The sequence below is a fragment of the Bacillus rossius genome, chromosome 5, assembly GCF_032445375.1.
Source record: "Bacillus rossius redtenbacheri isolate Brsri chromosome 5, Brsri_v3, whole genome shotgun sequence".
Classification (NCBI taxonomy): Eukaryota; Metazoa; Arthropoda; class Insecta; order Phasmatodea; family Bacillidae; genus Bacillus; species Bacillus rossius.
In genome coordinates, this window is record NC_086333.1 from 18,276,319 (window position 1) to 18,420,497 (window position 144,179).

General features: G+C 35.0%; 1 protein-coding gene across 2 annotated transcripts; it reads left to right on the plus strand.

Moving 5' to 3' along the window:
• The first annotated feature begins 31,789 nt into the window (after positions 1 to 31,789).
• Positions 31,790 to 109,728, plus strand: LOC134531618 (aldo-keto reductase family 1 member A1-like). Of its 2 annotated transcripts, XM_063367373.1 has the most exons (7): positions 31,790 to 31,976; positions 49,532 to 49,699; positions 57,081 to 57,266; positions 61,236 to 61,462; positions 77,894 to 78,053; positions 93,568 to 93,665; positions 109,518 to 109,728. In XM_063367373.1, exons 1-7 carry the CDS (start codon positions 31,902 to 31,904, stop codon positions 109,558 to 109,560), a joined length of 957 nt encoding a protein of 318 aa, XP_063223443.1. In that variant the 5' UTR covers positions 31,790 to 31,901; the 3' UTR covers positions 109,561 to 109,728. The 2 variants fall into 2 exon arrangements, with proteins under 2 accessions (XP_063223443.1, XP_063223444.1); XM_063367374.1 differs by lacking the exon at positions 93,568 to 93,665 and having other exon boundaries at positions 31,791 to 31,976.
• The last annotated feature ends 34,451 nt before the right edge of the window (positions 109,729 to 144,179 follow it).

Sequence of the window (144,179 nt, forward strand, 5' to 3'; positions counted from 1 at the left end):
ACGCTTATCATTACCCCTCTCCACCGTCAAGGCAATTACTTGAGGTCGGTAATGTAACTGTACCTACGAATCCAGAAACAGGAAAAAATACTTTTCCATTTAATTTTTTCAATATATTGAAATTAAAAGAAGAATTAGTAGACAAGGTTTTCCTAAGTATTGAAAGAAATTATCGAAATCACGCATGGTTAAGTGGAAGAGCCATTCTAGTGGTTAAATAATATCTTTCTAAACAGAATCGCAGGTGAAAAAGTGACACAAATCCATTTACCCCGTAATAAATCAAAGTGAATTAATAAATTTTCCAACGTAATTTCTTAATTCACTAGATGTTACAGAATTACCGTCACACATTCTGGATTTGAAAATATGTGCCAAATATATTACTCGGAAACATTAATAAGCCATAGTTATGCAATGTCATACGATTGGTAGTTAAAAAAAAGAAAAACAATCTAATTGAAGCAACAATTATGATTGTACCTCATAAATGTGGAGACGTACTGCTTCCACGAATACCACTCATTCCGACCATAGAAAAGAGAGGGAGGGATAGAAAGGCCACTCTCTGAATAACAGCTAGAACGCTATTTGCAGCGCTGTTGTGGCCGTGCACAGTATTAACCGTATAAACATTGGTGGAAGAATGACCTAAGTAGCTATTTATGCTAAAACCACCTATGTCACAAGCTAGCATTACTATTGAAGTTTGCAATCACATCTACAGCATTAAGAGGGTGGAGAGTTTTCAGCTTCTCGACGTTTATTCTCTGTATCCATTCATTGTATACCGTTTCTTCGTAAACTGGGAAGCGGTGTCTAACAGTAAATTTATCATCGCCACCAGGCACACCGCATTATCGTACACGTGGCAGCATTGTATTTTACTTAATACGTAATTTTAAACTCAATTTAACAATCTTACCTCAATGAAAATATGACCACTAATAATAAAATAAATAAACGCCAGATATTTTCCAGTTTCCACCTACGAAGCAATAAGCAAGTAGCACGCAAATAACCTTAAGTCCTAAACAAAAATACGAAAGAAAAATTGCCACCATTACAAATGAGCCTTGGCAACGAATCGTAAACAAACTTTGAGACAAGAGTCTAGCGGTAGCACCGCTACTTCCTGCAACTGGCTGCAAATGCCGAGCCTTTCCGAAGTTGGCCGAACGGGAGCGCCTACCCCCTGGATGTTTTTTTTTATTTTTACGCGCGCGTTTATTATCTCCAGTATAAAAAATCCACACAGACTGTTTAGTGGGTGGTTGGTTATATTAGGTAAGTATAGCTACATTAAAAATACTGTAAAAACCATTTTATGGTTGCTTAGCAAATAACTTTTTAATATGTAGCTATCCAGCGATAGGAAACCGTTTACATGATTTCCAAGTATCTTTAATGTAGCTATCCTTACCAAATCAACCGTCCACAATGTTTTTAAGTATTTATAATGTAGCTAACCTAACCTAACTGACCATTAATTATCATGTCCTTACCTGAAAATTACAAGTTGCGTAAAATTGCAAGCGAATATGGGGCTTCCCGAGAATATTTGTGGAAGACAAAGACTTCCTAGATTTTATGCGGTATGAAAAATATACAAATCCAAGAAGTACGTTTCTTGAATTAGGTATTTTCTTCTAAAAACAATTATAAATAAATACCGTTGCCTTGTTTAAGGTCTTTCCTTTTAACAACACCTCCATATTTATTAACAATGAACAAAAAAAAACCGAAGATGTACGATCGGAAATTTTGCTCTCTCGTCAGTGAAAAGTAGTGATGGGTCGTTCGTGAACGTTCAAAAAGAACTGACATAGCGTTCGAGTTAAAACGGCTTCAATTTCCAATACCCTTTGTGTTCACTGTGATTATCAATAAAGTGCAACGAATTCTTGCAAATGTGTGGTTTGAATATAGAAAACGTTTGCTTCTCAGAGAAATTATATGTCGCATGCACAAAAGTCAGTAAACCATCTGATATTTATGTTTATGTAGAGAATGTACAAACCAATAATGTAGTTCATTCACTAGCTTAAAAAAGAAAATAAGATTTTACATGTAAAAAAAAATTCCTTTCCTTTCATTTCACAGCATAGACACAGCAACGCAAAGCAGTGTATTGAATGCATATTTTTTATTTACTTTCCTATTTATTTCATTTTAGATTGAGCCACAGCGAAGCCAGACTGAGCCACGGCGAAGCGGGGACGGGTTTAGCTTTTTATCCATATAATAGTATGAATATACGCTCTTTCAAATAAATAAATAAATTTAAATTACGAAAAAATTATTTCTATATGTTTCTTTTCATCATGGGAAAACCTTTTTGATAATTGATATAAACAACTAGCTATAAATTTATAAGTATAAATTAGTATAATTTTTGTGTTTACAATTTGTTTTCTAAAAATAACCAATTCCTCTTCATGATTCGCCATAATTTATTTTATGTTATCATATCCTAGTTCTTTAATAAAAAATGATTAACACATTGATTAAAATTATAAAAAATAATTTGGTACAAAATAAAGTAATTACAATCGTAAATTTTCATTTTTTTATATTGGATATATGAATCATGATGACGTTTTTTTAAATTATCTATGTGATATACACAACCACAAACAGAACATTTAATATTTATTTTTATAACATATTGTTATTTTCTTAGTGGACGCAATGGTTCACTTTTTAAATATAAATTTTCAATAACTTTTTCTTATTTTTTTTTATAATCTACCATAACTTGATCAGCATTTGGACCCATTTTACTGAACATTTTAATAATAATATGAAATCAGAAACTAAACGTTATTTAAAATTTTATTGCATATGATTCATCAGGTTATTGTATTCAATGAAAAGTATTTATTTGTAAGTTTATATCAATTTTAAATTATCATTTATAAACTTCGTTATAAATAATTTATGTTAAAACCGGCTATTAGTTATTATTTTAAATTTCTTTATCTCTTTGTTTGAATTTGTTTTAGGTAATTAAAATATTCTTTTATATTCATTGTAAATTAGCTTTAATTATAATGTGTTTTATATTTTAATATATTTTTTTTGTTAGTATAGTTATACTGGATTTTTTAGAACTATATTTTTATAATAATAGAAAGAAGGTTTTGCAACAACAAAATTTTTAGTTTAAAGTTTTTTGAAATTTACATTAATTAATATTTTATTCGGTAGTAATATTATATTTATTTTTCTTTGAAATACAGTGAACTTATATTTTATTTCACATTATTTTTTAAATTGATGTGTACTCCTTTGTCCAATAACTTGTTTTAATTTTTTGGTATGTCCCCAGTTTTAAGTGATGACTCAAATTTATCTATTACTTTATTTTTCTCACAAATTTATATATTAATTTTTCTACCTGAATTATGTTTTTCTGGGCAAGCAAATTACTTTATTGCCAAAATAAAACATTTGTGATTATTGTTTATACCGATTATGCGTGCTTTTTATCTTCAATAAATTTTTGTGAAACAATTTTGATGAGCCTTAATGGATTATATATTGATAAATGTTTGCTAATTTAAATAATTTTTTTCTTTTTTATCCAATCCTAAACCTCTTGCTTCTAGTTCTGTCGTTTTTGTATTATATTATGTTTTGCTGCTCTGTAAAATTGTCTAAATATCTATTTTATTGAATGTAGTGAAACATATTTAATAAAAATAATACATTTATACAATATTTATATTCTTCAAACGTTTAAAAGGCTTTAAAAAAGTAATTGCATTTAAAAATTTTGAGTCATTTCAGATTATATAGAGAAAGAATTGAAAAAAAAAAAAACAGGCAACGATCTTCTAACCCAAGATCAGTTCTTATGTAAAATATTAATATCTACAATTATATCCTTCATTTATCTAATGAATCTTATTATTTATTCTTATACTTCAGGGAAAAAATAAGTCGTCATAAGAAAATGGGATTATTTCTACTAATTACTTTTAATCTTTTCGTTTCTATTTTAAATATCAAATTTGATGATATTTAGAATAGTTAATTCACAAAGTTTTGAATCCTTTGCAATCTTTCGTTGATGAAACATGTACCGATAAAGCGAATTAAATTATCCATATTTAGTTTTTTAAAAGGCTTTAATTTTAATATTTTGGAGGCAACTCTTAACAGTTTTAAATATAATTCAGATATAATCCTTACTAATATTATAAATGCGAAAATAACTCTGTCTGTCTGTCTGTTTGTCTGTTTGTTTGTTACCTTTTCCCGGCTGAACGGCTGAACGGATCGTAATGAAATTTGGCAAGGAGATAGATTATATCCTGGGGATGGACATAGGCTATCTTTTGTCTAAAAAAATAAATTTTTAAACGGGTTAAAAAAATATATCTTAATTTTATGTAATGTGTGTCATAGATATACAAACTGTTAGTGTCATTCCTCTATGTCTGCCAAACAATAGCTTTCAAGCCATTACTAAGGTTAATTCTACTACAGGTTAGGAAGAAAACGGGGTTTCTTATGGGCGAGTTTGGCACAGGGAAAAGTTCTGCCGCTAGGTGCGCTGGCGTAGCGAAAGGGTAACACAACACTGCCATTTTATGAGGGTGAACGTGAGAAAACCGCATTGAAGTCAAATAAAATAGTTGGTATAGTATTTGGTTATGTGCTTTTTGTTTGCAAGAATTATATTGAACAAGTCTTCCGTTAAGAATGTGTAAATTTCACAACTTTATGCCTTTTGGGTACGTAAATAAAAGCTATACTGCGTTTTTGTTTCGCCGCGAGCAATCTGCATATGAAGGTAAGCAAATATTTGAGGTAAGTTATGACTGGATGAAAAAAAGATGTGTTTGTGTTTTTATCGGTTTGATATCACAGTAACTATAGATACTATTGTGATGAACGTTTTTTTAGTTTGTGAACGTTGTTGATTCGCGGATTAATGGAAATTAGGCGAATAATAACTAAAGTGAAGTTGAGGTCAGGTAAGCTTTGTACTTCAATTACAGATTTACTTGTTAATATAGCAAGCGTAACATAAACAACCTTTCACTTGGTTATTATTCGACTGATTTCTCGGGATATGCGACAATCTTTCCAAGCTTAACGTAATTTTTATTCATGCCACTAATACAATTTACATCCCATATTCCATTATCAGTTACAGCAAGTCCGAATTTAACATTTACGGACACAAAACATTGGTGATTTACTAAGATATTTAAGAGAAAAATAATTTTTTTTTCAACTTTTCATTGCTTCACTGTGAAATTTAGTTTTCAAAACTATGAGTGTAGTGAGCTTGTATGGTGCACCCATTTACTTGCAGCATTTGTGCTTGTTTAGAAATTTGAAATAGGGATAAAATGTGGTAGGTAAATGGTTGTTCCTTTTGTGCTTAATCTGCTAGCACTATGTGAAGCAGGATGGCAAATATATTCAATTAAAAAAATTAAATAATTAAATCAATGCCATTGAATGTGTAGTTTAAAGGGGCGGTTCTTAACTAAACGATTTTACTATTTTTTTTTGGTAGCTAGCCTAACTCAAATGACCATTTTAATATATCAATCGTCGTAATGTAACTAACCTAACCAACTGTCCACACCCACTATTTAAGTATTTTAAACGTAGCGTACTAAATATAACCTAATCAACCATTTTCACAGCATCACAATTCTTGACATATTTTTTAAAAAATTATTATGTTATTGTAGTATACTGTTTTAACAAGTAGAAACGTTAGGTTAGCTACATTTAAATTACTGTGAAATGGAGTGAATGATTGGTTAGGTTAGTTTTATGTGTATTTTGTAGAACTATTAGGTATTAAAATGGAAACAGGACAAAACAAAACAATCATTTTTTATGTTTCAATGCAATTTCACTGAAGTCAAAACACATGTTTTAGAGAAGTAATATAAGCAATTGTAACTATCACATTTTAAAATTACTAGCTGATTGTTTTTAAATATATCAAATTGTGCTGGAACAATCAGTGAAATAATATGTGTATTTGTATTACTAAGCCTGCACTAGAATTAATGTCCCTTGGCATGTAGTGTCTCTTGCTCCTGCCCTCTATCGTCGCCAGGTGCTCAGAGGCAGGGAATGCCACAATTGATATGTCCATAAATTTGTCCCCATTTTTCATTTTCAACACTGATTACTTTCCTGCATTTCATAAAAAAATTTCTGAGGTCTCAAATATAGTTATTGAAAATTTTATAAGGCAAAAAAAATTAAATTCCAATTGCAATAATGAACTTTTCCTATAGACATCCCATAAGGATTAGTTAATTAGCTATTATTTGCTTTAAAAAAATCAGCAATGAATGTTTTTTAAATAATACATACCTCCAATATGTTTTGGTTGATCTTTGATGTGAGAAGGTAACGAAAGCCAATAGAATTAAGTGTATGTGATTGATGTTATCGTTACTCTTATTCCACAGGCTGTTGATGGTGAAAGAAACAATTCTGGCTGATATTTGGTGGATAATTCCCATGTGTCAATATACTCCAAGAAACCAAGAAGTGTCTTCATAAGAAATAAAGAATCATTAAGTATTTTTCATGTGCCAATACAGGAAAATCTTTATTTTTGTTAAGTGCAGTTTATGAATAGAAGGAAATATTTCTTTTAATGTTAAAGTATTATTTTTATATCAGTTATTATAAAAATAAACTAAACAAATAATTCTGAGTAGCCTATTTGTTATACAGACATAATATTGAAATATTTCAAAATTTAGAGTTTTACCTTTTCATCATCTGATACTACAGTCAGGCCTTTCCATGGTTTGTTGTTGTCTAGTATGGAATAAACTTGTTCAACATTTTCTATGTAATTTACGGTGCCAGAAAGATTTTCTAGACCAGGCTTGTTACTGTAAAAATTCAAAGCTGCAGCTGTTTCCATGCTGAAAATCTAAAAGCATGAAAATTTTATTATAATTTTTACAGCAATAAGAAATTATTTTTTTTTAAGGTGAGTTTTATGTAAGTTTATAACCAATTTTAATCATGTAGGGTTGGGTGTGGTGAATGTGATACAGTGTAAAACTTGGGGTGAAAGTGATACATATAAAAAAATTACTTTTTGCTATACAAAAAATTTGAAGAAAATACATTTGCTTGCCTCTCCTTTGTACGTCCCCATTCCATAATGAATGTCATAAACCTTTAGTTACATTTTATAGGAAATGAAAAAAGGCTCAAGCAAGAAATAATTCGACCAAAAAATTTTCATGTCTAGGTCCAGTAACTTTTGTTATATCTTTGTGTGCATAGAAGATAGCTTCAAAATTATAGTTTTAAATGGTGAAGGAAAGTATCCTCTATGTTTTAATGCTTAGAAAGATAGTCTAACATTTATATCTTAGTTACTATTGCTGCCTAAATTTTTGGGGTGAATATGATACAGAACATGGGGTTAATGTGATACACAGCATGGGGTGAATGTGATACCACAATTTTAGGTATGTAGTTTTATAAAAAAAGTGCTTAATATTTCTATTTTCCACTGCTGAATTTGAAATGTACGTTGTCATTAAAATCTTGTTTTTTTTTTTTTACTTTAAAGCTATTTCTGTATGTTGGTAAACCTGAAAATAAACAAATTGTTGTACTTACTTCAATTTGTACAACTTATTGTTTTATGTAGGCCCCTATGATTATGTTTTAGAGTAATATGAATAATTTAACATCACATGTAGGACTGTGTATTTCTAAGCATTCCATATTTTAGTTTGTAGTAAGCTGCTTTTATTCATTTGCTATTGTTGTATTTATTTTAAATAGAGAGAAAATCCTTATTGGGACCACAGTATTTCTTCAATTTGTTGTTGACTGAGAAGAATGTTCAATAATTGGACAGTACGTGGATAAATGATCAAAATTGTATTTAGAAATTGTTTGACTAGTCACTAGTTACATTTATGTACTGTGACAAAATGTATGCTTCTTTAATACAGAGGGAAAATATTCACTCTGTAACATGACTTCATATTTTATGTTAGAACTCGAGGACCACTAAACTGATTGTCATGAAATTTTTTGTGGGTGATACACATGTATTTGACCTGTCTCACACGCACCCCACCACACTGATAACGTTGCTAGGAAGTAGGATATAATGATGTATCTCATTCACCCCACCTGTGTATCATATTCCCCCCTATCGCAGGGTGAAATATGATACACTAAATTTATTTTTTATCAATCTAACTAATTAATCTAAATTTTTATTGAGTTAGGGTTAGGTTTCTAAAGCCCCAATAAATGTGCGTAATTTTTCTCAGTGTTGTGGTGCTCTTAGTTAAAATAATATTCAAAAAGTTTGCTTTTTTGTATCATATCCACCCCACCTGACCCTAATTACCCTCAGATGTATTGTGTTTGTATGATATGTAAATTAAATTATTAAGCTAGGTTGTTTGTATAAAAAAATGTTGAATATAAAACTATACTGGTGACATACAATTTATTAATTTTTTTAGTTCTTAAATATAATGTTTTCATCAGTGATTATTGGATTATTTCAGTTCATGCATATGCCCAATACAAATAACTTAATAATTTAACATCTGGTGTAGCCTAGTAAGTTGAATTTTAATTTGGAGTAGTATCAAAATAATTTAGTAAAACTTTTGTTGTCTCCCCATGTTACAAATAATTAATGGTAAAAAATTAAACTGTCTATAAAAATTTTTTTGTGTACTTATTTAATAAAACAAGTATATATATTTAATTTACAAAATAATTTTTAATGTGTTGTGTGCACAGGATGTGAATAAATTGGCCGAGTCCATATTTCCCATATCATTCCCAAAAATGCTCTTGGAAGCAAAAGAAAATTGTGTTCATAAATTCATTAGTGCCACTGGTAGTTATTCGGTAAAGAAAACAATGACATGTACCATCATCGCTTAGATTTTGATGTGTGGAACTTTTATTATGAATAACTGCATTATGGAAATTACATAATTTGTACAGCAATTTGTAGTTACCTGCTTCATGAGAGTAACACTCATTTTCTGGAAATTATTTGACTGCACATGTTTATATGTTAAATTTGGGGCCATTCTTTGTAAACCATTGTGTGATAAAATAGGATTTTCTAAGCCCAGTGTAAATGAATTTTTCAGATTGAAATTAAAATTCCCTTAAAGCTTTACTTAACAGTGATTAAATTAACTCACCTAGATTTTGTTTCATAGAAAAGCAAATACTTTGAAAATTATTATTCCTATTGTAATGCACTCAAAATATTTAAAAGAATTTCATCTGTAATGTGTTATATTTAATCTTTTTTCATTTTTTTATATTTTTTCTTCTGAATTGTTCTGGTGCCCAAGTTTTAATAAACATTGCAAATTATACTGCAATAAGGTAATTTTAAACAGACAATTATAGTCAAGTCTTTAAGTGAACATAGATTAACTGAATTTCATGTTACGATTCTCTATACCTTTAATAATAAAACTGAAATGTATTTCTTTCAATTTTATGTTTTAAAAGATATGAAATAAAATATCATGTGATGCCTGCCCTGCAAATAGAGCACTTTGCTGCCATAATCGTTTTACAGCAGATCCAATGTTCCTGAAGAGCCAAAAAATTGTGGAGAAAAAAAAGGCAAGTTAATTTCCCCTGCCATGAAGAAAAAAAATATTTTGTAGGACTTAATGCAAAAAAACTATCATAATGCACACACAAAATTCACAGCTATGCTATGCTGTAGCATAAAATATAGTAATTATCTTAAAAACCACTTGAGTACTGTGTGGTAAAAATTTTTCATTAGAAGTAAAAATGCCATCAGCAACTGTAAATGGTTTTAAGTGAGATTTTGGTTACTTTGAAATTTTAAATTTAAATGGTCGTAACTGCAGCAAGTATTGTATTTGATTCACAAATGAACTACACTCATCTCTAGTTTTCTTCTGTATGGCTTGCACTGTGTCAAGTATGAAGGAAAGTTTGGATAAATAGTTGGCACTGCCAGGGCAGCAACTAGAGTCTCTGGCACCCGGGGCATGAATGGATTCGTGCGCCCCCCCCCCCCCCCACTTTTTTTGCACATACCACACCAATAAAGCGGGGGGTCTGGGGGCCCTCCCACGGAAAAATGGTGCTATTTAAGCATTTTCGGTACCTACATATAACAGTTTCTGTGCTACTGTAACTTCCATGAATGAACCCACTAGTAGGAATTACAATGCAAGCTATTTCGGCGCCCCCACAGCTTTGCGCCCGGGGCGTATGCCCCGCTTGCCCCCCCCCCCCCCCAGTTGCGGCCCTGGGCACTGCAGATTTTGCTAAAGTTACTTTACCTCTTGGTATCTTGATAGTTTCACCTTGAACTTCGTGAACATAATTTCTTAATATCATTTGTTCCTGAAATGTGTATACATAGTTGCTAATTACTTGACAGATTACCGCTGTAATTACAGCTGTGTTCAACATGTATGCCACATGCCACTTCATGTCCTGTAACACTTTGTGCTCTTTAAAAACTGCGCATCTTTGAATTCGAGCACATTATTGTTCGAGCTAAGTGGTTGTTAATGGATTTTCTCATTTTCAACCCAATCCACAATAATAAGCCCTCATTTGTTGTATTCAAATATAAGTATAAAAATAAAAATGTTGAGTAACATTACAGTCAACCCTAACAAAAATTAAATAGTTATCTCATTTTGTATTGTAAGTTTGGAACTATTGAAATCACTTCATTCATTCACACACACACACATATATGTTTTTTTTAAAATCAATTGTGCTTTTTGTTCATCAATATTTTTTGCATGAATTTATTTAAACCAAAATAATATTTAAAATAAAAATGCAATTAAGTTAATAAAGGGATTTTGAATGAGCTTCAAATAGTCATTGACTTCATTTGAATTTAAATATTAAATAATGTACCAGTAGTATAGGAAAGTATGTCCAAGATCAGGGTTAAGGGTGTGGTGCAGGTGCCGGGGTCCGCCATCGTGGATTGTGACGTCACGGCGGCTATCTTGGACGAGCGTAACGGGACACAGCGTAACGGGACACAGCGTAACGGGACACAGCGTAACGGAAGAAAACGTAACGGGCAAGTAGATCACGGCGGCCATCTTGGATCCGCCATTTTGGATGACGTCATTGTGTTCTAGAAAATTAAGGCATTGTGTTGTCGCCATTTTGAATAATGACGTCACCGTTGCAATCTCCGTTACGGTCGCCATCTTTAAAATCTTTATTTATAATCCAATTTTAATGAATATTATTTTTAAAAATTATAAAAAAATGCACTTAATAAAATTTTAACAAATTTTTTATAAAAAATATACTTTTACGACACGGAGTTCGGAGTCCTCGGTTCGAACGCGACGAGTGCAAAAAAAATTAAAAATGACGGCCGATCCTTCCCTCACAGTGGACGCAGGCAGACTGACCCCCACCACATGTTTCATAACATATATATCATCCGGGAGTATGACGTCATGTACGCCATCTTGAAATTTGGACTCCATCTTGAAAATCTTTATTTATTATCCGATTTTAATGAAAAAATTCCAAAATTCATCAAAAAATTAACTTATTTGAATTCTGTTTGATTATATCGATGTACGTCCTTGGCTCGATTCCCGACGAGAGTAAACGGTCGATCCTTTCTCCATGAAAGCTACCTAGACTGATCTACAACCAACAATACCAAGGTATATATCGTCAACTAAAATGAAGTCATGTCCGACATCTTGTCTTCATCCGCTGGAGACCACCATCTTGTTTTCGTCTGCTACAGCGTGCCGATATCATGTTAGTATAATTATCTGGTCACCATACTTTTGTCCTCAACTGTTGACATTGAACATTGACCTTGAAATTTGACATTTACCTTGAAATTTGACTTTGACCTTGAACTTTGACCATGAAATTTTACCTTGACCTTGAAATTTGATATTGACATTGAACTTTGACCTTGACCTTGAACTTTGACCTTGAACTTGAAATTTGACCTTGATCTTGAAATTTGACCTTGACCTTGAAATTTGACATTGACCTTGAAATTTGACTTTTTCCTTGAAATTTGACTTTGTCCTTGTCGACCATCATGGATCCGACATTTTATGTTCAGTACATGCTACCAGGAGCTACCACCTGCTGGAGTACGTCATCTTGTGTGTGTACTTGTACTATAGAGTACATTTCCATCTGGATAATTTTATTCTAACCCGATAGAGTGCAGTAATCATTTATTACTAAGGTGCCCGCCATCTTGAAATTTGGCCGCCATCTTGAAAATCCGTAATTTTAATGCTAGAGATTCGGGAAAAAGCACAAAATTCATTAAATAAATTTGTAATCTATATACTGATTGATAAGATCGAATAAGGTCCTTGGTTCGATCCCTGGTCGATACAAATCAACTTTAATTTTAAAAATACCACAAAAGCGACAGGTTTGAGAAATAAACACACCGCAAATTCTTTTAAAAAATTTTATTACATAAATTCAATACACTACTACAAGTACAAAAAAAAAACACTGACAAATTACTAACGCCTTTTTGGATTCCTCGATTCAAACAGTCTTCTTATTGTACGGACTAAGCCTTTTACATGGCTTTAAATGGCTATCCGATCCGTTCATTACCGCAGCCAGAGACGGACTGAAGTTCATATCACTTATATAGTCTCATTAGCCGGTACAACACATGAGTCAAATCAATAACCATGTTCATTATACGTCTCGGAGCATTTTTTATAATGACGATGTAAGCTATCGAGACGTGAAATTAGTTTATTGCACTTATTGCACTAAAATTGTATTCTTCGAACATTATAAGAACCACCGATTCATTCATGTCTGCGAGCATTTGAGGTGATAGTAAATGATGCACCACAGTATTTGCACTGATGCGAAGTACGCTCTTCATTAATTAAAGTATTTAATGCTGATGAAACTTCGGATGATGGTGGAACAGCACATATCGAAGTCTCCTCCATTGTTGTCAGAGGCGTTGCCAACGGGATCTGCTCCAACATCGTCGGCGCTGACATCATGGTTCCCGTAGTCGATGGTACATCCTCCATCGAGTTCGACGTTAAAGTCGGTAAAGATGCCATCGAAGTCTCAATAACAGGCAATTACACGACTTATGCACCAGAAGAAACAAACTAGGTGATCCGTACACCGTCGACGGCAGTAACAAACTGAGCGTCCTGCTGTCTAGGACTCGTTTATATACATGCACCGGTTGGAATAATACGCTAGTCAAATCAAGAACATTTTACTAAAATACTAGAGTCAAAACAACATTAAAAAAATAGAAGCACCATTAACAAAAAGGAAGCACATTTTGGAAGCAACATCATCAAAAAGGCAGCACATTTGGAAGCACCAACAACGAAAAGGCAGCACCATCAACGAAAAGGCAGCACATTATTTGGAAGCACCGACAACGAAAAGGCAGCACCATCAACGAAAAGGCAGCACATTTGGAAGCACCGACAACAAAAAGGCAGCACATTTGGAAGCACCGACAACGATTCAAAATTCATTAAATAAATTTGTAATCTATATACTGATTGATTAGATCGACTAAGGTCCATGGTTCGATCCCTGACCGATACAAAACAACTTTAATTTTAAAAAAGTACCAGAAAAGGGCAAGGTTCAGGAAATAAAACACCACAAAGTCTTTTACAAACATAATATTTATTACACAATTTCTATCCTACTACAGAATCACTTGCGAAAGCCAGCAATCTTATAAACATTTAGCCCTGCATAGACGTGCAACGACTACTTCTTAGCTCCAACAGCCCCAAATGCTCCAAATGGCTCCAACAGCTCCAAATGTTTCCAAATGCTCCAACAGCTCCAAATGCTCCAAATCCTACAAAAGGCTCAAAATGCTACAAAAGGCTCCAATTGCTACAACAGCCTCCAAATGCTCCAAAAGGCTCCAAATGCTTCAAAAGGCTCCAAATGCTCCAACAGCTCCAAAAAGGCTCCAAATGCGCCAACAGCGCCAATATGGCGGCCTCCAGTGGAACAGAAAAAAAATCAAGAGCGACGCTGGCGCTATCTAGGAACAAACAACAGCATTAGAGTCGACGGTATCCAAGATGGAGGCCTCCAGCGGAACAGAAAAAATCAATATGGCGACAGAGACGAAAATTTCATCATGAGTGGGGCGCTCGATTTAAAGATGGCGGATTTTAAAGATGGCGATCGGGACCTACTTGTCCCGTTACGCCGTGTCCCGTTACGGCGTGTCCCGTTGCGCTGCATCCAAGATGGCGGATCCAAGATGGCGTATCCAAAATGGCCGCCGGGGTCAAGCTCAATGTCAAGGTCAAAGGTCAAGGTCAAGGTCATCCAAGATGGCCGCCGTGACGACAGAATCCAAGATGGCGGACCGACAATCACAATCCACGCGCCGGCGCCAGTTTCAGGAGCCCCTATTATATACTACTAGCAAAAATTTAGACTGAATTGTTATTAATGCCAACAAAGTTTCAAAGTGCTTTTAACTTTCTCTAGTTAGCGCAATTGCATTTAAATTTAAATTAACACACATGTAGTTCTGGTGAAAACTTTTTCAATTAGAATATTTTGATCTAATTGGTTATCTAAAAAAATGTGTTGAATATAGTCAACAGATTGGAATCCTTGAGCAAAATGATAACCTGAATGAAAATTGCAACGAAAGAAACATTACTTAGTGGTAAGTAGTATTATGGCAAACTAGAAGGCTAATTGAAAAAATTACCCTACTCACATTATTTTCGATAAAATATATATAATTTTATTTAAATTTGCCAAGAGCAAATTTGAATTAATGGGTGAATAAATGTTGATATTTAAAGTACCTATTACAATTATCAACAGCCCAAATGTACTGAAAATATGAATGCCAATTTTTTTTTTTTTAAATTTTGGGGTTATTGGCATACAAAATATGTAACCTGAAGTTTTTTTTTAATAATCATACAGAAACAAACACGAACCTTAACAGAAAAAAAGATCATAATGCATGTTTAATACAATTTTTAAATCTGGTTTGAAACCAACGAACTCATCCTACTACAGAGCCTAACGTGACTATCAAGCTGGAAGTCGGGATGGAATTGGTTAGGACATACAATTTATTTTCACGAACCTCGAAATTTATTTCACAAACATAATCAGTTTTCCTCACATCTCTATCACTCCTTGGGATCTTTCTGTTCCATAACTATATATTTTTTTCGTCTGCAGGAGCCTTAAATACGTTAATGCTTGCGTCGTACTTTCTCTACTACATCCAGTTTTGCAACCGGGCACAAAACAACACTTAGGAATGTTGAAAAACTAAATTAAAAACTACTTAAAGATGAAAGTTAAGCTATCCTAATTTTAAATTCAAAACGAACTGAGAAGTTTTACACATATTGTTATTTCACTTTGAAAAATGCAAACGGCCCATTTAAATGCATTGAAACAGATGAAAATGACCACCTCATCGAACACTAGAGGTGGGTCGAAAAGTATCAACCGGATACTTTAGCACTGATACGCTCCTGTATCAGGAACGGCAAACGAGTACACTTGAAAAATATCAAGTACCGTACTTTAGTATCAGTTCAGAATTCGCCTGGAACAACACCACGGCCAATGAGCGCAGAACCCGATCGCAGATGACGGTCACTTGGGCGGAGCTTGTTAAAGGGGAGGGAGCAGGAACGACGACTAAGGTAAAAGAAGGGAAATAATGTAGGTGAGGAAGCGCAGGGTAAGGCGTTGAAGGAGAGGCGCAAAGCGAAATTGTTACGAGTCGTTTGGTTATTGTCCCACATCAAATTACGCTCAGTGCGCAATGTGTGCACAGTCTCGTTCAATAATAAAACTAATGAAATTTTAATATTAAAAAGTACATTAATACAAGATATAATATTTATATTTGTGCACCTAACAGCTATGAAAATGCAAATAAATTCTCAGTTGACACTAATAACATATGTAATAAACATATGGATTTTTTTTTCCCGAAAACAATTAGTAACTAGTGTTTTCATACATTAAAAGATTACGATTATATCAAAAATTAAAAATAAAAAAAAACAGATACGTACATTAGTGAGCATACTATATCAATGTTTACGTTTCAAATGTTTCTTCAGATTAGTCGATGATGATTTATAACTCAGTTTTTGTTTACACAAATTACAATTAGCAAACTCATTATTTTCCGTAAAAAAAATCCACACAAATGAAGTCTTTTTCCTGCACTTATCCATTCCTTATTTCACTATAAAGATACTAACTACAAAGCATGACAGCCCGCAACAATGTACATGGTGGTAATTAATACACGGCCAGGACGAACTGCATTGAATATTGAACTAATTGATACTGGCTGTATCAGGCGGGCATGAGAGTAACAGAGTTAGAGAATTACCGGGCGTGATAAATAATGTATCAGAGACACCGATACCTTTATACGCTGGTGATGACGGCACGGAGGATGTGTACCCTGTAACGAGAATGCTGATACCATGTCGCTTCCTGGGACCGCTACTGCTCTGATACAAAAGTATCAGATATTTGTACCTAGGTACATTACTGTATCAGTATCAGGTTGGAACAGAGACCGAAAATTGCTGTAACAACCCAAGGTTAGTAGAGAGAGGTTGTCTCGATCCCATAAGAACAATGTAGACAGCCCGACACTCCGCTCTGACGTCATCTGCAGCCCCGCCGTTCCCAGCCGTAATACTGCACCTGCTGACTGACGGCGCTCTCTTATCAGCTCGGCTCGTTTCACATGTCTGATACACAATACTTATAGTATTTCATTTATGCTTTGTAGGTTACTGTTAATTATAATCGTTTTGATATGCTTTTCAAATGACAAAATGCTGTGACTGAAAACAAGGATGAATTATTATTTCAACATATTTTTAAGTGACAGTAAAACTTTTCAAAATATCAATGATGAATCCATGAATTTTTAAAAATTAATATAATTAACATGTAACTAGTAAACAAAATGGTTTATTTGTATTTATTTCTCAGCAAGATTATAATGTTTAAAATAATTGCATATCAATTTCTTAGTGTTTAATAAAAGTAGCCATAGCTCATTAAAACGTTTTGGGAATGTTTACAATATAAATAAACTGAAGTTAGATTTAAAAATAAATTTCTAACATGAATAGAGCAGTTTTTCGTGTAATCGTTTCATCCTGTTTTGCATCATACTGGAGCGTTTTCTTCACTTTTACTTCGTCAAATGAAAGAACAACAATGCGTTCGAAGTCTAGCAACGAAGAACGTGCTACATTCAAAAATTAAAACATGTTTACTAGGATACCTTTTCTCATGTCAAATGAAGATGCCCATCGTTGAAGAGTTGAAAGTCCAGGTAATGGGAAGTTAAGTTTCTGTTTTAAAAATAAATAACATCGCTTACTGAAATAACGCAAAGTGAAAACGAAAGTAATGTCACTGATTTTTTGAAGAAAAAAAAAACACTTGAAAGAATATTCCGCATGCGGAACTCTAACGAAGAACGTTTTTTTGTTTGTTTTTATGATTTACGTTTTCTTTTTTGAGTTTTTTCATGACTTCCAAATTTAAAACTGACTTTCTTTCGGCAAGAAACAAATTTTCTTTAAGAATTTGGATTTACTTCCTAAGCATTTCAACCGAGTCATTGTTAGAACAAGACTTTGAATGCTTTAACTGACTACAAGAACAGGTTTATTCCTCACTTACATTTACATTTGAATCTACGATTAATTTACAAAACAATTTTTTTTTGTTTTCCCTGCATTTAACTCGGTCTTCTCGGCGCACACGACTTTCCAATGTTTCTACAGGTGTTGTAATTCCAAGTTTTAATGAAGGTAGAGCATTTTGTTTAAGACGTCTTTTAGCGCATGCATTTAACAACTCAGCTTTCAAGTCGCGCTCGTAATCATCATCTGTAAAGTGATCTGAACATATGTAAGTTGTTTTTGGATTCCACTCACCATCACGTCGGCATTTCTGAACCCACACTTTCAACAGATGATCATCACATGGGAATCGATGATATTTTATATGGGTAAATATTTACTTGGACGGTATTTCCGAAAAAAAATGTTACAAATCCTAAAATACCTTTATTTTATGCTCTTCAACTTTCTCTTTTCATTAAAAGTGGCGGAGGTAAGAAATTCCAAATACGTTAGGAGATATCGAATTTTTAAATTTCATCATTAGAGTTGAGCGGTATTTGCAAAAAAAAATGTTAAAAATCCGAAAATACCTTTATGATATGCTCTTCAACTTCCTCTTTTCATTAAAAGCGGCGGAGATAAGAAATTCCAAATACTTTAGGAGATATCGAATTTTTTAACTTTGCAATACAAGACCTGTGGAACCATTCGAGCGGCGCCATTTTTGTTATTTTGCCGTGTGTTCGTGAGACGTGAATACGTGAATCGTGAATGCGTAATTAATAAAATGGTTGATTAGGTCAGGTCAGTTACATTATTAATACTTTCAAACTAAGCCGACATTAAAAATTATTTTGTGAATTAATTTTAATGGCTGTTTAGTTTTAAAATATTTATAATGTAACTGACCTGACCAAACAAACCCGGACAAAGGGTGAACAGTAAACTAAAATGGTCGATTAGGTCAGGTCAGTTACATTATAAATACTTTCAAACTAAGGTGATATTAAAAATAATGTGAATTAATTTCAATTATTCCTTAGTTTTAAATTATTTATAATGTAACTGACCTTACCTAACAAACCCGTAACAAAGGATGAACAGTAACAACTGAGGTAAATTTTTTTGTTACTTATTACTTGCGCAACAATATCAAAATAACAAATAAGACTTTAAAATTAGAAACGTTAAAAACTCACCTAAGTTGGAGGCGGTAATTAAACACCGTTTTAAACAATAATTGAACTAAATAATCACGTATTAGTTAATTTGAATTCTGGCCTATCACGAACAATCACGTGACATCATTATCCAATAAAAAAATAGATACTCGTACGTAAACAAGAAACAATGGTGCACGCACGCCACAGGAATGCGCTGGTTTTGTGCTGAAATTTAAAAATTCGATATCTCCTAAAGTATTTGGAATTTCTAATCTCCGCCGCTTTTAATGAAAAGAGGAAGTTGAAGAGCATATAATAAAGGTATTTTCGGATTTTTAACATTTTTTTTTCGCAAATACCGCTCAACTACATATGAAGAAATTTAAAAATTCGATATCTCCTAAAGTATTTGGAATTTCTAATCTCCGCCGCTTTTAATGAAAAGAGGAAGTTGAAGAGCATTATATAAAGGTATTTTCGAATTTTTAACATTTTTGTTCGGAAATACCGCCCAAGTAAATATTTACCTTTATATGATTTGTTTCAGGTAAAGATTTTGTTTTTACAAACTATTTGTACACACAGCCACTGTACACCGCGTACCTGGCATTTTATGTTTAAATACAACTTGTTAACAGCATTTAGCCTAATAAAACAAATTCACTTTAAATTCGTGTTCTTAACGTTTTGCCTGCTAGTTATAATTAACGAAGCACCCGTGCACTTATGATATAAGCAACACCAACATTTTATAACACACGCACTCTCAATTAAACTCCTCACAACAATAACTCCCCCTGAATTACGCTGTAGTTTGACACGTTATTACGAGCAGATGTGCTTGTAATCTAAGTAACTGATAGGAGCGGACGGGCTGGCAAGCCGAGCCGGGGCTGCAAGTGACGCGATGCGCAGAACGATGCGCAAGCGATCGAGGCAACCTCTCTCTAATAACCTTGGTAACAACCCACCTCTATCGAACACTACTGCTACCTGGCGGAGAAACCAAATAGTGTGCCAAACTTATAACATTTATTTTCCCAACCTGTAGTAGAATTAACCTTACCATTACGTTACGTTTTGCTATTGTAAGGAACTAAATAGATAGTAAGAAAAAAATAAAGATCTTGACAGTTTGTAGTGTCGCCATATTTGTTTCAATTTTCAATACCGTTTTTGTATATTACAATTTAAATTGCAGAAAAAATCATGTTTCATAGACACATAAATAGTGAGTGTGTGTCATTTCTCTATGTCCACGAGGTCTCGCCGCGTCAATTTGCTCCTTGGGGCGAACCCGTCCGCTTAGTTAAAAAAACAGCTTTTATCGTTGAATGATTTCATGATTTATTTCATGAAAATCTGCTCTCATAAAAAAGTAAGTTTTATAGACATTCAATATGTCTCTCTCTCTCTCTCTCTCTCTCTCTCTCTGAAGATCAATCTATGAATCGTTACAAATTTATTTCCTTTATTTTTTTTAGTTTGATTTGATACAATATGATTTCACTAAAAATCAATTTCTACCCCTTCCTATTTTCATTTCCACATTGCGAAGTTTCACTTCTTCCACGTGGAGGGACTCCACGCAATATTTTTGCATGCAATTAAAAACTATTTTTTAATGATGCCAAAGAAGTATAACTTCTCATGCGCGTACCTAAGTACACGAACCCATTTTTTAAATTTAATTTTTTCTTATATTTTTTCTCCCTAACTAGGGAACTCATAATTCTTTTAAATTTCATGTGTATGTTTTCAATTTCATTCGAGTTGCACAATTTTTTTTTTGTCAAATTGGTCATTATTCATACTTTGTTTCATTTTGGAAACATACGTTTTTTAAGTATTATGACAGATAAAAAAAATTAGTTTCACTAACATTCTTAGGTTTTAATTGTGTAGATAGTTTCAAGTTTAATATTATGTAGATACATAAATTGTTAATTTTATAAATATTTTCGAAATTTATTCTTAGGTTGGTAGGACTTACTAATATTTTATTTTTGTCAATATTGTAATTTTTTTACAGTACCTACTTATTTGCAAGGAGTTTGGTTTAGTGTTTATAATTTATCTGCTGAGCGTCAAGAGTCTCAGGGCTGCCGAGACCGAAAGCCAGAAATATTTATCAATTATGTAATATATTGTTGAAAAATTTGAATTTTACTATTTCAGGAAAGTTGATTTTTTTATTAAATAGAATAGTTACGTGTAATTGCTATCTTCCTTTATTTCATATTAAACATTATGTTTGGTTGAGTGTGAGATAATTTTATTTAAGTATGTTTTAATTTCATTTAATTTCTTATATATATTCTTACCTACCTACTTATATTAAATTTCAGGCGGATGTTAACATTGTCATTCCAGTTGTATAAATTTTTTTTGTCAAACTAGTTGTTATTTATACTTTTTGTTTCATTTTGGACTATGTTTTTTTTTTTTTACTTAATTCAAAGTTTTATGGTGTGTACAGGGAGTGATATCTCTATTAATTTCTATACTCGTGCCTTCATTCGCGAAACTATCCAAACTCTCACAACTCACTAGGAAGTCGCTCTGTACTCTCGCGGCACTCATCGCGGAACTAGAGTGGTGGCCGATGTTGCTGCTTAAGTACTGTAGCGCCCTTCTCGAACGGACGAGAGCTGCTGTAACGAGTCGCGTCATCCCGATCCGACTTAACGCCAGAAACATCAAGAATAGTGTCGCTTGTTCATGCCACTTCACGCGGCGGCCTCTGTGGCCAAGGCCGCTCAGTCATGGATAACAGCGCCGAGATAAGAGGGTGATGCGTAGGGCAGGAGGGGGGAGGGGCGTAGCTACGACCCTAGTAATCAGGCCAGGCGCGCGTGGCATGTCTTACACCAGTGAACTGCACGTGACACGGCGCGTGACACCAGTGGCCGTGCAGGGCCGCCAGCCAGCTCCGAACCAGGCAACGCGGTCGGGTCTCTCGCGTTCGTAACAATATGTTAAAACCATCTTATATGTTCCTCAATACTACAAAGGGTTGGATAAAATCTTTTTTACAAATTTAATACAGCCGTAAAGTTTGGAATAAAAACTTTTTAATGCATGCAATAGTTTTGTAAAATTTCTTAAATATTCTTTAGATTTCTTAAATATACTTAAATATTCTTAAATACTTTTGATAAAATATCACCTCTTTATGATCTGAAATTGGATTGGCGCGGGAAGGTAGTTTCAAAGCTGGGCTCCAGTATCTACTTCCTTGAAAACAACGTACCAATAAACTCCCATAAACACTACATGAAACATATCTTTACATTGTGCTTATAGTTGCAGTTATTTTAAAAATTAATCAGAAAAAAGATTTTTAAAATATCTAGATGGTTTCAAAATTTTTAATTGGTAATGACATTATCTCTCGTAGAAAAGTAAAATTTTTTTACGTGGTTTATTTTGACTATCACTTGCAGTAAAAGCTGGATTTAAAAAAAACTTATTCGGTTTTAGTATTAATAAATTTTTTTAAAGGTTTAAAATAAATTTGCACGGAATTTATTATATTTTTGTCATTTATTGGTACTATTTAGCATTTACCATTGAGTTATCTGTGTTATTAAAAATAATTTTCAAGAAAAAAATTGGTTGTTTTCTTAGAAGTGTAATTTTAAAAGAGTTACCTTAATTTTGATATAAAAAATAACATTTTTTAGGTTTTTCCACATTTACACTCTTGGTTTAATTTTTCTCATCAATGATTTCAATCGAGATTTTCCATCTATTTAAGTATTTGCCTGGAATCGTTTGTAAAAATTATGACATTTATAGTGTCTTCAACTAAGTGATAAAAATATAAATACCATTTACGTGACGACATTTTTTGTGGGAGGATGCGAGGTATTGTGTCTAGAGACCATGCAACAATAGAACTAAGTAATCATTTTACAGATATTTCTCCACCGTAACGAATAAAAAAGGAAGCTTCCTTAAAAGTTTGCTAAAATTATATTTAGTTTCAGTGCAAAGAAAATTGCCAAAATCAGCAGTTTTAAGAAAATTTCAAAGAAATACTACCTATTTTGCCGTTACCATAGTGTGACTTTCAGAAATTTTTTATATAGTTTTTTGTTTCATGGTCCATAGACCTCAAAACAATCACCAACTCAGAAGTTTATCTTTATATATATATATATATGTCTTGTGTGCGTGTGTATGTCACTGAACTCCTCCTAGACGGCTGGACCGATTTTGATGAAATTGTTTGTGTGAGTTCACGGGGATTCGAGGATGGTTTAGATTTACAATTGGATATTTTATCTCGATTCTGAGTTAAGAAAAAACTAAAAAATGTAATGTGTGTCATAGATATACAAACTGTTAGTGTCATTCCTCTATGTCTGCCGAGCAATAGCTTTCAAGCCATTACGTTACGTTTTGCTATTGTAAGGAACTAAGTAGAGAGTAAGAAAAAAATAAAGATATTGACAGTTTGTAGTGTCGCCATATTTGTTTCAATTTTCAATACCGTTTTTGTATATTACAATTTAAATTGCAGAATTAGTGAGTGTGTGTCATTTCTGTATGTCCACGAGGTCTCGCAGCGTCAATTTTCTCCTTGGGGTGAACCCGTCCGCTTAATTAAATAAACAGCTTTTATCGTTGAAAAATTTCATGATATATTTCATGAAAATCTGCTCTCATAAAAAGTTAGTTTTATAGACATTCAATAGGTGTCGCTCTCTCTCTCTCTCTCTCTCTCTGAAGATCAATCTATGAATCGTTACAAATTTATTTCCTTTATTTTTTTAGTTTGATTTGATACAATATTATTTCACTAAAAATCAATTTCTACCCCTTCCTATTTTCATTTCCACATTACGAAGTTTCACTTCTTCCACGCGGAGGGACTCCACGAAATATTTTTGCATGCAATTAAAAACTATTTTTTAATGATGCCAAAGAAGTATAACTTCACATGCGCGTAGTTAAGTACACGCACCCATTTTTTTAATTTAATTTCTTCTATATATATTTTTCCTCCCTACCTAGGGCACTCATAATTCTTTTAAATTTCACGTGTATGTTTTCAATGTCATTCGAGTTGTACAATTTTTTTTTGTCAAATTAGTCATTATTTATACTTTGTTTCATTTTGGAAACATACGTATTTTAGGTATTATGACAAATAAAAAAATTAGTTTCACTAACATTCTTAGGTTTTTATTGTGTGGATAGTTTCAAGTTTAATATTATGTAGGTACATAAATTCTTAAACTTACAAATTTCTTCGAAATTTATTCATAGGTAGGTAGGGCCTACTAGTATTTTCTATTTGTCAATATTGTTATTTTTTTTACATTACCTACTTATTTGCAAGGAGTTTGGTTTAGTGTTTATAATTTATCTGCTGAGCGTCAAGAGTCTTAGGGCTGCTGAGACCGAAGACCAGAAATATTTATCAATTATATAATATATTGTTGAAAAATTTGAATTTAACTATTTCAGTAAAGTAGATTTTTTTTATTAATTAGAATAGTTACGTGTAATTGCCATCTTCCTTTATTTCATATTAAACATTATGTTTGGTTGAGTGTGAGATAATTTTATTTATGTATGTTTTAATTTCATTTAATTTCTTATATATATATTCTTACCTACCTACTTCTATTAAATTTCAGGCGGATGTTAACATTGTCATTCCAGTTGTATAATTTTTTTGTCAAATTAGTTGTTATTTATACTTTTTGTTTCATTTGGGACTATGTCTTTTTATACTTAATTCAAAGATTTGTGGTGTGTACAGGGAGTGATGTCTCTATTAATTTCTATACTCCTTTGGATAAGTGGAATATTGCCACCACAGTTTTACATATAAACAAATCCTACAAATGTTTTAAACATTATGACAAATAAATATAGTTTCACAAACATCCTTAGTTTTTTTTTGGTGTGTATAGTTTGAAGTTTAATATTATGTATGTACGTAAATTCTTAAACATAGAGTTATTTATTAATTTATTTAGAAAATTATTAATAGGTAGGTAATAAGCTTTCTATTTGTCAATATTGTTACTATGGTAGAAAGGAGTACAGTAAATGCCTACATTCTTATATTCCTTTATATCTCTTTCGATTTTGAGTGTTTCCGAGCCATTCGGGGTCCTCAACGTCAACCCCCCCCCCCCCCAGGTGGTTAAAGCCCCAAAATTTCGAAAGTTTAAAAAATTTGAAAAATCTATCTCTTTCGATTTTAAGTGTTTTAGAGCCATTCAGGGTCATCGAACCCCCCGCCCCCCTCTGGGAACAAAGCCCCAAAATTTCGACAATTTCAGGAATTTCAAATATCTATTCTTTCGAGATGGAGTGTTCCAAACCATTCGAGGTCCTGAACATCCACTTTCCGCAAAAGTGAAAGCCCCAAAATTTGGAAATATAAGAATATATATAAATTGGATGTTGGCATGTATGTCGTCGATAAACTCTTACACCGTTTGACCGATCGCCATGAATGTTGGCACATCGAAGTGTTTTTATCATGGAGAAGGTTTTTATGCTAATAATTTTTTTGTAACTCGCCGCTAGATGGCGCTGTAGCGCATCAACTTCTAAACCTTTCAACCGATCGTCATGGGTAAACAGAAAACCATAGGTCACAGATACACAAACAGTAATTATGTGTCATTTATAATGTCCACCACACTAGACATATCGCTATCCACTTTGCTGTAACTCGCGGACAATATATCACCCGGTGTTCAGCCCGGGCAAATCCGGGTACTGCAGCTAGTTTATATATAATTCTATTTATATCACAATTTTGTGAGCAGAATAACGTTCGCAATTTATCACAAATCACTCCCAAATTGATACATAAAATCTTGTAGTGGAAAATCTCGTTCAAGTTCGATAATGGGCAATATCCGACCAAAAGGGCAGAAATGGAAAAGGTGTATTAAAAAACAGAAAAATTGTTGTAACTCCCATAATATGGGAAATATCAAATCAGTTTGAACGTATTATATCTCGTAGGAATAATACCAAAATATAACTGCAAGGGGTTAAAAAAAGGGGGTTGGAGGACAAAAAAAAAATTAACTCTCTTCGTAGACACATCATCGAATTCATAAGATTTTTTATAAACTTAAAATTTTTATCTAAAACTTTTGTCAAAAACAATTTTTGATAAGACAATCCATTTCTGCAAGGGGTTAAATAAATAAGGGGTAGAATTATTTAAAAAAAATCATAACTCCCTTGCTTGTTACACTATAAAATCCGTTTGAATTGTTTGTAAATCTTATAATTGTGTAAAACTTTTGTCTGAAACAATTATTAATATTAATATAAACCATTACCTCAACCACTGTAAAAACAAAGGCTTGAAATAAGAAATTTTAATAAAAATTTTAAACCATATACTCTATCCAATTAATTTTTTGTGTAACTTTTAAATATTGTTAATTTTTTTGTCAAAGTAAATTTTATATCACACATGTTTATGGCAAGGGGTGAAAATAACAAGGGTAGAAAGACAAAATATTATTACTTTTTTAATATATTTACTAACAAATCCATTATGATTTATTGTAAAACTCCCTTACTTTATCTAAAACCTTGGCTGAAACAATTTTTGATGAAGTGAACTATTACCGTAAAAATAGGGGTTGAAAATATAAAAATCAAAAATTACTAAGTATTAAATTCCTCAGAATTTATTAATAACCACCTTAATATTACCTTAAAGCTTTGTCTAAAAATTATTTTATACGACCATGTTTTAGTGCAAGAGATGACAAAATTGTGTGTGGAGGTCAAAAATAATTGCATAACAACCATAGTAGTTATAGTATGATATTCGTTAAGATATTCAATGCTGGATTATTAAGTTAAAAACAGTCAAAAACATTTCGCTGTATGTAATATGATAAAATGTTAAATCTTTCTATTTTGAATATTAGCAAACATATAGGATGTTATGTAGACTCAATTAAGTTCTTAAAATTTTCTAGGAGGTTATAAATGTTTCCAATATATTTTTATTAGAAATATGTACTTCGAAATCTACCTATGCCTGTAGACTGTGCCAAAAGAGATTTTATATTTAATTCCTTTAGAAGATTTTTGAAAATCGACTAATAATATATGTATATAGCCTACATGTTTCTAGAATATTTTTTTTTGTATTTTTTACACACAATGCCGTATTCACTGAAAACACGATTTAGTTTTTATTAGAAAGTTAAATAATTATATCTTTTATATAAAAATTGTATTATATTCTTAAAAAAAGATAAAACATAAAATATTAAAAGATAATTGATAATTTAAATACATAAATAAAATTAAAATGTTGATTTGGATAAAGAATTAAAATATATATTTTATTTATAAAATAAGTATTATATTGCGAATAATATTTTTGGTGTCACTGCATATAACTTACTTTAGGCTGTCACTTAATGGTGGCCAAATATGATTAAAGATTAAAGTTAAGTTGATTTTCAACTTTAAATAAAGTATACATTAACATATGATTTTTAATTAAGTTCTAGTATAATTACAATCATCATGTTAAAATAAAGTTTAGAGACAATTTTATATTAGTAAAATATTTGAGATTATCTAAATTACGGATACAATTTCGTCCATTTTGTTTAGGTGGGTAAAGACAAATTAAATGACAGAAAATGTATCTTATAATCATATTAACTTTATAGAATAGCTATAAACGACATGTTTTTAAACTACAGTTTCAAGTGAAAATTATTTCTTCATATCGTAATTGTCTTGTCTAAAAAAAACGTGTTGTTTCTGCAGTGTAAAAACCACAAAAACTCAAGCAAGTGATGTGCTATGCATTGTCTATATTTTTATCTACAAAGCTGAACACAAAAGCAGCAAAAGTTACTAAATTTTATTTATATCAGCGAGTCATTTCATGTTCTTACCTTTCTGTATCAGTAGCCTACCTATGTAAGATATGATTAGATATGATTCAGTTCAAACGCTTTGTACATAATTACAAAACGTTATAAAACAATCAGACAAATACATTTGACGTAATGTTACAGTACAGTTCATACTTAAAAATAGATGTATCGACATTTTCTTAACAAAAATTAAGAACGTTTTCACGCCTGACATGCGAAATTGTAAGAAGAACTTTATTGTCTTGATTTTAAATTTATTGACTAGTACTGATTAAAAAAATTATCTTTTTTTATATAACTCTCACATGTGTGTACCAGCAGAGAATTTGTGCCCTCTACAATTAAAAGAATAATCTGTAAAATTTTTATTTTTTGTAGGAAACCTAAAATTATACAATTTATAAAAAAAATTAAATTTTTAACGAACTGTCATTTTTATATTCATTAAACCATAACTACAGAATAAATACAATATTCTAAAGAATATTCTTTGAGGATGAAATCGTTCCAATGAAAATTCTTGTAAAAAAAAGTATTAATAAAAGCTTGGTTTAAATTTTAACAGCAACAGAAGTCCGCTTGAAAGAAATATAATTTCATTTTAATATAAAATATAAAAAAATCTATTACTGTGTGTATATAAAACACAGTGTTTCTAGGTGTTCTCGCCGGCTCTGATCTCAAGTGGTCACATACATAGTTATATCATTGGTAACTTGTTGGATTTGAAACCACGCTTTGGATCTATATTTCTAATCACTGACTTTGAAATCAGAATGTATGGAGCCTAATTAGTCTTCTAAGATTGGTGGACAACTGAGTGACGTAAAATCCTACCTTAAAAAAGTATAAAAATTTCAATACATACTTAAAAATACAGCAAGAAATATGACTTTGTTACTTTGAGATTTAACCACGGATTTTCTTAGTGAAATATAAGTGTTTAACCAGACTAAAATGAACAATATTTTGACAGTTTGTTAACATAGTCACACATAGACAAAAAGTGATACTAAGACTTTGAAAAATAATGCTATGATGGCTCAAACGAGCATGGTTAGTTTTCTTTACGCTTGATTCTGCTTAGCTAACAAAATGAGCCCAACATTTAATAAATATACCTTTTATTCCATTATTTACTACATTTTGGGTCACTGTTAGCATTACAGTTCATCGCCATGATTGTAAACATAAACTGGAGATTTTAGTGACTGTTAATGGTTCAAAATTTCTTAATGCAAACATATTTTCGTGTTATTTAAAGGACGATTCTTATTTTGCTAAAGTACCTTAGTAATTTAAATTTAATAAGTAGTGTAACTATATGCCAAATCAATGCTATTAACAAGAAAACATTATATTTAATAATGTAATTCCGGGTGAGACGCCCCATTGAGAGAGATACGTCAGTCATGGTAGTTAGTAAAGTAGCCCCTAGTTCACTTGACCACTATGTGCATTACTTCAGTCCAAGTCACGATAAACCACAGTGGGAGTTTCGTCCAAATGAGTTCGTTTTGACATGCATTACAGTACCAAGTAAGTGGCATCATTAAAGACACTTGTTGCTAGACAAATGTATAAACATATGTTGTTTTAGATAATATTCTTGTCTAATGAATACAAAAACATTCGGGTAGTTTCCTTGTCCTGCCATGTGTCAGCCATTTTGATTGAAGCCTTGTAGGTACCCGCTACTGAGACATCTCTAACGTACCAAATTAGAGATGACCCACCCCCGAACCTACAGTTTGTAGAAATGTCTTATTTCAAGTCGAGACACATTTTTTCTTTAAATTATCCAAGTATTTTCAAAAAACTACATTATTTTAATATCAATTACAATGGCTAAAATTTGTTTTGAAGTAATAAAACTGATATGTTTTAATATTATGATTAAATATTTACTTTGATAATTTTATCATATAACTATAACATCTTTCATACAGAAATTGACTAAACATAAATCCTGCGATAATTTTTAAAGTTCTTCGATAAAAGAAGGAATATTATAATACGCTTTCTCTCCGGGTATATGGTTTTCATGAACGAAAAATAATTTTGCATAAAAACTATAAAAACTAATAATTTTTCAAGTGGTTTAATGATAACTTTGTTCTTCGAAAACCTAACGAAACGACTCAATTAATTCTGGATGACCATGCACACCATGTGAGTTATTATGATTAATTTTAATATTCTCACTAACAATGCATTTAAATTTTGTGTATTCCAAATACGCAACACAAGCTCTTTAGCCACTCTCCTGCTCTTTCCTCAAGCCTTAAAAGCATTACTTCAAAGAAAAGGCCAGTAAATGGATTCTCCATCAACCGGAATAAAATATTTCTAGGATTAAAGCTGGTGGTTTGATTGGCCAGGCTTGGAACAAGGTAGCTTTAGGTTAAAAGGCGTTGAACGGACTCCAAAAAACAAAAATTAAAAAAAAATCAGGTATTCTCTATTGACTGAAAGAAGTTTCAGTTAAATCGCCCTCACTATTTAGTTTTTACTATTTTTTGAAAGTGTACTGACCATGTGTGCTCATCCTGTACTGGAACGGAAACCAAAAACCGATGTTCTCGATGTGAAACAGAGTAAGAAAATTTGAGCTATACTCCTTCTCGACAAAGATGCTAATCCTAAGCAATTTTCCGGAATAAATGATAAAATGAAAATGAATTCAAAACTCTCATTGACGAGTCTCAATCTAGTGACAAGCAGTAAACTACTGGATCGTCAAAAGGAACTCCAACCAAACTATTGCATCAGATTTACTCAGTTACTTCTATTGAATAAAAAACAAAACAGATATATATATATATATATATATATCGTGCCAACATTCACACATCTAAGGAACACATTCATAAGCACAAATTAAAACGCAGTGCTTCTATGGATCTGGTTAAGAAACTGCCAAGATATTAAACCAAATATTTTCTACATGAAAACTATGGGGAAAAACCCTCTTACAAGGAAATATGTTAAAAATTCAACTAATGCTGACATTGGTATGAGCAGCTGCAAAGAGGGAGAAAATAACTGCACTAAATGCAATGAAAATTATTTCTAAAGAAAAAGTAGACTCGATGATGATTTTCTTATGGTTGCATGAATTATGCACTATTAATGGGAATAACTGCAACATTTTTGTTAAAAAGAAAACAGTGCGCAGAACAGAAATCACTTAATTTAAGTACTTTTGGGCCCTTGAAAAAAATTAATATTAGATTTTGTTGTGTTATTTATTTAATTGTATTATAAAATTTAGTAAACTTTCTAATATCTGAACTAATGTTGACAGTGTATTTCTTCATCTATATTTTTATATATTATTGTACAAACAAAATTAATTTGTAATAAAGTCTTTGTTAACTTTACGTTTTTATTTTACTTAAACATACGTATTTTATACTTCGTAATATAAGCGAGGTAAGTCATTATTATTTTATGATTAGGCCTGTATAAGTTAATTGTCGGTAGGGCGTCTCTCCCGAGGGAGCCAGCCTCTCACTCAGACACTCGGCAGGGATGGCCAAACGTAACAGTGTTACATTTGTAACCATTAAATAGGTTGTATACATTTTATGTTCATATATTTTAATACCACGAACCAAAATTAAATTAACTTCAAATTCAAAAATTGGTTTAATTTTTGGTTATTTTGAACAATTTTACAACTTCTTTTTCTAAGTAAGGTTTATCTCACACGAAATTACCTTATATTGTTTCTATTTTATTTGATATATAATGAAATAAGTATTAACTATATTGAAGAACTTAAAATGTTAAAGAAATCTTTATTATTTAATTAAGCAATATCGTTTATTAAATTATTTTAATACTTTTTTCAGCTTAATAATGAAAACAAAGGCATTAGTCTTTATCAAAATAGTAACAATAAAAATAATTTTTTATTGTTTAACCAATAACAAAGGGAAACATGAGACGCAAAGGATATAATCTCATACGAATTGATAAATAACAAGATTTTCTTGCTTGTTATCTGTGGGGACGAAATCACGTGGAACCTTATCTACTGGCTTTTAAATGTAGCAGCGCTCTGCCGTTTCACATTCACTCGCTTGGTAAGCCCTGTGGAGAGTACAGACACACACCGCAGCACTATGGCAGGAAATGTGCTCAACGCTACATTAAACGACGGTAACAAGATGCCTTTAATCGGCCTGGGCACCTCAAGGGTAAGCCACATAGCACACGCTATAGCATGACTATATAGCGACTATATGAAGTCACATTATTTGTACGTTAGGGACGCCTTGCTTAGTATTTAAGAAATAGGTTTTTTTGATGTCTTAGCTCTCTGTTTACGGCATTTGGTATGAATAATTTCGTGAATGAATTGAAGTCAAGGAACGTAAATGTGTAACAGGATGTAGGGAGAAGAACGTGCCATTCAATTTTATTTTGAGAAATTATTGGAACTATCTTGTTCAAAAAAATAATAGTGAGGTTTTAAAAAGAAACAAAATTTTTCTATTTTTCTACAATTAATACTTTAAAAGTTAAAGTCATTTTAAGATTTTAAAATAACTTCTCTAAAGTGTACCCAGAGCAAAAAGGGTGTAGGTTTATTCAAGTAGGTATATCAGTAGTAGGTATACAAATTTGAATACTGGCACAGGCATAAGGCTGTGGATTGTGGATTGTCGACGCCATCTTAGATTTGACGTCACGGCGGCCATATTGGACTTAAAATTATTCAAAATTTCTCAAAAATGACTCAAAACGACAACAAATCCTAGAAATTTCCCTATATCGAGGGAAAAATTTCCTTTAGAGGGAAAATTTTGCGTTTAATTCCTCAAAAATTCATAAATTCGAAATGCGATCACCGTTAAAAAATTATTTTGCCTTAGAAAAAACCAAAATTCCCCAAAGAGGCTTGAATTTCCCAACGAAAAGCTACCCTAAAGCCTCTGGCAGCCATCTTGGGTAACCTTGACCTTGAACATTAAATTATAATTCCTTAACCTTTGGACTTTAATATCAGAAAAAAAATTTATAACTCAATTTTTTTAATTACTTACCTAATCAATTTCGTTACTCGTTAAGATTCCCGGCTGGAGAAAAAAATGTAATTTATTTAAAAAAATTGAAAATTCTTAATTACAATAAAAAAATATAAACATTTCTTAAACCACACCCACCATCTTGATTTTTGATGTAACCACTGCAATTATAGTAAAGACAGCAATCCTGAAAATCAGTAATTTTTATATTAGGTATTAGAGAAATTTTTAAAATTCATTAAAAAATAATAAATTAAATTTATAAAAAAATCACCATTTTGAATTAGGACATAACCGTTGCACATATCGATACGTCGACATATTCGATACTAGAAACGTTGCACTTTTCATTACGCCCGCAATCTTAGATGTGTATGAAGTCGTCGATGCATGTTTAGTTACAGCCACCATCTTGGATTCTAGAAAGTTGAATTTTCGTTACAGCCTCAATTATTAAAATCCATGTTATTTAATGCTATAAAATTAGAAAAAATTTTCAAAATTATAAAAAAATTAAATAAAATTTATATAAAACCACTCCGCCATCTTGGATTATGACGTCACAGCCACCATATTGAAAATATGTAGTTTTTGTGCTGGAAAATTGAGGAAAAATAATAATTCAAATTTTAATAAATATCATTTTAAAAAACACACTTATCTCATGGACACCTCGGTTCTAACATGGTGAGGGCAAAATAAAAAATGTCGACCAATCCTAAATCCACGGAAACCACTGACAGACTGACCTCCCACCACTAATTACATTATGTATATATATTGCCAGCTAGTATGACGTCACATCAGCCATTTGGTTTTCGTCTGCTGGAAATCACTATCTTGTTTTCGTCTGCTGGAGTATACTACCACCATGTTAGTTTAATTTTAACCTGCTAGAATGTAGCAACTATTTATTATTACTGTGGTGCTCGCCATCTTAGAATTTAGACACCATAATGGAAATTCGTAAATATTTTTCTATAAATTCGGGGAAAATTCCAAAATTCATGAAAAAATTCTGCAATTAATATACTGATCAATTCGACCGATTCCTATCCTTTATTCGATACTTGATCAAAGCAAAAACGGTAAATTGAGGTTAAAAATAATCTTATTTAATGAATCATGTACAAAATCCTGAAAGCTGATAAGTTCCTCATATACATGCTTCCAAGCCGTTATGACCACCATCTTGAAAATTTGTTATTATTGACCTATAAATTCTGAAATTGTTTTTAAAACCATCAACAAATCACTCATTAATTTACTAATATCCTTCATCGGTTCGATACTTGGTTAGTGCAAAAAAATAAGTTAAATATCACACAAATTTAACATAAAAGTGACAGGTACGAAAAAAAAACATTTTTTACAAATAAAATTTATTACATTATTTTTATTCTACTACAGGAACATTTGCTTAAATAAGCAATCTTAAAAACATTTACGTCTGCATTGGCTTGGACTGACTAGTTCTTAACTCCAATCGGTTTAATAAGACAGAGACCAGTAAAATATTTTGCCTACATTGTCGTTTTCAAGACAACAGAGTTTCTTGATATTGTGTTTAACAGACTGCTTCACATCGTTGAAATTGTAAATGAGTGTATTCACTGTCTTGAATGCACCCTTGTTTACTTTGTTCTCGAACAAGTATGGTTCGCCATATACACAGTCCAACCAAAATTTATAATTTAAAGGTCCGTATGCAGCTACTTCATCAGTAAGCTGATTGATAATGTGCTGCATTATATCGTCAAGAAAAGTAGAAATGACTTTTTACTCACTAAATATAAAGATATTCAGATAATAGTCGTCTTTCAACGTTCCACGAAATGCAGATTTCGCCAAGTCGAATCTGTTATTATTTAACTGTAATACGCCAAGCACAGTCTTAGGCTTAAATTCATGTTCAGACCTCATCACATACGATTACTGCACATCTGTTTTTGTGCTTGTACGCATACGAGTTTTCAATTTAAAACTGGGAGTTGAAATGTCTGTAGGTAGGCAAACAGACTTCACCTTTACAATTTTTCGCATGCCATCGCAAACTGTCAATACATAAAAAACAGACATAGCACTCATGGCAAAAAAAAAAAAAAGAGAAGTAGTCTTTACACATTTGTTTCTCTAATTTGTTTTTTCATCATGGGAAAATGCGAACGACACATCACAGCAGCTGTAAGGATGCCTAGTTGATGAAGACGAACCTTTCAAACTGGAACAAGATGTACCGAAACCTTGACTTTCTGCCATGCAGCAGAACCTTTGAATTTCTTCAAGTGGTTTTTCAACTTATCATGAACTGCAAATTCTTTGCGACTTTGGATACAGCCAAAGTTGTTGCGAGGTAGATTCTTAGCACATTCACCTTTCTCGTGTCGTTGATTATTACAGTTGTTTGAGAATATCTTGTCACAGTATCGACATCGGTGCTCGATAGTAGTTCTCAAATCACGAACCATTGAAAACTCCATTAAAAGCAAAAAGTCATTAATCGAGGTTTCATCTGCAGCCAGCACTGTAGTTATTAGCTCTATTCTGCTGGTGGTACCACAACTGTTAAAGTTTCCTCTATTTTTGTCGTCGACGTTGCCAACGGGATCTGCGCAACCATCGTCGTCGCTGACGTCAGAGTTCCCGTAGACGATGGTAGAACATACATCTAGTTCGACCTTAAAGATGGTAAAGATGACATCGAGCTCACAAGAACTGGTAATTACATTACTTATGCACCAGATGAATCAAACTAGGTGATCCTTACGCAGCCGCAGCCAGTAACAAACTGAAAGCCGCTCTTTCTTTGTCTCTTTTATATACCCGCAACCAGTCGAATAATATGCTAGTCAAAACAAGGACTGTATACTATAATACACGAGTCAAACAAACATTCAAAAATGAAGTAATCTAAAAAAAGATAGCACATTTGGAAGCAAATTCAACAACAGAATGGGCACGCAATACACGCTCTGTACACGCAATGGACACACACTGCACACAGAGGACACGAAGTGTACACAAATATGCACATACAGGACACGAAGTGTACACAGAATTACACATAGGACACGCAATGCACACACAATTACACACTAGACACATAGTTTACATGCACAGTACACACTGTACATACAACAGACACGCAGAACACGCAATGGACATACAATAGACACACAGAAATTGCAATGGACAAACAATGTACATGCAATGGACACACATTACATGCATTGGACACACATTACACGCAATGGACACACAGTACACGCAAGGAACACACAACATACCCAAACACACACACAGAAGGGACACACTTTTGACTAAAAGGAAGCACATTTGGACGAAAAATTCAACTTTGTGTGATACGTTCTCATCAGTAAGATACGATAATACAAGCTTGACTACGTACATTAAACGAAAAGGACGTACATTTTCACGTACATTGAACTCAGGAAGATGCGATAGCCAAATATACGATAGGATATAATGCCTCCAACAGTCATTGACTTCAGAAGTCTTTTAGCTCCAAAAGTCATTGTTTCTATCAGTCTTGGGTCCAGCAGTGTTTTGGCTCCATAGGTCATTGGCTACAACGGTCATTAGCTCCAACAGACTTTGGCTCCAACAGACTTTGGCTCCTACAGACTTTGGCTCTAATAGTCATTGGCTCCAACAGTCATTGGCTCGAACAATCATTGGCTCCAACGTCTTTGGTTTCAAAAGTCATTGTTTCTATTAGTCTTGGGTCCACCAGTATTTTGACTCCATGAGTCATTTGCTCCAACAGTTATTTGCTCCAACAGTCTTTGGCTCCAACAATCTTTGACTCCAAAAAGACTTCGCTCCTTTGGCTCCAAAAATTTCTTGTGTCTCTAACAGTCTTTGGCTATATCAGTATTTGGCGAAAAAATGTCTTTGGTTCCCAAAGTATTTAGTTCAAGCTCTCTTTGGCTACATCACTACAAGGCTTCAACTGGTTATGGAGCTAAAAGACTACTAGGCTACAAGACTACTAGGAAACAAGAATACTCGGCTACGATTGCAACGGTGCGCTTAAAAGTGCACCTGGAATCGGGCCTGTTTGTTTGTTGCCATCGAATAGACCACCTTGCAGATTCTGTGATGAGCCGCTTGCTTTTTTTCCATAATGTACGAAAACACGAGAGAAGTAAATATACGAAGAATACATCTCCTATGAAATTTCGCTGTAGTAAGTGTTATGTTTTGTTGGCACACATTTAAAGTTTAAATGGACATGTGGACAATTATAAAGGTGAAGTCCCATTGTCTAGTAAGGAACTACCTGCGGACATTTCGACTGCTTGTTGGTTACAGACCCGTCTACAAAAAAAGCACACAATGGGTCAGAAACCGATTGCGATGAATGGTCAAGAATCTTAACCTATGGCTGTGCTTGGTGCGGTGTAGGTAAATAATAATTGATGCCACTAGGAAAAATCCATATTTCCAAGAAGGTTGAAAAACTACTTTTTTTAAATACCTTTATTAAGCCAAAACTATATTTACATTTTTCTCGAAATATCAAAGAGAACTTAATCAGTTTAATGATGAAGCAATGGATGGCTTTTAAAAATATAATTGGTGTGTGTGTGTGGATTTGGGGGGGGGGGGGGAGAGATTGTGTATTTGGTAAACCATTAACCTACTTTTGAGAAAACATAGTGTGGGGAAAGGATCTATATGATCGCTCTCTTCGGTTTCAAACCAATGCAAATTTTACACTTTTATCATTCATAACTCTTACAATGTTCATGCCGCAGAATACAATTTGCATAAAAATGATATATGTAAAAGTAGTTTTTTCTTTCACCTGTAAGTTTAATTTTTAGGCGAAACGTTTATTTGCTGTAATATAATTTAAATAAAATATATAAACACGATTTTTGAACTAAAGTTATATTTTTCAATGCTTCGATTAAGATTCAACGGAAAACTTGCATCGATAAAATCAATCAATATGTTAAAAGGTAATTTTTAATAATATTTTTCAAATATTTGCGAATTTTAAAGTTGGTTTTTACAGTTTTTTTAAAAATGGCGGCCAAGATGTCGAACAAGATGGTGAATGCTACGATGGTCCGGTAATTGATTCTACAACACATTAGCGAGGAAAAAAAAATTAGCGGCACCGAACTCTAGCTGACGAAAACAATATGATGGATCCAATATGGCTTCTTTGACGTCATATTGGTCACTGATATGTATCGTTTGTATTAGTGGTGGGATATTAGTCGGTCAGCAGCCATCATCGGGGAAGAATGATTTATTTTTGCCTTCAGTGGGTTTGAACTGAGGACTAAAAAGACCAAGATATGAGTGTATGATTTTAAGTAAAATTTTATTATTATTGGATTAAATATTTCTTAGTAATTTTTTAGATGTTGAGCGGTATTTTTGCGATAATAATTAAGGTTTTTTCAATTTGGTGGAAATAACCTAATACAAAATGGCGGAAAACTAGAACGCAATATCCTAATGGAGAAATGTTCTAGGAAAAAAACAGGTCGACATGACTTCTTAAAACAAGATGGCGGCCAGGTCAAGGTCAAAGGTTAATATCAAATGTCCACATCGACTTACTGGCTGGAGGTAGATGGGTAATTGAAGCCTCTTTGGTGATATTATTAGTCTTCAAAAAAATGTTTGGGGTTTTTAAAAGAGCTTCCCTCAAAATAGGAATTTTTCTTCCTAAAAGGTTATTTTTTATTTTAAGAATTTTTAAAATATTGTGTTGGAATATATTTTTATAAAAACAGAAAATTTTGAGTAATTTTGACCAATTTTGGGTAGATTTGGGTGAATTTTAAGTCATTTTTTGGAAATTGTTTTGGCAAATTGAGAAGGTTAAGGTCATCCACGATGATAGCCGTGAAGATTGCTTTGGCTTCACGATCCGGACCCAGGTACCAGGTCGGCCATTTATATTTTTCTTCCACTCTTCACATAATAGTAGGATCTAGATTCTGAAAATTCAGTACAACATACCAATAAATTAAATTTATATTATATAAGTGTCAACCCCCAATTAATTACCTTACCTATTGAAATTTGTAAAAAGAAAAGTCGTACTAGTTACATTACTATTTGTGATTGCAATTCATGTTCCGTTATTTTTCTTAAATCTTAGTAGATTCGGAAGAATGAGTGTTCTTTTTTAATAAATGCCCACCAAATATTCACCTTTTTGATGGGTAGTTTTAGAAAATGCTAAGAATAGTTTTATAGTTTTTGTATTTATATTCATACCAGATACTTTAAATTAACTTTATTTAATTAAGGGATATGATTTTTACTATAAAACTAAACTTCAACCATCCCTCACTCCTTTAGTTGTGGGATTTTAGGAATTGGTAAAGATGATTTGATATTTTTTGTTCGGAAATATTATTTATTTTTATAAAACTAACCTTACAACCTATTTTCCGAAGTTTAAAAACAATCAAATATTAATTTTTGTTTCTCTTTATTTTTTAAATTCTTTATGAGATTCTGTACTTCCTATTAATTGGATGAAGACTCAATAAATTGTATTTATAGAAGTATAAATTTTTCTGTTTTCACTCTCTTAGGGATGAAAAGCAGTAATTATGAAATATATATTAGGGTGTCCCTTATATGAGGAAATTCCCTTTTTAGAATTTTGAAATGCATACCTTCTATATCTTTTATTAATGCTGAACCAGACTCAAATATGAAATTTTATTTTTCTAGCGCAATTACACCCCGTGCGGACCAAGCCCCAAGGATTTGCAAAATTCTTATTTTGTCATAAAAATTTGGTCTTCCTATAAAATTATTAAAAATGCATTTAAAGAAGTAAATAAAAAACTAAAGGAAATAAGATAAATATTTATTTTTATTAAAACTTAATTAACATCAATCAGGCAGGGTAACTTCTCTTTAGGGTACGTTTTTTACAGTCCGGATACTAATTTTTATGTTTCTGGACACAGCGCATAAGGAATTGCTTCTGCTCTTCGTCAGCTGTAAGCCCTTAAACATTTTGTATTAATTTGACACCCCTTTCAGCAGTGTTATTTACAAAGTTCAAAAGAGTTATTTTTCTTTTATCTTCCATAAAAGCGGTATTACCTTCCCAAGAACATACATTTTCATGAAGAAAACTGTCATCGATTTGAAGTTGTAAAAGAAATTGTTTGCTCTTTTCCGATACAAAATCATCCAGCGTTTTAACTGAAAGGAAAACGGGTAAGTAATAAAAAAACAAATGTCAAAAGATGACAAAAAATGGTTCAGCTTACCGAACAACGTTTGGGACCTCTCTTCCTTCGATGGGATTTATCGTTTGCCAAAATCTGAGATTTGGTCTCTTGTTAAGTTGGAAATAATTTTCATCTTAGTTTGTTTATCAACTTCATTGTCAAAGAGCGATAAAACGACTGTCTCTTCACATAAATACCACAGAGGGTGGCTTTAGAAATCGTTGTGTCAGCTTTTTCGTAGTCTTTTAACGCCTTCATGAAGCACACATCTTGGTTAGGTTCTTTAATCGCCACTGTGCATTCGAGCCAAGGTTTTACATACACAAAATACGCAATGAACACACACAGGACACGCATTTGACTAAAAGAAAGTACAATTGGAAGCAAAACAACAAAGCACATTAAACAAAGATCAAGCATACACAACAAAAAGGAAGCACAATTGTTAGCACAATCAATGAAAAGGAAACACAATCAACGAAATGGAAGAATAATCGTAAGTACATTCAACAAAGAGGAAAAATAATCAAGAATAAGAAAGCATAATCAACGAAAAGGAAACACAATCAACGGAAAGGATACGTTCGCAGCAGTAAGATACGATAATACAGTCTTGACCACGTACATTGAACTTAGTAGGATGTGATCGCAATTTTTAAGTTAGGATATAATGCCTCCACCAGTCATTGGCTCCAGTAGTTTATTGGCTCCAAAAGTAATTGGCTCCAAATGTCATTGGCTAAAACAGTAATTGGCTCCAACAGTCATTGGCTCGAACAGTCAATAGATCCAACAGGTAATAGCTCCAACAGTCATTGGCACCAATAGTCTATCTGATTGTATCCGACTATCAATGATTGGAAAAAATTGAGTAGAAAATATAAAAAATGTCATTTAAACATTTGATACCGTCTATAGCTAGAATAATTATTGGTCGTGTAATCTGAAGTTGAAAATTTTTGCGAAAGAATATCACTTATATGAAGTATTAACATATAAGAGTCTTTCATCAAGGTAGTCTTGCTAGACGAGCAGTCAGAGGAATTGTATTCTTAGACTGTGGATCGTGGGTTCAAATGAATTTACTTACAAACTTTTTTGAACTTTTTAAAATGTTTTAATTACTTTTAATATTCATTTACATAAAGCTATTTTTACGATAAAAGTATTTAAAACCGAGGATGAAATTAAAATATGGCGGTCGACTGAAGTACAGTTCCTCGTAGGCGATACTAGCGTACTCTAGATCACAACCAGTAAATCAATGCGCAGGATTTTAGATAGGCCTATAAAAGACGAATGAACCTGAGGTTTATGGCTAGCTTCCGGTCACATGTATCGTACGACAGAAACGCCTGGACAAAGCCGAATCCTACAATTGGCAAGCCTTAAACAAACAAGCATGGGTATAATCCCATTACAATAAAATTGTCTCAAAATCAGCTAATTTACACTACTGCCGGTCAAGAGATAATTTTGTATTTATTTAATTTTAATTGTTTATTCCCAATATCTCAATGACAGGTTAATTGCATCAGAAAACTTATTATTAGTTAAAACACCAGATACTTTATTACCCTTTTGCAGTAAAATTCTTGAATAATGTAAAAAACACACAAATTATTCTTATGTAGGTATTAATGCTGAGTTTTCTTCTTTTTACTTTATATTATTCAGTGAAATGAGCCTGTTTCTTTCATGAAACCATTCTTTTAACTTTGAAATCTCGACGCAATGTTATTCCGGAAAAGTTTAAATACATGATCTTTTTTTTTATGTTTAGTAAAACATACTGAATATAGAACGTAAAAATCCTTAAGATATATTTTAACAAATGAACTAATAATAATAGTATTTAGCAAACAAATTGATACTTCACACGGAAAAATTGTGTTCGCCCAATTGTAGGGGGTTATAAAATTAAAGCTTCTTATATATCATGCACATTTCCAAAAAAGTAACCATTTATTTAAATTCAAGATAACACCACACTATTGCCCATTTTGTTTTAAGAATGTATGGAATGTTAAATCATTGTAAGTGTGGCTTTTAAATGTTCTTCAGACGCATACCGTTTATGTTTTCGGAATATAGTGTAAATTATGTAGATTTTTTAATACTTTTACTGGTAGTGATATTTTTATGAGGTTGCATATTGTCATAAAACAAGTGAATTGTAATCTTGAAATTGTTTTCAAAACTAAAATAAATTAAAAAAAAAAAATAATATTTTTCTCACTACAATAGGTAGGTTTGTTATGTTCTGGGACAGGGGCTGGAGGCGCGGGATTCAGGGGATTCGAGCCGGCCGATTTCTCTGACGTCAAGGCGGCCATCTTGGATGACCGTGACCTTGACCTTTGACCTTGACCTTGGCTGACATCTTGGATCTGCCATCTAGGTTCCGCCATTTTGGATACACCATCTTTAAATCGAGTGCCCCACTCACTCATGATGCAATTTTCGTCATGCCTACCATATTGATTTTTTTTCTGTTCCGCTGGAGGCCGCCATCTCGGATACAGTCGACTTTGTTTTTGTTGTTTGTGCCTAGAGAGCACCACTGTATCAATTATCGTTACGGATGCCATCTTGGATTCTAGAAACATTGCTTGATTCATTATGTCCGCCATCTTGGATGACTATGACATCATCATTACACTTTTCTTTACGGCTACCATATTAGATTCTAGAAAGTGGCAGTTTTCGTTTTGGTCGCCATCTTGAAAATCTTGATTTATTATTCAATTTTAATAAAAAAAATTTAAAATTTATAAAAGAATTCCATTAATTAAAATTTAATCAAAATATAGAAAAAACATACATTTAAGACATGGACCTCGGAGTCCTCGGTACGAAAATGGTAAGAGAAAAAAACAAAAAAAAACATCAGATCCTTTTCCCATGGAATCCACCTACAGACTGACGTCCCTCCACCAGTACCAGGGTATTTATCGTCAGCTGGTATGACGTCATGTCCGCCATCTTGTCTTCGTCTGCTGGAGACCACCATCTTGTTTCGTCTACTAGAGTGTGGTGACACAATGTTAGTATAATATTTTGTTCACCATGCCTTTGACCTCGATTGTTGACATTTATCTTTGACCTTGACTTTGAACTTTGACCTTACCTTGAAATTTGACCTTGACTTTGACGACCACCTGAGATACATCATTTTGTGTTTAGTACTCGCTACCAGGAACGATAGTTAACACATAGTAACCGCTAAAGGACATTGACACCATCTTGTTTTCATCTGCTGGAGGACTCTGTCTTGTGTGTGTACTTGTCTGATAGAGTGTACTACCATCATACTTGTTTAAGTTTTACCTTCTAGAGTGCAGTAATAATTTATTATTAATGTGACACCCGCCATCTTATCATTTGGGTGCCATCTTGGTAATTTGTAATTATTTAGCTAGAAATTCGGGAAAAATTACAAAAGTCATTAAATAAATTTATAATCAATATACTGATTGATTCGAACGATTCCTGTCCTTGGTTCGATTTCTGGACGATGCAAAAAATTTAATTTTATATAAATATAATAACTTTAATAAATCATGGTCAAAGTCCTAAAAGAAGCATAGTTTCCAAATCAACCAACATCCTATAAGCCATTACGACCGTCATTTGGATATTTGTATTTATTGACTTATAAATGCGGGAAAAATTACAAAATTACCGAAAAATTAACTCATTAATTTACATATTGAATCGATGGATTCCTGTCTTCGATTTGCTTCTTAACAAGTGACAAGTGTAACTAAATATAAAATAAATTTTACATTTTGGTTTCCATTACATTTCGCGGAGTTTATTAATCATTAACTCTACAAAAACAACTCAAGACAATATAACTGACCAACGAATTAAATTTGTTATCAATAAGCCTAACATGAAAGTCTAGTTTTTCGATACTTAGAATAACCTCTAAATCGTTCATGTACAAAACCATCCATACATATACACCAAGCGTCTTCGGACCGCGAGACCGGGCCATGAACAATGTCAGACATATAGACCATGAACACACAGTACCCACAGGAAACGGAATAAACACTCAGTACACACAGTACACACAGGAAACAGAATGAAAAAAGAGTCCACACAGTACACACAGGAAACGGAATTAACACACGGTACACACTGGAAACAGAACGAACACACAGCAAACGGAATGAACACACAGTACACACAGGAAACAGAACGAACACACAGGAAACAGAATGAACACACACAGTAGCGTAAACACAGGCTTAGTTGGAAATCAGAATACAATAAATAAAACATTATATTTTTGTAATTTAAATTATTTATTTTATTTCTCAACGTTATTCAAATGCAGGTAAAACAAATCATTATTATATGTAGCCAGCCTCCTTCAGTTCTTTGAGTATGAAGGATATTTCTTTGATGCACGAATAGTTTCCTGCACAAAGCGAGCCATGTAGAAGTCTTAGCCGGTCAACCAGTATGTTGGGATCTTTCCATGATGTTTAATCATCTCTTCTGCCACCATCTTCCTTGGACGTTTATTATAAATATTATGATCTGGTGTCTTCCGTTTTAACACCAACCACAAGGTCACTTTCATCATCAAGCCAGTAATCATCACAAGCTTGATCAGATTTATTTAATATAACACGACGTTTCCAGCAGTTTGGTCTCAGGACACCATCACAGTCTTCGATCTTGCCGACTTTAGGTGCTTCAGCACAGTCTTCGATCACGTCGCCAGCTTCAGAGTCACTGTAGCAATCACCGTAGAAGGCATCGTCTTCAAGCAGATTACCGTAAGAATTCTATATCGATGATGTCGAAGTTTCTTCATTGTCTTCATTCTTCCTTTTTAAGAGTCCATCATTATTCCAAAGTATGGAGGATCTACTGAATATGGGCTTGAATGTATTCTCACTTTTAACTGTGTTTATACTTCCATTACTTTCAGTCTTCCCGAAGCCATCAGCATCCTTCAATTTATGTTCTTCGTCACGATCGGGTGAGCTAATACCATGACGCTCAGGACAAGGAAAATTATTGTCGTAATGCAGATCACTCTTCTTTAGTCTAGTAGATCCATCGATGTCCTCTTTGCCGTAAGTAGACTTGGCTTTACATGTTCTACCATGTCTTTTTAAGCTGTCAATTCGTGTTAACAACCTGCTACACCGATTACAGCTTAACATTTTACGTAGTGGGTTTTTAACACAATCATTCTTCTCATGACGTCTAGCATTCCTTCTCATTACAAAATCCTTGCTACAGTATCTACAGCGGCTGCCTTTCGATTCAGCTGTAGATAACAAACCATGATCCATGGTAGCTTCTGTGACTAATGTTAGATGCAAAACTAAGAGTTTTAAATTGAAACCATTACTTAAATAGAATTTTTTAATATTTTTCTTCAGGGAGAGTTAATTTATCTCATGCAAAGGTACTTGTTGCAAGTAGTTCTGCTTTTAAACACCAGATGCCCCAAGTGTTTCTTGCAGGTAAATAATATTTATTTATTTTTATGCGGGATGCGGGATGCACACTAACAATCGCAAAAGAATAAAGGCTTCGCTAGACAACAAAGAGAAGGAAGTTCGTCCTTCGTGATAGTGTTTCTCATCCGTCTTATCACATATTTTTGTACTGAGTTATGTTTTTTTAATCCACATTATAAAAATATTGCAAGTGCTAATTTAGTAGTAGCAGAAATTCACTAATTAAATGTAACTGATTAAAATGGCATGACTCATTAAGTAAAAAATACTTCATGCAGAGATTGATTTCTCATCTGTAACAAGAAGCACATGAAGAAAATCACCACAATATTGAAAAGAATAATCGGAAGCACTAAGAGAAAACCATCAAAATATTGACAAGAATAATCAGGACATGACGTCATACCAGCTATCGTAATATACCTTGGTACTGGTGGAAGGAGGTCAGTCTGTAGGTGGCTTCCATGGAAGAAGGATCTGATGGTTTTATTTTTAATTTTTTGCTCTTACCGTTTTCGAACCGAGGACTTCGAGATCCATGTCGTAAAAATATGTTTTTTAAAATATTTTTATTAAAATTTAATTATTGGAATTCTTTTATAAATTTAAAATTTTTTTCATTAAAATTGAATAATATATCACGATTTTCAAGATGGCGACCGAAACGAAAAATAAAACTTTCTAGAATCTAATATGGTAGCCGTGAAGAAAAGTGCAATGATAATGTCATAGTCATCCAAGATGGCGGACATAACGAATCAAGCAATGTTTCTAGAATCCAAGGTGGCATCTGTAACGATAATTGATACAGTGGTGACATAATTCAAAATGTCGGGTGTGTTGTAAGATGTTTTTATTACTTTTAATTGAGATTTTTTTACATATATTAACAAATTACTGGTTTGCTCTCACCGGAAATCGAACCGAGAACCCAAATTGTTTAAATAACTAAACATTTCAAGGAGGCAATTTTTTAAAAATATTTTTTATAATTTTTTCGGAATTTCTAGCATAAAAATTACAGATTTTGAAGATGGCAGCTGTAACGATATTTGCAACAGTTACGTATTAATACAAGATTGTGGTTCTGACTCGAAAGTGAGATGATATTTTTACTTCAAATTAAAAAATATTACATGTCCGAATATGCATGATATTTATATGTATACTTTATTTAATTCTCAGTCTGGTTAATGTCTCGATGGCCCTGCGGTTAAAGGCGTATGTTTTCCAACCTAGAGATCAGAGCTGCGATGGTCCGAATCACAGGGCTTCCAATGTATTTTGCATAAAAAAATTTAATATGACGATAAGCACCATAATAGCTATGTTAGGTAATGGAACATCGACATTATGTGATTAGACAGATCTGCTGGCGCTCTCTAGGAACAAACAGCAGAAACAAAGTCGGCGGTATCCAAAATGGCGACCTCCAGCAGAACAGAAAAAAAATGAAGAGCGGCGCTGGTGCTCTCTATGCACAAACAACAGAAACAAAGTCGACTGTATCCAATATGGCGGCCTCCAGCGGAACAGAAAAAAATCAATATGGCGGGCATGAAGAAAATTGCATCATGAGTGAGTGGGGCACTCGATTTAAAGATTGTGTTTCCAAAATGGCGGAACTAGAAAGCGGATCCGAGATGGCGGATACAAGATGTCAGCCAAGTTCAAGGTCAAAGGTCAATGTCACGGTCATCCAAGATGGCCGCCATGACGTCAGAGCAATCGGCCGGCTCGAATCCCCTGAATCCCGCGCCTCCAGCCCTGTCCCAGAACATACTAAACCTACCTACTTACTACTGTAAAGCGCATGTAATGTGAGAACGGTGCTGACTGATTACCTCCTCCACTGCCAGAACCATGTTCAGTCTCACGGCCACACACGGCCTTCGCTGGCTGACAGGGCCACGCCACGTCTGCCAACTACTGGAATTTAGCTGGCCTCTGTGAAGCGGGAAGGGGAAGATGTGAGGCTACCAATTCTACAGCCATGCTCATGTTGCGGGACTACACGTAAACTTTAAATCAGAAATATTTTTGCTTTATAAACTGGCGAAATTAATAAACAACACCTCGTTGAAATGTCTTTTTTGACCACACAATGCAAAAATGTAATGTTCGTAATATTCTGTAGGAACATATCTGTTCCTTTTTGAACTTTAAAATCGTAAGTGTATGAAATTAATATTTTTTTTCAATTTCTTATATAGGGAAATAAATTTAAAATTTATTTATCCAATGGGATAAACAATTTTTCAAAGTTGTAAGTCATTGAAATTGAATTAATTTTTATAGCAACACTGCCATTTTTTTTTGTAAAACACGATTATTTAAATTAATGTTTTAATAAAATAAATCAATGGGTTTATGGGTATGTCTTGCAACAAAACATTCCATACAATAATTGAATTATTTTATTGAAATAAATTGTTAGACAAAAAATTATAATTAATGTTTAAAACTGCAGTATAATATGCAGGAAAAAAATGGTACACTTTATTTTTAATAAGGTCTGTACAAAAAAAATACCTTGTTAATTAATAAAATTGGTTTGGAATAAATATAATTGAATAAACCGTCCATTTATTACTTAAGGGCTCAACAATTACTAAACCATTTAAATTTGTCTTAATCAATAAATAACATTTAATGTTTGCAGTTTTACGAATGTGTGATTTAATTAAAGTTATAGTTTTTTTTGTAATCAGACAATAACGTAAACCTAAACATACTAAATATATCTTTATATTTATACCAAAAACTAAACAATTAATTAATACGTTTTGTTCTGATTATTATTTAAATGTATTCCAACAACGGAGAAAAAACATGTCCTGATTGATTGCCCTGTTGATTAAAACATGTTTTAATAAGATATTTTAACTCTATTAGTTAGTTAATTTATCACCATTAAAAAGTCAGTCCACAAATTAATCACACGAAAAGTCCACTACTTACTCTCCCCACTGGAGCTCAGCTCGACAGTGGTTCCCTCTGCTGATCGTCTCTTGCCACGCACCTCGGTCCCAACACAATGCTTCCACTACTCTCTCGTCCGCCGCACACAACACCCTTCGGTCCCCGATGATCCGACACACAGCACACGAGGCCCGTCGCTCGTCGCCCGCTATCGCTCGCCAAGCGGTCTCTCGCGCTCTTCACTTCAACCTCTCCGGTTACATACCTCCCAGCCCTTGCTTTGGAAAGGTCCTTCGGAGTGTCGCGTCATGAGAATCCTCGTCTTAACACTCGAAGCTGCGAAAATAAAAGTGCCATAGTTACGCCTCTTCACGCAGATTGGGCTCTGGGAACGTTTGGAACCCTCAGCTGCTGCTACTCGGACTACCGTTTAGCTGTAATGTAGGGATGCACGTTAACTGCATTGCGCCCCTCTAGTAGTATCACGTGCCTGCTGGCTGGCCAGTCGCCTTACTAGCTTCCTTGTAACATTATAAACGCAACCTCGGAACCAAAATAGAGTTAAAATTGGTAAAGTGTTTCAAGTGAAATATGAATTATATTTAAATACCTTCTTTAATAAGTCTTAAAAAAATAATTTCTTTCAGACAATGTTTAACTAAATGAAAAGTTTATTCTTTCCACGACCGCTAAATAATGAAATTATTAACGAAAAAACTGTGTAGTAAATTCTGCAACATACATTTTACTAAAATAAACAAAACTGAGTTTGAATAAAATTTATACACCAACATTTTATGTAAAATATAGGCCTATAAATATTTTTTTCATATTTACTTTTTTTGTTACCTGTTTATTAGTGTTTTATAATACATAAAACACACACACACACACACATATATATATATATGAAGTACAATTGCCAAATTAAAAAAAAAATACTTGTAAAGCTTTCAACGTGGGTTGCTTTATATATATTTACTAGTTCATAAGCAAAATATGAAATAAGTTTTAAGGAAACATTTTTGTCTAAATAGATGTTTGCTAAAAGTTATTTGCTTTACAGGAATTGGGTGACGCGCTCAAAACTATGCTAAACTTAGCTCTTGAAATCGGCTACAGGCACATCGACACTGCCCACGCATACCAAAATGAGGCCGCCATAGGAGAAGTGCTGAAGACGTGGCTAGACTCTGGAAAGATCAAGAGAGAGGAGCTATTTGTTGTCACCAAGGTAAGTGTTTCTCTCTTTAGTAACGTACGTGACTGCATTCTGGCCCCCAACGTAAATATGTACGAGAAGGAACAATTGTTAGTACAATCATTACTGTACTATGGCATGTCTTTGATAAGCTCACTTTACTTATGATCATCAAAACAAATAATATTTAAAATATATATATTAATAAAAATAATTCGTAGATTCCGAAGAAAATTAACCTTTATATATCGCAATTTTTTTAAAGATCTCTAGACCACCAAACAACTTCATATCAAGAGTTGAAATAAATATTTATGTTTGTATTCGTCCATTAGTTATAATAATTTAACGACAGGATTATTAGTTTTATGTTACACACATTGCTCTAAAATAACGCACCAAAAAAACCACATAAAAAATTCGATCGCGTTCAGAAATAAAATATGAAAACCAAAATGGTATAAAAGACAAATTTTAATTGAAAAAAAAAACCCTTATTTTAAACTCCTAAACATAAAATACAGTTTTTGTTTCTTTAATTTTTTTTAAATTATTACTACCTACATCTTTATTTTGAGTGTTTTTTTGAAAACAACTGCACCACACCTTACCTCTATTCATAAAATATTTGAGGTTATGAACAAAGGCAGGCGGATGCTGAAAGCTCGTGGACCAAGGCTCATGAAGTGTTTCGATGTGCAGAGGGGTTAGTTAGAGTATCAACAGGACTGACTGGTCATGCACACTCACAATAAACTATAAGAGTATTAGTCAATGATTAAATAAAAAGGACAATTTCAGATAAATAATTTATTTTTTTATGTAAATTATTTTTTAAATCTCAACACCCTGACCATATTATATTACCATATTATATTATCACTAGTATTTTAAATTATTTCTTACATGATACTGATTTTACTATGTTTAAGTTTTATCTTATCTGGGGCCCCTTACAAAAACGAATAATTTTTTTTTGTTTACTATTAAAACAAATTAATAATTACATGATGAATTCCTTACAAAACAAAATTTTTTTTTGTTTATCAAAATATCTTTAGTCCATGTTACATTGTTTCGTTGCTTGTAAATTACATATTTTAAATAAGACTTTACATTGGTTCAAAAAAGAAATTCTTTAAGATAGAAGAGAAGACAAAGTTTGACGAGAAGTCCGATGAGGTTAAGTCCACGAAATTTTCACATTATGTAGAGTTGATTAAAAAAAAATGTTAGTAGTTCATGCCAAAAATAATGAAATAGTCGTCGGCTTTCCTGAATTAGGTGCAGTCACATCATTTTGCTTCCGGGCTGCCGGGGACAGGCCCCCAACACCACAGCACAAGTTGGTTCAAGTGTACCGCATGACCGGTATCGTGGATTACCGCGTGGCCGGTATCGTGGAACCGCTAATTAACATAAAATAACAAAGAATATTAACCCGCCCGGTGTTACAAATATTACCCTACGTTATTGAGACATAAAACAACAAAACTTACCACTTAGTGCGGTTGTAGATGCTTAATGCATCTTGAAAACTTTAAATCACACAAGAACGAATTTTTGAGTTACTACATCATGGCGTCAAAGTGCTGGAAAAGACCGTTTGTGGTCAGTAAGTGCAAGACGAAGAAGGACATTGAACATGGCACTCGTAGAGAGTACTTTTTAGAAAATCAAAAGATCGATAATACATTAATTCTATTACAAAAAGATTGACTTATAATTTGATAAATATACCTTCACATATTTACCATAATAATTAAATTGCAAACACATTATTCATAATAGATTCAAAAAAATTACATTGACACAATAAAAAAAAACTTGATGTTCAAACATTTAAATTACACATAATTAAAATTTTTACAACTTCGTTCAAAATTAACCTTTAAATCTTTAAATGACATACTTATTACCATTAACAAATACCAAAATAAAACACTGAAAACGTGTGGAAACCAGTTAGCCCAAAAAAAAAATTATAAATAAATAAGTTGAGCAAGTGCCACCAACATTACAACGGCACACAACAAACAATAGCTTTAAAAATAACTTCATAGCTCTCTTAGAAAGCAGATCATGAAATCTGTAAAATGTTTTGTAAACATAATATACATGCTTAAAATTTTTGTTGAAGTGTTTCTGATACGATTCAACTTTAGGGCGACAGATGAAAAAAAAATTGTCGCAGAAAAAAAAACCATTATAGCCTGCCAATAATATTTTTTTTTTTGTGAATCGTATATTTAAGTTTTAAATTTTTGTCTGGAATATTTTGTAACTGCAAATCTTTGCGGAAGGGGCGAATATATGGTTTTAATGCTTAGTTTATGAATTAAATAGGTATTTAAATATGAATGTTAACTACAGCACAGTACAGATTCTTCATACTACATAAGACTAATGGCAAACTAATGACTATTCAATTACCACCGAGAATATTCAAAACACTCTACAGAAACGTTGTATTAAATCAAGTTAAAATATTCAGGTTGCAAATAATACACTAAAGAGTTAGATTGATTATTTTGGAGTATTTTAGAATATCAAAAGTTTGTTGATTTGAAATTTCCTGAGTGTCCCAAAAGTTTCTAAAATGTTCCAAAAATATATAATTATGATCATTAATACATAAATGGGAAGTAGGCAACAGGCTACTAGGGTGTGATTTTTTGATGGGGTCAATGATCGCCAGCCATCTTTAAATTTTAAAGGAAAATGTTCTTAAAATTTCTTTAAAACTACTTACAAAACCTTCGAAATCACAAAATTTTACTATTTCGAGGGGAAAAAATTTTCCATTGAGGGAAAATTTAAAATGTTATTCCTTAAAAATGATTTATGCTTTTAACCCAAAACAAGGCTTAAAACGTCTCGAAATATTCAATTGAAGCCTCTAAAGTCATTAAAGTAACCATTGCCCCTTTAACGACTGAAATATGATACACCGGCTGAATTTCGATACCGTGCTAAATATTCTTTAAAAATGTGAATAATTAAAAAAAAGGTATTTCGAATGTCATCGAGTTCGCAGTCCTCAGTTCGATCCCAGCCAGAGTAATTTAATAATATATTTATCAAGATACCCAAAAAAGTAATAACTTGTACAAAAAAATATTTTGTTACTTGAATAAAACCTGCACATGGTCATACATTTCAAAGTTCTTTGTTCAATTCCAGGTGAGCACAGTTTAAAAATTTCAAAAGCTTCTTTCGCGATATTCACCAGGCAGCTGCTCCCTACTACTAATACAAAGGCATTTATTATTTTCATCATTACGACGTCACGGAAGTTTTCTGGGTTCCGCCATTTAGTTTTCGTCCACTAGAATGCAACATCATATTGATTTATAAATTTCCTGCTAGAGTGTATAGTGTCAATAAGGAGATCGTTGCTGTCGTTGTATCCGCCATATTGTATTTTAGCGTTACTGCTGCCATTTATAAAATTTGTGACTTCCAATAAATAGACTCGAAAAATATTTTTAAAAAATTTTCAATAATTATCTTATTAATATATTTATAAATTTATTAACAGGTAAATTGTTTTAATGATTTTTGTTTTATAAATATGGAATTGAATGTGGTGATAAAAGGGCCGACAAGATGGCTGACACAACAATTGTTGAAAATTGAGTGATTGCACTAATCTAGCGGTTAAAAATCAAACCAAAATGAGGGTAGCACATTCTAGAAAACATCATGTGCAATATGAATCACTAGCGCTCCTAGTAACACGTATTTGAAACGAAGTTGGTGGTAGGGTGCTCTTGCTCCTAGTAGCAAGTGGCTCAGCCTCCATCAGTGCAGCTATTATTACTTAAAATTAAAAATGCTGGTATAGAAATTAGTTATTTTTGTATACACTTTATTTAAATCTTAATCTTATATATGTTTCTAGGCCATGTGGTTAAAGGCTTTAGTTTTACATACCACAGGTCCTACGTGTCATGGTTCGGATCACCTTGCTTCAGATGTATTTTTTATAATCTAATTAATTGTGTCTGTAAAGGCTAGTCCACATAACTCGTCCTCGGACAGTGGTCCGCGGACGTTAACGTCCGCGGACGAATGTACACATTTGTGCGTGTCTACATGCTGCTGGTCCGAAGCAGGTCCAAAGTGAAGCTTAGCAGTCGTAACACCAGAGTGCAGTAAATGTGCGAGGCATTTGACAATATGTTAAATAAATAAATATTACAACATAATATAATTGAGCTTTTATCATACGTGGCACAATATTAGGTGAATTATTGCCTAAGCCGTTTTAACTTCAGACGAATCTTCATATAGTTTTCAAGACGTCTGCATGTAAAACCACAGTGTAAAACAAAGAAAATGTTAACAAATATTAACCTCAAGTCGTTCTCTTCGCGACCAACTCTTTTTTTATTTCAGGTCAAATTACTCCCAACTCTTTCAACTCCCGCGAGTCAAACAAATCTCTGACTCGTCCGCGGACTAAAAGTTAAAGTTTGCAAATGATTTTGGGACATGGGACATTGGGACATTGGGACACGGGGACGTGATGTCAGAGGGTCACGTGCACCAATCAGCAGTTAGCTGTCCGCGGACTACGGTCCGAATACGAGGTATGTGGACTAGGCCTAAGGGTCATAAAACATTGGTAGATAAAGGAACATAGACCTATGTGCATTAGACACAGCGACACTGGCTCATACATACAACTCATTAGTCATTAGATAAGAACTCGAACACGTTATCTTCGTTAGAACAAACTCAAACCTAAATATTTTTATTTTTGAATTCTATCTCATTATTTGGTTTTACCTGAAAGTTGATTTGCCTTTATATGTGACGTTTGAAAACCATATATATTTTTAAACCAGAACTTTAGAATTATTTATATTTTTCTAAAAAATTATTTATTTACAATAATCTGAAATTTAGACGAGCGAATTCACTGACGGAAATTTATTTAGAATTTTCTCCTTTGTTATATTTTAAGCATTGTTCCTAAATTATATTTATTTTATTTTTGGTTTGTTTGACTTTATTTGAGTTAACTCGTATCATTTTACAATTTGTTTTAAAATTTGCCGCCTTTATAAATATATTTAATTTAATATTTTAATTATTTTAATATGTACCTATTAATTAATTTCGAATTAAAATATAAAAATTTATAATTAAAATTGTAAGAAAATAAATTAAATTATAAAGCATTTTTATAAAATATATGTGATCGTCTCAACAAAATTATTTTTAACGACGAACTACTGAAAATGAGACGAGCAAATCACACGGATGTAAACTAATTAATATGGTTCTTTTGCTATAATTTATGCATTGTTACAAAATTATTTTTATTTATTTTGGTTTCACTTCATTTAAGTATACCCATACTTTTTTTGCAAAATTGTGCGAAGTAAAATTTTTCCACTCGTGTTGTAACTGCAATTCCATGTAGATTTAATATGTTTAGTATAATTTTTATGTGTATCTACATATTAATTTTAAATAAATATTATAATAATTTATTTTCTAAGAAATGGATTAAAATTTCAAAAAAATAATACATTAAATATTTAATAATATCCTCAAAAACAAAATTTTTTAAATGAAGAAATAATCCAATGTCATGCAACAATTATTTGCAGCAGTTTATTTACAAAATCTCATTAACAGGCTGTTTGATGATTTCTAAATATTTCTAAAGTAAGCAAATATATTTATTTGAATATCTATTAAATATCATAATAAATAAAGAGGTGCTTTAAAACATTTCAAAAGGGCATTAAATGCTTGTTTTAGTTATCTTGAAAACTTTTAAATTTAACAATTTGGTCAAGGGGTGGTTGGATCATTAAAATAAATAAACCTAGCTATAAATTTAAAAAACAAAAATTGTTAGCTTTAGCGAGTTGTCTTAAGCGTTACTTGGAGGAACTCTACCTCTTTTAACTCTCACTTGGTGAAATCATGCAAGAAGAATTTAATCCTTTTATCTTAATTGAAAAAAAAAAAATACAATCCTTCAAGTAATATAAAGGTGTAGTTTCAGCATCCACTAGAGGATGTCTAAAGAAAGATTAGTCTAATGAATTTACCTAAAAATATCTTTCAAAAACACAAACATACATTTATTTTTAGTAACAAATGAAACTTACAAGAATTTACACGTTAGTCTTTTCGTTTCATTTACAGCGATTAGTGAAAGTAAGGGGACAATGAATTTTGTCTTCCTTAATAAATTAAAATTATCTTAGGCACTAACGTAAGAGAGAGAGAGAGAGAAAGTATCAAAACTTTAACTATCATTCTATCTTGTTAACATTTCAAGTTCAAGTAACAAAAAACATAAGTTAAATAATGTCCTTATCTTAGCCTAGAGAGACTTAGTTAAAAACATTTGATCCACAGCATCTCCAACTACTGTCCATTCCAAAGTCGCGAATACGTTGTGACAAGCCGGAGCCCGAATGCCACAATATTTCTCTTAAAAAGGGGGAGGGGGAAGAGAGATTGGTGGCAGAAATGTGGGATTTGATAGTTTAGACCTACATAGAAAGTAATTAACGAACTTTATCATCTTCAAACGATATTTTTCAACCAAAATAACTGTATCATAACTAAAACCCTTACAACTATTCTAAACCGATAGATATTGTGTATTTTTAGGTGGTAATAATGATCTGTTATTCAATTAAATCACCAATTGCATTAAGGGTTGTTCATGGGAAATATGGTTTTAAAGCAGTTTATGATGATATTTAGAAAGTTTACAATAACTTTGAACCGATTGGATATTTTTTTTTGCTAAGTGAGATGATAAAATTCCTACAACTATTATAAATTTACTTTAGTTTAGTATACTTTTAGAACTTATTAACGGTTCATGTATTTCTTCGATACAAAATCCGTCTCGGATTATATGCAATGTGTAGGGCAAAATCTCAAATACCCATTCCAGCAGAAGGGAACTCAAGATTTTGCCTAAGGACATGTGGCTTCAAACACTCTTTGCATGATTAAAAAAACAAATAAAACACAAAGTAAATGATTTATCAGACAATAGAAAAACAACCAATATTTTAAATATTTCTGTCGTGCTTGTACGATGAAATCCAAAAATCATGTTAACGTGTACCATAATCTCTTAAAAGATATACTATAACTGTGATACGAATAGGAGGATTTATACTACTGTTAAATAGTAATGGTTTCTTTGTGACTTAGTTTTGGGCTTATGAGAATATTTAATATTTTTATTTATTCCTAAACCGAATATAATCGGCGGCTTTAAACTCAGCCCCTTCAACCCCTTGACAAAGCTTTAAAAGTATTTACCCCTGGGATTGAGGCGGGGAAGGGGGGAGAAATTTTATAACGCAAGAAAATTTCGTTCTTGAATAAAAAGTATGATACCAAATGTTGTTTTCTCTTCCAGCTACCTGGCATGGGTAACCGAGCAGAGAGTGTCGAGAAGTACCTCAAGCAATCTCTGCAAGATCTGCAACTGAGTTATGTCGATCTGTACCTCGTTCACAGTCCCGTTGGCTCAATTGAAGGTACTTCAAATAATCCTATGGATAGAGCCGTTGACATGAATACAGATCATATCAGTCTTTGGAAGGTGCGTATTTTTTGTGTATACTTAGATGTTTATAAATGATAAGTCGTAGTGAAATTCTTTATTCTGTAGATAAACTAACTGTTCCTTAACTAAAGTTAAATACATTCAATAGACCTTACGTTTGTGAGAATCATGTAGTATCTTAAAGTAAAATGATACGCAGGTTTTCTCAGCCAATTTTCACCAAATGTTTTTAAAAATATCGTCATTAGAAGAGGTAAAAGTAATAAATTAGTTTAAAAAAATGTTTCTAGGTTTCTTGATTGTTTTTGACTATGATTGGGACGCAGAAAAAATGGAGGAACTTTTTTATCACAATTTTCTTGAAAAATAGTTATGAGTATTAAATAAAATTTATATATATTATATAAATAATTATGACTACACCTTTTTAATGAAATATATATATTTTTTGTTGTAAATATTAGAATATAGTACTAAAATTTTACATGCAGATAAAATCCATGATTTTAACCGATATGTTGAGATCTATTGTGATTTAATGTTATATTATTTACAGTTGTTAATTTTTTTATTTTTATGAGAGTATTTATTAGAAGTGCTGTGAAAAATTGGTAATACATGTTTTATACTACACTACAAATTTTTTTAGAATTGAATTAAAATTTAAATCTTCAATTTCTTAATGTTATACGTGGATACAAAACGTGCTTATTGTTCAATTCCGCCATATTTTTATCAAAATTTGGTTTAAACTGTGCTCCAAGACACTTTTTTTGTGTGGATTTTAGCTGCGTTCTTCTCTTAATACTTTAAACAATTTGTGTGTAAGTAAACCGAAAGTTAAAGAGTGTGAGTACTAAAACTATTTCAGCTATTTCATTGTGCAAAATATTTATAATACAAAGATACGTTGAATAATTGATGAATAATCTAGTAAAAACGAAACATTTTGTGGAGAACACTTTCTATAAACCTCGTGTAAGCCTACAGATATTCTATTGCTAAACTAATATTTGTAAAAGCCCCAAATGTTTCTTATTTCTGTTTGAATATTGTCTTAAATATTCACCTAAATTTAAACACATTTTAAAAATGCACAATTATTGTGAAATTAAAATAAATAATTATTTTTTTTCACGTTAATCTTATCAGATATAACACAATTATGTGCAAATTCAAGAAATAGTGAGTTCTTATTTGGTACAATAACAAAATGAGTACACTTTTTTTAAAGATATTCAGATATTTATGCATATAAGTACATTCCCTGTACTGTTACAAATGCAAATTAAAACAGGCTAGTTTTAAGTAATTGCTTAACCACTTATTAAGAGTGTTTAATTTACTGACATAATCATCCACCAAATCAGTTTTTTTAGGGTGTACTGTTACCACACTTACAAAAATATTTACATTAATTTTGTTTATCTTTGCAGGAAATAATTTTTGGTTATAAGTGTTTCGCTTATAATATGTATTATCTTTGTGTAATGTTGTATGATACTAAGGTAAAAATTTATATATTATCTTTGACTGATAGTTTAAAGGCATTTAACTAAGGATGACAGCATTGTTTTAATTGTAGAGAAACTTCTTATCTGCCATTTTGACAACAAAATTAATCTAAATATTTGAATTGTGAAATATGTAAATATTTTCTATTAAACAACAATAAATAATTTATGTTTATAATTAGCAGAAAAAGATGTTATGGCTTGCGATATAAGTTTCACTGAGTATAAGACGATATCGTCCATGGATTCCACTTCTTACCATTCTCGTTTATATTATAATTGCCCTGATGAGCCATCAAACCCCTATTAAAATATTAAATTATATTTTTCTTGATAATTTTCACTGACTATTTCGAAAATCATGCCATCAGTGTGGTTCGATAAATCGTGTAGTAGAACTTCGCAGTACCTTTCGGTAGCAATTATAATTTTTGGATGGACCAGCTGTTTGATTTCAATTAGTTTTTTGGTGTTTGGGTGTATAATTGCACCTTTATTTTTTGCAGCTGTTCGTAGCAATTTGTTTTAACTCTCCATTAATTTTGCTTCAACGAAAAAAAATAATGCCTCTTCTGAAGAAAATTATTTATAAATTTTTTCTTTTCTTTTTGATTTGTAATATAAACATTTAGATAATTAAGGACTTTCACTAGCGAAAAGCTTTACGCAAGCTGATTCACCACGATTGCCTTAGCTTCGTTGTCTGTTTTAAAGTACTCTGGCTGCTATTTTCTTTTTTGTTTGCTCTTTAGCTTCTTCGAGCATTTTGGTTTTTGGAAGACCACGTTTCACTGAACTAGTACATGGATCATTCTCATCTTTTGTCTCACTAACGGTATACATTTTATTTTACATCCAATCATGATTTATATATATTTGTCCAAATCTTGTCTTTGAGCGATAGGACTTTTTCAATTTACTTTTGTACATATAGTGCATATAATACATATAATAATTTGTTTAAATTTTCTTCATGAATTAATTTATGATTCTTGATGACTTTTTCATAATATTATTTAAATGATTTTAATTTCATTATCAACTTTCCTAAGTCCCTTTTTGTAGGCATGTTTCAGTCCTAAACAGAAAAATTATAAAAAATAACTTACTCGTTTCTACAAGAACATTACCTGACATATATAATACTACGAGTTGTCTAGGTAAATAATTTATTTATTTAATCTACCTATTCAGTTAAATCATTGGCAGGTCAGTGTCAATATTGATGGTGAATACATTAGTAATCAGTAAATAGATATGTCAATGGAAAAATAAAGCTTACTGAAAATGATTTGGTCTTCATGTGTTTGCACACAATAACGCCACAATTTCACTACATAACGAGAACTGAACACCGGAAATACAACAACTGCAGGATGTACCAGGGTTTTCCAAAGTACGATCCCCAGGAGGAGGACAAAGTTAACGGGAGGACAAGGCACCGCGCCCTCCACATCAGGTACGTGAGCTCTGGGCTTCTCCCAGAAATGTCTCTGCCATTACTGTGGCTTTAGGTTGCGCACAATTGGTTACCTCCATACAAACACTAACCACTGCTTGGCACAAATAATTTTGCCTGAAGAGGTATTAATAAATTTTACAAACCTTCTCAAAATTTTAAGAAAAAATGGCCTCTATTTAAATCTCTCATTCAATTAGGTATTATATGCAGCACTCCTTAGGGTGCCATTAGAAAGTGCACATAGTGGCGCAGATCAATCAAAACATCAAGTGTTTAAAAACAAAATATTGTGAATGTGTTTATGAATCATAACATATAAATGATTAAATGGCTGTTTTATATTTTTTTACGATCCATAGAGCATAAACATGAAAAAGCTTAATAACTATAGTTGAGTTGTTCTTTTATATTATTTTTATGCTGTAGGTTAAAGTAATTATACTTGTAGATTTTCTTATGTTTATAACAATAAAGATATTATTTGAAGTAAAAAAAAATTAGGGGTAAACATCTTAGCTATCGGTATATGGCATTTGGTAGAAGAAAATTTGTGAATGGAACGGAAGTCGAATAAACGGAAATGCGTAACCACGGTGCTGCGTCTGCGTGGAAGTCTCAGAAGTCTCGAAAATTAGCGGACCTGCGTGATCCATCCAACACACATACACACATACATATACCCCCAGCTATTGGGAAGTGCATGTTTATTGTATTTGTGTGTCGCGATTAATTTATTATTTATAATTATTGCGCATTGAAATATTTTAGCTTGTACGCTGTTAGCAACAAATGTGTTATTTTGTGTATGTTACCAAAAAATTTCAAGGTAACCTCGCTCACATTTTTTTTTATAAAATAGAGTAATTTGATGTGTGAGGTTTGTGTACTTGTATGTATTAAAACCTTTTATGGGATCACACATATAATAAACTTTAAGAAACCTAATAACAGTGTATAAGTACGAACAAGAAGTAAATGGAAACGTGTATAACTAGAGAAGCCTGTGTTACGAGAGAAGTGTGCTCGCAGGCGATGGAGGCGCAGGTGGACGCTGGCAGGGCCCGCTCCATCGGCCTGTCCAACTTCAACGCGCGCCAGGTGAAGCGCATCGTGCGGGCGGCCAGGATCCCGCCGGCCAGCCTGCAGGTCGAGCTGAACGTGTACTTCCAGCAGCGGGAGCTGGTGGCCTTCTGCCGGGCGCTGGACGTCTCCGTGTGCGCCTACTCGCCGCTGGGCTCGCCCGGGTCGCGGTTCAGGTGACACAAGCATAAGTATATTGTAATTAGCTGCGAGGTCGCTCCTAAGAACAAGTTGTTAGCCAAGTCTTTGAGTGCAAATTATTGCATATTATATTAACAGACCTATTTGGTTCAAGATAAAGATTACAGTACCCTAAAGGTTAAAATATTGTCAGAACAAATATTAAAATTTTACTATTCACGAACAATAATTCATCGGTAATTTTGCAATTAACAATTGCGATATTTCCGCCAGTATGATTCACTGTAAAAACATAATATTCTTACATTTCACAGTTGCATTCAAGCTGACTATATTATGGTTAATTATTAGGCTATAAGATATTTAAAGCTTCTAAAATGCTTCTATTTTTGCTCTATGGAGATATCCCAAAAACTAAAATTAATTTATCTCTTCAAGCCATAATCACGAAAAAGCAACATGGTTATATATATATATATATATATATATATATATATATATATATATATATATATAAATAAAATAAACACGCCCCAGCTTCACTCGGGTAGGTACATATTATTAACGCAGAAACAATTGTTTAAAAAAAACAATATTATTTTTAGATACTTATTTTCAAACAAATGCATTATAAATAACATAAACGAATAAGGAATGTTATTAAATATGTATAAGACAAGTTGTATATAATAGTTATTCTTGTTACTGGGTGCAAAATAAGATGTCTGGTGCCATTTTACACCATCTTGAAATGTAACATTACAGCCGCCATCTTTGTTCACCTTGACCATTGACCTTGACCCAAGCAGACATTTTGGATTCCATTATTTTGGATTTAACTATCTTAGAGCCTAACACATTCTATCCTGCCAATTTTTTCAACAAATTTCTGTCACTGTTTTCTATATATTTCTGTTATATTAAATAATGACATCATTTCCGCCATCTTGTTTAAGTCCGCTGGAATCCACTGTATTGTTTTAGTTTACTGGAGGCCGCAGTATGGTTTTCGTCTGCTGGAAGTCATCATGTTGGATAATGTAATGTCCGCCATATTTGTTTTTCGTCTGCTAGAAGTCGCATGTAACATTCGTCATATTTATTTCTGTTGGCTGTTCCTAGAGTATTCCATTACTTACAAGTGTTGTTATGGTGCTTATAGCCATATTAATTTTTTTCAATTAAACTTTAAGTAAAGTGAATCTAACCATAACAGGATGGACCACTGGTAATGAAAACTTAAGCCATTAAACACATGGCTATCGAGACATTTATCAGACTAAGAATTAAATAATATATATAAATATCACATATTTGAATTGTAATTGTGTAATATGAAGGAATAAACCAGCACCTGGTGGGGACAGAACCGCTAGCTTTGTTATAAATACTTTCTACTAGGAGCACTAGTGACATGTATTGCACACATCGTCTGTCGTAGTGCACTGCCATCATCGTGGTTCAATTAACACCCACTAGAGTGCAGTAGTGTTGACCACCATACCATCTTAGCATTCACCAACTTGTCGGCCAACTAGGCTGTCATATTTAACTTTTGTAATTACCAACCAAAATATTTGGGATTAATTCCAATAATCATTGAAAAACATCACCTATAAATATATTGATGGGTCGATCGATTCATGTCTTCGGTTTAATCCTTGGCAAGGGGCAAATATTGTAATATTTGCATTAAGATAATTTTTAGTTAAAAATTAAATGTCCCCAAAGTTTCTTAAATTCCCCATCTACCAGCTGCCAGTAAGCTGCTGAGATGAAATATGCAATTACTAAAATTAAAATATTAATCCGATATTAAAAAAGGATAAAATTAAATTATTAACAATCTTACTTTTCGGTATAGTGAAGAAAAGCTCTGTCTGATCAATATTTAGTTTTTTTGTAAGATCTTTAATTTATAAATTTTTGTTTGATATTAAATGTTTTAGCCAGGCACAAAATATTAGATATTTTTTATACTATGTCCCGGTTTCATTCAAATAAAAACAATACGGCGAATAGTAAAGCATTTTTTGACTGAAAAGTTCTATGCTGACTAAAGTTCACAAAAACTCTTTAGATCGTCGGATCATGTTTTAATTTTTTTTTTCGGGGATTAAAAATCACTAATTTAACATTTTAAGGCATTTAAAATTACTTTCATTCACTAGATTGTTGTATGGAAATATATTTGTTGCATTACATTATGTGAAGATGAATAGAAAATTTTCTCTTTATAAAATAGTTAAATCTAGTATTATCTGGAACTTTATAACAGTTCTGTTCACTTATTTTTAATATAGAAACATATGTAATTTCCTGAATACATCGAATACTACAAGAAAATATGCATACATGTAAATAATTTTTTTAAAGTAATGAATAATTTTAGCTTTTAATAGAAAACAATTCAAAAATGTTGAACCAAATATAAAAAGTCTGGATATTGTTTGAAAATAATATAAAAAGCAGTAATTATTTAACATGTATACAGGTTTGACAAAAATAAACAGTTAAATAGCAGGGAGCACATAAGTCAAACTATTATAAAACTATTGAGTGACATGATATAGATTTTAAGATCACAAACTGTTTTATATTTTATAACAAGTTTTCCCCCGGTTTTGTGACCATTACAACTAATTTAAAAACACTCCTAGTCATGACACTCTAGATAGTCTTCCTAGCTGCGTGCAGACATTTTTAAATGGACTTTATTGACGTGTCTCAATTAGATACAACATTTACTGATAATGGTTTCAGTGTCCTGCATTTAAATATTAGAAGTACAAAGAACAATTTCAAAAACTTCTTTGTCTTGTTGTAGGATATTAAAGCAAAATATATCATTGTTTTAACTGGAACATTGCTAAGTGGATAGAGTTCACTGTACTCCATTGCGGACTACAATGGTTCATAAAAGTGATGGAGTAGCGGTGTTTGTCAAGAGCGAGCTGGCTGCTGACGTAGAGGAGTGTGTCCTTGCGGGAGCAGTCTGCTTGCGTGTCACTTTCGCGCTCAGTTACAGCGATCACGCTTTTTTAAACCGTGCTTCGCTTTTAGCTGTCTACAGATGTCCTTCTGGATGTTTTCACGAATCCCTTAATCTATATATATCTAAATATATAAGAGAACTAGATAATGCCCGGCATGCGTTGCAATGCCTCAATCAATTTTTTTTTTGTAATTTTTTAAACGTATACTAAGCATCTCTCTTTATCTCTCTAATTCTATATCTCTCTATGTATATCTCTATAACTCTCTCTATCGTTCTATTTATATCTCTATCTCTCTATATATCTTTCTAGCGGACCCGACAGACATTGTCCTGCCCAAATGTACTTTTTGTGAGATATGGATATGGCGGTAAGTATTTCTACGCTGGACATTTTGTATCTTCTCATTATACATACCCCTCCTCTTGGGCACGCCACTGCCGTTACCAAAAACCTTTCCCATGGTTACGCAGAAGGCAACAACAATGCAAAAGCCCGTTGCCATGGAGGCTAATTATCAACAATGCTTAGTTTTTTTGCTTTTAAAGCGTGTATTTTTAGTTTTTCTTAACTCAGAATCGAGATAAAATATCCAATTGTGAATCTAAACCATCCTCGAATCCCCGTGAACTCACACACAAAATTTCATCAAAATCGCGTACAAACAGACAGACAGAAAAAGTACTGTTTTATTATAGTAAGATAGATAGATTATTCTTACATGTTCGCATCCATGCAGTATATGAAAAATCAGCATGCATAGCCCCACACCTATAACTATACGTATCTGCTGCCCACTACTTTTTCCGCATGGAATTTTGTATTACCTTTATACCATTTAGAAATTTAAACATTATAACGTAACAGTTGATACAGTTGTAGTAGTTTTCTTATGTTCACAAATGATAATTTTTCTCACCTCTATTTCAGTCTTTGCAATAAAAATATGTTACTATCTAAATTTTGAGTAAATATGTTTCTACTTTCAAATGTAATGACGGGAAGACACTTCATAAAATGTCTTTGTAAACCACATTTACTGTTTTTTCCGTCTCGAGCTAGAATGTAAAGATTGTCTGCATTACTGACCCGCGAGAAAGCTACATACATTTCAGAGAGAGAGAGAGAGAGAGAGTGAGAGAAAGACACCTATTTAATGTCTATCTAACTAATTTTTTTATGAGAGCATATTTTCATTAAATAAATCATGAAATCATTCAACGATAAAAGCTGTTTATTTAATTAAGCGGACGGGTTCGCTCCAAGGAGAAAATTGACGCGGCGAGACCTCGTGGACATAGAGAAATGACACACACTCACTATTTGTGTGGCTATGAAACATGAATTTTTTCTGCAATTTAAATTGTAATATACAAAAAGGGTATTGAAAATTGAAACAAATATGGCGACACTATAAACTGTCAGGATCTTTATTTTTTTCTTACTCTCTACTTAGTTCCTTACAATAGCAAAGTTAATGGCTTCTAATAATGCGTTGCAATTTTTGCTTTTAAAGCGTGTTTTTTTTTTAGTTTTTATTAACTCAGAATCTAGATAAAATATCCAATTGTGAATCTAAACCATCCTCACTATTTGTGTGGCTATGAAACATGATTTTTTTTTCTGAAATTTAAATTGTAATATACAAAAAGGGTATTGAAAATTGAAACAAATATGGCGACGCTATAAACAGTCAGGATCTTTGTTTTTTTCTTACTCTCTACTTAGTTCCTTACAATAGCAAAACTTAATGGCTTCTAATAATGCATTGCAATTTTTGCTTTTAAAGCGTGTTTTTTTTTCTTAACTCAGAATCGAGATAAAATATACAATTGTGAATCTAAACCATCCTCGAATCCCCGTGAACTCACACACAAAATTTCATCGAAATCGGTCCAGCCGTCTAGGAGGAGTTCAGTGACATACACACGCACACAAGAAATATATATATAAAGATATATGTGTGTAAGTATGTTCACCTAAAACTCGAGAATCGTTAGCCCGATTGATATGAAACTTTGCACACATATAAAGGGCGACATGACCACTCCGACGAATATAGTTACGTTTGTACCGGATAGGTGGCGCTGGTGGCAGTGACTTTTATCTTTTGAACCATAGGTCGAATTGATATGAAATTTTATATATACATGCATGTGGCAGCATTGTAACACCAAATAATATGGTTACACGGGTAACCGATGGATGGCATTAGTGCCGTTTAGTTAAATTAATTAAAATTAGAATCATGGATTTAATTTATTTGAATCTCACTATGTATAACAAAAGAACAACAGAATTAAAATAAAGAATTGGTAACCATAACAATTGGTTTTCTGATTTGGGACATTAATTGGATAGCGAAGCTTATTTTATTCAACAGCTTTTTTAACAGGTTATTTTTGCGATGCCACGCCGAAAACGATAATCAATACAGCCAAGCTGCTAGAAGAATGAGACTGACACGAGAATCATAAAGTGATGAAGTGAAAACCCTACTAAATGAAAGTACCAGAATAAGAAACAGACAAACAAGGGCATCAGAATCTCAAGAATATCATCAAAATCGTTTAATTGCAAATCAACAACGTATAAATGAATTAAGCTCTAGAGAGACAGACAGAGAGAATTATGTAATGAAAATAAACCTATTGCAGGATCTCAGGCAAAAGCAAACGAAAATATTGATCAACGACAACAAAGATTTGCAAATAATCTTTCAAGAAATTTAATACGACGTGACATGCCATTATTTGATTGTCTCGAATTTAATTACAATAACACCATTGACTTCAGTCAACATGCTGAATGGATTATTGGTCCAATGAATGAAATTGGTATATATTGTAATGCGTTGAAATTCAGCGATGAAGCACCGGGATTGTGTTGTTCAAACGGTAAGATTATGTTGCCAATATTACGCTCACCACCAGAACCATTACTATCATTGCTTTCTGGTGTATCACAAAATTCAAAGTATTTCTTAACAAACATTCGTAAATACAATTCATGTTTTCAAATGACGTCTTTTGGTGCAAACACTATCGTACATGATCATTTTATGCGAACATTCAAAATTCAAGGACAAGTGTACCATCGCTGTGGTTCATTATTGCCATTACCCGATGAAGAACACAAATTTCTTCAAATTTATATTATGGGAGATGATGAACAACAAATCGACCAACGTTGCAACTACAATCCTGGTACAAAACGAGAAATTGTTGCCTCCTTGCAAACAATATTTCATGAACAAAATCAGTTCATTTAGTTGTTTAAAACAGCAATCGAGAATATGCCAGCTGACGATTATCGCTTTTTTATTAGATCTGATAAAAGACCTGTTGGACAAAATGGAATACGAGTTAATGCACCAACAATAAATGAGGTGGCTATAGTAATGGTTGGTGAAGAGTTTGAAACACTTCACATTATTTTACACCGTCGCAACAACACGATTCAACGAGTTTCAGAAACATTTCGCTCATTCGACGCATTACAGTACACCATTATATTTTGGGAGGGTGAAGATGGATATCACTTTAACATAAAACAGGTAAATCCAATAACAAGAGAAGAAACAAGTAGAAAAGTTTCTGTAATGAATTTTTATTCATACCATTTAATGATGAAAATTGAAAGCGAACGCCATCTTTTCATTCGTTTAAATAAAAAAAGTTGCGCACAGACGACTACAAACACTTACGCGATGGAATCGCCAACGATGGGAATGTTACTGATATAGGAAAAACGGTCATTCTCTCAGCAACATTTACTGGCAGCCCAAGACATATGCACGAGTACGGTCAAGATGCCATGACATTGTGAGATCTTACGGCCGTCCATATATATTTATTACGTTCACATGTAATCCATATTGGGATGAAATAAATCAACTATTAATGCCAGGTCAAAAAGCAGCTGATCGTCATAATTTAACTGCCAGAATTTTTAAACAAAAATTAACAAAATTGATGGATTTAATAGTTAAACATTATATTTTTGGAGAAACTGGCTGCTGGATGTACTCCATCGAATGGCAAAAAAAGAGGACTTTCACATGCACGCATAATTATTTGGTTGAAAAACAAAATAACACCAGATAAAATTGATGATGTTTTAAGTGCAGGATTACCAAATCAACAAGTTGATCATGTATTATTTGACATTGTTATCAAAAATATGGTGCATGGTCCATGTGGTGTTCTGAATCCACAATCACCATGTATGGTTGATGGAAAATGTAGTAAAAGGTATCAAGAGCTTTACATCATGACACAATACAGGCACAGATGGATATCCACAATACAGACGTCGTAAACCCGACGCTGGTGGACACACAACAACATTCAAAATAAAAAAAAATGTTGATTATGAGATTGATAACCGATGGGTTGTTCCTTATTTGCCATTGCTTTCAAAAATATTCAATGCGCATATCAATGTAGAATACTGCAACTCCGTCAAAAACATCACATACATTTGTAAGCATGTAACCAAAGACAGTGATAAGGCTGTTTTTGGAATTTCAAATACAAACACACAATTTGATGAAGTCACGAAATATCGAATGGGCAGATACATATGTAGCAACGAAGCAGTGTGGAATATATATAGCTTTCCAATTCATAATCGTCATCCAACAGTTGTTCATCTCAGTATTCACCTTGAAAATAGACAATGTGTTTATTTTAAAACGGAAAGTGCAGTACAGATAGCACTTAATGCACCAGATACAACATTGACTGCTTTCTTCAAATTGTGCGAAGAAGATAATTTTGCCACAACATTGCTATATTCTCAATTACCCTAATATTTCACATGGAATCCATCATCAAAAAAATTTCACAGACGAAAGCAAAGAATTTCAGTTGTTAGACATATACAGTACAACCAAAAAAAAAAAAAACAACTCAGAATATTATTATTTACGTATGTTGTTCATACTTGTTAAAGGTCTAACATCATTTAAATCATTAAAAACAATTAATGACGAAGAATGCGAGACATATCGTGAATCATTTCTAAAGCTTATATTACTTGAAAGTAATTAACATTGGGAGGAAGCATTGGCAGATGAAAGTTTAACAAGTCGACCACATAAAATACGTACGTTATTTGCAATCATATTAACCGTATGTTCTCCATTAAATCCTAAAGAACTTTGGGATAAATTAAAGGAAATTTAAGCGAAGATATTCTTCATCACATTCGTACAACTGCCAATAACTACGAAATACAATTTTCTGATCATATTTTTAATGAAGCCCTTATCAAATTAGAAGAATTAAGTTTATCGATCGTAAAGAAACCACTCATTCAACTTGTAATGGTAGCTCCACGTCATTCAGCACTGGATGTTTGTGATCGTGAACTTATATGTGAACAACAATTGAATGTTGATGATTTAAGACAATTTATTGCTGTTAAAATACCACTTTTTAACACAAAAATAAAAATTTATATACGAAGAAATTACAAATGCAATTTTAAATAATAGAGGTGGTCTTTATTTTCTAGGTGCACCTGGTGGTACTGACAAAACCTTTATTATCTGTGTCATATTGGTACAAGTTCACTCACAAAGTGCATTGCGTTGGCTATTGCATCTTCAGGGATAGCTGCGACTTTATTGGATGGTGGACGAACTGCACACTCTGAATTAAAATTGCCATTAAATATGTAAATCGTAGAACGTCTAACATGCAATACTTCCAAAAATTGTGGAATGGGTAAAATTCTACAGCAATGCAAATTTATCAATTGGGGCGAATACACGATGGCTAAGAAAAAGTCACTCGAAACACTTGATCGCACTGTGCAAGATTTAAGAAGCAATGATAGCCCATTTGGTGGAGCATTAATTTTACTAGCCGGAGATTTTAGACAAACTCTACCGGTAATACCAAAATTAACACCAGCAGATTAACTCAATGCCTGTCTAAAAGTATCTCATTTGTGGCGACACGTTCAGAAGCTAAACTTAACAATCAATATGCGTGTACACATACAAAACGATGCAACTGCCACAACATTTTATGAAGAGTTGTTAGATATTAGTAATGGAAAAATGCCAATCGATCAAACTACTATTTGCATAACCATTCCTGAAAAATTTGTTCCATTGTGCCATTACTTCAAGAATTAATGGGCAAGGTTTTCTCACAAATAATATCTACTAAATTACAAAAACCATCAATGGCTTTGTGAACGCGCCATTCTGGCCAAAAAAATTAATGAAATTAATGATCTAAATCAAACAATTCTCGAAAAAATTAATCAAGAATCGCACACGTACAAATCAATTGATTCTGTAATGAATGAGGATGAAATTATCAATTATCCTGTAGAATTCCTAAATTTATTGGAATTACCCGGCATTCCACCACAAAACTTAAATTTAAAAGTTCGGAGCTCCAATTATTCTTTTAAGAAATATACATCCACCAAACTTATGTAATGGCACACGTCTTGAAATTAAAAAAAACTAATGTTAAACTGTATAGAAGCAACTATAATCAATGAAAAATGGAAAGGAGAAGACTTTTTAATTCCCCGAATTCCAATGATTCCATCTGATATGCTATTTGAATTAAAAAGATTGCAGTTTCCAGTTCGTTTGGCATTCGCTATGACAATCAACAAACCCCAAGGTCAATCTCTTCAAGTATGTTGAATAAACCTTGAATATTATTGCTTTTCACATGGTCAATTGTATGTCCTGTGTTCCCGCGTTGGTAAACCGACAAGTTTATTAGTTTTTTCTCAAGATGGCAAAACAAAATTATTGTATACCCAAGTGCTTTAGAATCACAAAAAAAAAATCATAAACAATAAAAAAATGTTTTTTATTTAAGTATTAAAAATGGTCGATTTTTTAGGTGAAGCGAAGGGCACCGGGCACCAGCTAGTTCATTATAAAATACACTGACAGTTCATAACACCACACGGTTAATGCTACCTGGAGACATTCATATAAATATATGTGTACCACCGTTTACGATAAATATACGGAAAACATGCTTAACATGGCTGAACATCTTGTATAAACAAATATTCACGCATAAACCTTTTCTCAATAACCTGTATAGAACACGCGTTTGCATATATATACACGTTTGCATATATATTGCATATATATATATACGTTTGCATATATATATGCAAACGCGTGTTCTATACAGGTTATTGAGAAAAGTTGCATATATATACACGTTTGCATATATATATATATTGCATATATATATATATATATATACACGTTTTCATATATATATATGCAAACGCGTGTTCTATACAGGTTATTGAGAAAAGTTTTATGCGTGAATATTTGTTTATACAAGATGTTCAGCCATGTTAAGCATGTTTTCCGTATATTTATCGTAAACGGTGGTACACATATATTTATATGAATGTCTCCAGGTAGCATTAACCGTGTGGTGTTACGAACTGTCAGTGTATTTTATAATGAACTAGCTGGTGCCCGGTGCGCTTCGCTTCACCTAAAAAATCGACCATTTTTTAATACTTAAATAAAAAACAATTTTTTATTGTTTATGATTTATATATATATATATATATATATATATATATATATATATATATATATATAAATGGTGTTTATACTGCAGTGTCACACATTAAAATTACGGATCATTTTGCTACTGTTATTAGCTACAATATTATGTGTCAAATGTCCCTTGCTGAAAGCACGATATGTACAAATTTCTATAGAAATATTTCTCTGACTTTCTTGAATCCGAATGTGTTTTAGGGGAACAAAATTTTGATAGTGCAATAGATAATTTCGTCATTTTGCTAGAAAATTAAATTTTTAAAGCTAGTTCTCTTAGAATTAGTACACGTAAGACCTTAAAAATGTTAAAACCATGGATTAAAATTGGTTTTGTTAAATCTGCTAGAACTGTATTATACGATAAGCTGTAAATGCACGAAATATATTTTATAAAGGCTGGAAATATTATGGCTTCAGAAATCTTTAAAAATAAGTCTGATACTAAATCCAAAAATTATTCATTTAATAAAATAATTTGTCAATAGTCTTTGTTTTTAGATCCTGTGATATAATCTGACAAACAATCTTTTAAATCTGAAATGAAAAACTCCAGTGATTTGGGTCTAGACAACATAAGTGTAAACATATTAAAATAACACAAATATAAACTGTGCAAACCAATAGCTCATGTATAAAATTTATGCTTAAGTTTGGGTAAAGTTCCTGAACGACTAAATGAAGCGATGGTTCTGCCCTTGTATAAAGGTGGTAGATCTGCATCTTAAAATTTTACTCCAACCTCGATATTAAGTAACGACTAAAAAATTTTATAAAACTATGTTAAAAATTAATGTAATTTTTAGACAATAGCAAAATACTGTCTGTAAATCAATATGGGTTTAGAAAAGGTTTACGTACAAATGATGCTTTAAGCAAAGTACTAAACTTTATTCAAAAAGCCATAGAAAAAGGTAAAACATGTTTCTGTGTAATGATGCTAAGGCTTTTAATAAAGTCTCACAAAAAATACTTCTAGATAAATTTGATAAAGTAGGAATAAGCATTCTGGCAAACACTTGGTTTAAATTTAATTTGGAGAGTAGGTCAGAGAACAGAATTTAATAATAAATTAGGAAACTACCTAAATATAAATATTGGGGTCCCACAGAGCAGTATTCTTGGGCAAATTTAGTTTCTGATATCTTATATATAAAATTATCGTGTCACAGTGTTAGTTACCATACTTCTCCGAAACAGCTTGACCGATTTTTATGAAATTTTGTATGCCTATTCAGTTGGTCTGAGAATAGGCTACTATCTATTTTTCATACCCCTTAGTGATAAGGGTGTCCACCCCTAACATTTTTTTTTAAATTTTTTGGACACTATTTTAATTTTTTTTTATAATGTGGCATTAAAAAATACATACAACCCTAAATTTTCATCCTTCTATCACCAACCCCTAATTTTTAATAGAATTTTATATTTTTCAACCCCGGTCGATAGCTGATCAATTAACACATGATCAACCTTCCCCGCCTACAGCGAGCTCATTAACTGGATTAACACATAGACCACATATTATAATGAAATTCCATCCCTAAGGGAGTGAAAAAGTGATAATTTCATTTTGTAACAGAAAAAATCATAGGTCATAGACATGCAAATAGTGAGTGAGTGTCATTTCTCTATGTCTGCCACACGATCATACACATAGTAAGGTCTGGCAAATTCATATTTTTCTGCTTGGTGAGACCAGCCCGCTTAGTGGAGATCGCAGCGGCTAGCAAAATAAAGGCGCTCATAACAGTTTTGTTCTTAACTTCGTCAATAGATAGAGTTGCCTTGAATTTTAATTGCACCATCGTTTGATGCGTTTGTCATGTCTTTAATTTTCGTTTGTTTGTGCCGTATGCGTTCCTATACCATTAATCCGATTGCGATGAAATTTTGGTGAGTTGTTATGCGCATGCCCGTTTAAGTTTCTGAGACGGTATAACTATTTTGCAAAAGTTAGAGCACAAATCGTTTCAAAAAATGTGTTTATTTCATATTATATAGCGGCTCTTCGTCTGTTTTTGTTGTATAAGTGCGCACGCATGACACAATTTATTTAAATATAAAAGAGAGACAGAGATAGAGTGATATATATATATATATATATATATATAGTGAGATAGAGAGAGACAGAGAGATAAGTTGAGATAGAGCGAGGTATAGAGAATGAAATGGGTTAGATAAGAGATATATAGATGTATAGAGCTAAATATAGATTTATATATAGAAGAGATAGAGATAGTGGGAGTTATATATGTATATATTCAGATAAATAGAGATAGATGGATACATAGATATATAAAGATGTAGATAGATATATAAAATATATTATATATTTAGAGAGATGGATAGATAATTTGTATATGTGTAACTACTTCAAACATATTACAAACAAAACTGAATGAGGCATTGCCATGCATGCCGAGCATTAGCTAGATAATGGAATCTTTTCAATATTAGTTATTTCTTATTTTTAATCTTTTCTCTATAGTGCTTTATAGAGTCTAGACTACACACAGACCACCAATTTTTAGATAAATACAGGTAAATAACTATACACTGGCAGAACGTCTGTCGGGATCTGAAAGTGATATAAATTATTTTGCACACTTGACATTCAAATTAAGAAGACAATTACTAACTACAACTGATTTCGAGAAAGTTCCCCTTCACCCTGTGTTCAGCCCGGGCAACGCCGGGTACTGCAGCTAGTGTGTATATAAATAATTTATGAAAAATTGCATAGCGGGCAGATAGTTTCTTTGGAAATCGGACTGCAATTTTATTTTTCTTCCGAAAATTATCCTACTGTATTTGAAACGGTTAATAATAAACTTAAAAATATTAATGATGTTTTTGATGATAGTAATTTTCTAAATATTAATAAAAACAAATATATTACTTTCTCAGCCAACATTTCTGTTCAAACATGAACTTAAATTTCATGTGTGTAATGAAACAAGCATTGACTGCAAAAAAAATGTAATGTCACAGAATGAGTGCAGGATATACCTATTATACTTAGGTATAGTGCTTGAACCTTATCTCAAATGGGAAAAACATGTTTCTTAGTTTACGAACAAAATTCTAACAATGGCATATTATTTTGTTGAACAAAGATCTATATTTATTATCTCTTAAAGGAATTAGAAAAGTTTACTTAGAAATTTATCAGGCCGTTCTGCAGTATGGCAATTATGGCTTCGGGATAAATGAGCAAAACATAAATTAAACCACTTATTACAATTCAAAAATGTATATTTAAAAACTAATAATTGCTATCCAAGAAACTTTTTAAACTTTTAAAAATATTTGTTATTAAATGCTTTATATTATAGCTGCAAAAACGAGTATATATCAAAGGGAAAATCAGTCAAATAATTTAGCTCATAATTATCCCATATTGTATAAACAGAACATAAATTTACCAATTCCTCTATTTCATAAAAAAATATTTACAGAGCTCTTCAGAAATCTTGCTTCCAACAATTTTTGTTATTCTTCCTGAAAAATTGAAAACAAAAATGTTTTTAAAAATAAATAATATGTAAAAACTTTGGTTGAACAATTAACATACTGTTACGATTTACTGCTGGTTCGTAAAGGATAGCCCAATTAAAGATTATTATCACATACAGTTATATTTATTGCCACTATTTACATGACTAGCTAATAATCTAAAAATGCCAATTAATCAATTGCACTCAAAAAAAATGTTGCCTCCTCCAGTCACTTGCTTCTCACAATCCACACGCCTCGCTGGGCCACACCTCTGGCGCAACTCTCGCCGCAGCACCCCTCGTGGTCCTCCGTCGCAGGACTCCGTCGCCGCTGTCGCACTTCCCCTTCGCCGAGCTCCCACTCGACGCCTCGCTCGGAACTTCGCTCGGAACTGAACTCTTCGCCCTGGAACCTTCGTCCAGGGACTTCACCACTATATCGCCCAGAAACTCCGCCGCTGGATAACTCCCGACTTCACCCTGAACTCTCCTGACTTTCTACTGATTCCTGACCGGCGTCCTCGGGCATATATATAGGCCCCAGCAATTCCAGAACTCACAAGAGCGGCCGGGGCCTGTCGCGTCATCGCGAGCCGTCCCGACGGCAGAAATCTCTCGAAAACATGTGTCGGCGGCTCGCGCCACTCCCAGCTGTTCGGTGTCAGTTACGTGTCGAAGGCAGGGCGCCGCGCGGGGAGTGCGGAGGGCTGGAGGGAGATAAAGCGGCGACCCAGGTGCGCACGGCACATCTCATGTTACGGTGTGCACCTGCGCATGACGTGGCCTTGCTAACGTTCGTAACAGTATGAAATGATTTCTGTAATATTTTAGCATGGCTTTATATACTGTCGTAATATATGCACTTGTACTTTTCCTATAAACATTAATTTTTGTCTTTTTATATGCAGAATTTTTCGTAAACAACTTTATACTTAAACTAATTAATTACTTTTTTTAACTTTAATATTTATTAAAACTTATTTTTCATTTTAAGCTATTTTTATTTATGCATTGTCAATAAATTGTTTTAATTATTATAATGTTTATATTAGTCAAAATACCGCATATAGATGAAAGTGTCTAGATTCACTCGCACACAAGCTTGCTTTTGTAAGTACTAAATTTTCACGTTTAATTTAGTGAAATATAATCAAACTTGCGGCGCTGCAGTCCATCGCTCTGGTTGTTTCACTGCACCGGTCATTTCGCTGGACTCGAGGCTCATGACGCCCGCTAATTAAGACAAACGAGCGGGCGGTAAGCACATTAGGAAAACAGTTAACTATTAACTATAAAGTTATTATCATTAATATTCAAATGCTTATTTCTTAAAAAAATTAAAGGAAATTTTTATCTTATTTTAAAAATTACTAAACTTAATTATTAATTTAAAATCAATGCCTTTTTAGATATCATGCTACCAACTCAGGTGCAAAGTTACTAGCAGCACCCTGGTAACAAATTGTTTTACAATTTCTTATTTTATTAATTTATATCTACAAATATATACTGTGCAAATAAGTTTTAACTTACCTAAAAGTATTATTTCAATTACTAATAAATGTTTATTTAATACCAATGAGTCGGTTAAATGATTTTTAAAATTAATTTTTTTTTTTAAATTTATCACAACAATTGGCACCTTATATTATTTTCTCTCTTGGGATTAAATTATTGACACAATTGAAAATTAAATATATTGATTACCAAATACAAAATCATCTTTACTTACAACACTGAAATTTATTTTTTGTTTGTATGAGAAAATAAATTAAGTGTATTGATTTAATTTAAAATTATTAAAGCTGTTTAAAATTGCAGAGTTCCAAACTACAAGTTAAAAACCACATTTTGCATAAAGTTTAAATATTTTATATATATTGTAATTTGAAATGTAAATAAATTTTTATTGTTTTTTTTCTTTTAATGATAGATTTAAAACATTTTAACCAAACATTTATGTGTAGTTAACCTTTTTTAAAAACAATTTAGTTCGGAAATTGTCAAAGATGCATTAATACCAAAAAATTTTAGGAAAATAAATGCCATAGCTCAGCATGTATTATTATGCAAAATCGTTAAATATCTCTGGTCAAATATCGAATTAATTTGGGAAAACATTTAAACATTGGACTTTCATGTATAAGGATGAGTTTGAAAAATTTGGTTCATTCATCCCGATTTGTTAATCATATCTTACCCGATAAAAATAGTAAAAAAAAATAAAATAGCTATTCGTAATAGACAATGGATGATTTAATACTCATTTTTATGAACTTGTATGTTGCTGGGCCACCTTTAATGATTCTGTGTCAACATCACATTAAGAAAATTAAAGTTTACGGCATATTGTAGAAAATAGATATCTAAGAATGTCAAACACTTCTGTATGCGCAGGGCCACAGGGAACTGGCCAACGCAGGACCCAGTGGTATTGGCTGTGGCCAACAAACACAACAAGACCGCTGGGCAGGTGCTCCTGCGGCACCACGTGCAGCGAGGCATCGTCGCCATTCCCAAGAGCACCAATCCCAGCCGTCTGAAGGAGAACCTGCAGGTGAGCGTATCACACCATCCCTTCCGAACCACTTCACAAACCATCTGCACTGAGTTATCGTCCCCATTCACAAGCGAACCAACTCCAGCAACCTCAAGAAACACCAGCGTGTTTTTCATTCACTCTTTCTTCTACTACTTCTACTACTTTACAACATCGTAGCTATTCTTGAAACATGAATACCACCTGTATTAAAATATATCCTATAGTTGACCACTAAAGTTTTTCACTTACGTTCCACATCACACACGAACGAGGAATCGTCATCACTGCATCTTAGAACATATTTTACATCTTCCTCAGTAGTATGTAATAGCCGGTACTAGATCAGGATGCAGGATGTGGTGCCGGTGCCGGTGTCCGCCATCTTGGATTCTGACGTCACGGCGGCCATCTTGGATGGTTGTGACCTTGACCTTTGACCTTGACCTTGAATTTGATCCTCAAAAATCGCCAAAATCCGCCAAAATTGGGCAAAATTTGCCCAAAATTCCTCAAAAATCGCCAAAATTTCCATTTCTGTGGAAAAAAGTTCCGCCAAAAAATCTCAAAAAATTCCACAAATTAAAAATTTCTCATTTCGAGGGAAAAAATTTCCCGTTTCGAGGGAAAAATTCCCGTTTTTAGTCCTTAAAAATCCCAGCGGCTGAAAATTCCTAAAACTGGCTTAAGCATCCTTAACTCAAGCCTCAGTTAAGCAATTTCTAGGAATAAGGATACCATGACCGCCATCTTGGATTATGTCGTCACCGTTGCAATTTTCGTTACGGTCGCCATCTTTAACTTTTTTATTATCCGATTTTAATAAAAAAATTAAAATTTATTAAAAAATTCAAATAATATAAATTTAATAAAAATATTTAAAAAGCATACTTTTTCGACACGGAGCTCGGAGTCCTCGGTTCGAACCCGACGAATGCAAAAAAATAAAAATGACGACCGATCGTTCCCTCGTGGTGGGTGCTGGCCGACTGACTCCCACCACTTTTTATCATCATCTAGTATGACGTCATGGCCGCCATCTTGTCTTCGATGCTGGAAGCCATCATCATTGTATCGTCGGCTAGAGTGCGCCGATGACATGTTAGTTTAATTCGTATCCGCTAGAGTGCAGTAATAATTTATTACTGTGACACCCGCCATCTTGTCATTTGGCCGCCATCTTGAAAATCCGTAATTATTTAGCTAGAATTTCGGGAAAAGTTCCAAAATTCATTAAATAAATCACTCATTAATTTACATATTGATTCGATCGATTCCCGTCCTCGGTTCGATACCCGATCGTTGCAATAATGTTTAATCTTATGTAAAAAAAAATAATTTAAATAAACCATGTTCAACATTCGTAAAGAGACTCTAAATCCTCTACGACCACCATCCTATCAGACATCAAGACCACCATATTGGAAATGTGTAATTTTAATGCTAGAGATCCGGGAAAAAGTTCAGAAATCATTAAATAAATTTGTAATCCATATAATAATTGATTGGATCGACTAAGGTCCTTGGTTCGATCCCTGGCCGATACAAAACAACTTTAATATTCTTAAAAAATACTAAAAAAGTGTTAGGTTTGAGAAAATAAAAACACCACAAGTTCTTTTAAAAAAAATTTATTACATAAATTCAATACGCTACTACAAGTACAAAAAATACACAGACAAATTACTAAAGTTTTGTGGATTTCTCGATTCAAACAGTCTTCTTACTATACGGACAAAGTCCTTTACATGACTTGAAATGTCTATTCAGTCTATCAGGTCGACATATTGGTACACCACAATTTTCACACAAAGACGAATTATCGTCTTCATTAAAAGGACAGTGATATATTTCATGTTGTTTTGCACTTCGAATAGTTGCTAATGTTTTGTTACAAAATATACAGCTTGATTCTGATGAATGTACAGCCAGTCTATCACAATTCCTTAGGTGCCGTTTTAATCTTCCATATTGTACAAACTTGCTTAAACACCTGTTGCACTGATATTTAATGCGTTCAGAGTTATTACTACAATTGTGTATTACATAATCCCGTAATTTCAAGTTTTTGATCTTCTCACAGTACGTGCAGTCGGGTGATGGAACACCGCTGGATGCTCCTTCCTTCATTAATGACACTGGAACTGTTGACAACCATTGTAACACTGCTGACATGTTAACTTCTGAAGCCGTTGAGGTCTGCTCTGCAGAAGATGTTGCACGTGTCGAAATCTCCTGCTGTGCTGAGAGAGCAGGTGTAGCTGTAGACATCGATGACATCGTGCTCTGCACTGATGATGGTAGACCTTCAATCCAGGTTGGTGTAGATAGTGGTAATGATGCCATCGAAGTCTCAAGAACAGGCAATAACACAACTTATGCACCAGAAGAAGCAAACTAGGTGATCCTTACACCGCCGACGGCAGTAACAAACTGAGCGTCCTGCTGTCTAGGACTCGTTTATATAGTCTCATCGGCTGGTACAACACATGAGTCAAAACAATAACCATGTTCATTATACTCACACTTAACTTTCTCGATAGCATTTTTTATAATGATGATGTAAGCTATCGAGACGTGAAATTAGTTTATTACATTTTATACACTGAAATTGTATTCTTTGAGCATTATTCTGACAGCTGCTTCTTTCATGTCTGCGCGCATTCGTAGGTTTAGTAAAAGATGCGCCACAATATTTGCATTGATGCGATGTACGCTCTTCATGAAATGAAGTCTGGAATGCAGATGGTGAAACTTCAGCTGATGGTGGAACAGCACGTATCGTTGCCATCTCTGCAGTCGGTATCGGGATCTTCACAGCTGTCGACACCTCAACCATTGAGCCCTCCGCTGCCATGGTCTCCTCTGCTAATGGTATCGGGATCTCCGTCTCCATCATCGTTGCTGCCATCGAGGTCCCCGCTGCTGACGGTAAACTTTCTATTCCGGTCGACATAACTAAATCTCACGAAATTTAATGGAGAGAGCACGTCCGTACTGCACCGTGGTCAGAGGTGAACTGCGGGTCCAGTCGTCCGAACCTCGCTTATATACCCACGGTCAACTGGTATACTACATGAGTCAAAATATCGTCTGTATTTAAAATTATTTTTTTATTAGGTACCTAAAAATTGTAGAAATAAAAAACACACGAGTTCAAGTTTTACACATTTATTTATAAAACATACACAAATACACATTAGGTTAAGGAATTAAGCATTTTCACAAGCAAAGTCTTTAATGCCGCACGAACTGACTCGTCGACTCCGGTTCCAACTGGTTCGCAGGCCACGGGATCAGGAACACAGGTTTCCAGCTGGTCATCTTCTGCAACGTCGACAACTCCGACAAGACATGGTCGGTGACGTCTGTGACCACGTCTACGCCTGGGCTTTGGCTCTGTGCTAATTGGGACAGATTCACTGCCTGAACTGCGACGACGAGACACACACCATTTGAACGTCTGCGTAGAAGCATCATAGGTCGCAACAGGTTGCAACACGTCCATGTTTGGTGTTGCACGTGAAGACGAGGCGACTACCTCAGCGATGCTAGCAGGAAGGATTGTGTGTGGTCTCATGTGATAGACGGCGCAGTTTCCAGGTTCGCAACAATCTACCAGCTGCTGAGTCGGTTCGTAGGACACAGGAAAGTGCGCAAACCACCAATGCTGAGCGCCTCCATCACAGGTTTCTGTATATGTACGTAGATACCCGGAATCCCAGTAGCTGTACTCGACACTGCTGAAGCTAGGTCTCGCGCTCACGTACACGTTAGCAGGATGAAACGTAAACATCTTCTTGCAGGTCGAACGCCAACTGAAGGCACGTACGTAGGTACGACATTTATATATGCAGGCTCCTACTAACACTGTGTGTGCCATTTCTGCATTAACTGCGAGTTTGTACAGGCACAGACACGTTCAAACTTGTCACGTAGCTGCACGGCGTATATTGCACTAAGCTTGCGCAGGGAAGGACAACCGTAGTCGGTCTGTATATCCACAATTTCAGCTGCTCCGACGTCACACAGTTCTCGTAGCCATTTCTTCTGTTCATGTCCGGCAACGTAGATTATTTCGTTTTGCAGTAGTAAGTCTTGAAGTGTGTTTTTCACTTAGTGGTACGGAATTTTTCCTTCGTCCCACTCTAGTCCATGATAATATTTACATAGCCATTCATTCGACCGTTTACTTTTTTCGTCTAGTAGTTTCCACGGATACGGAGGTCGGAAAGTGCGTGTTCGAGTCCGGCCGTCGTGAATGACGCCAATTTCCTTGAGCACGAATCCGTTTTGGCTCTGGAAACCTTGCAGGTTGCAGTACATCTTGTCGCTAGCAATGCTCGGTCGTAACTAAATTATCATAGAAAACGAAACGGTATTTATGTCAGAATTTTCACAAGTTTGTCTCGACAATTGTACGATGCAAGCCGATCGTGAAGTATCAGACAAAAAGCATAGGTGTTTGGCGGAATATTTCCGCTAGTCGTTATCTCGATCCTACAGTCGATGATGTTTGAATTTATACGATCATTCTGTTTGGAAACGTCAAACAGCATTAACGGTGCCTTGTTCTTGATACTGTCGGGACTCAGTATCGGTGACTGTATCCGCCCGTAGTAAGCTTGTTGAAACTTGGCATACATTTGATATGCTAGAAGAAATCTTCCACTTTCAAAATCCATGTTCATGTCAACGTACGGATAACTTTCGCTGTTTAAAAATATTTTTACATTACGTATTTGACAGTTATCGAATACGGAGCGACTTACTCCTGCATTGAGCTGTCTTCCGGTCTGAAGACCGATGATGATGTATCTTGGTTTTTCTGTAGCGAAGCTGGACTTTACTATCCAATTGATACGCTGACTATGAGGCAAGCCAGGATAAGTTTCCAGGCTCCAGGATCGGAATGGCACATCGAAGTTCTTGCCATTTTCTATGTTCTTCAACATCTTGACTCGCTCAACGGTGCTCACTTGGATGTGGGGCAGCATCCACTCGATAGACTGTAGTGTTAGCGAGACATCTTGAGGGTTTTCTGCAGCGGCGACAATTGCATTAATGTGCGTGTTGGCTAGAAGCAGTACGAGCTCTTGTTTCGAATTAATGATTATATGCTTGTAGTCCTCAGCGAATCCGAGAAGCATGGACAGAGGAACACAAACTTCGAACTTCCCTTCGGCATAAACCGGAAGCTGATATTCATCCTCGAGAGCCCAACCGGCCATCTTTGCAGCAGACAGTTCATTTGGCGTGAGCGAAAGGTAATTTTTCATAGCAGATGTTATGCCTACATCTCTCGTCTGGTCTACCTTGACGCCATTGAGTACATATGTAATGCGCTCAATTAGGTGAAGAATACCATTGCAGGATATTGATGTCGTTGTCGGGTGCGTACCATCCGCTTTTGTCAGCGTGCCTCTTATACGTAGAAATGACTGCGAAGGTAAAGTACAAATATCTTGGTGCTGTACAGCAATGCGTACTTCCGATGGTAGTGCGTACGGTTCGAGCAGGAAAGGCTGGTACTCGTGCAATTCCATTTTCGTAATGCTGTCATCAAAAATGACCGGATCTTCCACGTTGAGGATTTCGTCTTCCATATTTATTCGGCATTTGTCCAATACTGAGAAGATACTTTATGTTGTCAGGTGTTAATGCACCGATGTCTGGTAGAGAACTGTTCTTATTCACGACAATACGATTTCTTTTATAACTGTTCGGTGTTACGAACTTTATGCCCATCGCTTCAAGTGCAGACGTAATGTAATTTCCTCGTCTTGAAAATTCACCAATCGTCCTCGCTGGTCAACGATTCGGACGACGACTTCGTGTGCGCACTTCACGACGACTGGAACGTAAATGATACTTTGCGGTACTTCTACCAGTTTATATCCTGGCGGGACCATCGGCGAAAACTCGTGCAGCATGTTGCTTAGTCTTCCGTTGAGATACGTTCCACTTGCCAAATTACAGTTTATTCTTATGACATTCACAGGCAAAATGTTTACTGCGCGCGTAGATTCGTACGTTCTTCCTGTACCATACACCTTTGATTCGAATCCGAGCATCGTACCTATGGTCCCAGGTTTCGTAAAGTCGACATTTTCACTGCATGTTAGAATGCTTTTTTGAGTGTTTGGATTTCCACGCAGTTGAAAGTCTACATCCTGTGGTAACATATCCCTGATGTAATTTGCAATGTCATCTATTTCGTAAGAGCCAACAGGTAACCGTATTTCATGAGCGGTCCCATCGCTTTTCAGGAATCAGATCTTGCAGTTTTCCTCGTCGATGTTCGGTATGGCATTATACGTTTGAAAATCTACGAGTCCGATACACCATTCTCCGTCTAAATCCAGAGGCGGGAAATGAACCGCTCGCAGCTCAGATGCATGACCTGTCAAGGTAAGTGTTATCGACATGACTAATAAATTATTGTCACTACACAACCTTTAAGTAGCAATTTTTATTGGTCAGCTAATTTTTGTTTGTTAAAAAGCGAAGACACAAGTGTCCGCAGTTTGTTTGATTAGGCCTCTGTTCCGTTTCGTAATTGTAAAACAACGTAGTGGTCCGACCCAGGTACTGTCGCAGTTCGGGCGGAGGCCGTAAATTTCCAAAACTATCGTAGTACTCGGCCATGTTTCCAGTCTTTACATAGGCCACCCAGTGCGTGCCGCGACCCGCCGACGTGTCTAAATTAATGATGGCACGTTCGTGCGTTTTTGGCTTGCTGGGCAAAGTGTCTCGCATAAACACGCCGCGGAAATTTAGTATTTGAAGTTTGCGTGCGTACTTTATTAAATATATATTGGTGAGCGGTCGTTTCGGTAGGGAACTTAGGATTTTTTCATTCGTTTCTTTTTCATGCCTAGGCCTGATTTGTGCGGCCGTAAGTACAGTCCTGCGCCGTTTTATTTACCGATGGCAATGGCTTCCATGCTGGCATTATGTCGCTGTGCTTCTTTTAACTGCTTGCGTTCATTCTTCGAAGTGTTGACTGCCCGCACTATACCGCTCGTTGCACCGATGAGGCCGCTGAGAACACCCAATGCAGGCAAAAGCAAAGGAAGAAATCCTCCTATAATCTTCTTGTCGAGAGTCTGTAATTTTTGCTTGGCTTTTTGCACGCCTGCACCAGTCTTGCGTTTGGTCTTGCGCGAGTTAGTCTTTGACTTGATGGAGCCGGCTCGACGAGCGCCCAGTCCTAATTTCGTCTTTGCCTTCATGATTTTGGAAACGCCCCACGCTGCGATTTTCTCTCCAAGTCCCGCGTTCGACGATTTACTTATATCTTCGGCTTCCTGTGTCAATATCTGATCTGCTCTGTGCCTAGATTCCAGATCCTTGCTTAATGAATATGCGATATCGTGCTGCTTGCACTTTTCGTCCAGAGAATTAATTCCCACGTCACCGCGAGCTAACCTTTTCGCTAGTTTAGTCCCGGGGCCGCAGAATCTGTAGCCGGGAATGTGTAGCTCGAATGGTAGATTGTTTATCAGCGAGTTTACGAGTCCTGCACCGATGTGTTTTTTGTTCTTACCTCTTCGAGTCATTACGCACAACTGACCAGAAAGTATAAATACGCTTCTTTTATACAATTACTTTAGTACAATGCAGGTCGTCAAGCAAGACGTGTGTTTGCCCGTGCGCATTACGCAAGACGATGTATTTAGTGCGCGTGAATCACGACATGGCTTACTGCTGCCTTCTGCCGTACGATGCATAATGGCGGGTCCGTCCAACTGTGGCAAGACGTGTGTTTTACTGAGTTTACTGGAGGAGCCAAACGGTCTTCGGTTCGAGAACGTTTACTTGTATTCCAAGTCGTTGCAACAGCCAAAGTACCAGCGCCTAGCAACTGTTCTACAATCTGTGGATGGTCTGGAGTATTTTCCGTTTAGCGATAATACCGATGTTGTACCTCCAAACGAAGGAAAGCCTAATTCCGTGTTTGTGTTCGACGATGTAATGTGCGAGAAACAAGGCATAATACAAGAATACTTTTCCATGGGCAGACACGCCAAGGTAGACTGCGTTTACCTGTGTCAGACGTACGGTCGTATTTCAAAACATCTCCTACGAGACAACGCGAATGTCATAGTTTTGTTTCGCATGGACGAACTTAATTTACGCCACGGTTATGACGATCATGTAAACACCGACATGACATTCCAGGAATTCAAAGACATGTGCTCCTTGTGTTGGAAAGAAGAACATGGATTCCTAGTCATCGTAAAGGACTGGCCTCTATATAAGGGCAGGTACAGACGAGGTTTCGATCAGTTTATTGCCAAACATGAGTCATAGCATTTCTAAATTCGGTCGTAGCAGTCGAGACTTACGTACTGCTCTCAAGTCTCATGACGGCGATATCCGCAAATACATTTCGCTACTGGCTCAAAAAGTCGACGGGGTGAAAAAGGAATTTCTTGAGTACCTCGTAGCCATAGACCAGCGCGTGGAAGCTTCGGATTCACGCATTCGCGACATGATCGAAGTATCGAATGCACAAAGACGTGACGATCTGAGGACTTTTCAAAGTAGTCTGAAAGCATCACTATCTCAATCGTCAACAAATTCAGATTTGGCCAAACACAAGAAAGAAGTTTCTGCGAACGAATAAAAAAAGTATATAAGGAGGTCTTGCAATAGGTTTTCAGCCAGTACAATGTCGGACCTGGCCAGTGACCTTCATCGAGCTATACAGTCTGTTCGCGAAAAATATTTACTTGCTAGACGAACCAGACTTGCACGTGAGATGGAAAATGAGGAGATATTTAAACCAATCACTAGTCGCCTCGACGAACTTAAAAACAAGGAAGAACCAGCCTTCATTGTGAAGACAGAAGTTGAAGATGAAATGCCGACTGTAAAGAAGAGAAAGTATGAACCAGATCGAGAAGAAGAGGACTTAACAAGTACAGAGTCCATGCACAAGAAAAAAATACCGAAAAAGGGACATCAAGTTAATGCAATGGTCTGACCATACCTGATATCGTTTACGAGCCGGAATAATGACACGACCTACGGAGTGTACAGAAAACATAATAAGTGGTTCCTCGGTGCTAAAGAAATAGACTTTCTACCAGGAAACATCGTGCGCGTAGCAGAGTTCAAAACGCGCGGGACTCCGGGTCTGTACGAATTGCTGTTTCGCAGGGAACCTAAAGGATATTCTCACAACGACTTACAAGGGTACAAAAAACTGCTAGAGCTAACCAATGCACATTTTCGCGATAACGATCCAGATAGTGGTGTATATAAAGATGTAGATCATGAAAAAATGGACATTCTCGCTAATCTCTTCAGTGAACTAACAATACACGGAGAAGGTTTAAAAAAGCTAGAAAGTGGTCAGACATTTGACTATGTATATTGGGACGACCCTAATGAATAAGTTGATCGCCTTAGAATTCTACATGCTTCGCTTAGTGTAGGAAACTATTCGTACATCAACGAAATAGTCTCCATACTTGAAGAACTGAAGGAAGCTGGCTACATACAATGAGTCGAACCGGAATCGCTCGCGAACTTCATGCTTCTGCTAGACGAAAATACCTTCGTCGCAAAGTCATAGTTCGTGGAATTGATGATTTATTCCAGGCGGACCTTGTTGAGATGATACCGTATTCCCGATTGAATAAAGGTTTCAAGTACATGTTGACAGTCATCGATGTTTATAGCAAGTTCGCTTGGGCTAGACCTGTAAAATCAAAGACTGCAACTGACGTAACCAAGGCCATGAAAAATATTTTGCGTGATGGACGTGTACCGTCGCACCTGCAAACGGACCTCGGGAAAGAATTCTACAATGCAACCTTCAAGGCTTTGATGAAGAAGTATGGCATCAAACACTACTCTACATTTAGTAACGTCAAGGCCTCCGTTATCGAAAGATTTAACAGAACATTGCGTTCCAAGATGTGGCGACAGTTCACGGCTAACGGAAATTACAAGTGGCTTGACATCTTGTCGAAACTAATAAGCGAGTATAATTCCACGGTGCATTCTACCACGAAAATGAAGCCAAAGGACGTAACGGACAATCGCCTGCTTCAAACAGTGTTTTCCAACTTGAAAAAGAAAGATCCACGAAAGCGTAAACCTAACGTCGGTGGCATTGTGCGAATCTCCAAGCAGAAAGGTATCTTCGAGAAAGGTTTCACTGCAAACTGGAGTCCCGAACTTTTCCGTGTGACACATGTTCGTGAATCAGAGCCTAGGACCTACTACCACGAAGATTTGGACCACAAACCTATCCATGGAGGCTTCTATGCCGAAGAGATTAAGCCTACGTTGTATCCCGATACGTACTTGGTGGAGAAGATTATAAAACGAAGAAATGGACGGTCCTACGTCAAGTGGTGGGGCTTTCCACCTCGCTTTAATTCGTGGGTGGCAGATGCAGATGTCGAGAAATCCACAAAACTTTAGTAATTTGTCTGTGTATTTTTTTGTACTTGTAGTAGTGTATTAAATTTATGTAATAAATTTTTTTTAAAAGAACTTGTGGTGTTTTTATTTTCTCAAACCTAACACTTTTTTAGTATTTTTTAAGAATATTAAAGTTGTTTTGTATCGGCCAGGGATTGAACCAAGGACCTTAGTCGATCCAATCAATCATTATATGGATTACAAATTTATTTAATGATTTCTGAACTTTTTCCCGGATCTCTAGCATTAAAATTACACATTTCCAATATGGTGGTCTTGATGTCTGATAGGATGGTGGTCGTAGAGGATTTAGAGTCTCTTTACGAATGTTGAACATGGTTTATTTAAATTATTTTTTTTACATAAGATTAAACATTATTGCAACGATCGGGTATCGAACCGAGGACGGGAATCGATCGAATCAATATGTAAATTAATGAGTGATTTATTTAATGAATTTTGGAACTTTTCCCGAAATTCTAGCTAAATAATTACGGATTTTCAAGATGGTGGCCAAATGACAAGATGGCGGGTGTCACAGTAATAAATTATTACTGCACTCTAGCGGATACGAATTAAACTAACATGTCATCGGCGCACTCTAGCCGACGATACAATGATGATGGCTTCCAGCATCGAAGACAAGATGGCGGCCATGACGTCATACTAGATGATGATAAAAAGTGGTGGGAGTCAGTCTGCCAGCACCCACCACGAGGGAACGATCGGTCGTCATTTTTATTTTTTTGCATTCGTCGGGTTCGAACCGAGGACTCCGAGATCCGTGTCGAAAAAGTATGCTTTTTAAATATTTTTATTAAATTTATATTATTTGAATTTTTTAATAAATTTTAATTTTTTTATTAAAATCGGATAATAAAAAAGTTAAAGATGGCGACCGTAACGAAAATTGCAACGGTGACGACATAATCCAAGATGGCGGTCATGGTATCATTATTCCTAGAAATGGCTTAACTGAGGCTTGAGTTAAGGATGCTTAAGCCAGTTTTAGGAATTTTCAGCCGCTGGGATTTTTAAGGACTAAAAACGGGAATTTTTCCCTCGAAACGGGAAATTTTTTCCCTCGAAATGAGAAATTTTTAATTTGTGGAATTTTTTGAGATTTTTTGGCGGAACTTTTTTCCACAGAAATGGAAATTTTGGCGATTTTTGAGGAATTTTGGGCAAATTTTGCCCAATTTTGGCGGATTTTGGCGATTTTTGAGGATCAAATTCAAGGTCAAGGTCAAAGGTCAAGGTCACAACCATCCAAGATGGCCGCCGTGACGTCAGAATCCAAGATGGCGGACACCGGCACCGGCACCACATCCTGCATCCTGATCTAGTACCGGCTATTACATACTACTTTCCTCAATAACAACCCGCAGGGAAGCACAACATTATGTCGTGCCATGTTACAAAATACCGTATGTGTAGCGAGGCATCACAGACATTTTTATTAAGACAGCAAACATGTTATTAAAATAATTTAATCTCATGCTAAGTTAAACACTGTTAACATATAGGCAAAATCTTTGACACCAAAGTGCAAAAACCATAATTGCCTCAAACTATCCTTGAAAGTGGGCATCACACTTCTTTTCTGTCATTATACGATTTAAACACCACCTTCAGCAAGCATAGTTACCATTGCCATAAGTCTATCAGCTGTTTAAAAAAGAACCTGAAGGTGTTGTAAACAATGTTCCTCTCATCCACGTTACATAAAAAGCAGAGCCAAAATCTTATTACTACCAAGAGAACTAAGTCCACCTACCTCAAGGAGAACCGGCATATCTGCATTACAGGCATTTCCTCTTTTGCCATAGTCGCTGATTCCCCAGAACAATTTTACTATCCATCAACAAAATATTTTATGAATGCCCACATTTGTCCTTCCCAGGCCACGTCACACACTGTGTGAACAAACACATCTTTGCTATCACCATGAGCACTGACTCTAGCTGTTATAAATATCACATTTTGTTCCTCTCGAGCTAATTTATGCTCAATGTACAACGAGGCAAAATATCTGTCACCAAGAACAAAAAAAAAAAAAAAAAAAAAAAAAAAAACACGATAGTCTGAAAGGTACATGCAACACACATATACAGCAAAGCATTTTCATTATTTCCAAAAGTACTAATGAAATTTGCTTTAAGGATAACCAACAGAAGAAAATTAAATTAAGTATCTCATGCCACATAACCATGTAAATCAAAAGACTGCCGGTTTTTCAAGCCAAACTCAAGCTGCGACAACTAGCAGATTAGTCTTATGCTCCGTCGTTCTCATACTGCATAAGGCACCATAAAAATTAAGAATTTTAGCAATTTCTAAGATCTCGAAACAATAACTTCCTTGTGAAGAATAAGAATCTTCCGTTTTGTGCACTTAGTTACTAACCCCTGCTTTTATTGCCCAAAAACAAAATTTTAAATTATTTTCTATTATTCTGATTATCTTTGGCTAGAAAATTATTATAATTTTTTTTTAGCACTTCAGGCATTAGGCTTTTAATGAGGAGTAGCTGCATGGTAACCACTTTTAAATATATAATCTCGAATGCCATCTTCAATAAACCATCCACTATCCAAGGAATCCAATTGCCCCAATACACATTTACATGCCTTCGGCCACTGGATATAGCATGCCATGATTAACGTCCTATATCACCTTCTAACCTGCCAATAATGGGCCCTAATTAAGAGACGTGTCGCTGGGCCAACCAAATCAAATATGGTCGGATTTCCCCTCTCTGTTAACGATATTCGTATATTGGATGTATATGATTCCTTTGTTATTTTCTGCATTTATACTATGGTTTCAGTATACCTGTACATTGCATGGTTGGTGAAAGAGGGTGTCAGCATTGCCGTGAGTTTGGCCCTTATTGTGTTTTATTCGGCCATCATACTACTGTATTTGCTCAATCCACCTAGGGATCGGTCCCTATGGGTTCTTGAACTGCATTAGCCACATAAGTGCAGCATGGTCAGTGTGTACAAGGAATTTTTACCTGCCTAACTGCTTGTAAATATGCTCCAGGGACTTACTTGGCTATGGCTAGAAGTTCTTTTCTTGTTACAATAGTTGCGTTCGTGCTTAGATTAAACCTTTGCTCTAGTATCGAATGGGGTAACTCACTTGCTTCGATGGGGCTAGAAACAGTGCCTCCTTTAGTCTCTAAAAGGCAGTCTCACACCCGGAAGTCTACACAAACTGTCTCTTTTTCTCAGTTAGCTGATGCAGTGGTCTTACAATAACTCCAAACCCATGAACGCATCTATAGTAGGTACAAATCCAACGAACCTCCTTATATGTTTATTTTTATGTTAAGGACACTTCTTAACGCACTGTACTTTTGTTCTCCATAGTCCCCGATGCAGCAACCTTCAAACACGAAGCCTGCTTTTCACCCGGCTATCACTCTCAAAGGGGTCACTCACCCTCATCCTCTCCGTTTATAAACCCCTTAGCTCCGTTGTACAAAGTTATTGTGGCCTTTCGAAGATTCGCTTCAAAAGAATCCTGGTCTTACCAATTGAGGCTCTAGGAACAATGGCATCATAGTTAGGCCACTTCACGCAAGCAGGGCTCGAGAATCTTGCCGATCCTTCTATGGAGGTTGTGGCCAGTCCCCTGCCCTAAATTGGGAAAAAGACTTTGTTCAAGGCTACATAGCAACAGGATACGAGTCTAGAGGGCTACAGGCTTCTTGGCTAAGAAAGTACAAGTTTATAAGACTACAAGACTGCAAGGCTACAAGGCTATGAGATTACAAGTCTACAAGGCTGTAACTGGCTCCATTCAGCAGCGAAAGTAAATTTTTCTCATTCAAATAATTTGTTGCATGTAATCCCGATTCTTGCATCAGTTAGCACCACATGCTTTGTTGTATATGCAGTCGCTCTTTAATGTGGGATGCGGGATGCTCACTCACGATCGCAAGAGGAGGTGGGCTTCGCTAAACACCATTGAGAAGGAAGTTCGTCATGCATGATAGTGATTCTCAGCCATCTTAAGGCATGTTATATAACTAAGAAATTATTTTTTTTAATTCCACGTTATAAAATTATTGTAAATGCTGATTAATCAGCACTAATTAAATGCAACTCTGAATAAAATTTGCACATCTCATTAGGTAAAAAATTTTCCATGCATAGTTTGATTTCTCAGAAATAACCAGATGCACTCGTAGAACATCGGCAGATGTCTCACCAGGAAAAAATAGGAGCACACGGAGAAAACCAACAGAAGCATCGCCTTGAATGACCAGAATAAATTGGAGAAATCAACAAAACATTGGCAGGAATATTCAGAAGAACATTGAGAAAACCAACAAAATATCGAGTAGAATAATAACTAGCACACGGAGAAAACCATAAAAATAATGGCAAGAATATCAGTAGCACGCAGATAATAGTAACACACCTTTTCCAAAATCAATAATAATGAATTACAAAAAAATTACAAAGTAAAAGAAAATAGTTACAAGAACTGCCACCTTGTGAACTTCTCCTTTGCACAGTAAGGATAGAGTTCTAGCACAAGCCAAAATTTTGGAATGTTTTCCGAATTTCTAGCTAAATAATTACAGATTTTCATAAATTCCGGATTTCAATATGCCAATGTTGCGTCATTCATGATGGCCGCTGAGGTCCCAGTCTTAGGCTTTGAAAGGCGGACACCCCCGAACATGGCCGATTCCTGACGATTGGCAAGTCAACTATCCGTAGTCCCATAAGAATAACACATTGTGCCCTAAAATACCAAATCATACTACTCACGCTGTCGGCTATCTGAAACACTTCGTCGAATGGTTAAAGTAGACACATATATGCTCTTAAGATTTAATATCTTATACTTTTGTCTATGATGCCCGCGCACTGATTTTTGCAATTCCGTTGCATACTAAAATTTCACCTACAACACACCTAAATAAGTATAAATTCAAGAACATATATATTTTTGTTGTTACCAAATATTGTATATATTAAACTGAAATTAAAATATTTCATGCAGTAAAAGATAAGTGTTTTAATTATGAATTGGTTTTTTCACTACACATACAACTGTTTCTTGCCAGGTATTTGACTTCCAATTGGATGATGAGGACATGGAGAAGTTAGCAGCGCTCGACAAACGAGCGAAAGGACGCATGTTTTTCCAAAATCAAAGTAAAAGGTATGAATATAAAAATTATAATTTTATTAAGTAATTTTTTAACTTTATATTTCAATTTAAATAATTAAAACACTTAATATACAAACAAGTATTTCTAGTTAGAATTTTAAAAATAAATTTGTACTATACCTACAATTAAGTAGCAGTTAAACATTAGGTTTAATGTTCACGCATAAATATTTTTATCGTATTAAAGCATAAGACAATTCATAAAATTACCAGTTTGTTACATTGTGCCAATTAATATGAAATGAAAAAAAATGTTAATTACATTTATGAAAAGTTTGCCTAACATATACATATATAACACATTTTTCTTCTTTCAATGCAAATAATTATACCATTTAAATTTTGTTCCTTAAGTTATTACATACATTTTCCTACAGTATTATCAAACCTTTACATCAGGTTAGTACGCCCCTTTTCAAGGATGAAGAGAATCACGTTGAACATAACAAAAAATATGTTCCTTTATGTAGCTAGCTTCTCATTAAATATAAAACGTTACTTACAGGGCCTCTGCTGTTCACACACGTTTCATCCGGGATCTTAAGTATTCAAACACGTCACGTCCGAAGACTCTTTTACTGATACGATTAGGACTAGCAAACCGCATATGCCCTTGTCCGCAAGGAAAACAAGTGACGGGCCTTTGTCCTTTTCTCCCTTGTGCGGGAAACTACGATTCCACTACCTACCTTGTCTCAGGGAAACCGTAATGTTTATAAGTGTCCTCTATTTTTCAGAGTTCCTTTAATAACAGGCATAAACAAATATTTGTTTATGTTTCCGTCCTTACAATAATTACCCTTCACCTCTTGGGATTCCTTCTTGATGCTAGTCGATTGTTCACTGATTCCTACTGAACGACTGCGCAGTCGATTTTTTACTGGGGTCACTATCCTTTTTTCAATTCAAAAAATAGTTAATGCAGCGTAGACTTGGGTAGTACCGGATCCAGCTGGAACCTGAAAGTAACAACAAACACACAAACACTCAAGAGAAAAACTGAAATCAATGTATATTATATTTCTTTTTTCAATTCCAAAACGAGATACCTAATATGCCGTTGGCACCCCGCACTCGAAAAAGCAGATTGCCACATTTTTGTGAAATTTTCCAAATGTAATGAAATAAGGAATATGCGAGGGTAAATGCCAAAACACTATATATATATAGTGTTTTGGCACTTATATATATATATATATATATATATATATATATATATATATATTTGCAAAGTGCACATACTGGCACCAAATACTATTTGGCTAATTTATTAATTAAACATCGAAAAATATTCGTGCCTCGTGGATCTCAAATGACTACTAGTACGCAAATTCGTGCTTCACATATATATTGAATTTAAAAATAAAATAGTAATAAATACATAAAGTAAAAATTACTATAGAACCCACACAATGAAAAGATTTTATAACACACATTAGAGTAGGGCTTAAAGTGCTACTGTGCATTACTATAAATTAGCCAATATTAAACTGTTTTAATAAACTATTAAAATGTTACTAATACTACATGTACAAAAATATTATTAAAATTTAAGTGTTAAAATTTGCAAATGTGCATTCATATTGGTGCTAAGAAATAGTACCAAACATTAACAAAATACACAGTTATCAAATTAATGACCAGCAGCTCTGATGTATATGTTAGATGTTAAACAAACCTCTGCCAAGTATGCGGTAACTATAGCTGTGGCTACTCGCCTCTTCTAGTGACCATACCGCAGCTCTTAGCGGGCAGGATTAATTCTTCAACGAGTAAGAAACTCGCTATCACCACTCGCCTCGACTTTGGTAAGAGATGAACTCGCTGATGGTCATTCCCTTCGTAATTCTCATTCCAAGTAAATTCTCTCAGCTATTTACACTGGAACACGAAAAACTGATTTGTGAAAATATCTCTGCCACTCGTTGCTCACAGAGAAAGTGATTGTCGTTCACTGTTGGCGCACTGCAACACCTAGTCCTCTATAGTTTGGCTCGAAGGCTCTCGAGCTCTGGCGGACTCGTCTGCTCTCTCGTACTCGTTGGTTTACTTGTCCGGTTTCATGCTTGTGTAGGGACTAGAATCATTCAGAGATGTCGTTAGGAGTTCTGCCTCCCCAAGTTGTCATCTCTTGTTTGGTCTGAGTGAGTGTTGCTCTTTTGTTCTGGACTTAAATTAGTAACGAGACTACTCGTGCTATGCCCCTGCCAACTACTCTACTGCCCCTTAATATAGTTCGGTGTAACTCTTTCTTCAACATATCTAACTCGTTACTTAAAGAGCAAGTATTAATTTGTCGACTATGGACTCATTCCCAGAAACCTCGGAACTGGTAACGTCAATGCTAACACTTCATTGGTGGTCTGTAGTGACAGGGATTAACCTTACAATGAAGATGTCCTTTGGTTGTCAAGGCGGATGGGCAAAACTTCGTCAGGTCTTTCGAAATTGAGTAATAGTTTAATAGAGCATCACTGCCGGTCTCTTTAGGTCTGTTATTCTGTCTCATCGTTAGGTTTTCTTGGGTTATTGACTCCTAATCATGGAAACTCTCCACTCCAGCTGGTGTTTTTTGCTTGATTTGTTGAGGTTATTGTTCCAGAGCACTCCACAGTAATTTAGACACACTGCCAAGTATGTGCTTATAACTCCAAAGAGCCTGCAGAAAAGGTTGCACTATGGTTGTACCTCCAAGGAGCTTGGTTGTATACAAAGGTGGACTGCCATAAATAATAAAGCGATTCCCTGTTACAGCAAAGTAAGCGACAATGTAGAAACCCTAATGCACTGCTGAGACTCGTCACCAAAACCAACTGGGTAAAGGTAAATGAACACCAGTAATAAATGTGAGTCCTTTCTCCTACCACTCCATTATACAAGAAGCCTGTTGTGGAAGCCTGCTGGAGAGCCACTGCCCTGTTGGCCGGCTTATAGACATGATACGTGGGTGACTTGTGAAGATGACTAGCAAGAAAGAAGTTAAAAAGACCAAAAATCAGTGTAAGATCAGACCCAGGAATTAATCTTTTACAAAGAGACTTCAGTGTTGATTGTATTGGCGGACACAAGAAGCCACTGAATGGGGCAGAACACTGAAACTATTGCAAAACTTTTTGAACATGTTTGTTCACGGGAACATTACCCTGTCAGTTTAGGAATCTGAGCCCTTGCACACCCATCCCGAATTTTTCCTTGGGACATTAAGAGAAAGAGAGAAAGGTACATAATGTGACACCCACATATTTGAGTAAGGGGACAGATTTATATGACATAAACAGAAACAGGCAAAAGTAAAAATTGGAGAGAGGCATCGGCCACCAAATTTGTGAAATGCAGAACATGGACATGCTTACTTTTATAAAATTTTACCAGCTCAGGAACATAAAGCAATGCTAGAAGTGCACTCCAAGATGTCGCCTCGGGTCTATGCTATGGCAGCAGGCACCAATCCTGCACATGGAGTGCTGTTAGCAATGGAGCCAAGGCAGAAAATGATGCATGGCGGTCTGGTGACAGAAGAAAATACCTAAAGTCCCTCATAATCAACGTGCATCAGAACTGTCACCCATAGTGTGTATCATTAGAAACTCCTGATGAAGTTACCATGCCCACTCTCAATTCAAACATGGCTGAACAATCTGAGACCTAATGCACAAGCTGAGGGTCCCTTTTCCTAAAGGTGCTCGTTAATGATGTGCCACAGGAGGTGGCCACTCCTGAATAGGCATTTATACACAATGCAAATAAAATTCTTGGCTGGTAGCATGTCGTTTCCCGAGATCACCTAGGACTTCCACATATAGCAAATAATTAGGGAATGTGCAGGAGGCGATTTTCACCTCATTCTGCAGTGCTACTTTACAGTCCACAGGGTGCTTTTAAATACACACATAGTTTACCTTAGAGTCACCTCCTGTAAAATAGTGGACTACATCAGCACAATGTGCTGCCAGTCATACAGTGCAAATCTTCTACTTATAAGAAAAAATCATATTGTGGTTGCTGTATAGAGGAGGGGCACAAGATTAAATAGTATCCTGAGTACTCCGGTAACATGTGTTAATTAAATATGGGAGAAATATGAATCCGTTTCAATGTGTCAATGTGTCAATCTTAGGACTGCCCAGTAGAAGCTAAAAAGTTGATTATGGTTAGTTACATTCAGTTTAACATACAAAGGAGATAATTGGTCATGGTGGGACTGGAAGCTTACTGCCAGGTAAACCAGCATGACTTCCCGATCATTCAGGGTTTATACTCGGTCAAGGATAGACTCCAAGGACTTACAGACTGTAAGACTATGCTGGTGGAACATCCACCAATTCCAGGGGTCATGCACAATAATAAATTTGACATATTTGTATATGGTCAAATTTCCACCACACAACACATGGTGGTGGAACTTACAGACCAAAAGCATAACACAGTATATCTGGTTCCCTCTTAGTTTCAGCAACCTGATAACATCGCAGTACATCTTGTTCAGCATACCTATATTCTCGCTGGGCTAGGCTATCACAGATTAATACTATGCAAAAATGTAAATGTCAATTCGGAGCTGTGGCACCCCCCGCACACAGAAGCTAAGGGAAAAACCTTAAAAGTCTTTAACTTCAATGAACTCTATGCGCTTTATGAGTTTATACATCTGCCAACATATGTTTCCAATGCACACATAACCGATTCCCAACTGGACGCGGCCTTTGAAACAGGTGCGGCCAGGCGATGATAATGGACTGCAAAGTGATCAAGGAATTCTACAGTGATAACTGGCAAATAAGATTTGGCCTCACTATCTTATGGGAATTAAACCCGATAGAATTGTGACCAAACTTCGTATTTACTTCATCCACAAAATGACATATAGACATAAATCCGAATGAGTATTGTGGTTACTGTGGAGAGAAGGGGCACACGACCACCGAATATTAACTGAGGACTCTGGTATCGTGTGTTACCTGCACATGGGAGGGACATAAATCCTGTGTCCATGTAGTCTTATCTCAGGTCTGCCCGGTGCTGGTTAAAGAGTCGTCAATGGTTAGTTACATTAAGTTAGACATGCAGATGACTTCATTTGTTATGGCAGGACTGTAAGCCTACTGCCAGGTCCACCAGCCCAATGTTCTGACCATTGAGATTTTATACTTGGTTTAGAGCAGACTCCCAGGATGTACAGGCTGTAAGGCTTTGCTGATGTAATACCCACAAGTTCCAATTGTTGTCCACAATGATAAGTTGGACATATATGTGTGTGGTTAATGTTTCACCACATATCACATGGAGGTGGAACTTACAGGCCAACAGAATAAGACGATCTACCTGGTGCCCTCCTAGTTTCAGCAACCTGAAAACATAATGGTACATCTGGCTCAGCAGACCTATATTCTTACTGTGCTTGGTCGTCACAGAGGATTACTATGCTCAAATATGAATGTCAAGTTGGAGCTGTGGCATTCCCTGTACACAGAAACTATAAGAGTTTATACTTGTTAATGAACTCTATGTGCTAAAAGAGCCCGGACATCTGTCAAGATATGTCTCCAATGCAAACACCACTGATTTACACCAGGAAGTGGCCTTAAAAGGCCGTTGGTCTTTCTTTCTGTACTACCCAATATCCACGAGAAGATGATCAATGTCTGCTGACGAATTTCTTAGAAACAGAGGATGGACTCCATCTCCATTAATATGGTTTCCAATGTGCAACAGGTACTGAGAAAGTTCTCCACTATGTCTTGACTTGCATGGAGGGCACTCTGAGTAAACAAGTAGTTGGTGTCTTCCTGGACACCTCGGGAGCCTTTATAATTGTCTGTAGGCCACCCATTCTTAACCGTCTCCGTAGTTACAAACTCCTGCCGAAACTTAACAGTCTTTTAAAACACTACTTCAGACACCAGACAAGACTGATGAGGCTGAACACTGCTTCCATAGAAAATGCCCTCACTAACGAATGCACATAATGGATCGATACTAGGGCTGTTGCACTGAAAATCCCATTCGAAAAATACCTCTGTCTGCCATTGCCATAAGGCTGTCCACCCTCCAGTTACACTGATAATGGGTTCATCCTACTGCCAGGAATCTCGAGAAGAGAACTCAAATGCTAAAGTATAAGTGGTGACATGGCAACTCAAGAGCTGGCAATGGCTAATAAGCCCACATTCTCGAATAGTATGTACATATAGGCTGCTACGAGGCCAAATTTTTGGCGATGGTATCACTTTTCCAAGATCGAACTTTCAGGTGAGCAGCTGGTTTCTTGACGACCGTAAAATACTTGGGGTGGTGCTGGATGAATGTCTGATGTTCACACAACATCTTGCCTACGTGACTCAGAAATCGGTAGTGGTATTCCAGCATCTGCGGGATCTGGACCCCAGTGAAAATGTCCTTAAGACCAGAAACCCTGATGTCATTATATTGAAACCTCTTCATTCCAATCATCACATTTGAAGTTGTGGTTAGGTTCAGATGTGTGGGTCTGTTCTACATGAAGTAGCGACTGCTCTCGACATGAAGTGTAGCCCTGCTAGCGTTAACCAAGGCATTCAAAACTTTTTAAAATAATACCCTGGCAGTCCTGGAGGATGTGGTACCCCTGGACTTAGTGGTAGCCGCGAGAAGAGTGTTAGCCCCATGCAAAATAAGAAATGTATTCACACTTGCGCTTTCGAAGTTTCTGCATGAAAATACCATGAGAGCATAGCAGTCCTGGTGGGCAAGGCCGACACACCTATGCCATGTTCCCATCGATGGACGAAAAAATGGCCTCCTCATACTTCCAGGCACAACTGCACCATCTAGGACAGTCAGATAGTCGACTCTCTCTGTACTATGGTGTGAAGGACATAATGGTGCATTTGTTGACTGATTGTAGCAACATCGAGAAACATAATTAATATTAATGTGTGCCATTTACAATAACTCGTAATATATAATGTTTAAGTTTGGACTGCTTTAAAAAATTAAAATTTACAATAAAAATTATAAATTTATTTAAAAAGGTGGAGAATATATGTCATAAAATGTAATTAACACTTTAATATGACCTGGCCACTGACCACAAATCTGAAATAAAACTCTGTCCCTTCTCGTGCATCCACCGCCACTGAAATAAATGATTACATTCTTGATCTTCCTGAAGCAATCATTACTGAATCAATTTGTCAGTCCTATACTGATCCTCTTTCTCTTTATATTGGTTTGCCCCTGCTCTACCTTTTGCTTCGATAAAATAATAACTACATAAGTCCACCTCTTCCTCGATGTTTGCATCCACCACTGCTGCCATAAATGAGTCCAAATATTCTTTTCTTCGTACATCCGCCACTTCCGCACTATATTTGTCCACCTTTGCCCTTTCTTGAGCATCTCTATTTGTTGCACTACATTAATACGCTACTGCCCCTCCTGGTGCGTCACCACTGCTGAAATACATGATTCCACCTCTTCCTTTCCTCGTGCCACCGCTGTTGCCTCAGTATATTAGAATATTACTGTCCCTCCTTGTGCTTCCGAAACTGCTTCACAATATTGATTTTTCTTTGCCCCCTCCTCGTGTGGCCACCAATGCAGTACTATGTTTGTCCACCTTGACCCTTCTTCGCACGTCCGCAATTTTTATGCAACCTAAGTGCACCACTGCTCCTCTTCGAACGTCCACCTCTATTCGATTACATTAGTCCGCCTTTACTCCTATTTCGTGCGTACAAAACCTTTGCACTAAAAATGTCTGTCTCTGGCCATCCTCGTTTATACACCACTGCAGCACTTCATTTTTCCACTTTTGCTACTTCATGTGTGTTCGCAGCTTCTGTACTGAATGAATTCAACACTGCGCCTCCTAGTGCATCCAACATTTCTGTACTAAATTAGTTTTATCTTTGAAAGTAATTGTACAACCACAATAAGCGCAATACATTTTTTGACTTCTACCATTGTTCATCGTCCTTCATTGCTGCACGTCATTAGATTACCACTGCCCCTCCTTGTGCGTTCGTTACGGTGACGAGACATCGGTTCAGCTTGCTCATTTATGTGCATCCGAAAATGCCTTATTATATTTGTCCAGCTGTGCCACTCCTCTTGCGTTCGTTAATGCTGCACTGCTTTAGTCCACCTCTTTCCTTTCATTTGTGATTGACATTCTGGCATTTCATTAGTCCAGCTCTTTTTTGCTCAACTTTCTTCTTAAAACTATAGCACCAAAACTTTATCGCATTTCCAATTGGGTCTGGTTTATTTATACCTGATGCACTGCATTAATCAGCCACTGACCTTTCTCTTTTTTTTCCGACACTGCCGCAATGCAGTGGTCTACCTCTGCCCTTCCTTGATCACCCACTTTTTCTTTACTTCACTAACTTCCCTCCTCCCATTCTTTTGTATACACCATTGTCGCCCTAAATTTTGCAACCTCGATCCCTTCCTCATAAATTCACCACTGCTACACTACATTAGTATGCCTCTGCCATATCAACTTCTGCTATTTATCGAGGTTCCAAAAGTGTCGCAGTTTATTTAAACACTTCCGTTATTAATTCTTAGTCCGTCATTGATAAACTACATTTGTACATTTTAGCTTCTTCTTATAAGTCAGCCACTGATATGCTGCATTGTTTCACCTTTTTAACTGTCACTACTGCACAACATCCGTACACCTCTGCCTTCCTCATGCATATTTCATTGACATACGGCATTAATCCACCACTAGCCCTACTGGTAGGTCCACCACTTTTAATTTATTCGCCTTTAAGAGATACTCTAAATTTTTCCACATCTTACCTTCCCTGTCCATCCTCATTTGCTGCAATAAATAAGTACGCGTCTGCCAATCCTGGTGTATCCACCACTGCTGCAATATATTTGTCTACCTCTGCCCCTCTTTGTGCCCTCTGTCCATCCTCTTAATTGCCGCACTGCATTAATCAGTCTCTGCTTGTCCTCATAAAGTCCGTTAATGCTATGCTACATTGATTTACCTTTGCCCAGTCTTGTGCTTCCACCATTGCCTTGTTAGACTACTTTATCACTGCCCCTCATCATGTGTCCAACAATTTTTTCCTAACTTATTTTGCTTTTGCCTATCTTGTACATTCATCCCTAAAACACTACATTTGTACATCCCATCCTTTCATTGTGTTTTTGCCATTGCTGCACTACATAAAACTACCAATGCAGTTCCATTTGTGTTCGCCTATGCTATATTACGTTAGTTCACCTATGACATCCTATTTGTTCACTTCTGCCATACTACATTTATCTACATCTGCCCCTACTCGTGTAACAGCCACGACGGCAATACATTAATATGCCTCTTCCAATTTAATGTATCCAAATTTTCTGGAATACATAAGTTTACCACTTTCCATCCTGAAACAAGCACCAGTTCCCTAGTACTTTTGGGCATTCTTTATTTTTCTTGTAATTATCACGTTCTCACAGTGCAAAATCTAATGTCTTATTATCTATAAAAGTCCACCATTCCTATGCTACATTGGTTTACCACTGCTCATCATTGTGTGTCTTCCACTACCACACTACATTTGTCCACCCCTGCCCTTTCTCATGCTTGTGCCACTGCTACACTACATTAGTTCATTTTTTCCCATACTTAAGCATGTGCCACTGCTGCCTAAGAATGGTCCACCTCTAACCTACTTCATGCGTTCAACTTGATACACTAAATAATTCCACTTTTACCCCTATTAGAGCACCCACCACTACTACACTACATTGGTACGCATTTGCCAATGCTGGTACGCCCACCAATTCCACACATTACATTTTTCCATCTTTGGTCTTCTTAATATATCTGCTAATACCACACAAAAATTTTTCCTCTTTGCCTTTATCTAGCATCCTACAATGCTTCGCAACATTAGACAGCCTTTGCCTCAACTTACCCATCCACTACTGCTGAAATAGTTTAGTCCAATTCTGTTCATTTTCACGTATCCATCACTTCTGTACCAGACTTGTCCACCTATACCCTTTTCCCTGCATCTGCGGATGCTGCCATACATTAGTCAGCCTCATCTATTTCTCGGTTGTCTGCTACTACTCCACTTCATTTGTTTACGACCACCAATGCTGCTCTAAAAAGCCTTATTATCTCTTTTATCGTTTGTCTGCAATTGATACGAAGAATGGTGCACTCCTACCCCTACTAGAGCATCACCACTGTGACACTACATTTCAATAAATCTGACCCCTCTTGAGTATGCCACTATGCCATACAATATTTTGCCTCTTACCATCGTCATGCATCCTCCATTGTCGCAGTACACAAGTCCAACTCTGTACTTCCTGGGGCGTCTGCCTTTGCGATACAAATTCAGTGCACATCCACCCCTACTTGAGCATACACTACTGCTGCCCTACATTAGTTTACATCTACCCCACCTCAAGATATAACCACTCCTGCACTAAATTACACAAACTCATCTCATCCTGGTGCATCCAACATTGCTGCATTATATGTGTCAAACTCTGCATTTTATTGTGGATCCGCAATAGCCACAAAACATTTTTGCACCTCTGACCCTTTTTTTACCATCTTCAGGTATATACCACTGCAACACCACATTTGTCCATTTGTTGATTTTTGCCATTGCATTCACTACTGCAGCAATACATATAACAACTATGCCCTTCCTCGTGCGTCCAACATTGCAGCACTCGTTAAACCATTACTGCTGCCCCTCATGCGTCTACCACTTATAGACTAAATTGGTTCGCCTTTGTATATCCTTGTGCGTCTACCACTGCCGCAATAATATTTACACCTCTACTTTTTCTCATGTGTCTGCCTTTGTCGCACTTCATTTCTCCACATCTTCCTTTCCTCGTGTGTCAGTCATTGCGTCACAGTAATCCACCTCTGACCCTCCTAGAGGGCACGCGACTGCTGCGTCACAGTAATACACCTCTGACCCTCCTAGAGGGCACGCCACTGCTGCGTCACAGTAATACACCTCTGACCCTCCTAGAGGGCACGCCACTGCTGCGTCACAGTAATACACCTCTGACCCTCCTAGAGGGCACGCCACTGCTGCGTCACAGTAATACACCTATGACCCTCCTAGAGGGCACGCCACTGCTGCGTCACAGTAATACACCTATGACCCTCCTAGAGGGCACGCCACTGCTGCGTCACAGTAATACCCCTATGACCCTCCTAGAGGGCACGCCACTGCTGCGTCACAGTAATACACCTCTGACCCTCCTAAAGGGCACGCCACTGCTGCGTCACAGTAATACACCTCTGACCCTCCTACAGGGCACGCCACTGCTGCGTCACAGTAATACACCTCTGACCCTCCTAGAGGGCACGCCACTGCTGCGTCACAGTAATACACCTCTGACCCTCCTAGAGGGCACGCCACTGCTGCGTCACAGTAATACACCTCTGACCCTCCTAGAGGGCACGCCACTGCTGCGTCACAGTAATACACCTCTGACCCTCCTAGAGGGCACGCCACTGCTGCGTCACAGTAATACACCTCTGACCCTCCTAGAGGGCACGCCACTGCTGCGTCACAGTAATACACCTCTGACCCTCCTAGAGGGCACGCCACTGCTGCGTCACAGTAATACACCTCTGACCCTCCTAGAGGGCACGCCACTGCTGCGTCACAGTAATACCCCTATGACCCTCCTAGAGGGCACGCCACTGCTGCGTCACAGTAATACACCTCTGACCCTCCTAGAGGGCACGCCACTGCTGCGTCACAGTAATACACCTCTGACCCTCCTAGAGGGCACGCCACTGCTGCGTCACAGTAATACACCTCTGACCCTCCTAGAGGGCACGCCACTGCTGCGTCACAGTAATACACCTCTGACCCTCCTACAGGGCACGCCACTGCTGCGTCACAGTAATACACCTCTGACCCTCCTAGAGGGCACGCCACTGCTGCGTCACAGTAATACACCTCTGACCCTCCTAGAGGGCACGCCACTGCTGCGTCACAGTAATACACCTCTGACCCTCCTAGAGGGCACGCCACTGCTACGTCACAGTAATACACCTCTGACCCTCCTAGAGGGCACGCCACTGCTGCGTCACAGTAATACACCTCTGACCCTCCTAGAGGGCACGCCACTGCTGCGTCACAGTAATACACCTCTGACCCTCCTAGAGGGCACGCCACTGCTGCGTCACAGTAATACACCTCTGACCCTCCTAGAGGGCACGCCACTGCTGCGTCACAGTAATACACCTCTGACCCTCCTAGAGGGCACGCCACTGCTACGTCACAGTAATACACCTCTGACCCTCCTAGAGGGCACGCCACTGCTGCGTCACAGTAATACACCTCTGACCCTCCTAGAGGGCACGCCACTGCTGCGTCACAGTAATACACCTCTGACCCTCCTAGAGGGCACGCCACTGCTGCGTCACAGTAATACACCTCTGACCCTCCTAGAGGGCACGCCACTGCTGCGTCACAGTAATACACCTCTGACCCTCCTAGAGGGCACGCCACTGCTACGTCACAGTAATACACCTCTGACCCTCCTAGAGGGCACGCCACTGCTACGTCACAGTAATACACCTCTGACCCTCCTAGAGGGCACGCCACTGCTACGTCACAGTAATACACCTCTGACCCTCCTAGAGGATACGCCAATGCCGCGCCTCATAAGTTCACCATTATAAGGGCTAGAATAAAATAAAAATATTATGGAATTTAAAAAACAGTCTAACGAAACAAAATAATATTAGTATTAAAATAATAGAAGTAAATATAAAACCAAAAAGCTAACTGGGTTCCTACGGTGTTAGGTTTTAAGAATCAGGCAAGAAATTTTTAATATAATGTGTTTTTTTTTGGAAACAGAAATAAAGTTTTAACAACCAAAAATAATATAGCACAGAGTATGTATTAAAATGCAAATTATTTTATTCCTTACTGAAATGTAAACTACAAAGTTATAGGCTGCACACGACTGTAGTTAAAAAAGGAATAGGTAAGATGGGGCAAAAATCCGCGTGGGGCAAAGGTCCTATCTTGGAATATTTCGTATAAATGAAAACTGTTGGCAACATTGACACAGTCAAGAAAAGTGTTGCCATTGTGGTCGTTTTTTGCTATGTGTGTTGTGCCAGTGTATAACACCTAGCGAACATAATGAGGTAAGAACTAATTTACTATAATCTGATGTAATTTTGCAGCAATACAAAACAATGTATGTCGCCGGGAACAACGATCGGGAAGGATTTATGAGACCACAGTAAGAAAGTGTGCTTCTTTATGGTTACTGTGCATTGGTATTAGTAGAGATTGTCAAACACAGGTAGCAGCAGCAGTCGCGCACAGGCCAGACTGGTCTCTGGGGCAAGCATCCGCAACTAATGACGGGGTAAAGATCCGCACTACATGTTTCATGCGGATCTTTGCCTCTCGCCCCTGTATGCCTAACTTAGGCCTACATAAATTAAATTTAAAATAATGTTTTAATTTGAAGTCTCAGCCTCTCTAATGCTCAATATTTTGCTGTGGGTTTAGGCTCTTGGAGGAAAATGTTTTGGCAATGTAAATGGTCATTGCATTCCTTTATTTTTCATTGCAATATCCACATATTTAACTTTACTAACTATTGCAATGAGTTCTGACTCGAGTTATGCAAATTGTAGCCCTTTTCATGCAATGGCTTCGTCACTTTCAGGAAAAGGTGCGATCTGACATTGATCATTCTGTATTGCTTCGGCTGGATAATCATTTGTGACATTTGTCGTTAGAAGCAATTAACTTCTGCCGTGACCATAGCAAACATTTTCTGACACTTCCACCCCGCAGTAGCCAAAAAATGCAACTACTTGACAGAAGCTTTTTCGGACCACTGAAAGCTTTCTATGCTGATGAATGCAACAAATGGTTAGTGTCACATCCTGGAGGAAAATAAATCCCTACCAGTTTTGTGAATTGTTCGGTAAAGCTTATGAAATGTGTGCAACATTAGAGAAAGCAGGAAATCCATTTAGAGCATGTGGGATCTGGCCTATCATTTTGACGTATTCACGGACGAAGACTTTCTTCCTTCTAGTGTCACTGATTTCGCACAAAATAGTGAACGTTGTAGTGAAGAACGTGGAGATAACAGAGCAGAATCTTCTCAAGTGGACAAAGAAGTTGACTCAGAACAGTCAATGTGTCAAACTCAAGATATTCGTAGGTCAGTTCCTAATGTGGACGATCCTAATCGTGTGACTCCTCCATACACATGTGAACCATCAATAGTCTTAGACATAAACAAGCCAGGTTGCTCAGGCGCTAAAGCTAGAACTCCAGTTTCACCAAAAGAAATCCTTCCAATGCCAAAGAGGTCTGAGCAAACAAAACGGAATAAAAGAAGCAAACATTCTGAAAAAATATCCAGTTCACCATACAAGAATAAATTGCTTGAACATCTGAAAGAAAAGGAGAACAAAAATGGCTGATAAAGACGAGCGAAGGAAAAAAAAAAAGATTTGGAGTTAAGAAAGGAGATGTTAAACAAGTAAAATCAGCCATTCAGTCAGACAAAATACAGTGCCCAGGCTGTGAGGCATTGTATGAAGACCCACCTAACGAGGACTGGATCCAGTGTACTTCATGTGAGGCACGAAAACTGTAGTGCATATGAGGACACACTAAACTTTGTGTGTGATTTGTGTCAATGAAGCTCCAGAATTGAACCTGTCTGTAAACTACTAGATAAATGTTGTATTTGTCCCTTCACTGTGTCAATGCTGTTACTGCATCTGTTCAATTTTTTATTTTATTTTATGCCAAGGCATAAATGAGAAAAAATTATATTTTGGATACATTGTGTAAGTTGAAGTTATCTACTTTTTACTATGTCTACTATCATTAGTCTATTGCCATTGGGTTTCTTTAACTTTTCATTGGTTTATTTAATTTCAAATTTGTAGAGCTAGAATATTTTTAATTTTCTATTTATGTATATATTTTAAGAAAGTTAGAATTTTATTTTTAAATTTGACACTGTTTTACATATATTTAAGCAATATTTTCAAATTTATGAATTATATTGTCTATTTAGATTTTTGGACTCTTTGTGTGATTTTGTAATTTCCTGTTTACAACTTCCAATGTGGTGATATTTTACAATAAGCATATTATAATAAATATAATGTTTTCCTGTAGATAATAAGTGTTGATCGCTGTGGGTTTAGATGTTGAAAGGTGCGGGTATTTGCCCCACTCAATTCAGATCTTCGCCCCACTAGTGGGGTAAAGATCCGGATTTGCACATCTATCGATACTCGTAACTTATGAAATAATGCACTTGTTTTCCTACTGTTGTGAATATAACTGAATAACATTAATGTGTGTGTATTTCGGAAATGAAGAGAAAAACATCCTCCTGCTATTTGGACAGTCAGAATATCAATTTAAACCTTAAGTGCGGAGCTTTGCCCCATCTTACTTATTATGTTAAAATTATATATGAAGCAATTAAAATCTCACTGTTAAAACAAATATGGCAACGATGAATCACCAAAAATTCTGAGAATGTTTTATGACTCTAATCTACAAACAGAAAATTGAGAAACAAAAATCACTAAAAATTAATTAGATAATTACTTAATTAAAATTTGTAAATAATCGTTTCAATGTTCTAATGGTTTACCACTAAAGAATATACGTACCAAATTTCACGGCACAAGGCCTTTTGGTCTCCCCGCTACGCAAAAACTCTCATTTTCTATATAAATTAAGAATACATTTTGTGTTCTACTAATATATATTTTTTAAAACAAAATATATGAATAGTGATTTTTCCAAAAATATGTTGTCAGAAAATATATTAATTTTTTTTTTCCAGCTCGGAAGGCCATCCTGAGTACCCGTTCAAGGACCTCTACTGAATTTCAAGATGTTACTCAGAAAATAAACAAGGACAGAAATTTTTTTATGAATTAGTACATCAGTTTTGGATACTTATGCCATACAGATTTATACATCTTGATGTATTACTTGGAAATATTTGTTATAAATTATGTAGATCTATTAAAAACTTTTTTCTTGAGGACTAATTAATTTGTCTCATTTTAATACTATTTTAGTGAAAAATATATATTTTTTATGAAAATAAGAAATGAACACAAGAAATTGTATTTCATTATATCATATTAATATCTTTTAAGAATTTAATGTCTTAAAAAATACATCATATAAATGGAAACATTGTACATAAGTGTTGTGGGATATAAGTGATAAATAGGCTAACATAAGTACTATAAAACCATTCCAAATATTCATACAGATTTTTCAGTATAGGTACTATGGAAGCCCAAAATTCAGGTGGCTAAAACTATATTTTAACCAGGGTCTCAAAAAAAAAAGGTCCTATATCTTTACAATTATCAACCTATATTAATACAATGTGTAAAAAAGACCTCACTTAGCCAAACATCAGTCATGACAGTAGTTCATAAAATAATTTCCATTTACTTGGTTCTGGGTGAGGATTGGGTTTGTCGGCTGCCATCTTGCATTGTGACATCTCAGCGACCATCTTGCATGAACTTGAGCTGGACTCCGACAGCCATCGTAGATGATTTTGACCTTGAAAATGACCCCAAGAGCTATTTTGGATCTGCCATCTCGGATTCAGCCATTTTAGTTATGTCACATCCGCCATTTTGTTTTCTAGAAATTAACGCAATTTAAATTATGACGTATACATTGAAATTTAGTATGGCCGCCATATTGAAAATCCATAATTATTATTGAAAAAGTACAGAATACATATTAAATTTAATAAAAAAATATGAAAATACAATATTTAAAATTTTTAAATAAAAACCCACTTAGGTCAAGGAGTCTTCGGTTTGAAAATATTGAGAGCGAAGCCACCAACAGACTGATAGGTATACCACCAAATATACCAAATTATTTGGCCAACCTGTTTGACGTCATGTCCACTATTTGAATCTTGTCATCTTGATTTAGTCTGTTGGTGGCCACCATCTTGGACTATGCCATTATAGCTGCAATCTTATTTACGTATGATGGAGGCAACCATCATTTTCATTACTTGTTACTCACCAACATCTTGTTTTCAGTACTTGATACCAGGAGCGCGAGTATCACATATTACCCACACAGCACGGATTGTCTGAAATACATCCAGCAGATATCCAAGGTATTCAGAACGTATCCATGTCAGTTTTTATAATCCAATGGATATATACTGGACATCGTAAAAAGATATCCATATAACCATATAACGGGGATGTCTGATAAATATGATATCTATGGATATATCAATTTTTTGTGTATTTTTGTTTTAGTTTTTAACATTTTTATTGGAGCTGCATAATATTACTATATTTTGTAACTTTCTGTTATTTTCATTAATTTCAACAAATTACACATTTCCTACGAATCTAGCCCATAGGCCAACGCGCCATATTAGTTTTCTGTGAATGCTCGTGTGTCTTTACTTCCTGTTTCATGTTTGCTCTTGTGTGATTGTGTTTTGCTTGCATAAAGTGTTTGCGCGTGTTATAAATATAAATATTTGTTATAAAATTTAGATATATTCTGGATATTACATAGAATACATTTACCTTGCACATTGAAATCAAGCCAAATATCCATTAGACATGTATAAAATATTGCTTATAGATATCCATATTTTGGATATTAGGCGGACATTTGGAGATGAAATGGATATCCATTTGATATTTGATAGATATTATGGATATCCAGTGGATGTTCAAAATATTCCATTGAAATATTCGTTAGATATAATTTAGATATATGTGTCCTGTGTGGGTTACACACGTCTTCTGCGAAAAGGCACTACCCCAATATTAGTTTAATTTTTTTCCCGCTAGTGTGCAGTAGTATATTTCCAAATGCCCGCCATATTGTTGGCCATATTGGCCGCCAACTTGGAAGTTCGTATTTATTTAGCTAGAAATAAAAAATCACACAATAATGTGTTGAATGATTCGATTTATTCATGTCCTTGTTTCGATACGTGATCGACGAATAAAATTTAATTTTAGATAAACAACTTTAATTTCAATATATATGGTGTAAAATTATAAAAGTGTCTTAAATTCCTCTAGTCACAACCTCCAGTAAGCCGATAGTGACATTTTGGCTACCATATTTAAAAATATGCAATTTTTTTAGCTAGAAATTCTGGGAGAAATCGAAAAATTAAAAAAAAACATTAATTTACTAATTAATTCGTTCGATTCCAGTCCTTGATTTGATCCTTGCTCGATGAAAAATGTTTAATATGGTAAAAAAAATATTTAATAAAAAATTGTCAAAATCATAATACATGCTTAAATTCCTCATATATCCTTCAATAAGCCAAGGATGACATATTTCCCGCTTTCTTGAAAATCTGTGATTTTTTAACTACAATGCGAAAAATTTCAAAAATCACCAAAAAATTTCCTAATAATGTATTACCTGGATAGATTTATTTTATAATTTAAGTCATGCCTTTGTCAATACAGAAAATAATTTATGCTTTTAAATATTTATTAAACAATCATCCTCACTGCAAACAAATATTCCTACCGACTGAATAAATATGTTACTCAATATAACTACGTCAACACCGGAGGCTGTATTTTGTGCACTTTTTTAAAAATATATTTACAACTACAATTATGTAGCCTAAGTGTCTCTGAATCACGAAGCCAGGTCATGTACAATATCAATCGTTATACACCAAGCGTCTCCGAACGCGAGGCCTTCTTGGACGATACCTGTTATACCTTTCAATTAAGCAATGACCTTTTTCAAGCAGACAAGATTCTCGGTACAGTTAGACCTAAAGAACCGATAAAATTAATTACAAGAAAATAGACTAAAATATCATGTTTTGCGCTTACTGAAGAACCAAGAATTCCTGAAAAATAGTTTTATCAAGACCAGAGGTTTTGAACCAGTAAATATTTAGAGCCGACTACAGACTTGACACCGCACATTTAATAAACGGCTCACATTCAGAAAAGAACACGCAATGCACACACTCGAAGCACAATGGAAATGCATTTCTCACACTGGACACGCACTGGACATACACTGTACACACAGTGGACAAGGAATGAAAACACTAGATATAAAATGTACACCCAATGTACCCACTGGACACGAAATGCACACACTGGACAAGTCTGACTTTCTAGATATAAAACAATCATTTTGAAATCCAAAATATAATCAATTTTTAAATTTTATACAAGTAAAACTAGTTATTATTGATTGTAGGCAGCTTTCCTCAGTTCTTTAAGTATTGAGTGTACTTCTTTGATTTGCGTATATTTTCCTTAACTAATCCAGTCCAGTGAATGTTACATTTAAAGAATGAATGAATATATATAATGGCATGCATAATAATATGTTTAACATAAACCTGTTACAAATATGGTTATGCTTAAAACATTAATAAATATATTAGGCATAATGAAAACATAAAGTTTTATGTATTTACTGATCTGAATCTTCAAGACGTTAGTTGGTTTTCTCCGTGTGCTCCTGGTTAATCTGGCAAGATAACTGGTGGTGCTCTCCATGTGTTTCAGATTATTTCTGAGAAAACAATCTCCACATGATTTTTTCCTTTTTGATATGAGACAGTTTTTCGTTTGGTTGGCAAATTCCTATTACCAACTCGGTAGATAAAATATTATCTATCATGTGAAAATGAAACGAAATAGGATACATAACTGAGTCCATTTCTTTACCTTGAGACAGCTGACAAACACTATCCTGCAAGACGAACTTCCAACTCCTTGTAGTTTAGGAAAGACCTCCTTCTCGTGCGACCTTGCAAGACTATCCCGCTTTCCACATAATAAATAAATAACATTTACCTTTAACACATTACGTGGCATCATTTGTTGGTATGAATAGAAACTACTTGCAACCAGTTTCTTGTATGAGATAAATTAACTCCCGCTGACGAAATATTAAATATCTTTTTAAGTAAATGATATAATTTAAAACTGTAAGTTTGCATCTGGTATAAGTCGCAGAAGCTATCAGGTATCCTGGTACGTTGCCTGCAGCTTTATTGGAATTACAAAGGTATAATGTAATTTATGCAGCAAGGTAAGTCCTGAGAAAGAATGCTAGACGTCACGAGCAGAATGATTATGTTAAAAACTCACCCCTTTAAACGTTAAGCTGTGATAGGTGCAACAGGTGGTTTACACGAATTGATAGCTTGAATATGCATGGCAGGACTTGTAAATACGTGCCCAGTTACTTGGTAGACAAGCAGTGGCGGATCCAGGATTTTGGTTTGGGAGGGGCTTGACCCAGCTGAGACTAGGCTTTATATCAAGGCAAACACTAAAACAATAGTGGACCCAGATGCTTTTGGAGGGGGCTTGAGCCCCTTAGCCCCCCCTCTGGATCCGCTACTGTAGACAAGATATTGGACATCGATAAAGCCACTGCACTAAAGAAGAGTGTGCTACATGACGAGTATAATTTTCAATGTCTTGAACGTGATTATGTTCATAGCTCTCCTGATCTCGACAAAGAACATAATTTAAAGGACAGTAATTATTTAAGGGAGAATAAAGACAATGGAAGTATCATTACCATGATAAGTGAGAATACATTCAAGCCTATCTCAGGTAGATCGTCCATACTTTGTAAAAAGATAGACACTTAAATAGAAAGCTTGTAGACGATGAAGGAGCTTTGAAGTAAAAAAATTCGAATTCTAACAGCAGGTGAAGATGCAGACTCCTATAATTATGGCGACAGTGACTTTGAAGCTGGTGACGAGACCAAATACTGTGATGAATCACCTAAAGCTGGCAAGATGGAAGACTGAGATGAAGCCCTGAGACCAAAACGAAAGAAACGACCTGGTAAAAGTAAATTATTCTGATCAAGCTTATGCTGATCACTGGGACAAATCAGGAGACTTGAAATTTCTTAAAAAAATTAATAATAATAATTCCACGAAGTTGACGTAAGCGAAAGAGTTTGATTACACATCACGGGGAGATCCTAACTTATTGGTCAACTCCGTTGGTCACATCGATTAGTGGAGGAAAATACACGCACATCGAATAAGTAGCGTCCCTACTTAAAGAAGTGAGGGAATCTGGCTACATACAATAATCACTTGTTTTACTTGCAAGTGTGTAAAATAAAACAAAATATGTTTTGGATTTAAAAAAAGATTGTTTCATTTCTCGAAAATAACTTTTATAAGTAAAATTGATTTCTCACGACTGTGTGTCCAGTGTGTGCATTGCATGTGCATTGTGTGTCCAGTGTGTGCATTGCGAGTTCTTTTATAAATGTGAGTCTTTTCTTTAATGTGCGTAGTCAAATATGTAGTCAGCTGTAAATATTTACTGGATCAAAAACTGTGGTCTTAATAAAAACATTTTTCAGGAATTCTCGGTTCTTTAGTAAGCGTAAAACACGATATTTTGGTCTAACTTCTTGTAATTAATTTGATCGATTCTTTAGGTCTGACTGTACCGAGACTTTGTTGAAAGGTATAACAGGTATCGTCTAAGAAGGCCTCGCGTTCGGAGGCGCTTGGTATTTAATGATTGATGTTGTACATGACCTGGCTTCGAGGTTCAGAGACACGTAGGCTATATGGTTGTAGTTGGAAATATATTTCAAAAAAAGTGCACCAAATACAGCCTCCGGTGTAGACGTAGTGATATCGAGTAACATATTTATTCAACTGGTAGGAAACTTTATTTGCAGTGAGAATGATTATTTAATACATATTTAAAAGCATAAAGTACTTTTTGTATTACTAAAGGAACGAACCAAGTAATGAAATGAATCTATCCAGAAATTTCATTAATAGGCGTTTTTTTTTTTTTTTTTTTTTTTTTTAGTTTTTCCGAATTTCAAGCTGAAAAAATTACAAATTTCAAGATAGCGGCCAATATGTTATCCTCGACTTACTGGAGGATAATAGATGATGAATTTAAGCAGATTTAGGATTTTGACCACTTTTACTAAAAAATTTTTTTTACCTCCAATAAACAATTTTGGAACGAGAAAGGATCAAATCACAGACAGAAATCGAAGGAATCAATCAGTTAATTAATTAGTATATTTAATTCATACTTTTTTCCTTGGAATTTATACCTAAAAAATTAAAGATTTAACAAATTGTAGCCAAAATGTCATCATCGGCTTACTGGAGGCTGTAATTAGAGGAATGTTAGTCTATTTCAGGACATTAAACCATACATATTGAAAATCATATTTTTTTACACAAAATAATTTATTTTGCACAGATAAAGTATCGAACCATGAACACGAACAGAATGAAATAATTAATTCATTAATGAATAATATTTTTTTATGAATTTTGGATATTTTTTCCCGAATTTATAGCTAAACAGTTACGTATTTTATGGTGGTAGCCAATATGTCCGAAAATATGGCGGGCACTTTGGGAATAAATATTGCTGAAATATAGTGGAAAAATGTTAAAATAATATCTTGTTAGTGCCCTCTATCAGATGATATATGTACCATGACACTAGCGATCGTGGTGTTAAGTACTGAAAACAAGATGGCTGCAATAATCTCTAAAATACAATGTGTGTACACGTTACACTAGTACTCCTAGTAACAACTACTGAAAATAAAGCTGGCTGCTTCCAGCAGATAAAGGATGGCAGATATTAATGTCTTTATCCAAGATGGTGGCCTCCAGCAGACCAAATAATATGGTGGCTGTGATGTCATAATCCAATATGGCGGTCTCTAGATGATGAAATGTTGGTGGCTCTATGATGGTGGACATGTCATCATCTTTGCTGGTATAATTTATATAATGGTATAAGTGGTGGAAGTCAGTCTGTCGTTGACTTCCATTGAGAAAGTATATGTCGCCATTATTTTTTTGCACTCACCAGGTTCGAACCAAAGTCTGCATTACATAATTGCGTTTTTTAAATTAATATTTTAAAAATCGTGTTTAATTGTATTTATTAAATTTTACATTTTCGTGCCAGTGCATGTATTGGAATACGATCAATATTCAACCTATCTCTGACGACACGGAAGCCATCTGGAGTAAAAATTCCGCAAAATTCCTAAAAAAATGACTGAAAATGACTCTTAAATCCTAGAAATTACCCTATTTCTAAAGAAAAAATTATGTTTTGAGGGAAATTTTTCCATTATTATTCCAGAAAAATCTGGAAAGGGCAAAATTCCTCGGAGACGTGCAATATTACTCGGAGAAGGGCAAAATTACTCGTAAGCCGCATCAGTGGTATGACCTTGACCCTGACTGTAAACTTGAAATCTCTAATATTCAACCGAAAAATACCCAATTTTTTTAAAAAAAGTTTCCTTCAAATGTTTAGTTCTCGAATCCATTTCAGTACTCGGATCGATTCGCGACGAGAGTAAATACATACGTAGTTTATGTAAAAAAAATTCAAAAAATCTTAACTGGAATTTAAATAAAATTTTCATACAAAAATTGTAAACGTCACACCCACCATCATATATTCTAGAAACTTTGATGCTTCGTAACGCTCGACATCTTAAAAATCCATAATTTTTATCCTAGAAAATAGGAAAAATTTTTAAATTCATAAAATATTTAATGATTAGATATTTTGAAACAATTTTAAAAAAAGGAATTACGACGTAGTTACCTCTGTTTGAACATGGCGAGGTCATTCGTTAAAATAATGATTGATTCCTTTGATCACTATCCTCGGTTAGATTCTTGGCCAGTGATAATAAAATCTAAAGCTTAAAATTAATTCAAATACAGTTTCCTATTTAATTTCGTGGTGTTTATTAACTACACTCTTACGAAAAACTACTCGATACAAGATACCTGTCCAACGAAATAAATATGTTGTCGCTTTGTCTACCATGGAAGTCTAATTTTTCGATGCATATAACACCTTCGAAACAGTTCATGTACAATGTAAGGCGTATAGGCCAAGCGTCTCCGAACCATGAGGCCAATCATGTCCTGAGTAAAGAATTATCAATGCTCTTTTGCCGTCAAAAAAAGAAGCACATTCAAAATAGAAATCACATTAGTCAAAAAAGGGGAGAAAAAATATAAAAAGGAAGAATCTTAAAAAACCAGCACTTTTAAAGAAAAGGACGCAGCTTTGGTCGAAAAATTAAACTTAGTATAATACGATATCGTCGCAGGAATACAGCTCAGGAATACGATATTGTCAGTAGAATAACATTGGTCACAAGAAGCAGTAGATTACAATGCCTCGAACTGTCTTCGACTACAACAGTCTTTGGTTCCAACAGTCTTTATCTTCAAGGCTCCAATTGCTCCAATGCGCCAATGCTTCAATTATACCAGTACTTCAATGCTCCAATGTTGCAATGCTCCAAAATCTTTAAAGCTCCAAAGATTCAAAGATAAAATTTCTCGAAAGTTGCAACCTATCCAAAGCTCCAATTGCTTTAATGCGCCAATCGCTCCACTGCTGAAACTGCTCCAATTCTTATAATGCTCTGATGCACCAATATTCCAATGTTCCAATGCTCCAATTGCTTAAAAACTCCAAAGTTCCAAATGTTTATTTGCTCAATTGTCCAACTGCTCCAATTATTTAATGCTCTAATGCTCTAATTGTTTCAGTGTTCCAAATGCTCAAAAGCTCCAATTGCTCCAAGTTCTCCAATGATCCACTGCTCTTATTCATCAATGATTCAATTGTTTCAAGGCTTCAAATGTTCCAACGCTTCAATTGCTCCAAGTGGTCCAATGTTCCAAAGCTTCAATTGCTTCAAAGCATCGTTTCACAAATTCTCTAATGCTCCAAGTACTACTAAGCTACAAAGCTCTAATTGTTCTAATGCTGCAACTGCTCCAAATGCACCAATGCTCCAATGGTTCTAATGCTGCAAATGCTTCAATGCTCCAATTGATTCAAAGCTCTCTTCAAAAATCCAAAGCTCCAAAAAACCAATTGTTCCAATATTCCAACTGATTCAATGCTTCGATGCTCCCAGTGCTCCAATGCTTCAATGAGGCAATTATTTAGTTGCTCCAATGCTGGAAATGCTATTATGCTCCAAGTGCTCAAATGCTCCAAAACTCTAATTGCTTCAATGTGACTATGCTCCAATGCTCCAAATCCTTCAAAGATCCAATGCATCAATGCTCCAAGTGCTCCAATGCTCCAAAAGTCAATTTGCTCCATTGCTAAATGCTCCAATAACTCTAACTGCTCCAATGCTCCAAAGCTCCATTCAGCAGCGAGAGTTAATTTATCTCAAAGATGAAACTTCGCCCAAGTAGTACCGATTCTTGCAACAACTAGCGCCACGTATTGTGTTGAGGTAAATATTGTTTATTTTATATTGGTTGCGGAATGCTCACTTACAATTGGAAATTGAGAATGGCTTCATTTTACATCATGGGGAAGAAAGTTTTTCTTGCATAATAGTGTTTTTTAGCTGTTTCAAGCATAGTAATACACTTTGTAATGTATATTTGTTCGATGTGTTGTACTTCTGGGTAGATTATTATGTTTTGAAACAGCTTAGAAACACTTAAGTGCAAGACTAACTTCCCTCTCCTTGATGTCTAACGAAGCCATCCTTCTTTTGCAATCGCGAGTGAGCATCCCGCATACAAAATAAAAAAAAATAATATTTACCTGAACACAATACGTGGCGCTAACTGTTTAAAGAATCGGTACTACTTCGGTCAAGTTTCATTATTGAGATATATAACCCTCGCTGCTGAATGAAGCTTTGTAGTATTGGAACAGTTAGAGCTATTGGAGCATTGATGCAATGGAGCAACTAGACCTTTGTATTATTGGAGCATTGATGTAATGGAACAACTAGACCTTTGTATTATTAGAGCACTTAGATCATTGGTGCATTGGAGCACTTGGAGAAATCAGAGCACTGGAGAATTAAAACAATTGAAGCATTAGAGCATTGGAACATTAGCTCATTGGTGCAATTGATGTTTTAAAGCATTTGGAGCAATAGGAAAATTGGAACATAGGTGAATTGGAACATCGGATCAGTTGGAGCATTAGAGCAATTTGAGTTTTGTTTATTTGGAGCTTTGAAGCACTTAGAACATTAAAGCATTGGCGAATTGGAGCGATTGGAGCCATGGAGCCAATGACTGTTGGAGCCAAATACTGTTTTGAGATAAAGGCAGTTGCAGAAATTGTATAGTACTGCATCTTGCGACCGATCATATCCTACACATGAGATCGTATTCCTGTGTTGTATCCCTGCAACGAGATCATATCGTACTGAGTTGAATTTTCGTTTAAAGCTGCGTTATGTTCGGTAAACATACTTCCTTTTTATTGGATGTGCTATTCTTTTTACCAAGAACGGATATCGATCGAATCAATAATTATTGTATTATTCAATTTATTTGATGCATTTTTGATTTCCCCCACCCCCTAATTTCTAGGTTAATAATTACGAATTTTCAAGATACAAGATGACATCTGTATCTTTCTAGTGGCTGGTGTGTGACGAATTTAAGCAGTTATTCTAATTTTTTCACCATGTTTTATTAAATAAATGGTTTCTTAATTATTTTTGTGCATTTATAAAGGATATAACCAAGGACCGGAATCAAATGAATGAATTAATATTTTAACAAAAGATATTTTTGATGATTTTTGGATTTTTTTTTTCCAAATTTCTGACTTAATAATTAGAGAATTTAAAGATGGTGTCCAAATGTTTAGATTGTGACCGTCCTGGAAATAATTGATTCCTGTTTTCTAGCGGCCAAAAATTAAACTACTATGGCTGCAGCGCCATCTAGCAGACTAAAACAATGTGTCGGCAGCTGTTCCAGTAAACGAAAACAATATGGCTATCATGATGTCATACTGGCTGACATAATATCTGCCTTGGCGTTAGTGGTGGGAGGACAGTCTGGAGGTGGCTTCGGTTGAGGAAAAATCCATCGCCATTTTTAAACAAAAGACCTAGCTGAGTTCGAACCATAAACTCCATGTCGTGTGTTTTTTTAAAAAAAATGATTAAACATTTTATTAATAAATTTTTTTATGGCTTTTGAAATTCCTTCCGAATTTATAGCATAGAAATTACGGATTTTCAAAATGATGGTTGTAAGGAAACAGCAACGTTTCTAGAATCTAAGATGACGGGTGTGTGTAAGAAAATTTTTATTAAAATTTTATTTATGGTCGTATTAAGATTTTTTTTTTTCATACATAAATTACAAATTTACTGTGGTCGCGAATCGAACCAAGGAATGAAATGGTTTCGTCAACAAAAAATTTGAAGAAAAATTTTTATTTTTTTTTTAAATTTTATTTAATTTTTCTTTTGAATATTAGAGATGTTCAGTTTTATGGTAAAGGTTGAGGTAATGGAGTTTATGAGGAATTTTGCCCCTTTTCGAGGAATATTGCACCTTTCCGAGTAAAATTGCCCCTCTCCGAAGAATTTTGGCCACACAAGATTTTTCTGGAATAAAAACGGTCAATTTTCCCTCAAAATATGGAAATTTCTAAGAATTTTTAGGAATTTTAAGTCCAAGATGGTTGCCATGACGTCAGAGTCTGTCAGCTATTGACCCATCCCAATCTACGCACCGGCACCAGCAGCAGAATATACCAATATATACTCCTCATCATTATTCAAAATGGTGGAAATTTCTAGAAAACAAAATGGCAGATGTGTTATTATAATTTAAAATGGTGTAATCCAAGATGGTGATGGATCCAAGATGTCCGAGAGGTCACGGTCAAGGTCCTCCAGGAAGCCCGCCTTGACATTTCGATCCAAGATGGCAACCGACAATCCCAATCCTCACCCAGAACCCATTAGCCGGAAATACTTTTGTATACTACTCATGACCAATCTTCGCGAATCATAGTACCTACGTAACTTATTTCCTCACAAAAATACTTCAGAACAATAGGGAATACAGAACACTCAACATTTGTTTTCCAAACTCAAGATAGTTTCTGCTGTAAACCCAAAACAAAAGCTAAAAAACAGAAAGGGGGTTGTCTGTAAAGTCGGTTTACGGACGATCGTTTTACGTGATAACGTCATAAGAAAAACTTTATAAAAAAAAACATTCTTTTATGAATTGAATTGAATTATTAGGTATCACTGAATTATCATTATTTTGTATAATACAAATAAGGAGTTAATTGAAAATTACAATTTTTTTCATTGAATACTAAATAAAAGCAGTTGACATTTTATACGATCGTTTATATGAGATAATATTTTTTTTGTCAAAATTGTAACATAACCTAATATTACCGCACTCGCCGACCGATGCTACCTTTTTTAATAATGAAAGAACCAATATATGAGATTATATTGCTAATAACATTCTTAAAATGCAAGAATTAATTACCTATTTTGCCGAAATTGTTGTTGTAATAAACAATGAAAACCACATTAACTTTTTACTTCACTTTATTAACAGTTGACAAAACAGTTCACGTGTAGGTTGTGTGCTGCCGCTGTCTCTCTTCTACTCGGACGCATCGGCCGATGGAGTGGAAGAGAGATAGATGCGTCACAAGCCGATCGTGCCTCTCTATCGCTTGTTCCGCGCTCTCGCTTGCACGCTCGGCTCAGGTGGAACGTGACAATGAATCATGCTTTTTCGTGCGTGCAGCCGGCGTTCATCGATGTATAAGATTTAATCACGTCAAAACTTTGGTAAGCATTAATTTGGCATCTTAAGCAATTAAAAACCAAAGATGTTAAATTTATCTTTGCACTAAATAACTATTATTATTAAACTTTTGTTGTTATTTTGTTTCTGAATTACATGAAAAATAAATAAACTGTACTTATATTAAAACATTAACTGCAAAAAAAAACTTTAGGTATTAGATTAATGTAACAAATAATCACGCATTACTTGCCGCAGTGCCCTAAAAAAATGCAGCATACACAGTTCAATATATTTAATCATGTAACTTATAATTTTGTTATGATAAGCAGCAAAAACTTAAGAGTCGCAGTGGGAACAGTAACAAGTGATAAGAATACCTTGTTCAGTTTTACGAAGTATGATTACTATTTAACGAAAGACTACCCTTTACAAAAATAACCAGGTTGTAACAAATCATCTTTAGCTTCCTTTGTTCTTAAAGGGGACGTATCATAACCAACGAGCTGTGAATGAAACAAAATATTATTAATTAATTATTTGCAAGAACAATATCATTAAACATTCATTAGATATTTTCAAAAAACATTAGATCGTTTCTTTGCAATACAAAATATCTTTATGAGGCTGTTAACCGAAATAATTATTCGGCCTCGGACAACATAACTAACTTCCAAGACATTAAAATATTCTGTAACGATTCAATTATATTTCCGAAGCCTTCTACGTCAATATAAAAAATTATTACTCATTTTATATTAAACATTATTGACCTTACAGGTAAGCATTAATTACCTTTTAAAACTTACAATTATGTCTTTGACTTGAACTCGTCGCATAATTTATATACATTTACTCTAACTACGTCATTTCTGATGCTCTGTAACGAGTTCTCACTTTTCTTGACCATTAAAATGTTCACTGTGGCTCTTGTAGAGATTTCTACTCGCCTTTTTGTGGTTCGGTCTTGGTCGTCTTCCTGGTTAGTTCGCCCTCCACGGATACTCGCGCCTCGGAACTCCGACTTACCTGCAGCCCTCGCGAATATTGAGTGGTTGACAGCCGTGCTCGCCCCAGCTGAAGTGTGGTCGTTGGTGTGACGAGTTGTTGTGTGAACTCATTTCAGCAAAGAAACTCATCCAGGGAGTCCCGGGGGATTTTAATTCAGAATATTACATACTTTCGAAGTATTTTATGATAATTATAATTTAATTACACAATTTATTTAAAAACATACAGTTTTGCATATATTTGTTATCAATGTTTCGTAATATTTCAATTACATTAAAGTGTAAAAAATGATTTTAAAAAAAATATATTTTAAATACGAAATTTTACACCAATCCTACTAATATTGTAAACGCGAAAGTTTGTAAGTATGGATGGATGGATGTTTGTTACTCAATCACGCAAAAACGGCTGAACGGATTTGATTGAAATTTGGCACACAGATAGTTTATAACCTGGATTAACACATAAGCTACATATTCATGTGAAATTCCCTCCATATTGGATTGAAAGTGTGATAATTTAATTTTATAACAGAAAAAAATCATAGTTCATAGACGTACAAATAGTGAGTGAGTTTCATTTCTCTATGTCTGCCACATGATCGCATACATAGTAAGGTCAGGCAAATTCATATCCTTCTCCTTGGTGAGACCAGCCCGCTTAGTGGAGCTCGCGGCGGTTAGCGAACTAACGGCGCTAATAGCAGTTCAGTTGTTAACTTCCTAAATAGATAGAGTTGCCTTGAATTTTAAACTTGCCATCGTTTGATGCGTTTGTCATGTCTTGAATTTTCTTTTGTTTCGGTCGTATGCGTTACTATACCATTCATCCGATCGCGATTAAATTTTGGTGAGTTGTTATGCGCATGCCCATGAAGGTTTCTGAGAGGGTAGAACAATGGTTGAAACACGAATCGTTTCAAAAAATGTGTGAATTTCTTATAGTTTAGCAGTAGTTCGTGTGTTTTCGGTGTATGAGTGCGCACACATTAAAAATTGAAACGAATTAAATATAAACAGCGATAATTCACATAATTGAACTGAATAAAATACAAACACAGACATTTCAGTTCATGTGTGATATAAACAATAGGTAGCTGGAGAGTCGTTTCAATAAATGTGTTTATTTCATATTATATAGCGGCACTTCGTCAGTTTTCGTTGTATAAGTGCGCACGCATGACACTATTTAATTAAATATAAAAGAGAGACAGAGATAGAGTGATAGATATAGAGTGAGATTGAGAGAGACAGAGAGATAGGTTGAGATAGAACTAGGTATAGGGAATGAAATGGAGTTAGATAAAGAAATATATAGATGTATAGAGCTATATAGTGATTGGTATATATAAGAGATAGAGATGGTGGGAGTTATAGATGTATATATGTATATATATATGTGTGTGTAGATAGAGAAAAAGATATATATGTAGAGAGATGGATAGATGATTGTATATGTGTAACTACTTCAAACATATTACAAAACAAAACTGAATGAGGCATTGCAACGCATGCCGAGCATTAGCTAGATAATGGAATCTTTTCCATATAAGTAATCTATGTAAAGTGCTTTATAGAGTTTACATTACATACAGACCACCAATTTTTAGATATATAGAGGTAAATAACTAAACACTGGCAGAACAACGTCTACCGGGTTCTACCAGTGATATAAATTATTTTACACATTTGACATTCAAATCAAGAAGACAATTACTGTCTACATCTGATTTCGATAAAGGTCCCCTTCACCCTGTGTTCAGCCCGAGGAACGCTGGGTACTGCAGCTAGTAAAGAAATAAAATCTAAGCTTTTCCTTTGTACGTACTTCTGAAAGAAATAAAATTCGTACATTTGATGTGATGCATACTATTTAATATTTTATTTATCAATCATTTAATCTTTCATTACAAACCAAACATAGGGCTACAGATTTTCTGACGTCTTTCCCTGTGCCATTGCCACAAACACATTTAGCGCAAACAGTATACAAACTAAGGTAGTTTTGTTTCCACTGTACTTGGAAATCTGGCGTTGAAGGCGCTTTCGATTTAAATGTGGAACTGTGATATCATTGTGGCCCTCTAAGGTTTCCCTTCGATTTTTCAGATGGCCATATAAAAGTTACTCTGCTAGTTTCATGTTAAAATCTCTGCGGTTGATACTAGAACCTGCAGCTTCTTTGTAAAATACCCATGAATTGACTCCAGAAAAGTCAAGTATTTTTTAAAATACTTGGAATTGCCAGCACTAGGATACCACTTTTGTTGTGTGTTGTCGGGCCATCTGATCTGCTATATTTAATCCATATTTAATAGTTTTGTAATAACTGACTGTTTTTGGAAGTCTTTTCTTATCTACACCAATAGAAACCGATGTTTGCATGGGACTAAATACAAGTACATTTTTGTTTACTTTTCCTTAGTAGACAATAAAAGTGCAATCATTTTGCTTTAGTATAAATGAATCCTGCACTGGAAGATTTGCATTCTTGATTTTAGCTGGATTGTCTCTTCTAGCTCTGTTCACTGTGCCTTCGTGCCTAAAACACTTGTACCTCTTGCCTTTAGGTTTTCTGCCAAACTGAACTGAAGTGAAGATGTTTTTCATGGTAATAATCCGGCCAGTGTCGAGATAAGGACTAACCAAACGATGAACCACATTCTCAGAGAGATACTGGTCAGCAGGCCGTTTATCATCTTTGCCTAACTAGAGGAACCATTTAAAATGTGTTTACTCGTAACATCAACAGCCAACCTATAATTTTATTACAAATTTATCAGGGCTGTTAGACATATATTGAGTAGAATGGCATTTGGCTTTGGTTGGAAAAAGTCGCTCATCAACAGTAATATCATCACTTTGTAGCTGGAAATGCAATTTCTGTTAAATTGATTCCTTACATTCGAGAGCAAATTTGTCATGCTTCAAATGGTCCGGTCTGGATGATTTTATGTCAAAGCGAATAAATCTTAAGATTTCCTGGAATCATGACATTGTGTTCCCATAAAAACAAATAGTATATTTGGCTGACCAGAGACTAGTGAGTGGAAGTACTTTTGATCCACTGAAACTGCGCAGCTACAAAAGACCAATAAAAGCTTCTAGCTCATCCATACTCAAAGATCATGTTTATTCTTGCAGCTTATACCGAACCTCTGTTTTAGTGCATGTAACTATATTATGCAGCATAGTTTCATCAACAAACAACCTGCATGCACTTGCAACGTTTACCTCCTCAATACTGTGTTTTGCGTTAGGCGAAGGTCTTGGCCTTTCACTTAGCTATAACATTCTGCAAACCCACCCTGCCTACAAAAATAGCAACTTTATTCACAACAGTCCACTGCTTTCCATTCTCACTGGTCATTGTAACACCATAAACTGGCATCAATTGGAGAAGTCTGCATCTAACATGCTCTTCAGTTCTACTTGTGACAGCTCTAAGAGCTTGAATCGGTCCTGAAGGATCATAAATTGCATTACCTGTAAGTTCTAGTTGTTTGCGTCCTCCGCCTCGCCCTCTTCCTCGCTGTACTGTACGTCCTGAGGCATTCGTTGACCAAGGAACTGGTGCAGATAATGCTGAAATGCCATATTATATGCCTTAAGTTACTGAAGGGAGCCTCCACAAAATGTCAGGAAAAGATTTTTTTTTTTTTTAAAGGAAGTCCTACAATCCCAAACATATACAATAACATTGATAGGTAGTTAGTTAAATATGTTTCGTGGAACTCAGAAATCAATTGCTGTGATAACTAGTGAGTAAAAAATATATATAAAAATCTTACGTTTTTGCTTTATGTTTTTGTACACAATGTTAACATATATTGTAATTTTTTAATAAAAAACTAACCAAAGGAATTTCTTTGCTGATATTACATAACATTATTATTAGCAAATATTAAGAACGAAAAAACTTGCTTAAAGTAAATGCTTAGATCAAAAACCCCTGAGATCGGAATTTGTAGCCGTAAATCTTCATTCATACTATGACACACGCGAGATAAATTAATGCTGTGACACTTAATTTTACCGTACTCTTATATATATTTTATTTAATAGGAATTTTTTTACTTACCAGTGACACATATAGTTGCATTAGCTGCAACAACTGAAGTTTTCTCAGAGACAAGGTCGTCTGGTTCATCGATATCTTCACTTCCAGTTGAGTCACAATTTTTCGGAATGTAATCCTCATTAATGTCAAGCAAGTCACTGCCTTCAGATTCATCTTCGGAAAGGTCATGCAAATACTTCAAAGCTTCATCTAGTGTAAGGTTATGTTCTGTTATTATAAATTTTCTGTAATACACGCACAGTACCAATGGAAATTGCACCCACTTCCTACATCATTGCAAAACTATACTGTTACCCAGACAGAGTCTGTTCTCTCTTCACAGTGATGACTGACTCTGCAGTGGTAAACAACAATATTTTATTTACAGGGCATTCAACATTATAACTGCAGGGGTGATGCAACGTGAACTAAATAAATAGGTACATTCAGTACCAGCCCACGCCATAATATAGACCCAGCTGTTGCCAAGAAATGCGATATAAGAATAAATCAAGTTCTTTACACAGAAGTGCGCACATGTAGTGCACATATATGATACGAACAAACTTTATATGCACACAGATGCACACATACATGCAAATGAGATAACATATGTATATAAACTCACATATAATATTAAATTATATTTATAATGTTCCTACTGAAAAAGCTTCAGGCTGTGGTGCCTAGCGTCGGTCCGCCATCTTGGATTGTGATGTCACGGTGGCCATATTGGATGATTTTTGACATTAACCTTGACCTTAATAATTTGCCAAACATTTCTCAAAGTTAGCCAAAATTTGACGAAAATTCGCGCTAAACCTCCAAAATTTCCAATTTTTTTTTTTTAAATATTCCGCCAAAGAACCTCAAGAAATCTCAAAGATAAAAATTTCTCTATTTAGAGGGAAATTTTCCCGATAAGAGGGAAAATTTCCCGTTGTAGTCTTCAAAAATGCCAACAGCTCAAAAATTCCCCAAAGTGGCTTAAATTCCCAGGCGACAAGCCACTCCAAACTGCTGAGGTCATGACCGCGACTATTAGAATGTCACGGCCGCCATATTGAGTTATTACGTAACTGTTGCAATTATGGTTATAGCCGCCATATTGAAAATCCGAATTTTTTGCTAGAAAATCATGAAAAAATTAAAAATTATAAAAAATTAAGTTATATTTATTTAAATAAAAATATCCTGCTACCTTGGATTATGAAGTCATGTTCGCCATTTTGAAAATCCGTAATTATTATTAATGAAAGGGTAATTTTTAAATATTTTTTAAAAAATTGTATTAATCAAAATTTAAAAAATTTAAAAAAAACTTAGTTCACGGAGTCCTCGATTTGAACACAGTAAGGGCAAAAATAAAAATGGCGACAACTCCTTCCTACACGGAAGCCACCTGCAGACTGACCTCTCACCACTAATGCCAAGGTATATATATCGCCAGATTTTCGATCACTAATTTTAGGATTCTTTGGGCACATTTTCCACCATGATTCGACCTTTTGAATCGGAAACACTCCAAATTGAAAATGCGTTAATACTTAAAATTTAAAAAAAAATTGGGCGTCCAACCCCTCCCCCCTAGTTGACCCCGGGCAAATACCCACCATGCACCGACTTCGTGGATACACATGGTTATGTGTCAACGGAAAATATCCGACAAAAAGGGTAGAAATGGAAAATGTTTTTTGAAAAACAGAAAATCGCTCTAACTCCCATAAAATGGAAATTACCACATCTGTTTGAACGTATTATTACTTGTAGGAGTAATACCAAAATCTGTTGTCTGAATAAGTTCTTGATAGTACCTACCATAACTGCAAAGGGTTGACAAAACAAGGGTTGGAGGACAAAAAAATTCATAACTTCCTTCATTGGAAAAACATCGGATTCATGCAAATTTTGCCTTATACTAATAATTTTTATCTAAAACTTTTGTCTGAAACAATTTCTGATTGGACGAATCATTCTTGCAAGGGATTGAAAAAAATAATATATTGAATTTAAAAAAAATCATAACTCCCTTAGTAAATACACTAACAATTCATTTGAAAAGGTTTGATAAAGTTATAAATTTTTTCTAACATTTGTCTGAAAGAATTTTGATAAGATGAAACATTGTTGCAGGGGGTTGAAATAATAAAGGGGTAGAATTTAAAAATATCATAAATTACTTACCATATACACTGTTGAATCCGTCCTGTTTTATTTTAAAACCTTAAATTATTATTACCAAAAACTTTCGTATGAAATTATTTGTTTTATGAACTAACAATTACTGCAAGGCGTAGAATAAAAAAGAGTTGCAGAACATAAATATGTTATGTACATTAAGTTCTTGAAATGTTCCAGACGTTTACAGAAGTTTGCAAAATATTCCCAGAATAAATCGGTACTTCGAAATCTACCTACACCTGTTGGCTGCGCCAAAAGATTTTTTTTTAAATTCCTCAGATATAATATTCAATATATAGGGTTAACCTACATTTATAATAAAATATTTTATATGGCTAACTGTACCATAAACAAATTAAAACAATTCCAATACCTTTTTGGAAAACTTACTTAACCAGAGTTACAAAATTAGAGGTGAAATTTTGAATCATGAAGAATAATACTATTTAAGAACGAAAACTTTAATAAAAATAGATTAGTAATAATTATATCTTACAATAAACCGTATCTACACAATTTACATATTTTTAAGGAAATAATTTCAAAAATTGGTATAATTTGGTGAAGGTTCATTAATCATAAAAAAATACTTTAACTGCCACTTGATTAGCTTTAAGAGATAATAAAAAAAATCACTTTATTTGTATTTGAATATTAAAAGGAGATAAATACATATCACGAAATTTATTATATAACTTATTCCTACTCAGTTTCTTATGAGTTACATGGTTTTCTTGGGAGATTATAATATTATTATAAAAAACTGACTATCTTTGCAGTCAAACTGCGAAAAGATCAACACTCTGCACAAATAACTTTGTAGGTTGTTTTTGCTCATTTTATTTCCATCTACGTTATCGGCTTGGATACAAAATTTTTATTTAAATACAATTTTATTCATTTTTTCACAACCATTGGGGGTTTATTTTTGAAATGATGGTAAACCACACTCGAAAAATTATTTCATTATTCGTTCTCAATATTTACCTTACTGCTTTTTAGATACGATGATTTAATATAACACTTAAATTTCACCCTTTTCACTGCCTTACAATATTTGAAACATACCACACAAGTAGTATAGTTTGGGGGCTACTAGATCAGGCCTCAGGCGGTGGTGCTTGGTGCCGATCCACATCTCTGACGTCACGTCCATATCTGCTAGCTTGTGAACTTCTCATTTTTGAACAAAGATAGAGTTCTAGTACAAGACAGAATTTTATGTATTTTTTTTATTTTTTTTTATTAATTTTAATTTTATTTTTAAAAATTTTTTACCCTGAAATTTTATGATATCAAAGAAAACTTGTGCCGTTTTTCTCCGTGTGCTTCTGATTATTTTTGTCAATATTATGGTGGTTTTCTCCGTGTGCTCTCGATTATTCTTGTTTATATTTTGATGGTTAATCCGTGTGCTTGCGATCGTTCCTGCGGTTTCGGTCAAAGTTCAAGGTCACACTCATCCATTATGGCCACCGTGACGTCGCAATCCAAGAGGGTGGACCGTGAGAAATCTGAGAAGCACTAGCAGGAAGGACGAACTTCCTTCTCCTTGGAGACTATCGTAGCTATCTTTCTTATGCGATCGATAGTGAGCATCCCGCATCCTGCATAAAAGAAATAAATATTATTTACCTGCAAGCAATACGTGACGTCATCTGATGTTGAAAAGCGGAACTAGTTGCGGCAAGTACCTTTGCATAAGATAAATTAACTCTCGCTGACGAAATATTTAAAAAATTGTATTTAATTAATGGTTATTAATTTAAACTCTTAGTTTGCATCTGGCATTAGTCTCGGTAACTAATATGAATTCCGATTTAGGGTCTGACGCTGTATCGAAAGAACATAGGTGTGAGTTTTGCAGCAAAGAGTTTATCTTGAGAAAGAATAAAAGACAACACGAGAAGAATGACTGTGTTAAAAATCCACTACGCAATATGATAAGTTGTGTTCGATGTAGCAAGTCATTTACGCGGAGAGAGAGCTTAAAAAGACATGGCAGAACTTGTAACGCCAAGCCTGCGTACAAGCTAGAGGACAACGATGAATCTACTAGACTAAGGAAGAGTGATCTACATTACAACAATAATTTTCCTGGCTCTTCCGATCTCGACAAAGAACTTAAATTGAAGGAGGTTGATGATTTATGGAAGAATGAAGACAGTGGAAGAATCCTTAACGTGAAAAGTGAGAATATATTCCAGCCGAATTCAAGTAGATCTTTCCTACTTTGTAGAAATGATGGACTCCTAAAAAGGAAGCATGAAGACGATGAAGACACTTCAACATCATCAACATCGAATTCTTACGGTAAATTGGGTGAAGACGATTCCTTCTACGGTGATTGTTACAGTGACTCTGAGGCTGTTGACAAAGACATAGACTATGATGAAGCACCTAAAGCTGACAAGATCGAAGAATGTGGTGGTGTCCTGAGACCGAAACGATGGAAACGACGTGATATATTAAATAAATCTGATCAGGCTTGTGTTGATCACCGTCTCAAAAATGAAAGTTACCCTGAGATTGGTGGTAAAACGGAAGATACCAGAGATCATAATATTTATTATAAACGTGCAAGGAAGATGGTGGTAGAAGAAAATGATTACACATCATGGAAAGATCCAAACATATTGGTTGTCCGGCTAAGACTTCTACATGGTTTGCTTTGTGCAGGAAACTATTCGTGCATCAAAGAAATATCCTTCATACTCAAGGAACTGAGGAAAGCTGGCTACATACAATAATGGCTTGTTTTACTTGCTTTTGTATAATGTAAAGAAATAAATAATTTAAATAATAAAAATGTATTGTTTTTATTTCTTGTATTCTGATTTCTAATTAAGACTTAGATCTCGCAAATTTTGCTTCCTTTTAGCCTTTTTTTTGATGGAGCTTTCAAATGTGCTTCCTTATTCGATGGTGCTTCCAAAATGTGCTGCCTTTTTCGTTCGCGGTGCTTCCAAATGTGCTGCCTTTTCGTTGTCGGTGCTTCCAAATGTGCTGCCTTTTCGTTGTCGGTGCTTCCAAATGTGCTGCCTTTTCGTTGTCGGTGCTTCCAAATGTGCTGCCTTTTCGTTGTCGGTGCTTCCAAATATGCTGCCTTTTCGTTGTCGGTGCTTCCAAATGTGCTGCCTTTTCGTTGTCGGTGCTTCCAAATGTGCTGCCTTTTCGTTGTCGGTGCTTCCAAATGTGCTGCCTTTATCGTTGTCGGTGCTTCCAAATGTGCTGCCTTTTCGTTGTCGGTGCTCCCAAATGTGCTGCCTTTTCGTAGTCGGTGCTTCCAAATGTGCTGCCTTTTCGTTGTCGGTGCTTTCAAATGTGCTTCCTTATTCGATGGTGCTTCCAAAATGTGCTGCCTTTTTCGTTCGCGGTGCTTCCAAATGTGCTGCCTTTTCGTTGTTGGTGCTTCCAAATGTGCTGCCTTTTCGTTGTCGGTGCTTCCAAATGTGCCGCCTTTTCGTTGTCGGTGCTCCCAAATGTGCTGCCTTTTCGTAGTCGGTGCTTCCAAATGTGCTGCCTTTTCGTTGTCGGTGCTTTCAAATGTGCTTCCTTATTCGATGGTGCTTCCAAAATGTGCTGCCTTTTCGTTGTCGGTGCTTCCAAATGTGCCGCCTTTTCGTTGTCGGTGCTCCCAAATTTGCTGCCTTTTCGTAGTCGGTGCTTCCAAATGTGCTGCCTTTTCGTTGTCGGTGCTTCCAAATGTGCTGCCTTTTCGTTGTCGGTGCTTCCAAAATGTGCTGCCTTTTCGTTGTCGGTGCTTCCAAATGTTCTGCCTTTTCGTAGTCGGTGCTTCCAAATGTTCTGCCTTTTCGTTGTCGGTGCTTCTATATTTAATGTTGTTTTGACTCTAGTATTATTGTAAATGGTTCTTGATTTGACTAGCGTATTATTCAAACCGGTTAATGTATATAAGCGAGTAGTAGACAGCAGGACGCTCAGTTTGTTACTGACGTCGGCGGTGTAAGGATCACCTAGATTGTTTAATCTGGTGCATAAATCGCGTAATTGCCTGTTCTTGAGACTTCGATGGCATCTTTACCGACTTTAACGTCGAACTCGGAGGTTGTACCATCGTCTACGGTAACCTTTACGACAGCTACGACGGAGAAGGTGCAGATCCCGTTGGCAACGCCTCTGACAACACTGGAGGAGACTTCGATATGTGCTGTTCCACCATCAGCTGAAGTTTCATCAGCATTGAATACTTCAATTAATGAAGAGCGTACTTCGCATCAGTGCAAAAACTGTGGTGCATCATTTACTATCACCTCAAATGCTTGCAGACAGGAAAGAAGCGGTTGTTCTAATAATGTTCAAAGAATACAATTTCAGTGCAATAAGTGCAATAAACTAATTTCACGTCTCGATAGCTTACATAGTCATTATAAAAAATGCTCCGAGACGTATAATGAACATGGTTATTGAGTTGACTCATGTGTTGTACCAGCTAATGAGACTATATAAGTGCTATGAACTTCAGTCCGTCTCTGGAGATGGTGATGAACGGATCAGATAGACATTTAAAGTCATGTAAAAGGCTTAGTCCGTACAATAAGAAGACTGTTTGAATCGAGGAATCCCCGAGGCTTTGGTAATTTGTCAGTGTTTTTTGTACTTGTAGTAGTGTATTGAATTTAGGTAATAAAATTTTTTTAAAAGAACTTGTGGTGTTTTTATTTTCTCAAACCTAACACTTTTTTAGTATTTTTTTAAATTAAAGTTGTTTTGTATCGGCCAGGGATCGAACCAAGGACCTAAGTCGATCCAATCAATCATTATATGGATTACTAATTTATTTAATGAATTTTGGATTTTTTCCCGCTTTTCTAGCTACATTATTACATGATTTCAAGATGGCGGCCGAATTTTAAGATGGCGGGGGACACCTCCATAATAAATGATTACTGCACTGTAGCGGGTTAGAATAAAATTATACAGATGGAAATGTACTCTATAATACAAGTACACACACAATATGGTGTACTCCAGCAGGTGGTCGCACCTGGTAGCATGTAGTGAACATAAAATGTCGGATCCATTATGTTCGACAAGGACAAAGTAAAATTTCAAGGACAAAGTAAAATTTCAAGGTCAAAGTCAAATTTCAAGGTCAAGGTCAAATTTCAAGTTCAAGGTCAAGTTTCAAGGTCAAGGTCAAGTTTCAAGGTCAAGGTCAAAGTTCAAGGTCAAGGTCAAAGTTCAAGGTCAAGGTCAAATTTCAAGGTCAAGGTCAAAGTTCAAGGTCAAGGTCAAATTTCAAGGTCAAGGTCAAATTTCAAGGTCAAGGTCAAAGTTCAAGGTTAAGGTCAAAGTTCAAGGTCAAGGTCAAAGTTAAAGGTCAAGGTCAAAGGTTTGGTGACCAGATAATTATACTACATGGTATCGGCACACTCTAGCAGACGAAAACAAGATGGTGTTCTCCAGCGGATGAAGACAAGATGGCGGACATGATGTCATACTAGGTGACGATATATACCTTGGTACTGGTGGTGGTAGATCAGTCTAGGTAGCTTTCATGGAGGAAGGAGCCTGTCGTCATTTTTAGTTTTTTGCACTCACCGGGATCGAACCGAGACCGTGATCGATATAATCAATCAGAATTCGAATACGTTAATTTTTTGATGAATTTTGGAATTTCTTTCATTAAAATCGGATAATAAATAGAGATTTTCAAGATGGCGTCCAAATTTAAAGATGGCGGACATTACGTCATACTACCTGATGGTATATGTGCTATGGAAAAAGTGGTGGGGGTCGGTCTGGCAGCAGCCACCTAGGGGGAAGGATCGGTCACCATTTTTATTTTTTTTGCACTCGTCGGGTTCGAACCGAGGACTCCGAACTCCGTGTCGTAAAAGTATGTTTTTTAATAATTTATTAAATTTTATTAAGTGAATTCTTTTTATAATTTTAAAAAAAATTCATTAAATTCGGTTAATAAATAAAAAAGTTAAAGATGGCGGCCGTAACGGAAATTGCAACGGTGACGTCATAATTCAAAATTGCGGAAAACACATCACCGGAAATTTCGAGAACACAATGACGTCATCCAAAATGGCGGATCCAAGATGGCGGATCCAAGATGGCGAATCCAAAATGGTCGCCGTGATCTACTTGTCCCGTTATGTTATGTCCCGTTACACTGTGTCCCGTTACGCTGTGTCCCGTTACGCAGGCTGCACGCACGAAAAAGTGTCACGTTACGCACATTGTCACGTTACGCTCGGCCAAGATGGCCGCCGTGACGTCAGATATGGACGTGACGTCAGAGATGTGGATCGGCACCAAGCACCACCGCCTGAGGCCTGATCTAGTAGCCCCCAAACTATACTACTCACACAACTCAAAATTTTAATTATTCATACTCAGTTTATTTCCTGACGCATGAATTGCTTCCGAGATAATTGGCTTAGAAGCTTTCACGCTCTTTGCGATCGAATTAGGAGCCTAAACCACGCAACATTAATCATTGTATAAGTTATTCATTATCAGTTTCTTACCTTTCTTTGGAGATATCATTATTTGTATATAAAATAAATATTACATTTTTTTTTCATCCTTTTTGGAGCCAAATCTCGAGATAATATTGATGTTAAATTATTATATACGCTTTTCGTAGCCAGTTTTTATCCAAAATTGATTTCGTTCATGATATTCTTTATTGCAATCCCCTTTCATCTCTTAAACAGCATAATATTAAAAAATTAAAAAAAATACAGTAAGAATTTCTACATGCATGTTGTTCATTCATAATTTCTTAATTATAAATTTTGTAGATTTCAAATTTTTCGATTTTAAAATAAATCTACACATAATTGTAAACATATTTTGTTCATAATTTCTTTCTAAATGCTATTGAATGATTAAAATCAGTCTTTAATTCTTACAAAACGTATAGTTTTAAAATCTGAAAAAAAAATTCTTTAATCATTGAATGGACTTAAAATTAAAAAATGAAATTTAATTTTAAGATTTTTGTCCAGCAGCCAAATAATGCACCACAACTCTGTATATTTAAAAGTGTAGTGTTCTGGATATCATTTGTTTAATATTGTTATCAGTAATAACAAAATAATTTGTAACAGATTTTCGATCACTAATTTTAGGATTCTTTGGGCACATTTTCCACCATGATTCGACCTTTTGGATCGGAAACACTCCAAATTGAAAATGCGTTAATACTTAAAATTTTAAAAAAATTTAGGTCTCCAACCCCTCCCCCCTAGGGGCACAGTTGACCCCGGGAAAATACCCACCATGCACCGACTTCGTGGATACACACATGGTTATTACCCATAGGTCTATATTGGTTTTTTTGACACACTGATCTCCCAACTTCCGTTTGTCATCATGTCTTAAGTAATTAAAATATTTTACTGTCAGAGGTTCTCTATATGTATGCAAAATTTGAACACATTCGGACATCGAAATGTGGGTAAAAATAGAATAGAAATATTTTTAAACATAGTCCATTTATTCATACATACAGGTAAAACTAATAAAAGCGTGGTTAAAAAAAGTCTTATGTTTATTATTTGTACCCAATATTTTAAGTCCGAATTTACTATTTTCCAATATTTTACGTCCTGCTGTATTATTTTCGGGGATACTATTTTTTAATTAAAACAAAATTAACAAAATTTTTAACTCCTTAAATGACGAATGTCATAAACCAGAAAAACCCAATTCATAACAAAAAATACATGTTATTTTTTATTAATTACTTACCTATATTTCTAGTAAAATTTGAATTATTAATTTATTTTCTTTAATTAAAACTGATTGTTTTACATACCTCGGGTGTGAAACTTTGCAAAATTTAAAAAAGAAGAAAAAGGAAGGGGGTAAGTTTCATAAATTTATTTTTGATGCCCAATTATCTTATTATGATTGTTTGAATTTCAGTTATTATTAACCATTTAAAAATAATATTTATACTTTCTAGCCTCCTAATTGGTGCAATTCTGTTTTTTTTTTTTTAAATAAAGACTAGTATTAAAGTTAGTTAAATACATTCGCAATAAAAATTTTCATCAAAATCTATTGAGTAGTATTTGATTGATCCCGGAACCAACAGAAATTCAGTACAGTAGACAAATAGGTAAACAAAATATAATAAAACTATTCGTTAATAATTGAAAATAGCAATTTCTAACTTTTTAAAACTATTTGCACCCTTTACTCAGACAATTTTTCTCGAACACTTTTATTATAAATATAGATATTGTTAGGTACTGAATATTTTTAACCGACATAAAAAAAGGAGGAGGTTCTATGTTCGACTGTATGTAATTTTTTTTTGTGTGCTCACCGATTTCTCCGTCAATTGTGGATCGATTTTCAAAATTCTTTTTTTTAATGTGTATACTATCGAGGTGGTCCCACTGTCACCAAGTCATAAACAGGCGCGAGTATTACATGGAAATCGAGGGAAATCCTGAAATTTTATAGGAATATATATTGCGATTTTGTTTAACTCTCTCAAATCAAATAAAATCTATTAATGATTCAGGTTTTTAGCCTAAGAGTAATCACTTAATGCTGCTGAGATGATAATGGAAGCCACATAACTCCTTAACTGTTAAATTCTTAACTGTTAGGAGTTAGGATAAAATACTGCAATATATCGACTGAAACTACTTAGCAGTTCTTGGGATAAACGTGGACGTTTAACACAATAAAAAACCACACAGTAACCACACTAAGAAGCCAAAAATAAAAAATACAGATTTATCCAAAATACAACAATACACGTAATATATTGTATGTATTTTGGTCTTATTTAGTTTAGTACACAGTATTACAATTAATTTTTAATCGTCTTCATCTTTCCATTTCTTATAAAGCTTTTTCATCATGTGGTCGGTTAAGTAATTTATTTGGTTCTAAATCACAAAATGCAAGTAACTCTGATGTTTTCACTCGACTTAGGGCAACATACACTTGTCCTATGGTGAAGGTTTTTTTTTTCCCTAAGTCAATGACGGCTTTATTTGAAGTGCTACCCTGATGCTTATGCACGGTTACAGCCCAAATTAGGATTAATGGCTTCATTCTTCTTTCGACGTCCCCATAGCCGTTTGTTGCTTGAAATGTTGCTGATACAGGTGATATTTCAACTAAGACATCCCTGTCTTTCCTTTTAGTGCCAATAGTTTCACCATAAAATTTGATACCAACTGAATCAGGCAGTTCATCTGCTTCTAATTCATCACGACGAAGAGCAGGCCACCTTAATTAGCGTTTCCCTCCATAGCACCGTTGACGAGACCTTCAGTAACTGATATGTTACTCCTTAACATTACTCTCGAACGTATGCCCACTTTTAGCAGACTGATGTAGTTGATCCGTCATTTAAGAGTTATAGTCATCCACTAATCTGATCGTTGGAAAATTTCTAACTGCAGCGCCATCTGCGAAATCATCAACTTGTTCAACTCGCCGTCTTTCACACAAAAGTTGCAATTGTGAGATTGTAAGCTTTCCAAACAGCAAATTATTTAACAAATATACAAATTCCACATCTCTACTTTGACGCATATTAATTGTGAGTTCGCAGAAGGAGAACTGTTGCCTTTAACTGGCAGCAACTGCATAATATCGCCAAATACAATTTATGGACACCTTTAAACAATATAATGGTTTTTGAACTCCTGCAGACGAAAATTGATTATTCGCAATTTTTCGTAGGATACCATAGATATTTCACTCATTAATAACAATTTGATGTAACTCCACTTATGTCTTTCCCATTCATGCCACTTATTTTACGATAAGTAATGGTAGTGCCTTTTTATATTGGAAGAGAAAAAAAACTGAGTGTAGGGTTCCACTAGAAATTTGCTGTGCCGCAACACCCGTCAAAGACGCAACTTGTACAAAAGTTGGTTTCAACAAATTATTCACAAATTAATTTTACTAGAAATGATTTTCCACTATCAGCTCCACCCGTGATAAATAATAACAAAAGTTTTAGATTATAATCTATCCTCATGTATCTCCATATGGAATCTGACACCTGTTTAAGTAAATCTGTGTGTTGAAAATTGAGGCTTCTGATTTCACTTATATAAACTTCATCGGGCACAGCAATGGGATCATTATTTTCGATAAAATCGTCATCATTATTGTACATATTAATTTAATCCTCGGTGTATATGTTCATTATTATGTTTTCTTGGGCCGTCGATGCTTCTCTCTTCGTTCACAGTGTTGAGTGCTACAGCTTGAACAAGAGCTTGTTGTATGATTTGTTCGGCATGGGAGAATTGCTCTACGTGTAAATTATGTACAAGAGCTCTTAACTGTGATAGTCGACGTAAGAAACAAACTTCAGCTGTTTCACCCTCTTGAACAAGTTCACTTTAATTGCGAAAATTAATGTTACAAACAATCAAACTGTTAAAAAAAAAAACCTTCTCGGTCGCTGTTTAAAGTTAAGTAGCATGTACGTAGAACTGCTGCATGATTTCTAATTTGCATTCTTGTATTATCTTGTTGTTGAATGTATCTAGAACTTCCGTTTTCCTTATATCTTAACTCAATGTCACCGACATCATCAGAAACGGTTTCATAACGAACTGCAAAATCAACCAAGCTTATCTCTTCTAGGTCGTTTGGTCTTTGTTCGTAGCGATCGAATATATTGTTGAAAACCAAGGTTTCGTCTTCACAAAATCGTACAATTCTGTAGCGTTGTTTCAGACGACAGCTTTTAACGAAAACTGTTTTTTCTTGAACACATCTTTAAAAGCAAGTGGCTGAGACAATTGGCCACTTCTGGTGCACTAACTAATCGTTGTCCGAGGATCGCCATTGAAACAGAAAACAGCTGCTTCCACACATCATTACTTTGAAGTTTTGCTTTTTGAACAGCTTCCCTCACAACATCGCTACAATCATTGGGTTAAAATTTGCTTGCATACTTGCCAATATAGTAAGCGACTGCTTTTACGTTTCCACAAGGCTGTATATCAATGTTTGCTCCCCAAATTTTGAAAAGAACTGAGTTAGTTGTTGACCATAACTTCATCTGCGTTTCTTTGGAGTAAACAAAAGCGTCCATTATTACGGAGGGCGTCATCAGGTTCTAAGCAGTTCGTTGTGTTGCTTATAGGCCTTAGAAATCCAAAACGACAGGAACCAGTACTTCGATCTTTATAGCACGTTGTGGAATTTTTGTGAATTTGTAACCTTTTAACCTGGTCAGCATTATTACCATTAAGTGAGCATGACACAACCTGGTCGATTATTTTAAGTCCTTCAGGACTATCGAAATTTGGAACAGAATTGCACCACAAAAGCATATGTAAATGGGGGATTCCTATGTTTTCAAATTCTATTCTGTACCCAAAATCTGAAGTGCTCTTCCTAAGCATTCGATATTCATTTTTTAAAATCTTATCAAAGCATTTACCATGAGTGTTAATTGTTTAGTCACAACTGCTGGATATTTTTATACTAATTCCATTCGTTCATCGAATGGCAAGTTTTTAACATTATCAGACATTGCATCAGGGAGTCGATCTTTTATGAGTAATGCTTTGAGCATGTCTGTTCAGTTTAGATCATTACATGAAAATGTAACAAACCAAGTTGGAGGACCAAGACTCCGCACTATTGCAATCAACTCAGCGCAAAAAATTTTCCAGTAATCAGCCGATGCATACTATCGACGAGTCCTTGAGGTGTATGTTCACATTGCTTCATTCAACACGAGACTGAAACATTTGCGTTAGATTTAAAATATTCCACGACCGATAATGCAAAGAATAAATAATCGTTTCTTTGAAACTGATTATCATTACACATAATTTGTGCTTGAAAATAATCAAGAGGAGTTACAGAAATATTTCTTTCTTCGCCAAAACCGTTTCTCCCATCAGGGAAAATAAAAATGTGTTAGCACAGTTAATCTATCCTTTCTTCCCGCTCGATGTTCAGTGGTGGTGCGGTTTTTCTTTGAACATTATCAAGTCTGACTTAATCAACTAACTTATTTCCATTATTAGCGCTAATAATGGTAACCAAATTTGGTACATGTTCATCAATTGAATGCAGCAAACTTGTCGAAAAAATAACTCATATTTTTAATTATTGGCAACTAATCCTAGATACATTATTAAAGTGGCAGAATTAGGCAAAATACTGCGAATAGGATAGGGAGGTGATACAAGTACTTGAGCAGTATCGGCGTATTGGGGAATAATCTGGCTATATAGTCTAGTATTGGTATCATTGAATGATGTTGAGGATAATTAGCAAAACGATGGGAACATGTCTAAGAAATTGACTCTTAAGTATCTACTGCATGTGCAACTATAGCAGGTCTCTCATGTAATAATTCTGGATTATCGTGTCATACTGTTTGAGAAGCAACCTCTAGCAGCAGATCTGTTTCTTCGGTGCCGATAGGTGCAATGGAATTTGTGTTTATAACATGTGCATTTCCTTCTTTTTTCATTAAATTACGACATAAGATTGCGAATAATTAGTTTATATTCTCAAAGCACATACAACATGCAGTACCTCTGGATGGTGCTATAAAACCTTTTGGCCCCTAGAATGAGAAACAAACAGACAATTATATTTATTGCAAGATGAGTTTTGTGATGCAACAGCAACGGAAACATAATTACTTAAATGATTCCACAATGAATATCCCTATAAAAACTTTCCAAACCATTTCTCAAATTCGGGAACTCTTTATCACTCTAGTCTCTATCGATATGCCCATCAATTGAATTATTGTTAACATTTAAAGTTACCCAATGCCCGTTAAAAAAATGTGGCAGGAGTGCCATCACCGCTAAATATTCAACATTTCGCTCTCCTACATCGGAATGTTCTCGATCCATAATGCATTGATAATAACATGCATCTCAAACTATCAAAATGTTGTCCACATCACTCACCGTCCATGTAATCGCATCTGATAATGAAATTTGCGGCACAAGCCACTGCTGCGACAGTGGTAAACTGCCTTCCACGAGAGTCAAAGCTAAATCGGTCATTGTCCTGGTGAAACGAACCATGTAAAATTGAGACATTGTTAGTTATGTTTACGAACCTGCTGGGATGATTTTGCTTGTTCTTTTTGTACAACCATTTACTGAACCTCATTACCACCATCTTCGTTAATTTTAATAACCTGCCCTATCTGCGAAATATCATGGTCTAATATGTTGGCAAAGTTCGGTATGACGTCTTGGTACATTCTATTATGTAATAGTAGCCATTTAAAACAGTCTTTACTCTTTCAATGTTTATATTAAACTTTCTGTTTTGTTGCAAATTCTGTCGTGTTTCTACTACAACAAACAATCCTGCACTACACAGTGGAAGTGGTAATTGCTCAGCAATTTCTACGACATGTTGTGCAAATAAAACCATTTGTCCTTTACACCAATTTTAGCTGAACCTATTTTGTACCTTAATAATTTTTAAAAATGGAAATCTTCTAGTAAGTATGCGTTGTTATACTTCTGACAAACTAGTAATTTCTGGTGGTATCGGTGTAAGGTTCATGTTGTTCCAATATGCTTGGGAAGGCACTTTCCGTTTCCTCACATTGGTAGAGCATCACGAACATGTCACAATTTTTCTCATTTCCACCAATTCCCTGGGCAGTTAATTTTGTTGATATGACGTATCTAGGTGGCATCTCTGATTAGGATACATCTTTTTTTTACATATACCTCATGGAACATCAGAAAATTCCTTGATAGCATTGTTAAAATTGTCTTCCCACATTAATCTAGTTCTGTGGGAAGTCTCACACATATTCTGTAACCGTTTTCTTATTTCCTACTCAATTTTAGCTCTTGTTGCCTCATTATTACGCTGTCTCATTGAGTTTAACCTCCGCGTGCATTGCTCCGGAGTCTCGTTACTCATATGGTCACGATGAGGCCTCTTGCTGGGCCTCAGTCTTCCTGCACCTTTTTATATCATTTCTTTCATATTTTCTTTTGTGTGTTTTAAATATTGTTCTGATATTTTTCATGCTCTTATTTAAGTCAGTCATAATTTATTAAATATGGGTGTAGTTATTTTATATTATATTTTTGTTATGGTGTGAATCAGTTTCTTTTATACGCTAATACGCAATATCGATACTGTTTCCTCGGGCGGCCACTGCGCGCGGTGTGATCGGCGGCTACCTGACGTCACGACTGCCGGACGAGAGAATGGGGAGTCGACTGCCGGCGGGGCTGAAGACACGTCGTGGGACGACTCCGCGTGGACGCGCGAGGTCTCGCCGGGTGGGCGAGCCGAATGCCTGGAGCTATGGAGAGGCGGCCCATCACTACTTGGGCCTGGACTTGGCGCACTACGTTTGTTGAGGACAAACGGGAGTGATTATACTACGGAAAGCCGGCACCGGCAAGGTAAAGAGGAGACTGGTAGATTTGCGTTTGGCCCCCGCCCACAGTGTTACACAATTGGGATTTGACTGAAATTCACAAATTTGGAGACTTAAACATTCGTGCACGAATATATATATTTGACTTGAAGATGTGTCTGGTACGTCCGTTAAGGTGCAATGAAGAGGCCTACGTTCCCCTCGTTATATGACTTTTATTTAGGAATCCGGAAACA

Excerpts from the sequence above, each read along its gene's own strand:
- LOC134531618 (XM_063367373.1), top strand. The coding sequence starts at position 31,902 with ATGGCAGGAAATGTGCTCAACGCTACATTAAACGACGGTAACAAGATG. Across the intron at positions 49,700-57,080 it reads AGCTATTTGTTGTCACCAAG|CTACCTGGCATGGGTAACCG; the intron begins GTAAGTGTTTCT and ends TTTCTCTTCCAG. Across the intron at positions 61,463-77,893 it reads TCGCCCGGGTCGCGGTTCAG|GGCCACAGGGAACTGGCCAA; the intron begins GTGACACAAGCA and ends CTGTATGCGCAG.